The sequence below is a fragment of the Nyctereutes procyonoides genome, unplaced genomic scaffold, assembly GCF_905146905.1.
Source record: "Nyctereutes procyonoides isolate TBG_1078 unplaced genomic scaffold, NYPRO_anot_genome, whole genome shotgun sequence".
Lineage (NCBI taxonomy): Eukaryota > Metazoa > Chordata > Mammalia > Carnivora > Canidae > Nyctereutes > Nyctereutes procyonoides.
The window spans coordinates 55739999-55869968 of record NW_026575043.1 but is presented as its reverse complement, the minus strand read 5'-3'; the positions used below and the strand labels follow the sequence as shown (position 1 = coordinate 55869968).

Genomic DNA, 129970 nt, shown 5'->3' with positions numbered 1-129970 from the left:
ATCTCGAAATCATCAAGCTAAGTAAAACAAGCCAGTCACAAAAGAACAAATATTGTATGATTCCCCTCGTATGAAATACCTAGAATAAGCAAATCCAGAGACAGAAAGAAGATTAGAGTTTACCAGGGGTTACGAGGAAGGGGAATGGGGAGCTATTGTTTAATGGGTACAGTTTCTGTTTTAGGTGATGAGAAGGTTTTGGAAATAGCGGTGACAGTTGCACATTATTAGTGTAATTGATGCCACCAAATTACACACTTAAAATGGCTGAAATAGAAGATTTTTATGTTATATATAAAAATTAATGTGATATGCTAAAAACTATTGAATTGGATGCGTTAAGTGGGTGAGTTATATAAAATTTAAATTATATTTCAATAAAACTTTTTAATTTTATTTTTAAAAAGATTTTATTTATTTATTCATGAGAGACACACAGAGAGAGAGAGGCAGAGAGAAAAGCAGGCTCCATGCAGGGAGCCCAATGTGGGACTTGATCCTGGGCGTACGGGATCATGATCTGAGCCAAAGGCAGATGCTTGACCGCTGAGCCACTCCGGCATCCCACAATAAAACTTTTTTAAAAAGCACCTTAGGGGCATCTGGCTGGGGACGTCAATTAATTGTCTGGCTCTTGGTTTCCTCTCTGGTCGTGATTTTTGGGGCATAAGTCTAGCCCTGTGTCAGGCTCCAGGCTTGGGGCTCTCCACCGAGGGCCCAGTCAGCTTTGGACCCTCTTCCCCTCTCCCTTTGTTCCACCCCGCCCCCAACCTTGCTCACTCTCTCTCTCTCTCAAATCAATCAATCAATCAACCAATCAACTTTTTTTTTTTTTAACAAAGAACCTGAGAGGCTCTGAGAGTTGAAAAAAGTATCAACCTTCTCCCTGGGGGAAAAAAAAAGCACTTGAGAGCCAAGTGCAGAAACTGTGGAATGATTTGGAAAGAAAACAAGAGCAGGAGAAGTGATTGTTGCTCAGGCAAATGGTTCTCATTGTGGTAGATAAAAGCAAATGGTGTCCTGGTGTGGACAATCTATCCGGTTGTCTTGCTAATAGGATAAAGTTTAAAGGTATGAGCTTGACCCTGGCTCTCAAAAATGTGAGACATACATCCTGCTAAGACAGCTGCTTCTCCATATTCTTCTCCCTAAGGTTTCCTTCACGGCAGGCTTGGTCATGCTGTGTAGCTGGCTCAGTATACCCTTTTCTCATCAGGCCTGCCCAATGTAGCTCACTTGTTCTAAGGTCAGTGCAATACCATTTACATGAAATCTTCTCCAACTGACCTTAGCAGTAACAGCCTGTCCTTTCTCTGAGCTTCTATTGTGTTAGGCAGTCATGTCGATCTCTGCATTTCTTGGTTCTATCTTGTTATACACATTTCTCATCAGATGGCTAAGATCTAGGAGAGGAGAGTTCATATTTACATTTCTTGTACATACTTTCAGTAGCTGGCACAGCAGAACAAACAGAGGAACAGGGCAATCTCCTGATCTTGTTGCCTGAATGCATTACTAAAAGTTGCAGTGTAGCAAAGTAACCATCTTATAATGGCAAAGAGGGGCAGCCCTGGGTTCAAAAAGACTCAAGTTCGGGCAGCCCCAGTGGCGCAGCGGTTTAGCGCTGCCTGCAGCCCAGGGTGTGATCCTGGAGACCCGTCGGGCTCCCTGCATGGAGCCTGCTTCTCCCTCTGCCTGTGTCTCTTCCTCTCTCTGTGTGTCTCTCATGAATAAATAAATTAAAAATCTTAAAAAAAAAAAAAAGACTCAAGTTTAATTGCCATTTCTGTCAATTTCCAGGTGTGTGGGTTTGGTCAAGTTACTTAATTTCTGTACACTTCAGTTTCTTCATCTGGAACAGAGGATAGTACTTGTATCTGCTGCAGCATTTCTTGCAAGGGTTAAAAAGGATTTTAAAATGTAAGTGTTTAGTGCATTGTCAGATTACCTGTAAATTGGAGCTGCAGTGTAAAAGCAAAGAGGAAAATCATGACTAATGATTTATTTCAAAATCAACACAGAACAGATGTAACCCTAAAATTACACTCTCCTAATGGAATGCTCTTCCAATTTCCTATAAACAAAATGAAGGGAGAAACAAACCAAATGGCTTTTGGTATAATAGTATTACATCCCTTTCTAGACACAGCTCTGAACTCATTAAAGTCTTCAGTACTAATAATTTTGGAGAAAAGGAAAATGCGAAATAATTCTCATAAATCTTGTTCAAGTATTTCCATTTAATATTTCTACACATATGACAGTAATTAGTGGCATATTAAAACGATACATGTAAACAGGATGCTTAAGTAAAGACAAGGTTACTGTTGTCCTTAGCCTATTTTTGGCTAATGTTAACTAATGTTAGTTTTTTCTAATATTTGATTTTTTTAATCAATCTGTTTTTAAAAAGTAGTCCCTTCTCTGCCCCCCGTTATTTAGGTAACACATAATGTGGCTGATTTGTATGTATGTATGATGTGGAAGGGATAAGTCTTTGTAATTTTGCATCTGCCCAAGATAATCACTGTTAATGGTTTGGTTGTATGTACTCTCATAGTTTTTCCTGGAGTACGTACAATTAAATCAATAAGGATGGAATCACATTATAATACTGTCCCCCCCCTTTTTTTTTACTCAATGAAGTATACTAAGATATCTTCTTATGACAGGATAGATAGAATCCTATTTAAAGATTTTTTAAACTTTATTTTTAAAGATTTTATTTATTTATTTATTCATGAGAGAGAGAGAGAAAGAGAGAGACAGAGACAGAGACACAGGCAGAGGGAGAAGCAGGCTCCATGCAGGGAGCCCGACGTGGGACCTGATCCCGGGTCCCCAGGATCAGGCCCTGGGCTGAAGGCGGCGCTAAACCGCTAAGCCACCCGGGTGCCCTTAACTTTATTAACTTTTTAAAATTAACTTTAAAGAGATTTTATTTATTTATGAGAGAGAGAGAGAGAGCAAGAGCATGAGCAGGGGGACTGAGTAGCAGAGGAAGAGGGAAAGGCAGGCTCCAGCTGAGCAGGGAGCTGAAAGTGGGGTTCAATCCTAGGATCCTGGAACCATGACCTGAGTTGAAAACAGAGGCTTAACCAACTGAGCCACCCAGGTGCCCCCTTTATTATTTTTAATGGCTGCATATTTCATTTTATGGAGGTTTACCATAATTTATACAATTCTCTATTAAAAGATGACTCCAGGTGTGTGTGCCTGTGTGGTTCAGCATTCAACAATGCTTGGAGTTGAGTTGCTGGATCAAAAAGAAGGAAGATTTAAAACTCTGATACAATTTTAAAAGAAAAAGTTATAATTATCACAAAATTGCCTTCCCTAAAGAGTCATGCATACCTGGTAACAATCTTCTTTTAATGCTGGCATTACATTTTGATGAAAGCTGTATTTTAAAATACACTAGGCTATACTTCATGTGTAATTTGTTCTGGATTCGTTGTAGACTGTTCTCTTAGGTGCATTAAACAAACAAACAAACAAACAAAAAACAACACACAACCAACTCCTGCTATAAAATAACACCTATAGAAAGGTTTTAGAAGCCAGGTTTTAGCTCTTATTGTGTGTGATCCTCCTGCTGATAATGGGACAGGCATCACAGTGATATTGGTTGCTATCACAAAAGTTCCAAAATTTTAAGAACTGCAAAAAACAACACTCCCCATCTGTTATAAACAAACCATGATATGAATAATATTGATATGAATCACTGTGGCTTTCTTTCTTTTGTTCTGACATGTGTCTGAGTTTGTAATAGAAGTTCCAACCAAAATGCCCAGATTCTGACTTAGGTAACAATTTTAATTATTAAATAAAAACACAACCCAATAAAAACAGTCTTTTGGCTTTAAGACTGTGCTTTCATGTATTTATGGAATAGGTTTTTACATACTCATTCTCCTGGGTATGTGAAATTGGTACTTAGTCCATAACTCAGATCTTTAATGAACAAGATGGCTCAAGCACATTTAACTCATATATTATAATTATAGAATAACCCATAAAGCCAAAATGGAAATAGTTGACCCTTGAACAATGTGGCGGTTAGGGCATTGACCCCTCCCACCTAAGTTGGAAATCTGTGTGTAACTTGACTTCCAAGAAACTTAACTACCAATAGCCTACTGTTGACTGGAAGCCTTACCAATACCACAAATAGTCAAATAAGATGTATTTTGTCTATGTATTTTATACTATATATAGTATATTTATTATTATATTATTATAATTTATTAATAAATATATATTTATATATAGTATATATTTTAAAATATATATATAAAATATATGTATATATATTTTAAGATTTTATTTACTTATTCATGAGAGAGACAGAGAGATAGGCAGAGGGAGACGCAGGCTCACTGTGGGGAGCCTTATGCAGGACTCAATCCCAGGACCTCGGGACCATGACCCAAGCCAAAGGCAGAGACTCTCAACCACTAAGCCACCCAGGCATCCCTATACTATATTCTTATAATAAAGTAAGCTAGGGAAAATAAGATATTTTAAAGGAAAACTATAAAGAAAATAACATTTACAGTATTGTACTTGTAAAAATCTGCATATAAGTGGACCCAAGCAATTCAAACACATGTTTAGGGATCCCTGGGTGGCACAGTGGTTTGGCGCCTGCCTTTGGCCCAGGGCGTGATCCTGGAGACCCGGGATCAAATCCCACGTCGGGCTCCCGGTGCATGGAGCCTGCTTCTCCCTCTGCCTGTGTCTCTGCCTCTCTCTCTCTGTGTGTGACTATCATGAATAAATAAAAATTAAAAACAAAACAAACACATGTTTAAGGGCCAACTCTAGTCAATCAAGTAACACCAAGCTTCAATTTTAATAGTTTGAAAATTATTTCTGCTTCTATATAACCTTTCCTTTGTCTTCAGTATAGCATAACACAAATAATCAGGGTAGCAACATGCTCAGATAAAATTTTCCTTTTTTTATTTTATTTATTTATTTATGAGAGACACAGAAAGAGGTAGAGATATAGGCAGAGAGAGAGAAGCAGGCTCAGGAGCCTGATGCAGGACTCGATCCCAGGACCCCATCAATCATGACCTGAGCCAAAAGCAGATGCTCAACCACTGAGCCACCCAGGTGCCCCTAAAATTTTCCTCTTTCCAGACTCCCTTGTAACTAGATGCAAAGGAGACATAGTACAAGTCACTGGACAGAATTTCTGGGAAGGATATTTAAAGTGGCACTCAGCTAGTATGCCCTTTGGTCCTCATGCCCTCCCCACTTCTTCCTGCCAAGTCCAGGAAGGCATCTAGAGTGCAGAGGTGCATCTAGTTTCAGAGGCATCTAAAGATGCTCTACATGTGGCATGTTAAGAAGTATCGAGCAAGAAAATTGGAGGAGCCTGGGTCTCCAATGACATCTTTAAATGGTTGCCATTCAGGGACTACTTCCAGAAGCAAAAGAAAAACAAGACTCCCAAGGCACTGCAAATTGGGTTTTCTGTGCTTGTGACCAAATATAATCCCAATGGCGATAGAGAAACAACTGCCTCTTAAAAGACAAACACATATAGTTTGTTTTTGTTTTTTAATATTTCATTAATTTGAGAAATAGCATGAGCCAGGGGAGGAGTGGGGCAAAGGTGAGGTGGTGAAGCAGATTCCCTGACAAGCGGGGAACCTGACATGGGACTTCATCTCAGAATTCTGGGATCATGACCTGAGCTGAAGTCAGACGCTTAACTGAATGAGTCATGCAGGCACTCCCATATATAGGTTTGATAGATGGCAGTGCAGTAACTTTATGTCTAAATAACTCAAGGCACTTTCTAGATTATCTAACTTATAACCTTAAAACACCAGGAAATACATGGTCCTAAAAGTATTTGGAACAACTCACATAATAGATACTTTTGTCAGCCAAATAATGAAAACCTCTTAAATGTTAGAAACTAGCCAAATATAAAAGTGAATGTCACGTAAGGACAGACAATAGTCTAGAAAGAAATTCATACATTTTATGGTCAACTGATTTTTGTCAAGGGGGCTGAGAAAGGATAGTCTTTTCAACAAATGGTACTGCAAAAAATGGATTGCCATGTCCAAAAAAATAAAGCTGGACCTCGACCTCACTTCATATATAAAAGGTAACTCAAGGGATGCCTGGGTGGCTCAGTCGTTGAGTGCCTGCTTTTGGCCCAGGGTTGTGATTCTGGAGACCCAGGATCGAGTCCCACATTGGGCTCCCTTCATGGAGCCTGCTTCTCCCTCTGCCTGTGTCTCTGCCTTTCTCTGTGTCTTTCATGAATAAACAAATAAAATCTTTAAAAAAAATAAAAGGTAACTCAAAATGGATCAAAAACCTAAATGTAAGAGCTGAAAGTATAAAACACTTAGGAAATCAATACTTAGGTGTAAATCAATGCTTTGGATACACAATGGTTTTTTAGACATACACCAAAAGCACAAGTGACCAAAGGAAAAATAGACAAATGACCAAAATGAAAAACCTCTGTGCTGGGGCACCTGGGTGGCTCTGTCGGTTGCGTGTCTGCCTTTGGCTCAGGTCATGATCTCAGGGTCCTGGGATTGCGCCCTGCATCAGGCTTCCTGCTCAGTATGGCTTCCTGCTTCTCCCTTTCCCTCTCTTGCTGCCCCTCCCCTTGGCCTGTGCTCTCTTTCTCAAATAAGCAAGTAAAATCTTAAAAACAAACAACCCCCTCTCCCCACAAAAAACCCCTCTGTGCTTCAAAAGACATTAAGAAAGTAAAAACAAAAAACCCCTCCAGAAATGGGAGAAAATTTCTGCAAATCATCTATCTGATAAGGGTCTAGTATTCAGAATATATATAAAGAACTCCCAACAACTTGACAAAAAATAAATAATCCAAGTAAAGGATGGGCAAAGAATTTGAATAAACATTTCCCTGAAGAAGATATACAAATGGCCAACGAAAAGATGCTCAACATCATTAGTTATTAGGGAAGTGCAAATTGAAACATGAGATGCTACTTTGTGTCACCTGGATAGCTATAAGTAGCAACTGTTGGTGAGGACATGGAGAAATTAGAACCCTTATCACTTGGTGTTAGAAATGTAAAATGGTGCCGCTACTGTGGAAAAAGTTTGCCAGTTCTTCAGAAAGTTAAACACAGGGTTAATCATATGATTCAGCGATTCCACTGGTAGGTATATAACCAAGAGAAACGGAAATGTATGTCCACATTAAAATTTGTACAGGAATGTCCTTGGCAATATTGTTCATAACAGCCCAAAAGTGGAAACCACTCAGATGTCCTTAAACATCAGATGAATAAACAAAATGGGATACACACACACACACACACACACACACTGGATATACAATAGAATATTATACAGCCATAAAAAGGAATGAGGTGGGGGCAGCTCGGGTGGCTCAGGGGTTTAGCACCACCTTCAGCCCAGGGCCTGATTCTGAAGACCCAGGGTCGAGTTCCAGGGCAGCCTCCCTGCAGGGAGTGTGCCTCTCTCTCTCTCTCTGTGTCTCTCATTAATAAATAAATAAAATCTTAGGGATCCCTGGTGGCGCAGCGGTTTGGCGCCTGCCTTTGGCCCAGGGCGCGATCCTGGAGACCCGGGATCGAATCCCACATCGGGCTCCCGGTGCATGGAGCCTGCTTCTCCCTCTGCCTGTGTCTCTGCCTCTCTCTCTTTCTCTCTCTGTGACTATCATAAATAAATAAAAATAAAAAAAAAAACTTTAAAAAAATAAATAAAATCTAAAAAAAAAAAAGGAATGAGGTTGATATAGGCTAAAACATAGATGAAGACATTATGCTTAAAAGAAATCAGATATGAAAGGACAAATGTTTGATTCCACTTATATGAGGTGCTGTACAATAGGCAAATTCAGAGATTGAAAGTAGATTAGAGATTATCAGGAGCTGAGGGTTACAGTCACCAGTGGTTTAATGGTTAGTGTTTTTGTTTGGGGTACTGAGAAAGTTTTGGAAATGCATAGTGGTGATGGTTGCACAGCATTTTGAATGTAATTAATACCAGTGAACTACATACATACTTAAAAGTGGTTAAAATGGTGATGTTATGTGTGTTTTACCACAGTAACAGAAAAAGGAAAGGAACGGAGAACTATTAATGCAGTAACATGGATGAACCTTGAAAACATGATCCTCAGTGAAAGAAATCAAGACGCAAAAGGCCACATGTTGGGACGTCTGGGTGGCTCAGTGGTTGAGTGTCTGCCTTGGCCTCAGGGCGTGATCTCTGGTCCAGGGCGTGATCTGGTCCCACATTGGGCTCCTTGCATGGAGCCTGCTTCTCCCTCTGCCTGTATCTCTACCTCTCTCTTTCTGTGTCTGTCATGAATAAATAAAATCTTAAAAAACAAAAGTCATGTTTATATGATCCCATTATGTGAAATGTCCAGAATAGGTAAATCCATAGAGAGGCAGAGAGTAGATCAATGGTTGCTGGGGGCTGAGAGGGAAGGCGGGAGGGGGCAGGGCGGTGGCAAAGAGGAAAAAATGGGAGGAACTGCTATTGAATTGTACACTTTAGGGATGCCTGGGTGGCTCAGCGGTTGGGTGTCTGCCTTTGGCCCAGGGTGTGATCCTGGAATCCGGCATCAGGTCCTACATCGGGGTCCTTGCAGGGAGCCTGCTTCTCCCTCAGCCTGTGTCTGTGCCTCTCTTGTCTCTCATGAATAAATTAATTAAAAAAAATCTTAAAAAAAAAAAAGAATTGTACACTTTATTATTTACTTAAGTAGGCTCCACACCCAGCATGGAGTCCAATGTGGGGCTTGAACCCATAACCCTGAGATCAAAACCTGAATTGAGATCAAGAGTCAGGAATACTTAACCAACTGAGCCACCCAGATGACCCTGAAATGTACACTTTATTTTTTTAAAAGATTTTATTTATTTATTCATGAGAGAGAGAGAGAGAGAGAGAGAGAGAGAGAGAGAGAGGCAGAGAGACACAGGCAGAGGGATAAGCAGGCTTCATGCAGGGAGCCCGATGTGGGACTCAATCCTGGGACTTCAGGATCATGCCCTGGGCCGAAGGCAGGCGCTAAACCACTGAGCCACCCAGGGATTCCCTCAAAATATTTTTAAGTGAATGTCAAAAATAAGTAATAAGGTTTTTTGACATGGAATGTTAGAAGTTTCTTTATTATTACTTATTAAGCACCAGCTTAATACTGCAGAAAATTTCAAATCACCCTTCAACAACCCATTCTTCCTTCCCCCACCCAAATTCTTGATAAAGAGCTTTTCAAGTGAAGACACGGTCTCTTTTTTCTTCTGTATAAAACTTTATCAAATAAAGGCAAAGAACTGTGTACATCTTGCTGTAAAACGCTGCCCACGGCTGTGGAAAGTGTCTGCCCAGGCTCCTTTCACTGTCCAGGTCCTGAAAGACTCTTGTTCATGAACTGTCTCTTCACAAAGCAAGTCCACCACTAACAAGAGGGGATAAAACAGAATGAACAGTGGTGGTCAAGTCACAATGCAAGTTCAAGGTAAGGTCAGAATATGAATTTATATAATAACAAAATTAATCTTGGCCTGTCATCTGCCTTCTTGAAAACCCATGTAAAAAATGGTTTTCTGACTCACAAGTCAGTCAAAATTAAGATGACCAACCCCCCCAAAAAAAACAAAAAAAATGTGATACATTCAAGGTATCTCACACAAAAATCTGCCCTCTGGGTTTACAACAGTGCCCTGACATAAGAACATACAACCAAAATATTTACTATATGCAATTCATTATGCAGTATAACTCACTGAATCCCTACCATGTACGAGGCAAATACTCAAAGTTAAGCAACACTGCAATGCAGAAACTAAAAGTCTTCTTGCCATGGGAAACCTAAGTTTGTTTAACAGTAGCTACAGGACAAAAAGTTATTTATCAACTAAATAGGTAAAGAGGAGGATCTTACCTTGCTTGGCTTATCATTCTGAGGGTCAAAAACTTTCTCACAAAGTCTCAGTCCAGTCTCTTGTCTCAGCTGCTGTAAGTAGGCCCTCATCACCTCTAAAATAAGAAGCAGGCAGAACAATAAAAAAAGTCCTGAGAATGCCCCCCTAATGTGCTAGTCTGCACAATGAATTTGGCAATACGTTTCTACATATTCTTATTTTATTTATTTATTTTATTTTAAAGATTTTATTTATTTATTCATGAGAGACACAGATTGAAAGAGAGAGAGAGGCAGAGACACAGGCAGAGGGAGAAGCAGCCTCCATGCAGGGAGCCTGACATGGGACTCAATCCCGGGTCTCCAGGATCCCACCCCGGGGCTGAAGGCGGCGCTAAACCGCTGAGCCACCGGGGCTGCCCATATTCTTTTTTTTAAAGATTTTTATTTACTCATGAGAGTGAGAGAGAGAGAGGCGCAGAGACGCAGGCAAAGGGAGAAACAAACTCCTCGCAGGGAGCCCAACGTGGAACTCAATCCCAGGTCTCCAGGATCAGGCGCTGGGCTGAAGGCGGTGCTAAACCGCTGAGCCACCCAGGCTGCCCACATTTCTACATATTCAAACAAGATTAAGAAATAAAAATGGCGGGATCCCTGGGTGGCGCAGCGGTTTGGCACCTGCCTTTGGCCCAGGGCGCAATCCTGGAGACCCAGGATCGAATCCCACATCAGGCTCCCGGTGCATGGAGCCTGCTTCTCCCTCTGCCTATGTCTTTGCCTCTCTCTCTCTCTCTCTCTCTCTCTCTGTGACTATCATAAATAAATTTAAAAAAAAAAATTAAAAAAAAAAGAAATAAAAATGGCAGTCCAAATGGTTCTAGAACTATCTTGGTTCAAAAGATTCTCTGCATGTTATATTTGTTCCCAAGAATCTTCTGTGAGAGTGACTGGTAAGATAATATCCATGCTAATGGTTCCACTCTCCACCTGTATACCAACCAAGACAAGGAGAGGAGGGGATAAAAAGTCAAATGGAGGAAATCTTATGTCATAGAGAGGGAGGTAGAAACTGTTCTTACCATCTTCCTGTTTGTTTGCAGGTTTGGCATAAATTGCATTAAGTGGAAAACCAGGCTCTCCAGGAATGGGGAAATTAGTGATTCCCAGCGTATACATTTCTTTTTCACCTTGGCTTTTGGAATTACACTAAAAAAAAATTATACATACATATGTATTTTACAGCGAAAAGGATAATAACATCCAATCTATAATTTTTTTAGTCTAAGTAGATATGTCTGGGATTACTTATGTTTTTGGGTGCCCTTCTGCAATCCAGAGACGTTTGAGGACTTTTCTCAGAATGTTAAATGAATAAAATAAAGTACACAAAACTACAATAGAAATCAATTATAGTCAAACACAATAATTACAGTATTAAAAAGCCAAATTTATGACATTCATACATGTACTTCTTTATTAATGCACTAAATGACAAGATCCAGGCAATGGGCCCAATAACTAAAATTTGAAGTAGTACTGAGTGAAAATAAAATTTCAAGATATCTTCAACTCTAAATGTAACAAGAAAATGCTGTGACAATTACTGGAGAAAAAGTCACAGGTACAGCTAATACTATTGTGGGTTGTTGCCTACTTTAATAATTAAATGCTAAATCTCAGTCATAAATCAGTGAAAAGAAAGACATAATCTCTTTCCCACTCAAGTTCATGAACGCCTGAATTATATCCTTGGCTCAGAGATTCTTAATCTGAGGTTAAGAAAGATTTCTCTCTTGGGAAAATATATGGAAAGCCTTAAAACATCAGCCCTTTATCTTCTCATTCCTCAACTAAACTACAAGTTTAAAATTCACATTCAGATTTTCCTCTTAGGTCCATGCTCTAAGTGGGAGGAAGGCTCGTCTACTTGTCCTTAAAATCTCAATGAGTCCAGATAGTTAGGAGGGTGAATATGTATCAGTATTGTGTTTTTCTGATAGACAGTCATCCAAATTAAATTACCTTTTGGAGTTTCTTTAGACACTCAGAAATGTAGAGTGTTATATAAATCAAGGTTCTATCGGCTTCATTCTGCAGGGGTGGGGGGGTAGGGTGGGGAGAGGAAGGAGAAACAAAAGTTAAAAATAGTCCCCATCAAAACATAACTATCACATGCAATAAATGAATTCAAGCTTTGTATTTTGAGCATCAACTGAAAACCAGGCAAGTATAGTTCCTATAGTGTCAATAGTTCCCGTTTTCCAAACTCAGTCTTCCCAACCCACCTTTCTGTCTGCTCTGGGGCAGGGAATATCACCTCCTGCCATCCTGAGCTGTGGGACTGCTCCCATTCACCTTGGCTGCCCTGCCTTTGGGTCTAGGGAGCTGTGCCAGCAGCCCCTCCCTCCATGTAGGAAGGAGAGTTTAACAGAGCTGCCTGGAAAACCTGAGGTGCACCATATGGTTGGCTAACTTTTAAAACCCTTTCACTTCAGGATCTCTGCTGAGAACAAAAGCATCCCCCCTCTTTTTTTTAAGATTTTATTTATTTATTCATGAGACGCAGAGAGAGAGAGAGGCAGAGACATAGGCAGAAGGAGAAGCAGGCTCCATGCAGGGAGCCTGATGTAGGACTTGATCCTGGGTCTCCAGGATCATGCCCTGGGCTGAAGGCAGTGCTAAACTGCTGAGCCACTCTGGTTGCCCAACAAAAGCATTTCTGACTTGAAAGGAAGAAGCAGATATTTCACGGGTATCTTGTTCTTGAAGAGCTCCAAGAGCCCACCTCTTGATCTAATCAAAAGGAAAATGTGAAGATTGGATGTTAAGCAAAAGTGAGACTTTTGCTCAGGTGAAATTTTACACAGGTTTACAGTTAAAAAAAAAAAATCAACCTACACCTGTCCCTATTTAAAAATAGAGCATATGATACTCAGGAGAGAATGAAATGGGGCAGAATTACATTTATTTATGCCTCGACAAACATCATACTTAGACCATGCATCAAATACAGCAAACACTGTGAGTATTGTAGGATGTTTAGACTACAGTCTGTAGACCACGAGCCTGCAAACAAAGATTTCATATCCTGTTTGATTCCAAAAGGTCAAAGTCTGGCCAGGAAAGGAAATTCCATATTCTAGAATAGTATCAAGAAAAGTTGACATTCCTGTAACTTGCTCACATGAGGAACTCAATAAAGTTCTTTCCCTCCTCTCCTTTTTTGCCACCTTCCTTCTACCCTCCTTTTGACCTCATTCCTCACACGAACTAAGAGCAGAAAGGAAGAAAGGATAGTTGAGGAACGATCAGGATCATTGAAGTTTCTTTATTTCTTCATCTCATGGCCAGAACACAGAAGTATATATAGAAATAACATAGCATGTAGGGTTTTTTTGTTTTGAACTGGCACATGGTAGGTGCTTTATTAATGCTGAATAAAAATGTCTAGATCTTGGGTTGGCAAACTTCTTTTATAAGAGACCAAATATTAAATATTTTAGGTTTTGTGGGCCAGTCTTTGTCACAACTATTCAATCCAGCTGCTGTGGCATGAAAGCAGTCATAGACACTATGATAAAAAATGAATGTGGCTGTGTTCCAATAAAACTTTATTCATAAATGCTCTACATGCAGCTCCCCCTGATCATACTCTCTCAACAACAATAACAACAAAAAGAGGCAGTGGGCCAGATTTGACTCTCAGGCTGTAGTTTGTTGACCCATGGTATAGACTTTGGAGGAAAAACGAGAAACTAATACTGAGTCTAATATTAGGCACTATTCTGGTTTTAAATTTTTTTAAATTTTATTTATTTTTTATTTGAGAGAGAGAGAGCACAGAGTATAAGTAGGGAGTGGAGGGAAAGGGGCAGAACGAGAGGGAAAAACAGACTCTCTGCTCAGCCCAGAGCCAGATGTGGGACTTGATCCCAGGAACCCAGGATCATGACCTGAGTCGATGGCAGATACTTTACCAACTGAGCCACTCAGGTGCCCCACTATTCTCATTTTTTAAAGTCATACAATCTCATTCAATTTTATTTATTCTTCAGAACAACCCTACCAGGTAGCTTATTATCCACATCAGAAAACTAAATTAAATATTAAAAGCTCTGTACTTTACCTTAATCTCATAGTTTTTGAAGAAGACATTGGCCTTGAAGTAATAAATGGCTTCATCCACAATATCTGTATCTTTTGCTAAACAGGACCGAAGAGGGGGGTGGAGACAGAGAACATGAGCTAAAATATAACAATAACACTTAAAAAAGCTAGAGAGTAAACTTCCCAGCTCCATGGTCAAAGGAGTTGAGTTCCATAAAATGAGGCCACTGAAATATAATGTCTTTAGAAACAATATCTAGAAAAATAAGGATATAGTTTATTCTGATAGCTTTATTGTTTTTATAAAAAAATATTCTCATTAGGAACAAATTAACCAGTACCAAAAAAACATTTTATTGTCACTCTAAATCTCACTACCTAGAAATAACTACTATTATCATTTGGTGAACATCATTCCAGACATTGAGAGATGTCTCAATGTTCATTTATAAAAATGAACTTAGACATAGACTAAACCTTGATAAGATGCTGTTTAAATAAAAAGTATTCAATCTAATTCTATTTGAATTTATAGTCTATGGTTTCAGGCGGAAAAAAACCCTCAACTGTCATTTAGGAACACACTGGGCTTACACATGCATCTTTCTTTTTATGAAAACCGTGCTTAAAATATACTTGTACATGCTGTTCTAGGTGGCGAGAGACTGAGAAAAGCCAGAAATGCTGTTGTGACAAAGACAGATCTCATTATACAACTTCTTTGGCAGTTTTTTGTTTTCCTTTTCTTATTTTAAAAAGGTCAAAATCCCAGGGTCTTGATATCCAGCAGCCGGTTGCAGCAATGCAGAGAGAGTTTTTTGGTGGTCTTTTTTTTTTTTCCAGAGTTATTTATATTGTCCAATGACTGCTCTCCCTCTCACACAGAAGAAATGCAAAGTAATCCTGGAGGTTTAGTACTCTGTGATTCAGCTGTCTTTAACCCTACTCATTCCCCTGCTAAAGAACGCAACAGAATTCTAACTCTAGACTCCTGTTCTTGCAATTTTCTTATGTGCAAAAAGGAAACTTCCTCAAAAGATTCCGTATTGTTTATAAAACCAGCTAGTTCTTCTAAATGTAACAATGTGGGGGTGGGGGTGAGGAACGGGGCGGGGGTGGGCTATAAGATTCAGAACCTAGAAGGGTGTTTGGCACAGAAAGGTGCTCAAAAGCTGTCTGATGAATGTAAAGAAATGAATTTGATTAATGCTAACAGTTATTTTGCTCACAGCATAGGCCTGTACTCTTTCATAATTCCAGTTCAGTTCCAAACCTGTCCACTGGGGAAGAATAACAGGTCATTCTCTGTCTACAGAAACCATGTCCATCTGGTTTCTTGGGGTCCTGCTCTCCCTCAAGGGCCCACGAGTTGTTGCGAAGGTGGTAATTAGATACACTCCATCTCTAGTCAACTGCATCTTCTGATATGCTACATGGTATTTTGTAAAGATTTGAAGAGTTATTCTCAAGGAATCTGGGCCAACATTGATTTTTTATTCTTTCTTTGCACTGTAATTCTTTTACATTATTTTTCTTCTTTTAAACCTTTTCTTTTTTTCCATCTGTTCCTTTTTCTTCATCTCAGAATCAAGTAAAAACTGTGGTGACTCACCAAGTTTATTTAGTTTACTGAGCTTTCAACTGGTGTTGAAAATAAACTTAAGGAGAGGTCACGTCAAATAGTCTGGCAGAGGAATGAAGATGGGGTCAGTGCAAATTGCAATGAAAACCTTAAAAACCTTGAATGGAACTCAGTGCAGATGCTTTCTGGATGCAGGGAAGCCATGTCCGCTATAATATAAATTACACTGTTGGTAGAACATCTCAGAATGTATCCGAAGAGTCTAAAAAGAATGAGGCTTTCTGAACAGTAAGGAAATGTTTCAAAAAAAAGGGGAAGTACTAAAAAAAGAAAAGATATAAAATTCAGAAAAGCAAGAGAAACAATGTGTAATTTTACATAAGACACTTACAACTTAAGATCGAGGTACTGCTGAAAATGAAGATCCTGAAGAATGAATAAAGGAAGTAGATATAGACAGGGGAAAGAGTTAAAATGTTTTATTTGTTTTCCTCAGCCTTACAACAGAAAAAGGATGGGGACATGGTATCCTATAGAAGTAGTAGCGTTAGATCACTTTGTAAGTACTGACAGTGATGACAGAATAATGTCAAAAATAAGTAATATTTCCTCATCCCTCTCAACAAAATATTCAGAAGAACTCAGCAGCATTAATACACTTTCTTACTAGATGCAATGTATACTCCTGATCTTGAAAGGTCTAGAATGCAATATCCACCAAACAAATAGAAAATCCAAGAGCAGTCTGAGACAGAGGACTGAGCTAAGAATTTGCCTGATTTGTTAATGTCAGAGAGTTGCTAGATGTTTTCTACTAAAATCTGAGAACAATAGAAAGAAGTTTTGACTTACTCTCTCTAGGGGCAGGTCCTTTGAATTGACTTCTGATAGGCAACAATGCCATGTTTCCAATGAGTTTGGTGTCAGGGTCCATGAGAGAAGAGTGGTAAGCCTGTAGTGGCAAGCCAGGTAAGAATATGGAAGAAGAGAGCAAACATCAGCAGGGCACATAAGAAATATTTCTCTAAAGGGAAAAAGAAGAACCCACCCAAGACTAACCAGGGGAGGATGATCAAAGGTTGGTAGCAGCAATACGCTAGAGTTGGTTCTTACTGGCTTAAGAAAACTGAATGTTAAATTTTGAGCAATTATTTTTTAAATATTTTAATTATTTATTCATGAGAGACAGAGAGAGAAAGAGAGAGAGGCAGAGACACAGGCAGAGGGAGAAGCAGGCTCCATGCAGGGAGCCTGATGTGGGACTCGATCCTGGGACTCCAGGATCACGCCCTGGGCTGAAGGCAGGTGCTAAACCACTGGGCCACCCAGGGATCCCCAATTTTGAGCAATTAAAAAAATTATTTAAATAATCTGCACCCCACATGGGGCTCGAACTCACAACCCGGAGATCAAAAGTTGCATGCTCTTGGGATGCTTGGGTGGCTCAGAGGTTGGGCATCTGCCTTTGGCTTGGGTAGGGATCCTGGAGTTCCGGGATCAAGTCCTGCATCTGGCTCCCTGTGGGGAGCCTGCTTCTCCCTCTGCCTGGGTCTCTGCCTCTCTCTGTGTGTCTCTCATGAATAAATAAATAAATCTTTATTAAAAAAAAAAAAAAAGAGTTGCATGCTCTTCCCACTGAGCCAGCCAGAAGCATCTATGTTTTGAGGAATTTTGAAAAATATTGAGGCAAGCTGGTTATTAAGAACAGCCGTTAATGGGATGCCTGGATGGCTCAGCAGTTGAGTGTCTGCCTTCAGCTCAGAGTGGATCCCTGGTCCAGGGATTGAGTCCCACATCAGGCTCCCTGCATGGAGCCTGCTTCTCCCTCTGCCTGTGTCTCTGCCTCTCTCTCTCTCTCTGTGTCTTTCATGAATAAATAAATAAAATCTTTAAAAAAAAAAAGCCATCACTACCAAAAATTATGTAAATTTGCATTTAAGTGCATTATATTGAAAACAAAGGTGATAAATACTGAAAATTCATTATTTAGTATTTTTAAAAATTATTTTACTACTGTCTATGATCTTAAGGTTATATATAACTTTTGTATCTTTGTGGCAGAAATGCTATATAATGGTGTGCTACTGTGCATCTTCCAATCCATATTCGGTGACATCACATTGGTAACTGGTGCGAGTTATTTATGCTATGGAAATAGGCAGACACTATATAAATCAGGGGTACACCACCGCACCAGCTCTTGTTAAACCAGAACCCAAACACTGGCTTTTCAGTTCTGCCGCTTCCTGGCTATGTGTTTGACCAAGACATCACTTCTCTTCACCTGTTTCCAAATTCATAAAAAGAAGAGTTATCTACTGCCCTCAGTGAGTTAAAGGAGCAGGGAAAATCCCATTTTTTTTATTTTTTAAAGAGTTTATTTATTCATGAGAGAGAGAGAGAGAGAGAGAGAGAGAGAGAGGCAGAGACACAGGCAGAGGGAGAAGCAGGCTCCATGCAGGGAGCCCAGTGCAGGACTCGATCCCAGACTCCAGGATCACGTCCCAGGCAGAAGGCAGGTGCCAAACTGCTGAGCCACCCAGGGATCCCCGATGTCTGGCTTTTAGTAACAGAAAAGCCCCATTCATATATTCATTCCTTTACCAAACGATTATCAAGCACCTTCAATGTGCAAAGCATCATGAAAAAATGGTATGCAAGACCAGTATCTCTGCCCCTGAAGAACTTTCAGGCTAATGGAAGAGGCAGATATTAAATAAGTTATCGCAGGGAAGTCCAGGAATGAGCACAGGACTTTAAAGTCCTAGCCTTAAGGAGCACCTGGGTGGCTCAGTTGGTTAAGCATCTGCCTTCAGCTCAGATCACAATCTCAGGGTCCTGGGACCAAGGCCCATGTTGGGGTCTCTGCTTAGTTGGGAGCCTGCTTCTCTCTCTCCCTCTGCTCCTCACCCCTGCTCAGGGCTTACTCATCTCTCTCTTCTCAAATAAATAAAATAAATAACTATTAAATAAAATAAAATTAAAGTCATAGCTTAAAATATTGCAACCTTGGGTAAGTTATCATACTTCTCTGAGCCTCAATTTCCTCCTCTGCGATATGGGAACAATAAGCATGGACTTCACAGGGTTATTGTGAGGATAACATGGAGTAACTTACATGCAGTGTGTAGTTCAGGGCCAGTCTGGCACACATCAGGAATTGAATGGTACCAACAAGACTCATTAAGTATCTCTAACTATAGCTTGCTCCTCTTTGTCATCAGTATGCTTTACCTAAAGCAGCCTCCACCCTCTCCTTCACTAGCTGTCTTGTTTGTTACCCATCTATTTCCTTCATTGCATTTGTCACTACCTCAAACTATCTTAGGGACAGTCAAGTGGCTCAGTCGGCTAAGCGACAGGCTCAGGTCATGATCCTAAGTTGGTGGGATAGAGCTTCCAGCTCCACACTAAGTTGCAGACTACTAGTCCCTCTCCCTCTGCTGCCACTTAACCCCCTCTCCCTGCTGGCACTCTCTCAAAAAAAATCTGTAAAAGTATCTTTTTAAAATTTACATATGCACGTTTGTGCTGTCTCCCCATTAGAATGTACACTCTTTGAGCCTAGGGATTTGTTGGCTTTATTCACTGCTGTAACAGTGCTTGGCATGCAGCAGGTACTCAGTAATGTTTTTTGAGTGAGTTATCACGTTATTGAACCTCCTTTACCTCATCTGCAAAATGGAGACCATGATGGTGATGAATTCACTCCGCCAGACTGGCTGTCAGAAATGAAGGACAACCAGACACTACTATCAATTTTGCTCCTACTCTGATGCACACGAAAACAGAAGCATTTGGAAACCAGGAGCGGACCCTGCGTCTGCTCTGGCGGCCCTACACCCGGCAGCTAGGGGTGGCCGCCACTGCTGGGGAGACAGAGGAGGAGTCCGGGAAGTGGGGTATGGCAGTGACAAGCAGCGGGAGGAACCCGCCCCCTGGGGCCAAGGAGGAAGTGGGCCTGTGGGGGGAAGAAAAAGCAGCCGGATCCTAGACTTGAAAAATGCAAAATTAAAAGCACAGCCCTTGTCTTCTCGGCTCCAGTGAATCGCTGGGGATTCTGCTGGAGTCGGGGGATACAGAAAGAAGGAGAGAAGGGGCAGCACTGCAGCGAAGAGGGCGAGAGGGGCCGAGCCAGCCTCCTCTCCACGCTCAGGGTCTTTGGCCCCAGGTGCTCCGGCCCCGTCCCCCTCGCCGACACCCCCGGGCAGCCCCATCCTACAGCCACAGGCCCCTCTTCCTAGCTCTCCCCTTCTCAGGCCCCGCTTCTTCTCTGTCCTCCTCCGCCCACTTCTCTCAGCTCACGCATGATTTGTCGCTGCTCTCCCAGTTCTCACCATCTCCCACACTGCGAATTGGCCTCCTTACCGGCATCTTGGCGGCGACCGGGTTTCTAGCCACACAAGGCTAGGGTTAGAGCTCAGCGCTTCCTGTCCGGCGGCCCGGGCGGGGTAGGCGGAAGTGAGCCGGAAGGGGAGGGGGAGGGGAGGACGCGGCACTTCCGGTCTTGCGGTCCCGCCGGAGGCTGCTGCGGCTGCGCAGGAACCAAGGGGCGCCAGAGGGCGCCCGAGCACTGAGTACGGATTGTGAGTGCCGTGCATAGTAGTGTGCGCGAAATGGGGCTAGATCTTGGCTTTCAGAATCCTCGGCATCCACCACTTCCTTGATTTTTCCTCAAATTTCATCTTTCTAGGAAAGCATTCTCTGGATCACATTATTTTAAATTCAGTCCTACTCCACTCCTCTGCGTCATCCTGATTTCCTTATGATTTTTTTAAAAAGATTTTATTCATGAGAGGACAGAGAGGCAGAGACACAAGCAGAGGGAGAAACAGGCTCCATGCAGGGAGCCCGATGTGGGACTTGATCCTGGGACTCCAGGATCATGCCCTGAGCTGAAGGCAAGACACTAAACTGTTGAGCCACTGGGCTGCCCTGTTTTGTTTTTTTTTTCTTTTAACCTATTCTTAGAAAGCACTTCAAGTGTTAGTTTGCCTTTCCTTTCTTCTATGACAATAAAATTTCTAAAAATTATGCAGATCAGGGTGTTCTCACCCTTTCATACTTAGGGCCACAGACAGAGTCCTGACACAGGACAGCACATTCCCATGATGCCCATTCAAGTTCTCTCCTGCTGGCTGTACCTCTCCACCGTGACAATAGCTCACCTTGATGGACTAGGATGCAAATACTTGACTTTTGCCCCTGGCCTAACCTCGCAGACACAAGTTACCACTGATAGCTGTGGTTCTTCACATATGGGGCATCTTTCGTTAAAATGGATCAAACGTGACACTGCAGGTGTACTCCTGCTACCTAGCCCAAGAATGATGAAAAATTTAACCTGTTTTCAGTTTTCTGTAAGGGTTTAATTTGTATCAGCTGGAAGATCCAGGCCTAAAAAGCCAAGGAAGACTGGGCTGTAAGAGGATTAAATGAAAGAGATTATGTAAAATGTTTCTTAGCACAAGGTCTGGCAGAACTCAATAAATTAGATTCTGCTTTTCTTAACATGGCCTAGCCCATCATAGATGGACTAGCCACTCCCCATTGCTTTCATACCCAATGCTACTGAAAATAAACAATTCAATCAAGGTGCAATTCTTTAAGAAGAAAAAAATGTCTTTTGCCTTTTTTGTGCATCTATTATTCCAGGAAAGTATAAATTTTTAAATGCTCAGACACAATTGCATTTTTAAAGAAATCACTGGCTATATTTTGACAGTTGGGCAAATTTATTCATTCAAAAATTTGCCCTGGATGAGTATTTCAGATTCTGACTAAAAAACAGGAGCGTAATGAAAAGTTAGCACTAGTTTTCTATTTATTTTATTTATATACATATATGTTTTTTAAAAGTTTTCATTTAATTACACAAATGATACATTTTCAAATATAGGAAAATTCAGACATACAAATAAGCAATGGTCTTAACTATATCCTAGATTTTTTTCCTTTGGACACATATGTGTATATTGTTATAATAATTCCTGCCTCTCCAAAAAAACCCTCAAAAATAACAAAAATCAAACAGGAAAAATAAAGGTAGACTGAGTCCTAACTGTACCACAGATGCTCATTTATATTATATGCAAATCTATGTGCATTCATTTCAATTTCAACATTTAAAATCTAAATTGATGCTGTAAAAATACTACTAAAAGATTCCCCTTGAAACACCAGCCATTTCAGAATAACTACAACTTGATTTAGGCATGCTGCTGGTAAAGAGCCAAGTATTGCCTTTTTCATTAAATAAGTAGCTTTCTAGTATTGCATCTTGTGAAAAGAAGAATGTCTTGGTTCAACTGAAAGTGTTTCAGGTATACAGTTACTCTGAAAAATTCTTCATTCATTTTGGTGTCCTTGAAAATATTCATCAAACATAGAAGAAGATTCATCTTCATGTTCCTGACACAAAAGAAACACAAAGCAGAAAATATTCATTTCCTGTAAATCAGATCTAGTACGTGCTTACATATATTCCAAGTAATACTCTACCAGTAGATAATGCCCAGCTGCATTGTCGGTCTTTTACAGTGACAAAAGGCATGACTGATAGAACTTTTCTCAGCTACATGGTAAATGAAAAATACTTCTATCTCACTGGAAGCATTTTTACTTGAATTTACGCTTGCTGACTCTCAGCTAATTTGCTGAGGTAGTGGCCTACGACAACTACCATCAGGCTTCCCACTGACATATGTGAGGGCATCCTAATTTCAACTGGATTTCATCTCCGTTTTGCACATACCCTGAGGACAAAGAAGCTGGTTGATAGTGCCTCAATAAAGGGTAGAGTAAAACTGGTACTACTTGTTGAGCACAGATGTCAATTTCAGACCTCCTCTTGAAAAGCCCAGGTTTCTACTGCTGCTAAGATAAAATCTGAGGAGTTGCTGGGATTATGCAGGCCAGTAAGTGCTGGCAAACATTATTATCAAAAGTCAATAATCAAAAAATTTACCTTTGGTTCTTTGAATTCTAAGTCTTCTCCATACTGAATGGCAAAATCAATATGCTGTAACACAATATTCATGCTTTCTTCATCTGACTGATCGTAAGGCAAAAATCGAACCATGCTATAGTCATCAATCTACAAGTTGGGAATTTCATAAAGGGTCATTCAGAAGCTGTACAAAATACTTAATCTTCAACTTGTATTTTAGTCTACAACCATTTATACTTCTGATTAAAAACATGTGTGTGTGGGGGAGGGACAAATCATCATTGATTTGCCTGACCTCTGACCTCCCAGAACACTGATTAACTTATTACTTAACTAGACACTGTTTCATAGATACTTCTCTGAATTCAGCAACCGTCATAAATTTCAAAAGGGCACAGACAGTTCTGAACTCCGCAAATGGTACGGAACAATAGACATGTCAGTTAACTTATTACGGCTACCACTAATAACTACTTTTAAATTAAACTACTGACTGGCCTGCCCACAGCCTGCCCCCCACCCACCTCCCCTTTGTGAGGAAATAGGATAGGACTGTGCCTTCCATAACGGTGGCCACTCATTGGCTATGGTTAACAGCTGACCAGGTCATTTTAAAAAACTTCAAAAACTTACCAGTCCACATATAGCTTTAGTCAATTTTTTGAATTTTTTGCTTCTTAAGTCACTTGCAGAATCGTCTAATAAAGAATACATGTCTGGGTCTAAAAATCTTTGAAAACAAGAAAGACTAATGAATAAAATGAAGAATAAATAAAAAAAACTAGATTTGTAGACTAATAGAACCTCACGTCTCTGCAATTAAGATCTGATGATAATGGAAGAAGTGAACTCACTTTTCAATTTCCTTTTTAGCTTTCTTGCTAAGCAGATCCATTTTTGTCATGATGTTAACTTGTGGAATTTCTAGGGAGATCATAGCACTCAGGGCTGCCAAGATGCCAGAAATAAACTGAAGGAGGAACAGAAAAGGGAAGATGAGCTGTTGCCAACAAAATTTGCTGGTCTCCACATAAAAGAGAGATGTTTGCTCTTTGCTGAACAAAGTAAAAGAAATGCTCATCCTAAAGAAAAGACTAATCGGATGGTTGACACTTGGTTTCCAAAGGTGAGAATAAGGAGGGAAGAGGTAGATTCAATTTATAGTGATCATGGGGCACCAGCCTGGCTTGGTTGGAAGAACATGTGACTCTTCATCTCTGGGTTGTAAGTTCGAGCCCCATGTTGGGTGTAGAGATTACTTACAAATAAAATCCTTAAAAAGGTTGGGGGTGGGGCGGGGCGAGGGCACCTGGGTGGCTCAGTCGGTTAAGTGGCCAACTCTTGATTTCAGTTCAGGTCGTGATCTCAGGGTTTTGAGATGAAGCCCCACACGGGGCTCCATGCTGGGCATGAAGCCTGCTTAAGATTCTTTTTCTCCCTTTCCCCCTGCCCTTCCCCTCACTCAAAAAATTAGTGATCACAAACTCAGTTTAGATGGTATTTATTTTTTTTATTTATGATAGTCACACAGAGAGAGATGAGAGAGAGGCAGAGACACAGGCAGAGGGAGAAGCAGGCTCCATGCACCAGGAGCCCGACGTGGGACTCGATCCCGGGTCTCCAGGATCGCGCCCTGGGCCAAAGGCAGGCGCTAAACTGCTGTGCCACCCAGGGATCCCTAGATGGTATTTTTTTTTTTTTTAATATTTATTCATGAGAGACACAGATAGAGGCAGAGACATAGGCAGAGGAAGAAGTAAGCTTCCCTTTGAGGAGCCCAATGTGGGACTTGATCCCAGGAGCCCGAGATCACAACCTGAGCCGGAGGCAGATGCTCAACCACTGGGCCACCCAGGCACCCCAGATGGTATCTTAACCTCTTTTCTGATTGAATATTCTTAAGAGCAATTAATGGAAAATATAGTTCATAAATTAGACAAGAGGCTCTCGAAGAATTAAAAACAGACATGAGGGACACCTGGGTGGCTCAGCGGTTGAGCATCTGCCTTTGACCCAGAGCATGATCCTGGAGTCCCGGGATCGAGTCCCACATCGGTCTCCCTGCATGGAGTCTGCTTCTCTCTGTTCCTCTCTCTCGTGTCTCTCATGAATGAATAAAATCTTAAAAACAAAACAAAAACAAAAAAACAGACATGAAATGTGCATCTGCCTCATTTTTCTTTGTTAAGTAGCTCCCCCAAATCTATACGATATCATAACTTATCATTTTTGAGTTAAAAATTGGTCATTAAAATGACTGAATAACAAAGGATAATACTAAATTATACTGGAATGTAGTTTGTGAAATGTCCAGAGTATTGAAATCACAGAGTGCTTAAAGGAGACTGTCATCTGCTTGTACCCACAACTAAAAAATAGACAAGACGGATCTTCAAACCTTGAACGACTCCACCATGAACTGAGAATCAACAAGAAAAACTCCACAGACTCGGAACTCCCACTGTTCCAGCTGTTGGACCAGCTGTTTCATCACAGGCAGGTGCGTATACAACTCAATCTGACCTACAAAAGAACATGACAAGACTAATATAAACAGGAAATATATAGTCATCAAACTACACATAAAAAAATTTCCCACAAGATGGTTAAAAAAGGGGAGTCAAAATTGAGTGCTACAAAGATGTGTGTTTTTTTGGAATATTCATCAAGCTGTATGCTTAGGATGTATGTGCTTTTCTGTGGGTTCAATTAAAAGCAAGGGAAAATACTTTCTCTTTAAAAAAAAAAGTGGGGGTGGTGCCTGGGTGGCTCAGCCAGTTAAGCGTCCGACTCTTGATTTAGGTTAAGGTCATGATCTCAGGGTTGTAAAATTAAGCCCCATGTTGGGATCTACACTAGGAACGGAACCTGCTAACGATTCTCTCTCTTGTGTACGTGCATGTGCTCTCTCAAAACAAAAATATAAAAATAAAGAAAAATAAAAGCAAGGAAAATTAAGTGAGAACCACAAATGATCACAGATAGGTCAGACTCAAGTCTAAAACTCACAATTTGGCTTAAGGAGTTGTGTGTGATCTGTCCCCTATCAGCCTCACCTCATGAACTTCCCCTGGGTTTTCAGTACTTCGGCTACCCTGACTTCTTGGTGTCCGAAACCCACCTCATTCCTTCCTGCCTTGAGGCTTCTGGCATGTTGTGCCTCTGCCTGGACCATGGTATGGATTCTTTCACCTTCACCCCCCAGCCCAGCTTACAAACCTGGTCAGAAGCCTCCTAATCTTCTTGCTATGTGATGATGGTTGGTGCTACTCCTGTGGAGCACCTATCACAAATCAGTATTAATCAATCACCTAGGAGATTTTGTTTATTCTGTCTAGCACTCTCACTGTGCTGCCGACTCCATGAGACTATGAGCTCCATGAGGGCAAAGACCACAGCTGCTGGGGTCTCTATGGTATTCCCAGCACACAAACTAAGCACTCAGTAAACTCAAAGCCAATAGATAAGAGCTTTGGGCCTCACTGCAATCTAGTTAAGAGCTACAAGGCTCAATCCACTTTCTCTCACTGAGGACAGAACTAGTACAACTTCGAAGAAAATGTCATATTCAAATTACTGACTTACCTGGACAGTCAAAAAGGATGTAGTCGTCCTCTACATGGCCAAGACAGTTCTCTAGCCAGTCAAAATTATTGGCAAAGTACTCCATGCAAAATACCAATCCTCCATTGGGACCAAAGCGGAGAGAGTCATCCTCCATGACATCATCCACCTCAATCAGTTCCCGAATATCTGCAAAAGATGGGGCCCAGGATCTAAGAACAGCTATTCAAAAACTGTTGTCCTCATTAGTGATAGTTAACAATTTATTTTTTTAAGATTTTATTTATTAATTCATGAGAGACAGAGAGAGAGAGAGAGAGGCAGACATAGGCAGAGGGAGAAGCAGGCTCCATGCAGGGAGCACGACGTGGGACTCGATCCTGAGACCCCAGGATCACTCATTGGGCTGAAGGCAGGCGCCAAACTGCTGAGCCACCCAGGGATCCCCAATAGTTAACAATTATATAAAAACACACGTGTGGGATGCCTGGGTGGCTCAGCGGTTCAGTGTCTGCCTTTGGGTCAGGATATGATCCCAGTCCGGGGACTGAGTCCCATATCAGGCTCCCTGTGAGAAGCTTGCTTCTCTCTCTGCCTATGTCTCTGCCTTTCTCTCTCATGAATAAATAAAATAAATAAAATAAAAATAAAACACATGTGTGAAACTATTTCTGTACATGCCAAAGGCAGGTGCTGAACCGCTGAGCCACCCAGGGATCCCCAAGAAGCTCTTTAAATATGGGTGTGATATAATCTCTCAAGTATACTTTAATTCATTAATTTGAGAGAGGGTGGGTGTGCGTGCACATGAACAGGGGGGAGGGGCAGAGAGAGGCAGAGACTTTCAAGCAGACTCTGTGCTGAGTATGGAGCCCAACCCAGGGCTCAATCTCACAACCCTGAGATCATGACCTGAGCTGAAACCAAGAGTTGGACATTTAACTGACTGAACCACCCTGGCACCACATCCTAGGTATACTTTTAAATGGAAAATGCAAGGTGCAGAATTCTGTGTAAAAAATGCCATCATTTGTGTGAATAACAGCAACAATAAGACAAAGATTCACTACATATACACAATAATACATATATCTGATTTTATATCCATAAACTCTCTATGGAAAGACACCTTAGAAACTGGCAAAACTGGCTGTCTCCAGGGAGGGGAGCCAATTACCGGGACACAGACCTGAGAGGGAGATATTTTACTGTACGCTTTTCTGTACCTTTTGCATTTTAAACCATGTCAATATACACTATGTATTCCAAAATAATTAAAACCAAACCAAGAAAATCAATTGATGTTTCTTAGCATGGTGACCTCAGGGAAGCTATTTAACCTTTCCATACCTCATTTTCCTATTTGTAAAATGGGAGACAAATCATATATCCTGGGGTAGAAGGATAAAGGCTCTATGAGGTAATGTAGCTATATCACCTACAGCAGGGGCTTAAAAATTCTGGTATTTGCATAGTTTTCCTTTATTATTAATTTTGGAAATCTGTATTTATAACTTTCTACCATAGGCTTTTTACGTTTGTGCAGAAACCTACCATCTCTGTTCACAGAGCACTGCCTCATTCATAGCCACATTTATGTGGATATGTACTTCCTATGCACTTCTACTCCCTGAGTGAAAAACATCTGACTCAAGTTGGGACAACAAAACGGGGTCTTCTAAAAGGATAACTCAAGGACGTAAGTCAGTCATTAAGACACCTGGACCTGAAAGTGATATGAACCTGAAGTTGGTGGTACCTTACTGGGCTCCCAGAAGCTGAGAAAGCTGGTAAGAGAGAAAAAAGGCAGAGACCGAGAAAGCCACTTCAGTTTGTTAGTTTTTGTTCTGGGTTCTAGTCTCTCATAAAGCCTTGCTCTTGGGTTTTGTGAGAGATCCCAGATTCCTTCTTAAAAAAAAAAAAAAAAAAAAAATCCCCCCTTTACATAAGCTGGCTTGAGTGCTTTCTGTTGGGTGCAAATGATCCCAAAGAAATGCAGAGCCTTTTTTTTTTTTGAGGGGCAGAAGGAGACGGAGAATTTTAAGCAGGCTCTACACTCACTGCAGAGCCTAACACAGTGCTGGGTGGCACAACCCTGAGATCTTGGCCTGACTCAAAATCAAAAGTCAAGACGCTTAGCTGACTGAGCCACCCAGGAGCCCTAAATCCCTTTTCCTTATGAAGATAACTGTTTTGTACCTCACACCCACTTCTTGCCACTCTCCTGTCCTGATGACACACGTGTCATTAACAGAAATCAGAAGCCGACAATAAAGAATTTCCCATATTCCCACCACCAGTATTACATGGTGTCTTCCACTCTGCCTTCCTTTTGGTTACAACAGAAGGAGCATCCCACTCCTGGGGCACCTGGTGGCTCAGTCAGTGGAGTGTGCAACTCTTGATCTTGGGGTTGTGAGTTCAAGCCCCACGCTGGGTGTAGAGATTACTCAAAAATAAAATCTTTAAGAAAAAAAAAAAAAGCATCCCACTCCTAGTGAAGGCATAATCTTCCAGTTGTTTGGGATCCTCTTCCCCTTTCCCATTCTTGAAGTTATTCCCACTGGTTGGCATTTTCAGTTTCTGTTTCTACTGGATTGTTCTGTTCAGCAATCAAGTCTGTTCCAGTTAGCACCTCCAATGTTAAAACGCAACCTCCTGGGACGCCTGGGTGGTTCAGTGGTTGAGCATCTGCCTTCCACTCAGGTTGTGATCCTGGAGTCCTGGGATGGAGTCCTGTATCAGGTTCCTCATAGGGAGTCTGTTTCTCCCTCTGCCTATGTCTCTGCCTGTCTTTCTGGGTCTCTCATGAATAAATAAGATCTTTTTAAAAATTTTTATTTAAAAAAAAAAAAAAAAGCAACCTCCCTTGACCCTCCTATCCGCTCCAATTCTCACCCCTCTTCTCTGCTCCTTTCACAATGAAACTTCATCTCTTGCACCGACACTGCATCACCTTCAGGCCACTCTTCAAAACACTCCACCGAAACTGTGGGGCAAGTCATCTCCATCTCCATGTCTCCACACCTAATGGCCACTGCTCTATCCTCATCTTTCATAACTTCACAGCCATAGCTGAAATAACCAAGCACAAGTATTTTTCCTGAAACAGTCTCTCCTCCTGGCTTTCTCCCACCTTACTGACTCCACCTCCTACTCTAGACCTCTGAAGAGTAGACAACTTTGAAGCTGGCTTGGTCTTGGGTTCTTTTCTCTAACCATCCTTCCTTCTTCCCCAAAGGATCTCATCCAGTCCTGGAACTTTATGTTCTGTCTATATGTTTCTGACTTGAAAATTTATTTTTATTTTTTGACTTGAAAATTTATACCTTCAAACCAGACTTTATCCCTGAGTCTCTATTATATCCAATTGGTTCCTTGACATCACCTCTTAGATATCTATCAGATGTCTCAAGCTTACTAAGTGCAAAGAGAATTGCCCCAAACCTAAATAGACGACTTTTCTTCCTTTCCAATAGATGGTATCATATACTCTCTTCAGTAACTCAAGCAGTTCATGTCAGGTATCTAAGAGTCACCCTTGATGATTTCTCCCTTTCCTACGAAATGGTTCTGGTTCACTCTCCCAGAAAATGATAATTCTACTTGCAAAGTATATACTGAATCTGCTTCTTTACATCTCTACCATGACTACATTAGTCCAAGCCACTTAGACATCTGCAATAGCCATCCTGCTCGTCCCTGCTTCTACTCTTGACTCCCTAGAGTCCATTTTTCACCTGAGAGCCAGTTATCTTTAAAAATGTATATCAGATGTCAACCCTCTCCTCTGCTTTAAATCCTAATGACATTCCACTGTTGACAGATGCTACACGTTGAATACTGGTGTCCCCTTAAAATTCCTATGTTGAAAAGCTAATGCTCAAGGTGATAATATTAGGAGGTGGTGCCTTTGGGAGCCAATTAGGTCACGAGGGTGGTTCCTCATGAATGAGATTATTGCTCTAATAAGAGGCCCCAGGAGCACGTGGGTGGCTCAGTGGTTGAGCGTCTGCTTTTGGCTCAGGGCATGATCCCAAGGTCCTGGGATTGAATCCCGCATCGGACTCCCCTCTGGGAGCCTGCTTCTCCCTCTGGCCATGTCTCTGCCTCTCTCTGTTTCTCATGAGCAAATAAGTAAAATCCTAAAAGTAAAATAAAAAATAAATAATAAAATAAAATAATAAAATAATAAAATAAATAAAATAAAATAAATAAAATAAAATAAAATAAAATAAAATAGAGAGATCACTTGCTCCCTTCCATCATGTGACGACATAGTGGGGAGTTGGCAGTCTGCCACCAAAAGAGGACCTTCGCCAGACCTGACTATGCTGGCACCCTGATCTTGGGATTTCCAACCTCCAGAACCATGAAAAAATATATTTCTGTTGTTTATAAGTTGCCCTGTCTGTGGTATTTTGTTAAGGCAGCTCAAATGGACTAAGAAAACAGAATAGAACTCAAAACTTCTCATGTCCTTCTAGCACCTACCCACTACTTTCCTTCCCTCATTATGCTCTAGCTCATTGATATTTTTGCTTTTTCTGGAACATACCAAACCCCTTCCTATCTCTAGGCTATGTATTGACCTGATTTCCCTCATCTTGGAAGGCTACTCCCCAGCTTGGTAAGCCCATTACTATCTTCGGGTCTGGGCCCAAATCTTCCCTCCTGAGACTATCCTTTCTAAAGCAACCTCCAGGTTATTCATTCTCATTGACTACTTGGAGTCATTATCACAATCTTTAATGTTTTTCATTTTGCTTATCTCCCCACTAAAAGGTCCATGAATGAAAGGATAATGTCTGCCTTGTTCTCTGCTAGAACCTTGGCATCTGACATAAAGTAAGTGTTCAAAAGACATCTGAATGAATAAATTGAAAGAATTTTACTTTAGGGGCAGCTGTGTGGCTCAGTCAGTTAAGTCTCCAACTCTTGATTTTGGCTCAGGTTATGTATGACCTCACCATTCTGAGACCAAGCCCCATGTTGGGCTCCACACTGGGTATGGAGGGGCATGGAGCCTGCTTAAAATTCTTTCTCTCAGGCAGCCCTGGTGGCTCAGCGGTTTAGCGTCGCCTACAGCTCGGGGTGTGATCCTGGAGACCTGGGATCGAGTCCCGCATCAGGCTCCCTGCGTGGAGCCTGCTTCTCCCTCTGCCTGTGTCTCTGCCTCTCTCTCTCTCTCTCTCTCTCCTCTCTGTGTATTCTCATGAATAAATAAATAAAATCTTAAAAAAAAAAAAAAAGATTCTCTCTCTCTCTCTAAAGAAACATAAATTTTAAAAAATTCTTTTTTTTCCCCCGAGAGAGAGGGTAGGAGGCACCTCTAAAAGAATTAAAAAAACAAAACAAAACAGAAAAAACAGTTAAGCTGCTCGCTGATACTATGACCTGCAGTAAACCCGATTCACCACAGCAGGCTAAGCATGGAAGGAAAGAAGAGGGGATGCCTGGGTGGCTCAGTGGTTGAGCGTCTGCCTTAGGCTCAGGGGGTGATCCCAGGGTCCTGGGATGGAGGACCTTTCTCTCTGCCTCTCATGAATGAATAAATAAAGTCTTTTACAAAAGGGGGGAAAAAAGGACAGAAAAGAGGTATGGGGAAGAGTCTACTCAATTCTTAAACTAAGACGAAGAAAGGATAATGTCACACATCTCATCATGAAGCAGGGGAGCAGACTATAATAATAAAGTTTTCACCTTCTGTAACAAGCAGCCAGCACTCATGGCCTCTCCACCCCCTCATTTTTCCTGAAGGAGGGGGAAGGCTCTGTTCAGGACTCACCAGCCATCACCGAGTAGTTGAAGTGTTCTGCTGCAGGATCTAGGTTCACAACTTGGACAGACCGATTGAGGGCTTCACAGTGTTGGACCATAGTGGCACAGTAGGTGCTCTGTAATGTCACAAGGCATCACGGGGTCAAAGCAATAGGCAGTGTAGTGCTACCCCTGCACCCCCAAAATGGATACCCTATATCCCTTGGTCGGTGTCCACTGAGGCCAAAATTATGCCTTCATTGATCAAAAAGCCGACTGAAAACAGTTACTGGTTCAGTACTGCCAGGTACTAGGCTGGCAGTCAGGACATCTGGGCTGTAGATCCAGACCTGGCTGAGACTCAAGAGTAACTTTAGTGAAAGCGCGTCTCTACTTTTCTCTTCTTTTTTCTAGAGATTTTACTTTTAAGGAATCTCTGCACCCAACATGGGGCTCAAACATAAAAAAAGAAAGTATTAAAGATACACAGGTGTCAAACTGACAATTTCACTTCAATGCAAACTGAAAGAATTGAAAAGGGAGTAATTTTCTCAACATATGATCTCTAGAATTTACTGACCTCAATCAAGACTCACATATCCCACCAAATGAACCAGCCAGGAGCCTTACCCCTGGTTTTCTCTACACCCAACATGGGGCTCAATCAATATATGATCCAGTGTTCATTAATGTTAGGCCATGTACCTCCTAAAATCACCTCAAATACCAGAAGTCCATGTTTCAAGCTCTGAGAAACTGATTTAATGAGACCTCACTTGAACTTTCTATGAGCGAGACAGGAGCGGATTCTGGGATTACACACAACTGGATTCAAATTCCAGCCGTGTGATCTCGGGAAAAGAACCTAACCGTTCCGTGTCTCATTTCCTGTAAAATTCCCATCTGTGAAAATGAGAACAAGACCTATCCTACAACGTTGTTCTGGAAATAAGTTAGGAGTTTGTTTATTTATTTATTTATTTATTTATGATAGTCATACAGAGAGAGAGAGAGGCAGAGACACAGGCAGAGGGAGAAGCAGGCTCCATGCACCGGGAGCCCGATGTGGGATTCGATCCCCGGTCTCCAGGATCGCGCCCTGGGCCAAAGGCAGGCGCCAAACCGCTGCGCCACCCAGGGATCCCAAGTCAGGAGCTTAAACGCAGTATCTGGGGCCTAAGTACACTCTCAGCATTAGCAACCGCTGTTATTTCCCCCCCACTTTCAAAATCGCAACAAAGAGCAACGAAGCCCAGACTGCAGCAGCGCTCTGCCCAAGGGTCCCCGTGCACGCACCCGCCGGTCCCTCGGTCAGGACCACAGCCCCCCTGCCTCCCACGAGCTCCGACTTTTCTCGTGTCCTAACGCCAAAGCCTCACCTTCCCGCTTCCTGCCGGGCCCATGACCAGCTGCGCGTACCGAGGCATGCCGGCGCTCCCGGGGCCGGGCAAGGCCCGCCACGCCTCACGGAGCCCGACCGGCCCGCTCCCTTCAGCCCTCGCGCGGCGCTCACTGAGTTCCCGCAGCACCACGTGACAACCAATAGCAACCCAAAGTCCTTTTGCGCCCTGCGCTCGGTTACATCCCCGGCTACGGAGCGTCCCGCAGATCAAATCTCGTGTGAAACCCGTTCTCGGGAAACTTCGGCGTGGGCGGGGCGGACGGGGAAGCGGTTAGAGTGTGCGCAGAGGTAGTTGGCGGAAACCCGCGGTTGGGACGCTAGAGGAGCTTGGTTGCCTTGGTGATAACGGCTAACGGCCCTCTCCCCGCATCCGTGCGCCGCGGACTTCCGTCCTTGGTTCGCGTACTAATGTTTCACCGACCTGGCGACACTCGACATTTGCAAATCTGTCAGAGGGCCGGCAATCCTGAGGTGGAAGGCGCCTCCTGTTTTAGGGGGCGTGCCTGTTTCCCTCCCGTGGGAGAGGACTCATCCCTTCCACCTAACGTGCAAGCGCGCAATCCTCTAGAGGGTTCCTGCCCCTCCCCTCTCTAGTTCCAGCGTCTGGTCTCTGCCCTCCCCGCTCTCCCGAAGCCGTTCGGGCAGTGCCCGGAGCGCCTCGGCGGGGGCTAGAATACGGCGTCCGCCTGTGCGCCCCCAACACCGCCCGGCCTGACGCACGCGTGCTGACGGGGGAGGGGAGAGGGGCAGGCTGCTTCCGCGCACCGCTCGAGGTCCGGGCGCCGGGGCGGACATGCCCGGCCGGGGTCCGGTGTCCGACTGGGCGGGATGCAGCTCTTCCGCGGACCCAACCGCAGTGGCCGGGACCGAGGGTGGCGGCGGCGGGTGAGGCTGAGGGGCCCTGAGGGGTTAGGGAGGACGCCGACCGGCCCAGGTCGTGGTCCCCGGCGGAGGAGGGGGTGGGAGCCGGCTGCTCCCGCGGCCTGATCCCCCGGTGCACTGAACCGAGAGGAAGGGGGAAGCTCTGTTGTGGCCGGGGTGGCGGCACACAGGGAAGCCGCCTCGCTGTCTAAGGGAAGGGCCTGTGAGGTAAGGCTGAGTGTTGGTGCAATGACTAAACGCCGGGACTGCGACAGTTGCCTGCGTGCGTTTTTCTGCCCCGAGGGGGCGCTGCGAAACCTGCTGGAAAATGCCGTCTGGCCACAGGATCTCTACAGAAAGAGGGGGTTGGGGGGCACGGCAGAGACAGGTTCGAACGAGGCTTTCCAAGCCAATAAACCAGTTCTGTGTGTGTCACGTTAGCCACTTTTATGTCCGGGGGATTCATAATGCCGATGAGACAGGTAATTATGAATATTAGGGGTACGTTGATCTTGATGTTTTCTTCCCACTGAAGTTTTTCTTCATAAATCCATTTTATTTTGAGAAGGCTCTTTTAGTATAGTTCCTGGATGCTGAAGACAATTAGTCTTCAGTACCTTCTCATCCCTTCCGTCAGTTATTACCTAAAAGAGCCTCAGGGTGTACCTTTCCAAAAGCACACAGTCATGGCTCCTGCTGCACCCATGACCCTTTATGTATTTATATATATATATACACACACACTCATACATATGGAATGTGTATATACATAAATGTATACATATGTACATCATGTATATGAAATATATATAGGGAATGAAACATATGTATATAGTGAAGACTTCTTAAAAATGATTTATTTGTTTTAGAGAGAGTGGGTGCGTGCAGAGGGGAGGGGCAAAGGGAGAGGGAGAATCCTCAAGCAGACTCCCCAAGTCTGAGTGTGGAGCCCCAAGCAGGACCACCGAGATCAGGACCTGAGCCCAAATCAAGGATCACCCACTAATCAACTGAGCCACCCAGGCACCCATCAAAGACTTAAAAGACTCTTGTCTTTGCTGTTCATTACAGTGCTTGACAAAGTGCTGGATCCTAGTATCGATGGACACTTGGACATTGAATAAATTTAAGGAAGCAGGAAGCAAGGGTGTTTTGTCTTAATTTGAGAAAAGAAAAAAAAGAACTTGTCAAAAATGAAAACATTCCAGACCAATTTATCAGTTCCAGTACACCTTAGTTACATACAGTAAAGAACAAGATAGTCTTTTCCCTATCTAAGTTACTTTATTAAAAATAAAGTGAGCAAGAAAATACCACAGATAACACAGAAGCGCAAACTACTTTATTGAGCTCAATGTAGGAATTAGATTAAGAGGCTATAAAAGTAAAACCAAACCTGGCTTAAGGTAAATCCCTTCTCATATGGTAAAAACCTCAGATAACTCACTTTGAAAAAGCCTGGAGCCATTAGGCTATAACCAGGATTACAGGAGAAAATTTGCAAAATACTCCATCTGATGGAAACATGAAAAGTAAAAAGCATAGGCAATACTGTCTTTTTTCATTTAAAATACTCTCGTTAATTCTTATAATGCTGTCCATTATTGCATATTATTTAAGTCCTTTTTTTTTTTCTCAACAGATCACCTGGACAGTCTTATTATCACAATTCCAAAGGTATTGGTAAGTAGAGAATATAAAGCAGGTAACACCCACAAATAATATGGTTCGGAGATGCTAATTTTGCTGTAACTACAAACACAGTGGAGTTATAAAAACAGACTTTATTAGCATCCTGGTGAACTTAAGTCTTTAAGATTTTTTTTTTAAAGATTTGATTTATTCATTCAAGAGAGACACACACAGAGAGAGGCAGAGACAGAGGCAGAGAGAGAAGCAGGCTCCATGCAGGGAGCCCGATGTGGGACTCGATCCTGGGACTCCAGGATCATGCCCTGGGCCCAAGGCAGACGTCCAACCACTGAGCCACCCAGGTGTCCCAGTCTTTAAGATTTTTCAAAGAACGATTCAGCAGGTTCTTTTTCTCTTGTTGAGATATTTTACATCAAGCATTTTTATTTTATTTTTTTATTATTTATTTTAAAAAAAATTTTTTACATCAAGCATTTTTTAAAAAGTACTTCAAAATAGCAATGAATCTGAAAATAACTTTGTTTATAACTGATGTTTGAAAAGCAGAGTACGGCCTGGGGTTTATACACAAATTGAAGGGAAAGATTCTAACTTGCACAACTTCAAAGAGCATAAAATATTTCTCAGTGCTGCTCTTTTTCCTCTCATTTTAAATAAAGGATAAAGCTGCTGAAATTAAGTAAGGAAGACAAACCCCCAGAAACTTCTAAGTTTTTTGGGGGCAGGGAGCTATTTCAATTCAGTGATATATAAACTTGGATTCACTTAACTTTTCCTTGGAAAATTTGTAGTCCTTACAGTTACCTGAGAAAAACATACAGACACGTATCTATATGTATGTACATACATAAAAATGCATATATACATACAAATAAAGTGGTGGTTTTAAAATGGAATTGCTGGATCATATGGCAATTACTCTAATTTTTTGAAGAATAACCACACTGTTTCCATAGCAGCTCACCATTTTACATTCTCATCAGCAATGCACAAGATCCCAATTTCCCCATATGCTAGCTAAACACTTGTTTTCATTTTTTTAAATGATAGTTATCCTTAGAAGTATGAAATGGTACTTCATTGTTATTTTTATTTCCCTAATGAGTAGTGATAATGAGCATCTTTTCATATGCTTCTTGGAGATTTGTGTATCTTCCTTGGAGACATGCAAAGTCTATTCAAATCCTTTGCCCGTTTTTTAATTGAGTGTTTCTCTTTAATTAATATTTTCATTTTTAAAAAAGGTTTATTTGATGGGGGCGGGGGAGGAGCAGAGGAAGAAAGAATCTCAAGCTGACTCACCACTGAGTGTGGAGCCCAACACAAGGTCGTGGGATCCAGCTCATGACCCTAAGATCATGACCTGACCCAAAATCAAAAGCTGCTTAACTGACTAAGCCACCCAGGTGCCCCTAACTATTACTTTTAAATGTTATCATTTTCTGTAAAGAAATACTATCCAGCTTTTGAAAAGTTAAATTTTAGTCCAGGCAATATAGAATATGCGTCCCAGAAATATTGATTAGCAGGGATGCAAAATGTATATTTTTAGATAATTACCCCACATTTATGACTTGAAAAAGAATTTTAAAAATATATATACTTTTATTATAGATTCCAAATTATATTTCAAGGGTCATAATAACATAATTTCCAGATGATTTTCCATTTGTTGGCAAACTAGTTAGTCCTTCAGTAAGGCAAATATAACACTTATCTGCATCAATTCTCCAATTTGTCAAAATCTTTTTTTTTCAATTTGTCAAAATCTTGAAGAAATAAAGTTTAATATGTAAAATTGTGGCCTAGGGATCCCTGGGTGGCGCAGCGGTTTGGCGCCTGCCTTTGGCCCAGGGCGCGATCCTGGAGACCCGGGATCGAATCCCACGTCGGGCTCCCGGTGCATGGAGCCTGCTTCTCCCTCTGCCTGTGTCTCTGCCTCTCTCTCTCTCTCTCTCTCTCTGTGACTATCATAAATAAATGAAAATTTAAAAAAAAAATAAAATAAAATAAAATTGTGGCCTTTGTTGTCAGTACTGAAACAAAATTGTGCTTATTTAATTCGACTTACTAAATACAAACTTTTAACTTAAAAATCTGTATTGCCAGCTTTATTTGTACTAGCCTAAAACTGGAAACAACCCAGATGTGCATCAACAGGTGAATGGATGATCAAATTGTGCGTCCATGTACATATGTACATAGATATATACGCACTGGAATATAATCCAATAAAAAGGAATGAGTTATTGTTATATATCACACCTTGATGGATTTGAGTATAAATAGGTTGAGTGAAAGAAGCCAGATACACACAAAATATATACTGTATGTTTCCACTTATATTAAACTCCAGAAAATGCAAACTAATCTATAGTGATACTAACTGTGGTGATAGAAAGCACACTACTGGTTGGAGGGAGAGAGGGAGTGGGTAGGAAGAAGGTAAGTGTTATAAAGAATTATTTCCTGGTTAAATTTCGCCAGATACTGTTTTTCCCCAAACTGCTACTGAAGGTTATGCCTTAAATCAAGTTACTGGTCTCAATATGTCTGAAACTGAAAACTAGTTTCATTCTTCTAGATATGTCTCAACTTTTATTTAAAGACTATTCTTTTAATCTACCCACATCAGTATTAAAAACATTGAAATAACTGAAATTGTGTAAAAATAAGCTTTAGAATTCTGTAAAGCCCCTCCTTTTAACACTGCCTCATTAAAAGTATAAGATTTGTGTTATCCTATTATTCTGTCTTGAATTTAATACTATGCTAAAGTCAAATGAATGATAAAATATTGTCTTTACAGTGCAAGTTCTGCATGTATATTCTTGTTTAATATGGCTTGACCTACAGTAAGCAAACAAAAACAAGTTACTGTCAACAGTATGGATCTCAGCTGAGTTCAAAATAATGTAGTCTATATGTAATGATATATATATGGTAAATGTTTATAAATATTTAAGAGTTTTGTATGCTCTAAAACCAAATGGCATATCACACAGTGTCTTCAAATTTAATAGAATGACTCATACTACTGCTCCAGGATAATCACAGACATGTAAATAATATAGATATTAATAACTTGTTGAGCTGATGTTTGCTCATGAAATTCACATAATAATGTTCTTGCCTACAGATGGAATCAAAGATGAACACAAAGTGAACACACACATAGCCAGGCTGCAAGAATTGTGGAAAACTCCTCAAATTCAAGCAATTCACATCCCTAAATCCATGACAGATGCGTCCTTTCTAAAGGTATGCTAAATACCAATACTTTGAATACCAAAGTCTTTGTATTCTGAGCTGAACTTTTTATTGAAGATAAGCTACTTAGAGGGTAAGGCATTTCAGAAGACAAGGTACATTCAGCATATGGTCTAGGAGTCTATAAATATCTGCTGATTAAACTCATGAAATGAATACAAGGATTTTATCATTATATATTCCTTATCATAAGTTTTTTTAGGGCTTTATCATACTTGAGATCTAATGTACCTTTACTCGGGAAGCTATGGAAAGTCACATTCTAGAGATGGAAACCCAAGCTCATAGATTCCACTGAAAGACTGCACAATTAGAAGCAAGCAAAAAAAGAAAGTGGTAATTGGCATTTCACAACTCTTGAACCTCTATTACCCATTAAAGGTCCTAACTGCCAGAAGTATCCTTGTGAGAGCAGTGCAAATGAAGGTTACAAAAGATCTGTGCACATTGGTCAATTTTTCTGACCAACATTTTGAATTTTCTCTGAACTTATTACCTATTCAGTTCAGTAAATCCTATGTGTGTATACACACATTCATAGATAGTGGGTTTTGCATTTCAAATGATGTTACCTTCTAAAATTAGCAAGTGAAAATCTTAGTTAAAATTTTTACCAAAGACCAATAGACTATCCCTCAGTCTGTTCAACCAGACAGTTATTCTTCTGGTGCTAGAAAAGACTGTTTCTTTAGTTTAAGACTAAGTAAAGTATTGAATTGCTTTAGATACCACAAGATACCTCAAAAATTGTCTTTAGGAGGCAAGATGCCTACACTCCTTGAGAGGCACACGGGAACTCAGACTCACTGACAGAATAGCATATCCTTACTTTCCCTATTCTTCTAGGGCAGTGGTTCTCACACCTCACTGGGTATCTGAACCACTTGAATGGAAATGGCAGGCGGAGTTACTTGTGCTGGTTTTTTTTTTTTTTAATTTTATTTATTTATGATAGTCACACAGAGAGAGAGAGAGAGGCAGAGACATAGGCAGAGGGAGAAGCAGGCTCCATGCAGGGAGCCCGATGTGGGACTCGATCCTGGGACTCTAGAACCATGCCCTGGGCCAAAGGCAGGCGCTAAACCGCTGCGCCACCCAGGGATCCCACTTGTGCTGTTTAAATGGCCATTTCTTTCTCTTTTTGGTCAGATTAGCATAATTGAATTGAAATAAGCAAAATGTATAGATGTACAGTTTTCCTGAACATTCATCCTTTCAGATAAGGAATATTGCCAACTTCTTGTTCTCCAGTGCCTATAAGCCTTATTTGTCTTTTAGCATCCAGACCTCACAACAGGCCAGAAGCATTACCTGTGCAGCATTGCTAAGATCTACAATGCCAACTATCTGCGGATGTTAATGAAGAGGCAGTACATGTATGTGATCCAGCACAGCTCACAAAAGCCAGGCAGGTGCATCTTTGTAGTTCTCACTAGTTCTCACAAGAAACAAGAGGGTCTTCTAACAGAGGTTTTCTGTACGACAGGTATCCTCACTCATCACCGGAGCCGCCTCAGTTCTCGCTACTCACAGAAGCAGCATTACCCCTGTACCACATGGCGACACCAACTGGAGAGAGTGGACTCGGGGCCTTCTAACACTGCAGTGGCACGTGCACCTGAAATGATCCTACAGCATTCCCTTTGGCGACCAGTGAGAAACAGAGAAGGGTCTGTTTCTTATTGTTTAAAGGAGGAAAATAGACCCCAATTTTATTTGAAGGACAGCTAAGTGAGATTACAAGTCACTTCCTGATATGTTCATTTTGTTAAATTCAGAATGGACTAGACCAAAAGCCACCAAAGGATTGTATGGTGTCTTTACTGATCTGACTGGACTGGGTTATGCCACTCCTTTTAGGATGTATTTTGTAGAACTGTAAAAATTTCTTAATCAGCTAGTGATAGGCAAGACTGCCCTTTTCAGTAATTCCCACTTAAATTCAAAATAATACACTTCCAAAAGGAGCATATGGTTGCTTCTACACAGGGGAATACTATTAACAAAAAGGAATTAAGAAAAAAAGAAGCCTGATTATTCAACCTGCACTATAACACCTTTGTGTTTCAGGGTTAGGTTAGTAAGTCATGGGAGAGTGAAAGGGTCTTTTTGGTGATACTGAGCTTAATAAAAAGAATTTATATGGTCCTCCACATGCATTAGACAGCTGTTGATTTTGCTGGTTCCAATCAAGATGCTCCTCTTTCTTACAGTTTAAAAACTGGATATGTATCTAAAACAAGATGTAAATCACTGAAGATTTTTAGAAAACCAAGCAGACTGTTCATGCAATCAGGTAAATGTGGAATTTTTAAAGTATGCATTTTGAAAGATCTGCTTAAAAAAACCCAATATAGTTTCATTTCTATTACAGAAGACTTTAAAAAACTTAATGTGATTTGCTTTTAATTCTCCAAATAAAATGACTATGAAATATAGTTTCTGCTTTCACTTAAAAGAACATACTGCTCAGGGGAATAAGATTCAAGGCACTTGTAAAACAAAGGCATTTATAATATCAAAGTCAAAGACTTAACAGAGTGAATTTGTTAGAATCCAGAGCCACAAACATGACTTTTTCAAGCCATAGCACTTTCATGATAGTGCCTTTTTTGGATAGACAACATATTTTGTATGGTGGCATAGTTTATGAAGGTCTCTATCACCTGTATAATTTTAATATTCAACACACCAGTGGAGACAAGCCAACCAAGTGAGATTATCAAAATTTTGTGGAGCAACTCAAACAAATCCAGTTGGTAAGGATCAGCAAAAGGTTCCTACCACAAGTGCAGAATACCACATGAAAAAGGCAAAAGGGGGAGACAGAAAGCTCAGAAGTATTCCTCAGAATTGATAAAGTGGACAGGATTAAGTGGAAGTTAAACAATTACCTGGGAAAGTTGTTCCTACAGTAAGTAGGAAAGTAGGTAGGAAGTAAGGAATTTAGGCCTTCTGAACTCCTATCCCACTGCTGTGTGACAGTCCAAGAAATGAGAGAAATGGCAGGAGAAAAAGTAAGTCTGGGTCCAAAAATAATAGTTGGAGGAACCCCAGGTAGGGGGAAAGTCCCTGTGGTCCCTGAGAGGAGAAAGATGAGTAGGAACTTAATGCTCAGTGAGAGCATGCTGAAGCTGTAACTTTTCAGTAACCAAAAGATTTTGACAAGTGAAGACAAAATAGGACTTAGTAACAGAATTTGCTATACAATAACTTGGCTTGAATACAATACTTACTGGGTATCCTATTTTAAAAAAGAGATTTGGGGGAAGGTGGGGAAGCAGTTAAGTTTTGAAAATTGCAGGCCATTTGTTTTTGTGAAAGGCTTATTACTAAGGAAGGTCAATTTGTAGTTTGTTCTTATATACAAATCTCAATTTTCAGGACGAAATACAGCTTTATTTCCAAAACAGACATTATAAGCTCTTATTTTTCTTTCAGTTTCTACAAATGATTCTGAATCATACATGAATGAAGAAAAAAAGGAAGAAGATTTACTAAATAAATGTATGCAGTCGATGTCAATTGAAGAACAAGGAGAACATCTGATGTGAACCTGACAGTCTTGTGAATTGATGAGGTGCCAAAGGGGGGAAGGGGTTGTGAATTGTGTCCTCTCTTTTTAGGATAGTATTGTTATTCACCATGAAGTCATTAAGTAATTTTAGTTTGTTCAGAAACGTTTGCAACAGTGTAATTGGTTTGATGTAGTTCTATGTACTAACAATATTTGTGTAATAAAAGTTATGTGTAATATATGCTTGTATTTCTAGCTAGGCACAATTAAAAATTTTCTTGTCACTTAAAATGGAATTATTTTTCTTTAAATCTGTCAAATTGTGTAATTCTTTTTCTGCTTACAGTAAGTCCTAAAACAAAAACATGAGAATCCCCTGAAGTATTTTCTTTTTTTCTTTTTAAAGATTTTATTTGGGGATCCCTGGGTGGCGCAGCGGTTTGGCGCCTGCCTTTGGCCCAGGGCGCGATCCTGAAGACTCGGGATCGAATCCCACGTCGGGCTCCCGGTGCATGGAGCCTGCTTCTCCCTCTGCCTGTGTCTCTGCCTCTCTCTCTCTCTCTCTCTGTGTGTGACTATCATAAATAAATAAAAATTTAAAAAAAATTTAAAGATTTTATTTATTTATTCATGAGAGACACAGAGAGAGAGAGAAAGAGGCAGAGACAGGCAGAGGGAGAAGCAGGCTCCATGCAGGGAGCCCGATGCGGGACTCGATCCGGGGTCCCCAGGATCACACCCTGGGCTGAAGGCAGCGCTAACCCGCTGAGCCACCCAGGCGTCCCCCCACCTCAAGTATTTTCTTGATTGGGCTAAGGAAAGCTCTGAAATAGCCTGATACAGAATAACATTTGATAGAGACTTGCAAAAAAGGTGCTTAATATTTACTGCTTGAATACAACTTAAAAATGGAAATATCAGTTTGCCTTATTTTATGAAAATTGTCAAAACACTTGGATTCTCAAACTAGAATAAGTTGGGAGTAATTGTAGTGAGATTCTTTACATTATACATTCACTCCAGTGTGGGTCCTTTCTAAACGTTGGTTTAAGAAAAAAAAAAAAAAAAATATATATATATATATATATATATACACAAACACACACACACACACACACAGTTAAAACTTTAAATATAGGAATAGGACAATTTAAAGCAAAAGTTTGAGGAATTATTGCTAATATGTCAATGTATTAAATTCTTTAGAAAATCAAATGTTCTGAGCCCAACATTATGAGTCAGAACACTGTAAGAACTGAGAAAGCCCCAAAAGGTCATCCCATCTACCTCATCACTTTAATGCTTAGGTGCAGTTTCATATGGCTTCTCATTTTTATGATTTTTAAAAATTAAAACAGTTTATCAAAAAAGTATAAATGAAAGTTAACTGTTTATTACTGAAGAGAAAAATGTATACAAGTCTAAATTCTTTTTCCTCATGCACTACTTTCATAGTAAAGTTCCAAATACCAACTTTGAAGATATTTACAAGGATAAATTTTTCTGAACATTATGACCACTTACTGTGTGATGACATTTTTTCATAGAAATCATATATGGAAATGGAATATATTCTTATAGTTTACAAGAAGCTTAGAACATTGTATTAACAGAAGATGATATTTTACTGCAAAATATTATAAAAGTGATACAATTTTGTGGTACATAAATGTTTAATTACTTGATTTGAACATGGGAATGAAAAAAAAACAGCAAGACAGGCCAGGCTTTTAAGATTTTTTGTATTCAATTCGTTCTACTTTCACATCATCTCCAATTAGTTGATACACATAAGTGACAACTGTAGAAGCCTGGATGTCCATCAGCACAAATGAAGGAATAATGTTTCTGGAAGAGAATATAAATAATGTCAGTGTTTTGTACTAAAAAGCACCAGCACAAAAAATTTCAATTTACAACAATTTGGATTTGAAGAGAATTCTACTTGTTACATATTGAAAAGAGTAAACACCAAAAGAAGATTGCTCAAAAGGCTATAATTAATTGAAATAGTTGCACTTCTCCTTTATGAAATGTCACGCATGCAATTATTAGCTTTAATAAATCCCCAAATTACTACTCACGTTTCCAAGGCATTATATGCTCCAGTGGCAGAACCTGGGTTAATGTAGAATTTATTTTCATGCTCAAATGCTTCAAATTTGTGTGTGTGTCCCGAGATAAGAATGTCCACATCGAACTGCCTCTGCAACAGGGCTAAGCTGGCCATGTCTCCCCATGGAATAACTTGATGCCCATGGATCAAACCAATTTTGAACTGCCCAACAGTTACAACTTTCTGTTCTGGATAATTCAGATTCTAAAATAAGAAACAGATATTTAAAAAAAATTTTTTTTAGAGATACTGATGTTGAAAAACATTAATATTCAATCCCATATGAATATTTTGATATAGTGCTTCACAACCAACACATTTATTAAATACTTGATCTCTCCTCAATTTCTAAAGCTACAAATATGGTTAAAACAACTTACTTAAGGTAAACTGGAATTTATCATGTAATCCCTGCCTCGTGTTTGTTTCTTTTTTTTTTTTTTTTTCTCTTTTACGGAATATGGGTTCTCGGGGGCATGCTGTAGAAAATAATTCCCCAAAATTTGTGAGTTTCCTCTACCTAAGAATCCTAAGCATATGACCTATAAGGTGTGTTTAAATTATATCCCAGGCTTTAATCATTATGTGAATAGCTTCAAATAATAATGATAGTCAACATTTGTATGGTACTTAGTAGGAAGCAGGCACTCTTCTAAGGGCTTTATAAATATCAACCTATTTAAATATTTACAAACAATCCTAAGAGGTAGCTTCTATTATGACCACCATTTTATGGATGAGGAAACTGAAGCACAGAGAGGTTAAAATAACTTGCCCAAGGTCACACGTTAGTAAGTGGATGAGCCAAGACCCAAACCCTGGTAGTATGGCTGCCGGGTCTGTGAAGTTAGCAAATTATAAGCAAAAGCTTTAATTCTTGCTACTGAAATTGTCTTTAGCATAACACAAACAGAACCCCAAATATATTTTTAACAAAGCAAACCTATATTATAATTATTGACAAGAAGTCGGCCCCTTCCCTTCTCATCTCCTGTCTTTTGCCCCCAGGTGAAAGGTTATCTGAACTCTTTCTTAAAATCACTTAAAAAAAAAAAAAAGAGAGACATTATGTTCATTTGGGTTGGTATAAAGGAACCCCAGTAAAAGGCACCAATGAAGTTAAATGATTTATGGAAAAGCTTATATTCCCAAAAATATGAAGGAAATTTTGTAAGTACAAAATTTTTAAAATACAATGTTAGTATGAGTTGGGGTCTTAAAAATGATCTATTCCAATCATATTTATGTATGAGGAAACTGAGGCCAGAAAGAATATAATTTGCCTAAAATCTCGTTATTAACTAATGGGCAAAGCTGGAATCCCAGAACTTCTAACTTTTTTTCTTTAAAGTCAGGTTGAGTTATAATTCATATGCAGTAAAATTACTCTTTTTAGTGTACAATTTAAGGGGTTTTGACAAATGCATACAGTTATGTAAGCTCTGCCACAATCAAGACCCAGAACAGTTGGATCATATCCTCAAAAGTTCCTCATGCCCCTTTATAATTTAACCATGGAGTTAGGGAGCCACAGCAGGGTTTTCAGCATAGTGGTGATGTGATCTTCACCTAAAAAGGATCACACTGGTTGCTGCTTGGAGAACAAACTATGGAGGGAGGAAGGGTCGAATGAGGAAGCTGAGATACAGGAAAATGATATGGTAGCTTGGAACAGGGTAGTAGAGGTGGTGGTGAGAAGTTTTTAATAAAAATTTTATAAACTAAATAACAATACTACAAAAAATAGTGACAAAATCACTAAATATGTTTAATAATGTATTTAACATGTTTTCTGAGTACTGTAACACTGGTGCTTTTCAAAGAGTAAGGGACAATTATGTGTAGTAAATTTGTATTTGGGAAGTTAACAACAACATAAAGACCATGACAATTGAGAAACTCAGGTGTAAAGGATAAAGCTTCTATATGTAAGAACCAAGAAAAGAAAATATTTGCCAATGGAAAGAAAAATACATCACCTCATCGAAGTCTCCTCTCACAATATGAACATCACCGGCCAGAGTCTTGAGATAGTCATAACTCTCTTTGGTGCAAAGGTTTCCGGTACAGAGAATGTGCTGAATCTTTCCTGGCACCAGCAGTTTTTTGAATTTAGCCGGCAAACTGTTGCACCGGTGTGGGATGTGCAGATCTCCTAATACCAACACCAACTTTAAAGTGTCAAGGTGAGACAAGGTGTAATGTCAAACATGATGCCAAAACAAGATGTTTTCCTCTCTTAAATCCTCTTTTAAATTAAGCAAGGATTCCAGAACCCAAAAGAGCAGAAGTTATCCATACAGTTCTTATCATGACCATTTAAACAAAGACACATATGGTAACATACTCTTTTTCTAATACCTTATTTTAGTCATAAACAGTGTGCATACACAATACAGGTCATCATTCTATTTACCAAGAAAAAAATCGGGCTTTCTAAGCAATTCATTTAGAGACCTATAAATGATGCTGAATTTAAAAAATTGCAAAATGAAGAATATGGTGCTGGGTCTTATGGAATTTGGCATTTTTGAGTAATATGGTAATTCATTTTTCTGCAACCTAATGTAAAACATAATGCACTGATTCCAATGTTCCAAGGAACATTAATAAAGAGAACTGTTAAAAATGCAGTGATAAAGAAAAAAACTTAATTCTGTAATTTATGTTTACTAGACTGACAACTATTTTAAGGAAAAGTAGCCAAAATTTACAAAATTTGTTACTAAATACTATTAGCTATATAATATAAAGGTATAAAAAACAGCCTATGTCTCAAGGTGTTTTAATAGGACAACACGTGCTTTTGAATTATGATCTCTGTTCTCTCCTCCTTCCTTATTATAAATCCTGTCGTATTTTTATTGTGTAGATTAAATGGCCTGTGTACCCTCAGTTTGGTTTCCAAATAAGATAACATTTTTACAATCTTTCATGTGCATTAGCACAATTTAAAAAAAAAAGAGAGAGAGAGAGAGACATCAGCTAAATAAGTGATGAATTTAGCAGGAGGTGGTTTAGAGTTGCAATATAGTCTCAGATGACAAAAATTAATTTTGCACTTGAGTATAACAGAATAAAAAACCTCAATTCTGTAAAATTTTTAATTTTGCAATTTCAAGAACATATAAACATTACTCAATTCAATCTTTTTGTGGAATATTGTCAAAAGGTCATTTTAAATATGTGTCGTCCAAAGGACAATAATTAATTTCATGTTGATTCATATAAGCACCTTCATTCTGTAACAGGATGTTTTCCCACACAGACATCCCATTTATAAACATACATGCCCTTTAATTGCTTTTAAAGAAGGCATGGGGATGTCTGGGTGGCTCAGCAGTTGAGCGACTGCCCTTTGGCTCAGGGCGTAATCCAGGAGTCCTGGGTTGAGTCCCACAGGGGGCTCCCTGCGTTGAGCCTGCTTCTCCCCCTGCCTATGTCTCTGCCTCTCTCTCTGCGTCTCATGAATAAATAAATAAAATCTTTAAAAAACAAAACTTCTATTTAAAAAAAACAAAGAAGGCATGACTGTTCCTTAATATTATCCAAGAAAACATTAAATATCTAAAGTAGTATAAAAACAGAAAATAGTTTTGCCACCATAGACTTCATGTAAACTGAAATTAACCAAAACCAAAATATGTAAAACTAAAATTATTGCTAAAACAAACTTGATTCATCTTGCAACAAATATCAACATGATTACAAAGGAAAGGAACTGTTATCAGGACACAGAGTAACTGAAGTAACACAAGATTACAAAATTAGCACACTTTAAAGGAAATTGTTAAATAAGTTTCTTCTTTTTAAAGAGTAGTTTCAGCTGGTATTTGTTCAATGAACTGTTTCAATCCAGATCTTAGTGGATAAAACATCTTACTGTAAAACTAAAAGCCACTATGAAGTTTCCACCCTCATTGGTAATCAATGCAAAAGTACCTGGAGAGAGAACAATCTTCATCTTTAGAGGGGGATCCCTTCAGATATGGATTGAAGCACAGAGTTAATGTGGGAAGCTGGCATTTGAGAAAAAAGGTAAAAAATAAATTGCTATACTAAAAAAAAAACCAAAACCCTCAGGCTCATAGAGGGTATATGTCTATTGCAGGATAAAAATCTTTGGGACTGATAATGAATGAGCTGTTTGATCTCAATGTGCTAAAAAGAATATTAGTACAACAATGATACTTTATAATGATTGATGACCTAAATTCTATCATGTATTATGGATTATACCCAAGTATACCCAGAGTATTAGTAGTTTAAAAATATAACTATATGAATGACCAAACAAAAATTATTTCAAACTACTAAAGATTCTAAGACTCTTGTTTCATGTAGGTGACTAAGTTTGGGGAAATAGTGTCACATAACATATGTCATATTTTGAGGAATGTCCTTGCCCAAATTCCACACTTTTGACAATTCAGATTAGATAAAGTTTATAGTCTTTTGAGACAGCAAAAGATCCTGGAAATGGCAATCTTGTTAAATTCAAATAAAGAACCAACCCAATCAAAGCATAGGAATCTGGCTACTTCCTATTTGATTGACTGTAAAAGGGTGAAAATCCCAGTAATCAGCCAGCCACCCAACCACCGTTGTTAGTAGGAGCTAAGAGAAGAAACTTACTCTGTGCCCAGCCTTAGTGGAATGAAGAAGTTGATTGCAGACAGGTGAATGAAAAAAAAGGGTGAAACATGACCAATGTTACAAGAAAGCAATGAAAAGAAACAAACCAAAAACAGAGCAACAAAAAAACTCATACCAAATGAATATGCAAACAATTGTTAATGATTTCTGAGTGTTATGAAAGAAAATGTTAAAAACTGGCTTTGCTCAAAGCAATACCAAAAGAACCATTTGCTGTGTTTTTGAACATCTCTCTCTCTCTCTCTCTCACACACACACCCAGTAATAAAAAATTTGCCCTGTCAGTTTTTCTTCTAATCTTATTCTCTATATTAACTCCCATCTCTTTTAGTTTCCTGTTCTGTTAAGAATTTTATAAGACAATTTGGAAAATTCATCAGTAACAATGTAAACGAAAGCTAACATTTTGTGGATTCTTAAGGACTAATTATTCCTCAAGTACACTGATTTTAATTCTCTTATGCTCAAAATTCTACGAGCTGGAAAATTTATGCCGCAGCTAGACCATTATTTTGTATGGAAGGTCTAATACAGCACTCTGAATACATTATCAATTGATGAAGTCACCAACTAAAGATGATAAAAAAAAAAAACAAACACATTCCTCCAGCTGCAACTGGACCTTCTCCACACCTGAATTTGCTACCCGTAGACTCCGGATACTACTGAGTGTTGAACATTACCAGTCTAGTTTGCCAAATGAGAGGTTTTTAATCATAAAAGACTCAGCTAATGCTAAATTTTACCCAGTTCTATCTCAGGTGGCAATTATGTTCCAGTGTAACTACCCTAAAAAAGTGTTCATCTCTTACAAACTTTAGAAACATGAGTATGGAATCATATGTCATCTTCTCTCAGGAATAACTGTCTCAAAATTATTGTAAACCGGATCACATTCAACTGGAGTCCGTTGAGAAGCAAAAATAAAAAAACGAGATTAAAGTCTTTCCCATATACAAAGACACTAAAGAAGCATATACCATAAATCTTTGGCTGTCACATCTATAAGCCACTTCAAAGGCTACACTTGCCACAGAATCCTGATAATCTCAAAAATGTAACGGATGCCCATTATAGAAGTCCCTCATCAACATAAATAGCAAGACAATCAGAGCTCCTTTCGGACACGCTCTTAACTTTTTAGGAGGAGAAGGGCACCTTTGAAAATCTGATTACAGCTACAAGCCACCTCCAGTAGCAGCTCCTGAGTTTTTACACAGAACGGTCTTAGGGGCAGGAAAACCTACAGTAGGTCAAGTGGGTGGGGGGCTAGCCTTGAAGCTGGCTGGACAATCTGATGAACGACTGAGGTAAAACTCCCTAAAGTACTCCTTGGCGCCAAAACTGGCTCCTTACCTGGAAAAACGTACATATTCACAAAATTTTCCAATTTCAAAGAGCTCATAAACCGTTAAGGAAACAACAGTTCCAGCCATTCTAAGAGCCAAATCCAGTCCCCCGAGGACTCACTACCACATTTCAATGGCAGCTGCACTTTATCTCAGGGGCGAGGGGGGCAGTTTGTACCCCTTTTCTCCAGATGCAAACGAAAAAGGATAGGGGATTCTGCTCGTTACTTCCCGTTCTGCATCCAAGCAGCCCAGCTTTCAACACATGACGGTGGCAATCGGTACACCCCAACCAGCGGGAGGTGCCTTTTAAGGAAAAGGAGTAAGGAAACGTCTGGAAACCGAGGGGACCATGCCCCTTTCTCGCAGACGCCGGAGGCCCAGGCCCCAAGGTCCTTCCCGGCTCGGGCGTGCGGGTCTCGTGACAGGACGAGCCGCAGAGGGGGGCGGGCCCTTCCCCCCTCGGACGTCCCTTGGACCCTGGGCGGGGGTGCGAGGCCAGAGCCAGCCGCACCCAGAGGTAGCTGCTCGTATCCTCCCCTGCCCTCCCCCTGGGCCTTCTCCCCGCCACGGTCCCCGGGATGGCCCCCGCCGTCGCCCAGAGACTCCCAGCTGCTCCCAACGACGCAGCCCCGCGGCCGACAGCTAGGCCTCGGTCGCCGCATCTGCCATCCTCACCATCCTGTCACTGGGCTCCGCTCAGTCACCGCCACCGCCGCCACCGCCTTCTTCCTCGGGCTCCTGGGCGACCCGCCCACTTCGTTCTCAGCCAATGACAGGCGACGTCGGCAGGAGACGGCCTACGGGGGCCCGCAGAGGTCCTTCCCCGCCGTCACATATAGCCGCTCTGGGAAAGCGTGGAGTGAGGGCGGGAGGAGTTAGATCTCGAAAGTTCGAAAAGTGCGGGCGACATCCGGGCCCCTGGGGCTGTCGAGCTGAGGCGCGCCTTGGAGCCCTGCTTGTTAGGGCTTGCAGCCATGCTGAAGTGCGAGATGAGCGGCAGTCAGGTGAAAGGTGGAGCGACCTTTCTTGCCTTCCTATGTAGAAAAGGGAAGCAAAGAAGAAAGAAAAGAAAGAAAGCCTAAGATTTATGGAGGCCATTTCCCCTTTGCCCTTCATGCGCAAGTGCTGGCGACACCCACCCAAGCTCCTAGTAGCTTCTGAGGGAAGAGAGCCTGTCTGCTTTTATTTGTGCTTGGTATTTACTGTCTCCAGTGTCCGTGAAGTGAAATTGCACCATCAGAGCGGAGATTGGGAATGCGGGCCTCAAACTCTGAACGATTTAGGACTGCGTGAGGAGGAGTTGGGGGGGGGAGGGGATGATGCTTAGATAGTTGAAGTATTTAGGGCCAGGTTGATTTAATCAACCTGATTTTTATTCAAGATTCTTCCATTTTTCCACGTCTGACTTGGGACAAGCCACTGAATCGCTGCGGGGGCTCAGTTTCCTCATCTGAAAAAATGAGAATTAGTAACAGCATTTTTGTTGCAGGGCTTGTTGTAGGAACGAATCAGATGCGGAAAGAGCTCAATAGTAGATGGGAATGTATAAGTGGTACTCTATGTAAGTTACTCCAGAAAGTCTCTATTTAGGAAAACTGGTTTCCTGCAGATTGTAAGCTGATCCTAGAATGGCGTCTTGTGTGGTGGTTGCCTTGCCCCCCCTCCCCCACCCCGGGATGGGGCCATCCACAGAACGGTAGTGAGGAACAGGGAGGGGAAGCACGGGCTCCCGGCTGTTACAGGTTCTCCGAGTTCTAGAAGTTCTCTCACAGGGTGTAGTTCAGTTCTCAATAAGCAGTTATTTTTATGATTGTTTTTGCCTGCCCCCCTGGACTGTATGTAGTGCACTGTGAGGGCAGAAGCTGTTGCTCTTCAGTTCATTGCTCTACTCCCCTTGCATTGGGTTGTACTCGGAACATAGGCGGTGCTCAAAAACCATTCGCTGGGTGATTGAGAGGTCTGCCTGAGGCAGCTCCTGGAAGAAGTGCTGAATGAAAAAGTGTTGAATGTGAAGTGGAAAAAAAAAGAGGAGAAATGCCTCTTTTTTTTTTTTTTTCTCCCCATGATCATCCCGTCTCAGTTCCAGGCTGGCACCCCCAATTCGTACACCTCTGATCCTTAAGCATTGTAATCAGATTTTATGTCTGGAATATTTTCTCCTTTTTCTATTGTTCTGTGGATCGATATAGTCGGTCTTTCTTTTCTTTCTCTTTCCTTTTTCTCTCAGCACAAGTGGGGGAGGGAGAGAGAAAAAAGCAGAGTTAGTGCTGAGTGTGGACCCGACCACAGGGCTTGATCCCATGACCCTGAGATCATGACCTGAGTGGAAATCAAGAGTCAGATGTTTAACTGACTGAGCCACCCAGGCACCCTATGTGGCCATCCATTTTTATTGCAGCATAGTATCTTATATTTGTTTGCCACATTTTGTAGTTATTCGTAATTCCTGAGAATATTAACAGTGTCATACCAGTTTAGACAAATACATGACCCAGCCTAGCCTCTTTCTTATAGGAAATCTGAGTGTGTTTAGTGAGCAGATTGAGCGTCTTGGATGCTACCCTCAAATATCAGAGATGTATCTCGAATGCCTCTAACTTCTCTCTCATAACTTATTTTGACCTTGCCACCTATGAGGTTATTAAAGCCCTTCAGATGAACCTCTTCATGCTCTGTTTTCACACTTCTAGGGGAGGGGGGATGTCAGGTAATATATTTATTTTAACCAAGTCTGAAAATAAATTGGTATGGAAATTGGCTTGCCGCAGTAGCTCCATGCAAACCATCAGAAAGGAATAGTGTGTGTCTTATCATTTTGCAGTCTGTAAATTTATTGAGCTCTTAGTATGTGTCTATGTGTCTAGCATTTTGTCAGGAGTATTATTAACACAAGGTTGTTTTTTTTTTAATTTTTATTTATTTATGATAGTCACAGAGAGAGAGAGAGAGAGAGAGGCAGAGACACAGGCAGAGGGAGAAGCAGGCTCCATGCCCTGGGAGCCTGATGTGGGATTCCATCCCAGGTCTCCAGGATCGCGCCCTGGGCCAAAGGCAGGCGCCAAACTGCTGCGCCACCCAGGGATCCCTGTCAGGAGTATTATTATGTATTTATTTATTTAAAGATTTTTATTTATTCATGAGAGACACACACAGAGAGAGAGAGAGGCAGAGACACAGGCAGAGGGAGAAGCAGGCTCCATGCAGGGAGCCCAATGCTGGTCTAGATCCCAAAACTCCAGGATCACGCCCTGGGCCGAAGGCAGGCACTAAACCGCTGAGCCACCCAGGGGTCCCTTATTATGTATTTAAAGCAATTTTTAGCATTGGTCTATGAAACACTGTTCTTTATAAATTTAACATGAGTCCTCTGCTGAAGTAGCCTTATGATTTGTTTTTATTGTTTGAGGAAAGAATGTAAGCAGTGCCTTTCTTTTTCTCTGTAGTATTTGGGAAAGCAATCCAAGCTCTATCACGAATCAGTGACGAGCTGTGGCTAGATCCATCTGAAAAAGGTGTAAGTAAGAAAATTAACCAGTATACCATCTATTAAGGCAAAAGAGGATATTTAAAGATCCCAATCCAGATTGAATGTTAACTAGGAAACTCAGAAATTTTAATTATCCCTTTCACTGCTCATCTTTATATTACATGTCTGAATACATTGAGAGCATATTAAACTTAAAAATCAGGCAGAGAAACACGAGATTTAAACCAGAAATGGCAAACTGATGGTCAAGAAGCTAGATATGACTTGCCGAAGTGTTTTGTGGGACTATACTGTTTGTTATTTTTTTAAATGAAATAATTTTATAAACTTAAAGATTGGGGGAGTCCACATAAAGATCTGAGTTTTCTGCTTCTCTTAAAAACTTAGAAGATCTGACAGTTTGGGGCCAGCATTAGTATTCCTAATTGGAAGTAGTTGGCTGGCACTGACCAACGGTTTCTCCCTTTAGATGAGGCAAGAGATTGCCATTTTGCTGCCATCTTTCTACCTCTTTTAACATTATCTACCACTTTGTACATTAAAGCTAAAGGCATTTACAACTCTACAATTTCAACATGCAAGATTTTAGAGTTAATATCTACATGTATTCAATATAGATATGTATACTGTATATGTGCATGTAAATTCAATATACAATGTCTAATGTAACCCATTTAATATCTATAATAAATCATATGTATAATGTAGTCCATATAATGCAGTTACCATCTCATAACCTTATTTAAACACATTTAATTACAGTGTTAAACATAATAGAATTTTTGAATTAATCATTTAGTGAAAGTTGATTTTTTCCTTAACTTTTATTTTTCAGCTTGCTTTAAGATCTGTGAATTCTTGTCGGTCAGCATATGGATGTGTCCTCTTCTCTCCTGTGTTTTTTCAACATTATCAATGGTCAACCTCAGTGAAAGTAGATGATAATGATTCTACAATGTTGAATTTAAATTGCAAATTGGGAATGAAGGTAAGTATAAGTGGCCCTGGTTTTCTCTTGTAGAAATATTTGTTACAAAGGACCTGATATCTATTCTGCATTTAATACATGGTTTAATGGGTTACCTGGGTGGCTCAGCAGTTGAATGTCTGCCTTTGGCTCAGGGTGTGATCCTGGAGTCCTGGGATTGAGTCCCACATCAAGCTCCCTGCGTGGAGCCTGCTTTTCCCTCTGCCTGTGTCTGTGCCCCTCTCTCTCTCTCTCTCTCTCTCTCTCTCTCTCTCTCATGAATAAATAAATACAATCTTTAATAATAATAATAATAATAATACCTGGTTTAAAAGGCATTCAGGACATCCAAATGCTTATAGCAGCAATGTCCACAATAGCCAAACTATGGAAAGAGTCCAGATGTCCATTGACATATGAATGGGTAAAGAAGATGTGGTATGTGTGTGTGTATGTGTATAATATGTATATTTATATGTAGTGGAATACTACTTAGCCATCAAAAATGAAATCTTATCATTTGCAATGACGAGGTTGGAACTAGAAGATATGCTAAATGAAATAAGCCAGTCAGAGAAAGACAATGATATGGTTTCATATGTGGAATTTTTTAAAAAAAAAAAAAATTTACGAGAGACACACACACACAGAGAGAGAGAGAGGCAGAGACACAGGCAGAGGGAGAAACAGGCTCCATGCAGGAAACCCAGTGCGGAACTCGATCCAGGGACTCCAGGATCATGCCCTGGGCCGAAGGCAGGCGCCAAACCACTGAGCCACCCAGGGATCCCTCATATGTGGGATTTAAGAAACAAAACACAAGATCACAGAGGAAGGGATGGAAAAATAAAATAAGACAAAATCAGAGAGGGAGACAAACCATGAGACTCTTAACTATAGGAAACAAACTGACGGTTGCTGGAGAAGTGGGCAGAGGGACGGGGTAACTGGGTGATGGGCATTAAGGAGGGCACTTAATGTAATGAGCATTGGGTGTAATATGCAACTGATGAATCACTATGCCTCGGTAACTAATAATACACTGTATGTTAATTTAATTTTTAAAATGGGGGATCCCTGGGTGGCGCAGCGGTTTGGCGCCTGCCTTTGGCCCAGGGCGCGATCCTGGAGACCCGGGATCGAATCCCACGTCAGGCTCCAGGTGTATGGAGCCTGCTTCTCCCTCTGCCTGTGTCTCTGCCTCTCTCGCTCTCTCTGTATGACTATCGTAAATTAAAAAAAAAATTATAATTTTTAAAATGAATTGACTTGAATTTAAATTGAAAAAAGAGGGAAAAAGTGTTAAAAGAAGGGGAAAATACCTTCTTAATCCAGAAAAAAATATTGGTTATTTTATTTTTAAGGTTGAATTACACAGTCACATAGTTCAAAACTGGAATAAAAATTTAAAAATATATAAAAAGGTATGCAGGACAAATCTATTCACTTAGGAGCATACATTATCTTGTTAGTTCATTTAAACTCATCGAGCAACCATATTAAATGTGTGCTGTTCTATTATGTATTTGTGTTATAGTCAATTCTGCCCATCTTTAGATGTCCAAATTCTCTTGAAAGAACTGTAGAGAAGTGTAAAATATTCACCAGATCCGATGAGTGCAAAGTCGTCATTCAGTTCTTCTGCAGACATGGTAGGTGTAATTAAAACTAGTTTTATGTATTGTGTGTTTTTTATTAATAATTTTTATGTTTAGAATATTCAAATTGCATGTTAAGACTTCTCATTGCATTACTGCTTAGAATTTGTGTGGTTTTGTGGTAGGGACGTTGTAAGTACTTGAAAAGTATTCTCTTACTTATCTCTGTATAAGTATCATGAAATGATTGGTATTCATTTTTTTCCCAACTTGTCAGTTGGGAAAGCTTTGCCTACATACAAACCAATTTTTTTTTAAATGTCCAGTTGAATTCAAACAATAGGTGGTCTAAAATTAACTGGCTGCTTGATGATATTCTGTAAGAATGCCTTGGTAACAGTGTTCTTTGGTGAGAACAGAAAGGAATAATGCCAACCTGTATTGAAAGTCCTCTAGGAGGCAGATGGTATTGTGTCTGAGATTGAAAGAAGCATGATCACTGGCTCAAGGTCACAAAACTAGTAAGTTGCAGAGCCTGGCTTTGAGTTGAACCCCATAGTAGTAGGAGCCAAAACCTTTATACATTCTCTCTGTCACACCAAACTGTAAAACAGACAGTTTGCATGGTAGATATTTGAGTGTTGTATTCACAGGACATTTACATGCTGAAGTATGGATAGCACATTGTTTAAGAGCATGGACTTTGGAGGCCACAAGGTCTGGGGTGAAATCCTGCTCTGCCCTTTTCTTGCTGATACTTTGGGGAAATGATTTTACATCTGTGTGCCCCATTTTCCCCAAATATAACATGGAGGATCATGTTAGTCCCAGTGTTCTTGGGTTTTTGTGAAGATCCAGTGAGTTATAGGAAGTTACAGTTCTACATTACTTAAAAGAATGCCTCGCATATTGTCTAAGTGTTAGCTGTAGTTATAATTTTTATGATTGCTACTATTTTATTTGAAGTTAGCACGTAGAATTGAATGCTTTCAGAAAGCTCGTGCTTGTGATATTAGTCTAAATCTTTCTAGTGGAATGGTCTTCTGGAAGGTTGTCATAGTGTTACAATGATCTCATATCTCTTAGTTTGCCTGACATTTATCTTAATATTTTAAGTTCATATTCAAATTATATTCTTTAATTTTTTTCCCTGCAAAATATCAGTGATTTAAGGTGGTTTTCCCCCTTCTTTGAATTTTAGTTCACATAATAGCAGAATCACTTAAAGAGCATCGTTAAAAGCACAGCCTGCTTTGACATCACAGACTTGTGTGTGCATTCTTCTATACTTCTTATTAGCTTTGTGAAAGTACATAAGCTTTGTCAACACAAATTGAACAAACTTTTTAGAATCTCAGAAAGTAAGAAAGAGAATTTTATTCCAGCCCACGTTAGGACAGCTGCCCAGGAAAACACACTTTTCACAGGGAAGAAAGTGGCTCCAGAGAATGGACAGTTTTTATAGGGTTATATACATTTTTTACATCTTGTAAAAGCTAAAAGATTATAGATTAGCATGTAGGCGGGAAGCATGAGTTTCATCGTAAAGGAATTCAGGGAGCAGGAGCTTTGATTGATGCCTCAAGGACAAAATGGTTTTCCTTCAGGCTGCTCATTCACAAAGCAGATGTACAATGCATGCGTGGCAGGCCATAAATCAGGCTTTTGGTTTGAACAAAGTTTACCTATAGTTGTGCTAACTTAGAAATCTAAGGTGCCCCCCCCCCCCGTATATTAGGCTTTTACAGAGTTTTTCTGTCATCAGTTCTCTGAACTTCCTTTCTTTTTTTTTTTTTCTGTAAATGGGGATAATTTTACCTACCCTCATGTTCCCGGTTTTTTGTGAATGTGAAATGAGATCACAAGTGTGAAGCATAGAGCGTGGTATCTGACACAGAGGGAGTACTACATAGTCAATGATTGCTGTTATTACAATTTCCCTCATCCCTTATTTCCAGCTAGATTTTGAACAACCAACTTTTCAGTTTCTTAAGGCTCTCTCAAATGGTTTGATTTAGAGTAATGTCTATTATATATTTGTGATTGATTGATTTTTAATAGCTTTTGTAGGAAAGCTGTAGGAGTGAGGATGCTTTCAGTAGCAAGTAACAGAAAAAAAAAACACACATAGAAATCCCAACTCAAATTGACTTTAATAATAAGGAGGAATATTGGTTCATGTAAACAAAAAGATCAAAATTAGGCCACAGATGTGGTTCAGTCTAGGCTGCAGCAGCAACTTCTTCTTTTCCTTCTTCAAATTCATTCAGCTCTACTTCTCTCCATGTGGTTTATCCTAAGGCCAGCTTCTCTTTTAAACTTCCAATGATAAGGTGGCTTGTAGTAGCCAAGGGCTACATGTTTCCTCTTTCATGTCCATTTTAAAAAGAGCTCGACTTTGCTTCAACTGGACCAACCTAAATTAATCTTAGTGGCCAGGGCATTCGAGTCTCAAAGTGCCATATGTCATCCAAATTTAATTGCAGGGGGCATAAGATTACACCAATTGGTTTACACCAACGGGGGCCCATCAGTGATACTGGAAGTAGTCAGTCCCCATGTGAACCTTATGGCTGCAACGAAATGGGGAAGGGCCAGCTCAGGAAGGAAGGAGACTGTAGGACATGGATGCTGCTGTGTAATTGGGGTATAGTTTCCAAAACTGTATGCACACAGCAAATGATGCCTACGATTTTATATCTATCATCTGGTGGAGAAACATTGTTCAGGGATGCCTGGGTGGCTCAGCGGTTGAGCGTCTGCCTTTGGCTCAGGGTGTGATCCCGGTCCCAGGGTCGAGTCCCACATCGGGCTCCCTGTGAGGAGCCTACCTCTCCCTCTGTCTATGTCTCTGTGTCTCTCATGAATAAAAAAACAAAAACAAAAACAAACATTGTTCAAATTTAGTTGAGAAAAATCACCTGGGCAAGAGATAGCCCATAAGCTGTTAGAAATACATGTTTGGGGGATTCCTGGGTGGCTCAGTAGTTGAGCATCTGCCTTTGGCTCAGGGCGTGATCCCAGGATCCTGGGATCGAGTCCCACATGGGGCTCCTCTCACATGAACCTGCATCTCCCTCTGCATATGTCTCTGCCTCTCTTTCTGTGTCTCTCATGATTAAATAAACAAAACCTTTTTTTTAAAAAAAAGAAATACATGTTTGGGGTTTGGAAAGAAATTAAGGACAGTAATGTAAATTTGGCTCTCTTCACTGATAGAAAACAATAGAAAAAACATGAGCTACTAAAAAGACTAATTTCTCTAAATCTAACCATGAAAAGTTTCCAGAACAGTGATGTCTTGAATTACTTAGCATCTGCTAATAGAAAACAAGGATTTGTATCATCGAGAACCAAGATTTATCTGAAATATTTATCTTATTAATAATCCCACCAATTCTCCATACTTTTTTAGCACTGACCCTAGAGTTGCTAAAAATGAGTCTGTGAGATCCTGAAGAACACTCTCTGATATACACCACATGCTACTGTGTTCTGTCCTGGCTCAAACAGACCAGATTCCAGCAGAGAGGGGCTTCCATAAGAGGAGTGCACTGGGATACTGAGTGAAAATAAAACTTTTTTTAAATTTTTTAAAAGATTTTACTTATTTATTCATGACAGAGTGAGAGAAAGAGAGAGAGAGAGAGAGGCAGAGACAGGCAGAGGGAGAAGCAGGCTCCATGCAGGGAGCCCAACATGGGACTCCATCCTGGGTCTCCAGGATCAGGCCGTGGGCTGAAGGCGGCGCTAAACTGCTGAGCCACCTGGGCTGCCCTGAAAATAAAACTTTGATTCATATGCGTGTATTAATAAAGTGATGTTAAGAGGGCTGGGCTTCCACTTCAGGGTTTCATGTTTTTTTGTCAAAGGGCATTCTACAGATGTGCTAATGACTTTAAACTTGCTTGACAGTGAATTTATAGGGATTGGGGTACATTTGAATAACTTATAAGACTTTTGAAGTATCACTAGTTTCTGAAATTGTGAACTCTGCAAATGTAATATCTCCAAAATAATGGTTGTTCCTTAGCTGTACCCCTTCAGGTTTGAAAGAGTTCTCTGGACCCACTGAAGGAAGTTCCAAATTGAGCTTATGAAGTGGCAAGTAGAATTCTCTCCTAGTGTCAAGAATCCCATGGCCAGGAGCAGATGGTATGAGACACTACTACTCAGAATGATGCATGGACTGGCTCCTGGGCCGCAAACTATTGTTACCGGTCTGTGAGAAGTTAGGAGCTTATGCCAGTATTTAAGCCAAACATGTGACTAAGCATTTGCTTTAGTTCAGCTGTTGTTGTTTTTCTTTTTTCTTTTCTTTCTTTCTTTCTTTCTTTCTTTCTTTCTTTCTTTTTTTTTTTTTTAAAGAAGGCTCCACTCCCAGCCTGGAACCCAGTGTGGGGCTTGAACTCACAATCCTGAGATTAAGACCTGAGCTGAGATCAAGTCAGATGCTTAAGACTGAGCCATGCAAGCACCCCAGTTGTTGTTGTTTTTAATAGTAAGATTTTCTTAATGAAAGAAGTCCGTTATAAATCAAAACCCCTTATCTCAGTAGAGTCCAGTACTTTGTGTAACACAAAATAAAGTTAATAGATGAACCCAGGGAAAAAACAGGACTTCTAAATGTTGATCCCATTTGCAGCCTATCAAGGAAAATTGTTGTTAAATGAGAAGACTAGAAAAACCAGTGAAGAGGTACATCATGCCAAGTTGCTTAAAAAAGGGTAGAGTTGGGGCAGCCCCGGTGGCTCAGCGGTTTAGTGCTGCCTTCAGTCCAGGGCATGGTCCTGGAGACTGGGGATCGAGTCCCACGACGGGCTCCCTGCATGGAGCCTGCTTCTCCTTCTGCCTGTGTCTCTGCCTCTCTTTTTCGCTCTCTCTCTCTCTGTCTCGCATGAATAAATAAAATCTTTTTAAAAAAAAAGTAGAGTTGTGGGGCACCTGGGTTGCTCAGTTGGTTTAGTGTCTGATTCTTGATCTCAGCTCAGATCTTATTCTCAGTGTCGTGAGTTCAAGCCCAGTATAGAACCTACTTAAAAATAAAGTCGTACAGTGGATGTTGTTTGGGCCAGAAATTCAAAGGAGAGAAAGGTGAAGAGGAAAGGTTTTGTGGCTAGTGGCACCACATACTGGGTGAGTTTCCAGTAGATGGAAATGGGAAGGCATTCTATGGGAAGGAAGCCCTGTGATCAAGGGTTTGGATTAAAAGTGTTTAGCACTTGTCAGTTGTAAAGGGAAAAGGAGAAGGAAGCAAGTAGCAAGAAAAGGAGCCTCAGGAATTAAAAAGAAATTAGGTATTTCTCTGCTTAGACATCTTTGGCAATGCCAGCATTCACTTGAGTGAAATATTTAGATGTCTGTTCTAGAGGTATGATCCTTGCTAAGGCTGTTTCTGGTAACAGTAGTGCCCTCTTTGGAGGGTATGAGGGTGTGGGGTGACTTACTTTTTCACTGTCTATCCTTTGGTAGATCATAAGCATCTAATACCTGTTGCCCCCAAAGTAACTTGAAAATTGTTTTTAGAATAGGTAACTTATGCCAACTATTGAACTTTGTGTCTTGACAAAATAGAAATTACAGTAATCCCTTGCAATGCCATGCTCTTTGTAGTACATCTAAAATTTATGGATGAATGCAAAGATGAAATAGGTTGGATATGTCACTCTAGTGCTCAAATTCTCTCAACTCCACTCCCTGCCCTAAACCCTCTCAATTTACCTAGGCTTAAAGCCAGAGATCTTATAATGGCCAAAAAGGTCTTACATGGGTTGGAAGATCTCTGCCTAGCAAGCTTCTTTTCCAGATGGCATGTTGCTTGCTCTTTCACCTCTTTGAAGTCTTTACTCAGATAGCATTGTTTCCATGACATCTTCCTTGACCTCCCTATTTAAAACTACTGTCTACCATGACTGGCATTCCCTAGTGCCCTTTCTGCTTTGCTTTTTTCCTGTGGCTCTTATCACTATGTTTCCTAGCAATTATTTTACTTATTTATTTTCTTATTGTCTGTCTCCCCTCCCTAGAAGGTAAGCTCTGTGAGGATAGAAATTTTTGTTCAACTTGTGCTTTGCTAATCCCCATCTCCTAAAATGGTTCCTGTGTAGTAGACTCCAAAAAAAGTGTTCACAAATTATTTACTGCTTCCCACCCTTCAAAAGCTGAAATCTGTTTCCCCAACTGGAATCTTGGCTGGCCTTGGGCTTGCTTTATCAATTAAGTAGAAGTAATATTGTGTGAGTTCCAAGCCTAGGCCTTAAGAAACCTGGCAACCCTGGTAAGGCAGGAATCTTTCCTTCATCATGAGAACAAGTGCTGCACAGTCGACTTCTGCAAGATTAAGTCCATGTGGCGGGTGGCCTCAGCCATCCCAGCAGCGTCAGCCATGCCAGTTGTCCCACAGAGGCCCTACACATGGAAGTGTGGCCATCCAAGATGTCGGGCCACAGCTAAACCAGCTTAAAGTAGAACGACTCAGCTGAATTGTGAACAATAGCGAGTGTTTGTTATTTGGGGCCACTTAGTTTTGGAGTGGTTTCTTTTCCAGCAAAAGCTAACTAATGCAGCTTTGTGAGTAGTTGGTGATCAGTAAATCCTTATGAAATTAATAAATGTTGCTGTTATTTTGTATCAGAAAAATATCCAGGGGTACCTGGGTGACTCAGCTGGTTGGGCATCCAACTCTTGATTTTGGCTTAGGTCATGATTTTAGGGTCATGGAATTGAGTCCTGTGTCAGGCTCATTAAGCCTGCTTGGGATTCTCTCTCTCTCCCTCTGCCCCATCAAGTTAAAAAAAATCCAAGTTAGTTGAGAAATGTTTCTAGTGGTCCCTTTGATTCATACAACATTATTATGCTGTAGGAAGCTACAGCCCACTTGGATTTTAATATATGGGCTCTGTATTCAAACTTAGATTGAAATTCTACCTATACTTGTTCAAGTAGCATTGCTTTGAAAAGTCAGCCTCACCGAGCTGCAGTTTCCTCTCTTAAGTGCCTACCCCATAGGGATATAGTGAAGATCATAGGTAATGTATGTAAAATGCATACTACAGTTCGTGGCACATAGGGCTGTAGACATAATGACTACACAGTCTTCCTCTCTTCCTCCTCTCAGAGAAAAAGAATTTACAGACCAGATGTCCGTGTCTGACTTCCAAAAGTCTCTGCAATACAGAAATATGAGACCTGGATAAGGAGTACTAAAAGAGAATGATAGGTGTATGAACTATAGTGGGCAATCACTATTTTACACAGAATTTAAGAAGTCACCTGTATTTCAAAAGAACTTGGGAGCTCTACTGCCTGAGTGGTCCGAGGATATGGCGTGTTGTGTGCTGTCCACTAGAGAGCGATAAACACATTCTATAAAGAAGTAGTGCTTTAAGCTACATTCACCTGGCCAGATAGTGAATGTTCCTTTCATTTTATTATTTTAACTTGGCTGTGAAACTTAGACTTTTTAAATAGTTTATGTTGCACTTAAAATTATTAACAGATTGCTTTGTTCTTTTTAAGGTATTAGAAGAACTCACAATGTGTGTTTTCAGGAAAGTCAGCCCTTGCAAGTTATTTTTGAAAAGAATATGTGTTCTAATACACTAGTCATTCAGCCAAGGTAATGAGTTCTCTGGTATTTATTTTTCTTTTTCTGAATATAATATGGGCACAGAATAAAGAATTAATGCCTTTAATTAAACTTTGAAATCAGTTATATTTTTTTAAAAAGCGAACATTTGACTTGGAGAAATCCCCTCACAAAGTCAAGAGGAAACCGTAAGAAAGATAATAGTAGATAATATAATTGCTAAATGGGGACACCTGGGTGGCTCCGTGGTTGAGCGTCTGCCTTTGGCTCAGGGCGTGATCCTGGGGTCCTGGGATTGAGTCCCGGATTGAGTCCCACATCGGGCTTCCTCCTTTTCCCTCTGCTTGTGTCTCTGCCTCTCTCTCTGCCTCTCTCATGAATAAGTAAATAAAATCATATATATATATATATATATATATATATATATATATATATATATATATATATATAATTGCTTAATGGTAGCAGTAATAATTTAATGGCAAGAAAGTTCTAAAAATATCTCATTAGTGGCTTTTTACATCCAGAGGTACCAAGAGAAAAATATTTTAACTAATGATACTTTGCATTTATATATTGCCTTCTGTCTGAGTCATAAAACACACAACATGAGGAAACTTTAACATTTTTTATGTAAACCAACTTTATCCCAAGTTGGCATTTTTTCTTTAGAGGAGTTAGGCGCATTAGTCAGTGTAAGTGCACTCATTTTTTTAGTTAAGCTGTAGCATTAAACATTAATTACTTTGCGAACCAAAAAATATTTTATCCAATTTTTTTTTAATTACACAAGCAATACATGCCCCTTATAATACATCTCGAGTTTATAGAGGAGTACAAGCATAAAAAATGAAAGGACTTTCCCCTCTACCTGTCCCTTTTATCCCACTTGGCAGAGGTGACATCAATCAACAGTTTGGTGTATATTCTTGTAGATCACCTTCTCTGTATAGATAATATCTTTGTAACTCACCCTCTCCCTACAGCTATGGATATTCTTTTTTCTTTCTTCCTTCCTCCCCCTCTCAAATTTATATTACATACTAGACACATACTTATAATTTTTTTCAAAAAAATATCCTACTATTATTGTTTGGGAACTTGCTTTTTTAAGTTTCTGTGTCAGTTCACTTAAATCAATTTTATTGTTATTAATATTTGCATAGTTTTTCACTGTAATGACTGAACCATAATTTAGTTACTCATTATCCTAGTACTGAAAAAAGTAGGTTGTTTCCAGCTTTTTTGCCATCCAGAGAAAGTATATTGGTTGCCTATTTCTGTGGAACAAAACTTCCCCAAACTCAGAGCTTTCAGAAACCAGACATTTATTACTTCATAGTTTTAAGTGTGGCTTAGTTGGGTGCATCTGGCTCAAGGTGTCTCATGGAGTTAGAGTCAAGCTGGCAGCCAGGGCTGCAGTCTCATCTGAAGGCTGGGCCTGGGGGGATTCATTCCCAAGCTCACCGACATGGCTATGGGGTGACCTCAGAAGACGGCTTCTAAGCTCACTTGTCTGGTTGCTGGTAGGCCTCAGTTCCTCACCACACAGGCCTCTCTGTGGATAATATGATTGTCCTCACAACATGGCCACTGGTAATCAGAGAGAGAGATTACTACTGATTGAGGTTACTGATTGAGGTAACTGATGGAGAGAGAGAATTCACAAATGGAAGCCAAAGTCTTCTTGTAACCTAATCTCAGAACTGACATTTCATCACTTCTGCCATTTTGTTTGTTAGAAGTGATTCTGTAAATTAAGCCCATAGTCAGGGGCAGGGGATTATATGATGGCATGAATACCACGAAGTGGGGATCACTGGGGGCCATCTTATCTAGGCAGCTTAGCACAGAGTCCTAGAAATGAAAAAACTAGGCCAAAGGCTTACCAAGTTTTTTTTTTAATTTTTTTCTTTATTTATGATAGAGAGAGAGAGAGAGAGAGAGAGAGATAGAGGCAGAGAGAGAAGCAGGCTCCATGCACCGGGAGCCCGACGTGGGATTCGATCCCGGGTCTCCAGGATCGCGCCCTGGGCCAAAGGCAGGCGCCAAACCACTGCGCCACCCAGGGATCCCGGCTTACCAAGTTTTAGATCTGCAAACGTACTGATTACCAAATTGCTGTCTGAAACATTATGCCAATTTACATTCCCACCAGAAGTGTAGGGGAATCCTTTCAAGTAACAGATATGATCAATCTTTAAAATTTTGCCAACCTGATAGGTAGAAAATTGTATTATTAGATGTTCTTTTTTGTTGCATTGATTGCTTGGAAGTTTGAACATCTTTTCTTATATTTATTGGCAATTGTATCTTTCTTTTTGAATTGCACATTTATATTATCATTTTTTTGGGTGTCAGGTTATTTGATATCTTGTAAAACACTTCCCCCATAGCACCGTAAAAGTTCCTAGATGAATTTGGTAGGTGTTCCTCATATTTTGGCATCAAGAAACACTGCTAAGCTAATGTCTAGCATTGGTTTAACATCAACATTACATAAATTCTAAGAATCTCATTTTTATCTGACAACAACCTTAATTTCATAAGTAGCCCAGATTTTGTGGTGTAATAATAAAAAGTAACCTAATTAAAAATGGACAAAGGATTTGAATGGATATTTTGCCAAAGAAGATATATAAATGGTTGAAAAGCACATGAGAAGGTGCTCAATATCATTAATAGGGAAATACAAATTGAAAACCTTTTAATCTGTGAATTGTACAGTATGTGAATCCTGTAACAAAAAAGCTGTTTTTAAAAAGGGATCTCAGGATAAAGGGCATTTGGAATGTCAAGACAGCCTTGAAAGTAATAGGTAATAATCTAGGACACGTAACAAAGGGAAAGGGAATATAATAAGCAGCAGGCTGCTTGTAAACTTCTACCCCTCACCTGGATCTCCATCACAGTTCTACCCAGTTCTATCTGAACAGCTGTATTTTCTAGTACCTCCCTTAGGATTATGATTGCAGGACATTAAAAATATATGTTGGGTGTATAAAACCATAGAATTAAAGACATTTCTTCCAGTGTCTGGTTTATTCTGCAGGTTTCACATGTCTTACTAAGAATATATTTTACTATTCTCTTGGCCTTCAGATAAATTTTAAAATATACTAAAAATATCGTAGCTCATGTAGAAAAAAGAAGATAGGGTTTTTGGTTTTTTTTTTTTTGGAGGGGGGGGTAAGTTCAAAAATATCTAGGCTGACTAACCTGTTTATTTCCAGAGTAAAGATTGGAGTCCCACTTAATAAGATTCTTTCTTTTTTCTTGTTTTTCAAATAATGTAATGCTTTTCATTACATTTCGTAGAGTGCTTGCTGAGGCACTTGTTCTTTTTACATCAAGTCAAGAAGAAGTTACTCTTGCTGTTACTCCACTCAGTGTTTGCCTTAAGAGTTCCAGTGATGAACCAATGGGTAAGGACTCCATCTGTTGTGGCGCTTGTATGGAATGTCACTTCCTGGCTTTCTTGATTACTGGCCATACAGTAAACATTGGTGGCATAACATTTGTTCTTGTCTAAAAAGCAGTAAGTTGTAGAAAGATCATTAAAACTTTTTAAGAGATCTAGGAAATTGAACACAATCAATAATTAAAATATTTGGCTTTGAAATTCAGGTTGTTTTAAAATTAGAATGGTTACTGAGAAAAGTGTATTTTCAGTTAAGATTTTTAAGGACTGGTTTTCATCTTTTTAAAAAGTTTATTTAATTTTTAGTAATCTTTATATCAACATGGAGCTCGAACTCATGACCCCAGGATCAAGAGTTCCATGCTCTTCCAACTGAGCCAGCCACGCACCCCTGTTTTTCATCTTTTATCACCTTTTATGTTTAGCATAAAGAAAAATAAAGAGGTCAGCAATCCAATTGAGACTATCTTTAATCACATATGAAAAAGTAGCTTTGAATTAAAGCTATTATATTAATTTAATAGCTAATTTGAATTAGCTATTAAAGCTAAGATATTCCAGATGGCACATACATACAACAGAAAATGTAAATACTTCTTAAGTCAGCTCTTCCAAGACTTATCTAGAATGAATGGAGAGACTAAAGCATGATTAAATCAGGAGTTTTGATATCAAGAAAATTGACTAGGATCTTTTGGGCACAAGCTGAGACTCTTTCATCTTGCTTGGGTAAGTGTGTGTGTGTGTGTGTGTGTGTGTGTGTGTGTGTGTGTGTGTGTGACAGCAGTAAAGAAGAGGGTAGGGAACGATATTATTCTAAATTGAAAAACCAGCAGAAGTAGGGCTGAAATTGAATCAGATGACTTTCATGTTGTGCCATGTTCTTTTTCTTTCTTTTTTTTTTTTTCAAAAAAGATTTATTTATTTTGAAAGAGAGAGTGAATGGGGCAGGAGTGAAGGGCAGAGGGAAAGAGAGAATTTCACACAGACTCCCCAGTGAGGGAGAAGCCTAGTGCAGGGCTCATTGCCTGGACCCCGAGATCATGACCTGAGCTGAAATCAAGAGTCAGCAGCTCAACTCATTGAGCCATCCATCCAGGTGCCCCTCCACGTTCTTTTTCTAAATGGTTTCCATTTATGAATTCATGTGATCTTTGTAACAACTCTGTGATGTAGGTACTATTATTATGCACATTTTCTACATGAAGCACAGAGAAACTCAGTGACTTGCCTAGTATCACACAGTAAGTATGGATTATCTGAACATAGGCTCCAAGGCACAGGCTCATTAGCACTGTGCTATTATTACTTCTTTCTAGTCTTATGTAGCATTGTTTTTGATAATTTAGAAGTTCATGATCCGGAAAATATATGCTTGGCTAGTGAAAGGGTCTGTTTTATATTTCATAATGTAATCTCTGAATAAAGATGGCCATTTAGCAACCAGGAGACACTGTCCCTTGTGAGGAGCTTTCTAATGAGTAGTTATAGTTATGGGTGACTGGGGACCCAGTTGTTTATTTTTGAACTTACTCTATGCTAGTACACTGGAAGTGACAGCCTTCTTGTTTGATAGGAATATGTTTTTAGGATAATATTTGGTCCTGTTAAAATATGTATGCTAATTATTTTTTGTTCTTAAACTTACATTAATTTGTGTTCATTGAAGAAAATAAAAAACACAAAATAAGCACTAATAAAAAAAAAAGTCATCTGACATCCCGCTATCCAGAGATAAGCACTTTTAATAGTTTGGACATCTTCTATACTTCAGATCTAATATCAGAAGATTGGTTGAGTAAAGGTAATGAAATACTATGAAGTTACTAAAAGTAATCCAATTTAAAAATGGGCAGATTGGGACACATGGGTGGCTCAGTCATTTAAGCATCTGACTCTTGATTTCAGCTCAGGTTGTGATCTCAGGGTTGTGGGTTCAAGCCCGTATCGGGCCCTGTACCCAGTGTGGAGTCTGCTTGAGATTCTCTCTCCCTCTGTTCCTGCCTCCTGCTCTCTTTCTCTCTCTCAAATTTTTTTTTAAAGGGGCAGAGCACCTGAATACTTTTTTTCCCCAAAGAGTACATACAGATGGCCACAGACAGATGAAAAGATGTTCAACAGCACTCATCATCAGGGAAATGCAAATCAAAACCACAATGAGGATGTAAGGGGGATGTGGCTGAGACATCTGTCACTCCATTGATCGCCAGGATTGATTCAGCTGATCTGGCTGCTAGGCAGATGTCCCCTTCCTTCCTCACGGCTCCATGTGTGTCCGTCCTGAAACTGCAAGCTCAGAGGCCTTCTTGGTAAAGGAGGACCATTCTTTGGTCAAGAGTATACAAATAGCTATGCTCCTCTGCTAGAGCCTTCAAACAAGCTCTCAAAGTCCATTTCCAGAACATAGGGCAGTCAAGCTTTCAAGACTCCAGACACACCCAAATGAGGTACTGCATGTGGTAATCTGCCTTTCTTTTCTGTTATTTTTTTTTTTTAGATTTTATTTATTTATTCATGAGAGACACACAGAAAGAGAGAGGCAGAGACATAGACAGAGAGAGAAGCAGGCTCCTCACAGGGAGCCTGACACGGGGCTCAATCCCTGGACTGGGATCATGCCCTGAGCTAAAGGCAGATGCTCAGCCGCAGAGCCACCCAGGTATCCCTCTTTTCTTTTCTTTCTTTATTTTTTAAAAAAGATTTATTTATTTATGATAGACAGAGAGAGAGAGAGAGAGAGAGAGAGTCAGAGACACAGGCAAAGGGAGAGGGAGAAGCAGGCCCGATGCAGGACTCGATCCCAGGACTCCAGGATCACGCTCTGGGTCAAAGGCAGGCCGCGAACCACTGAGCCACCCAGGGATCCCCTCCCTCTTTTCTTTTAAAGAAAAAAAAAAAACAAAACAATGAGATATCTATCATCTTATACCTTTCAGAATGGCTAGAATAAAAAATGCAAGAAATTCAAGTATTGGTGAGGATGTGGAGAAAAAGGAACACTTGTGCACTGGTTTTGGGAATATAAATTGGTGCAGCCACTGTATAAAGCAATATAGAGGCTTCTCAAAAAATTCAAAATAGAAATACCATATGAAAAAAAAAAGAAATATCAGATGATCCAATAATTCTACTACTGGGTATTTACACAGAGAAAATGAAAATACTGATTTGAAAAATATATGCACCTCTGTATTCACTGTAGTATTATTTACCATAGCCAGATATGGAAGCAACCCAAATTCATTATAGACAAATAGATAAAGAAGATGTGGTGTATACATAATGCAATATTAGTCATAAAAAAGAATGAAATCTTGCCATTTGCAACAACATAGATGGACCTAAAAGATATAATGCTAGGCCCCTGGGTGCCATTGTTTGTTAAATGTCTGATTTTGGCTCAGGTCATGATCCTAGGGTCCTGGGATTGAGCCTCACATCAGGTTCCCTGCTCAGTGGGGAGTCTGCTTCTCCCCCTGCTCCTTCCCCTGTTTGTGCTCTGTCTCAAATAAGTAAAATCTTTTAAAAAACAGATGTAATGCTAAATGCAGTAAGTCCATCAGAGAAAGACAGATACCATATGATTTCACTCATATGTGGAATTTAAGAAACAAAACAAATGAACAAAGAATAAGATACAAACCAAAAACCATTCTCTTAAATACAGAAAACAGGGCAGCCTGGGGGGCTCAGTGGTTTAGCGCCGCCTTCAGTCCAGGGCGTGATCCTGGAGACCCAAGATCCAGTTCTGCGTCGGGCTCCCTGCATAGAGCCTGCTTCTCCCTTTGCCTGTGTCTCTGCCACTCTCTCTGTGTGTGTCTCTCATGAATAAGTAAATAAAACCTTAAAAAAAGATACAGAGAATAGACTAGTGGTTGCAGAGGAGGGATGGGTGAAATAGATAAAGGGGATTAAGAGTAATTTATCTTGATGAATACTGAGGAAAGTATAGAATTGTTGAATTTTTATATTGTAATCCAAATTAATATAACACTGTATGTTAACTACACTTCAATTAGAAAAAAAAAGAAAACAAGGAGAAGGAAGAAAAGGTACTTGTGTGTCTGTGTGTGTGTGTATTTCTGAGCATGTATATCAAAGATTTTTGTAGTGAAAAACTCAAAATTATTCTCTTTTATATTTCTGCGGGTTGATGGGATTCAGCTAGATAGTTTGTACTTGGGATCTCATGCAATTGCAGTTAGATAGTGGCTGAGTCTAGAATCATCTGAATCCATCTAAGATGGCACACTGACATGGCTGGTAATTAGTGCTGGGAGCACAGCTGGGCTGTTAACCAGAGTGACTGCACACATATGGCCTCGCCATTAATTTGGACTTCATAGAGCATGAACTTGACCAAGTTGGCCAACTTGGCTGTTGTGGCCAACTTCCCAAGAATGAGTGTTGTAGGATAGAGGAAGTGGATGGAAGATAGAGGAAGTGGAAGTTGCCAGTCTCTTAAGTCCTGGGCTCAGAAACCAGCATGAGGGCAGTTCATCTATAGCATCATATACTATTGGTCTCAGCAGCAGGGAGCCAACTACCCAAATTCAAGGGAAGGGGACGTAGACACAGACCCCATCTCTCAGTGAAGGAGTGTCAAAGGATTTGTGGCTATTTTTAACCTACCATTTAGTTATGTTTTCATACTAAAATTTAATAAGTACCTCTGGGACTAATTCTATTCTTTATTTTCTTGTAATATTGAACAGATTTGACCAATTCTGTGTACAGTGAAATGTTTGTTGGTCCTGATGAATTTGACTTCTTTCAAATTGGAGTTGATACTGAAATAACATTTTGTTTCAAAGAATTAAAGGTAAACAAAAATTTGTGTCAAAATTTCACTCGTAGTTTTTTAAATAAAGATTTCAACTATTTTTCTTCTTCTTCTTCCCCCCCCCACCACCCCCAGGGAATGCTGATATTTTCAGAAGCTACACATGCTCCTATAGCCATTCATTTTGATTTTCCTGGGAAGTAAGTCCTTGGGAACTTTCTGAGCTTCTTCCTTTCTGCCTGCCTGCCCGCCTTCCTTCCTTCCTTTCTTTTGTTATATATCAATAATAGAATCCTTTGGATCACTTTGAAATTTACACCTCAAGAATTCCTTAACTTTACTGGCAACACTTAGCAAACTAAAAGTTTGAGGATGCTTTTTTTAGTTGATAATTGAGAAAGATATATTTTGCAGAGTGAATACATTTATAAATTTGACATGGTGCTGAATTGCCTAATTAGAAAATTATACATGGCTTAAGCAAATCTAATTTCTATGAAACTATGATATTTCATATAGTATTCCAGATCTAAGCTTTCAGAGATTGGGTTAGGTTAGATGGACTTTTTGAAATGGGATCTGATGATGTCTAAGCACCATTTCAGCTCTTAGGACTATGTTAATTTGTGAAAAGATGAACAGGAGTTCTTTTACTGTTTCCTTTTACTTTTGAAGTAAGTGTTGTTTTCTAATTTTCCTAATGTCCATCAAAAAAACATGTATGATGCTTGCTCTGACTTTGCCTTTTTTAGACCCATGTCTTTAAGTATTGAGGATATGTTATTGGAAGCTAACTTTATCTTGGCTACATTAGCTGATGAGCCAAGTAGAGCATCTTCTCCGCAATCATTGTGTCTTTCACAAAACCAAAAAAGGTAAGGCCAATATTTTAACGTCTGTATTGGTTAGGAAAAAGCCATTGCAATTTTATTCTGAAATAATTCATTGGCATTCATGTAGGAAATGATAGAGGAATAAAACATTAGAAGATCAGAAATATTGCCTAAATCAGGAAGAGCTTACAGGGGGACCAACTTAGCATGGAAATATCACCAATCATGCACTAGCCATTTGCTTTTTCTCTTCTGCTCAGAATTTGACAGGACTGTCTGGTTAATCTTCGTTACTACCCAAACCTCATTTCAGTTTTGGCAGTCGTTTTTTAGGAGGGATATAGTGTTAAGGTTCACGGTTAAGTTTCTGTTTACTGCCTGGAACTCTCTTTCTCAGACATGGGGACAACCTTTGTTTTTCTTTCTTTCTTTTTTTTCTTTTGTCTCAATAACTGTTTTTTGGGGAGGGGGTGCAGAGTGCTTCACTATAAAAGTGACTTTAAGGGTACTATGGGAAATTTGGAAAATACAGAAAAGTACAAAGAAGTACAAATTGCACCACCTGGAGATACCCACTGTTAACATTTGACTTGCTGTTTTTTTCTTTCAGACTTTTTTTTTTTTTTTGCATAAGGTGTTTTAAAATAAGATCAGGCTCTTATAGGATATATACTTTTCTGTCCTCTTTTTCCTCACAAAATGTATTGTGAATATGTTCCAGTATCACTGATTATGACTTGAAAACATGATTTTTAATGACTGTATAGAATTTTATCATACAGATGTATAGTAATTTGACTTTTTTTTAAAATGATTTTTTTAATGTTTTTTTTTAATCTTTAATTATTCTTCTTTTTTTTTGTTGTTGTTTATTTATGATAGTCACAGAGAGAGAGAGAGTGAGAGAGAGAGGCAGAGACAGAAGCAGGCTCCATGCACTGGGAGCCTGACGTGGGATTCGATCCCGGGTCTCCAGGATCGCGCCCTGGGCCAAAGGCAGGCGCTAAACCGCTGCGCCACCAGGGATCCCTTGACTTTTTTTTTCTAACTTGGGCCCTGTTACTATATCACAAGTTTGTCTCATGCACACTGGGTTGCTTTACTGAAGAATTTGAATCTGTAGAGAGAATTTCCAAATAATCACATATGTAAACGTTAGCTTTTTTAAAAAAATTTTTATTTAAAGTCTAGTTAGTTAACATACAAATGTGATATTGGTTTCAGGAGTAGAACTCAGTGATTCATCACTTGAATACAATACCCAGTGCTCATCACAGCAGGTGCCCTTCTTTTTTTTTTTTTTTTTTTTAAGAATTTTATAAGAGAATTTATTGGTATGCCATTGAATGTAATAATTTTTATATTAAACTTCAACTGCATGTTTTAGTTGAGTGTTACCAAGATAAGCAAACCTCCCTGAATTAGGTGATGGGCAAAAAAATATGGTGCCAAATACTGCCTGAAACTATTTCTCGATGTTAATAGTACTAGTGAACAAAGTGTTTAAAATTCCCAAGATTTCACACTCAACATTGAAGGTTCACTTGTACTGTGGACAACATATATCCCAGCCAAACCCCAGGGACTCAGGATGACTTCTTGAATGGAGTACTGAACGCTTAGCCTTTACATTTATTATATATGAAACAAAAGGTCATAGTCCTTGTTTAGGGAAGACTTGTAACACCAATTCATACAAATCAGTGTTTCTCAAAGTGGGGATGGAACGGCAGCTCTCCCCTTCTCATCACCCCAGGAATCATTTGTCAAGTCTGGATATACCTGGTAGGAATAGGTCTATGTTACTGGCATCAGAGGAGTACAGGCCATTATGCACAGGACAGCCTTTCACAACAGAATTATCTAGTCCAAAATTTCAATAGTGCTGACATAAAAAACTGATAGAAACGTAAGCTCGTTTGTATCTAGATAGTTCATTTTAAATACAATCCTAATTCTTCTGCCAAAGTATATACAGTCTATCAAAATAGTGTGGTCATCAATTTGATACTTAAAACCAATCTTTTAAGTCACTAGAACAAAACTCAACAATTAAATGTTATCAGTTCACTTCTTTTATTATCAATCCATATACAATTACTTGTCTTCTGGTTTGTTGAAGCAATAGGTCAGACAACATTTGCCACAATAATGTCTGTCGAAGTGGCTAGCCATAAAAACTCCAGCACCGCATTCATCTGAAGGGCACTCTCGACGAAGGCGACTGATTTTGCCATTCTCGTCCACCTTGTAGTATTTCAGGACGGCCAGCTTAACCTTCTTTCTCTTATGCTTATTCTTCTTGGGAGTGGTGTAAGACTTCTTCTTCCTTTTCTTAGCACCACCACGAAGTCTCAACACAAGATGAAGAGTGGACTCCTTTTGAATGTTGTAGTCAGACAAAGTACGGCCATCCTCCAGTTGCTTGCCAGCAAATATCAGTCTCTGCTGATCAGGAGGGATTCCTTCCTTATCCTGAATCTTGGCCTTTACATTTTCTATCGTATCCGAGGGCTCAACCTCGAGAGTGATGGTCTTCCCCGTAAGGGTCTTCACGAAAATCTGCATCTTGGCGGCGGTTCCACCGCAGATGGCCGATCGGAAAGGAGCAGGTGCCCTTCTTAATGCCCATAACCCACCTAGCCCATCCCCCACCCTCTTCCCTCCAGTTTGTTCTCTATTGTTAAAAGTCGCTTATGGTTTCTCTCTCTCTCTCTCTCTCTCTTCTCTCTTTCTCTCTCTTTTTCTCTCTTCCCCATATGTTCATCTGTTTTGTTTCTTAAATTCCACATTTGGGTGAGATCATATGGTATTTGTCTTTCTTTGACTTCATTTAATATACTCTAGCTCCATCCACATTGTTGCAAATGGCAAGATTCCATTCTTTTTGGTGAATGAGTAATATTCCATCGTATATATGTACACCACATCTTCTTTATCCATTCATCCGTTGATGTACATCTGGGCTCTTTTCATAGTTTGGCTATTTTTGATAATGCTGCTATAAACATTGTACCCCTTCAAATCTGTATTTTTTATCCTTGGCTAAATACCCAGTAGGGCAATTGCTGGATCATAAGGTAGTTCTATTTTTAACTTTCTGAGGCAAAATTTAACCTTCAACAATCAGTTTTATGTTGTTTCAATATATTCCCTAAGTTAGTGTTATAATTGTCGCCTCCTATTTCTTTATTAGTTATATAAAAATATACATTTCCAGACAAACAATTCCTTCATTTAATCCCTTAATCCCTCAGGTCAGATCTGATGCACTCAACACACAACAATTCAAAGGCTGGTAAAAATGTAACCAGCAAGGCCCCAGGATGTATTTTGAGAAAAGCAGCACCCAAAAGGCTTTATCCAAGTGAGACTCTCACAAACATCTCTGCATTGGAAAACTGTGGCAGCCCTACGATGAAAAGAGCGAATGGAGACATTAGTGAAGTGCCAGAAAGCAGTGTCAGTGACACTGACAGGTGCCAGGGTCTCCGTATCTGCAGAAGGTAAAGGGAAAACGTTGAGATGCGACCATGTCTGTCAAGAATCCTCATTATCTGTGTCGCTTTGCAGTCTCCCTGCCCAATCCCACCCCAGTGTCCTGAAAATAGTTTCCTTACTTTTTGACAGGGGAGGAGTGAAACTGGTCTGAGTTGGAACAAAGACTGTTTATAGACTGTCAGTGCAAAAGAGTTTAAATTGCTTATTGAGTAACAAAGTGTATTCAAGTAGAGATTGGGTCACTTGTATTAAATAATAAATTGATTGCTTCCAGGATACCTATCTTTGAATACAAATAGTATGTATGCAAAATCATACAATTAACGTTCTAAGATGAGCGTCCTTCTCATTTTATTTTTCAAATTGGGTTGGGAAATCCTTTACTCGTTGGGAAATAGAAATTTCATCCCAACAAACATCACACATTATTTCATGGTGGAGCCCCAGTTAATAACCTATTGTATTACCAACACTTTACTAACTGGATGATAAGCTTTACAGAATACTATTGTATTAAACCTTATGCTATCTATTGAACTGAAGATAAATATGATTTATTAGAAACTGAAGTATCTTGGGATCCCTGGGTGGCGCAGCGGTTTAGTGCTTGCCTTTGGCCCAGGGCGCGATCCTAGAGACCCGGGATCAAATCCCACGTCGGGCTCCCAGTGCATGGAGCCTGCTTCTCCCTCTGCCTGTGTCTCTGCCTCTCTCTCTCACTGTGTGCCTATCATAAATAAATAAAAAATTAAAAAAAAAGAAACTGAAGTATCTTGAATAATAAGTCCCAGTTTAACATGTTTACAATAATGTTTTTTATTTAAGTTTGCTTTACTGTTGCTATTATTATTGGTTTGGAAATACGATGTTTCTTAGAAATTTGAAGGGAGAAATAGCATTTCTAAAAGTCACTATCTTATGCTGTATAAAAGACTTTTAGGGCAGTAAAATTGGGTAGTAGATTCCACTCATTATCCAGTTTGATGCTGTGTTTATTGAATACCTGTTATATACCTAGCAGTTATAGCAGTGGTCTCCTGTGTATTACTAGTGTGGCCATAATGTGAAAACTGAAATTTGTCTCTTCATTATACAGAAGCATTTTCTCCTCCTGTTTTTTTTTTTGGTCACAGATATTGTGCTTACTTATTCACGGGTAACAACACAAAAACATTTTCTGGCCACTTCACGTTGCTGAAATTCACTAAAATGGCTCATTTCCTCACTAGGGAAAGTGACATTTATAGATGACTGTAAACTCCATAAGCAACATTACAGGACTCTTCTTCACATTTCCCATAGCCATAAGTGACATACTTAAATTTTAAAAAGAAAGTTCTATTTTTTTAAAGACAGTTCTATTTTAAAAGGGTATTATTTGCCTTAATGTGGCAAACTCCTGCAAAACTGAAAATACAATATAGTTCAGTTATTTATTTATTTTATTTTGAATTTTGAAAGATCTCTTGGTTGTTTTTTTTTTTTTTAAGATTTTATTTATTTATTCGTGAGAGACACAGAGGGAGGCAGAGACATAGGCAGAGGGAGAAGCAGGCTTCCCGCATGGAGCCTGATGGGGGACTCGATAATCAGACCCAGGATCACGCCCTGAACCAAAGGCTCAACCGCTGAGCCACCCAGGCGTCCCTGGTTAAGTTATTTAGACTTGTCATCTTCCACTCAAACTGTTGTGAGCCTTCCCATTGGGCCTCCATGCTTCTGTTCCCTTCCACTCTGGTTCTCCTCCAGTGAACTAGAAGATTTTGTCCAAACTTTACATTTACAATGAAGCACAGGGGTTTAGAACACTGGCTCAAGATTTAGAGTTCCTAGGTTCACATCCCTGCTTGCCCCTTATTAATTGTGTGATTTAGACAAGTTACTCCTCTTTGCCTTGGTTTTATTATCAGTAAAATGAGATAATAATAGGACTGCCCATTAAATAGAACTGTGGAAGTTAATTGAACTACTATATGGAGCTGGCACATGGTTAGTGCTCACTGAATGTTAGTTTATTGTTGTGCATCACTCTCCTGCCTTTGAAATGCTTGGATCCTTCCCCTTGTCCCATAGGATTACAACTAAACTCATTTTCTGCTTTCTTCATGATTAAATTTCAGCTCTGCAATTTTAGTAAGAATACAACAGAACAATGCTGTGTTCTTCTCATACATCTTATCTGGAAGCACATAATGGAGATTTGTCTCCTTCTTGGTGATCCTAATTTTTATCATATAGTTAAGGTGTTATCTGCCAGGTTTCTCCATAGTAAAGTTACTGTTTTCTGTTAGTAATTGAAAGTGGCTTCCTAGGAGACCCTTTGAAACTATGTAAATATCCTGTTTCTCATCATACTTTTTTGCCTACTAATTTTAGCATCTATTGATGCTTTTTTTGTCTAAAAAAGTTATTAAAGTGATGCTTGGCAAATGGCAATTTTTCTATTATCAGATGAAACCCCACTTTAATAACTTTTCTTCTCCCCATTTGATAGTTATGTCACAAAATACTCTTGGATATTAATTTTATTTGGGGGGGTTATAATCTATTACTATTATTTATGCTGGGAGCCTCTGTCTCTCTGACATGTCTTCAGCGTTTTTTGAGCACTTCCTTACTTTTTGAAAACTTAAAGTGTTCTAGGCTTAACTTGTATTTCCCAACTCTAACCCAAATAGAATCAGCCATTCTCCCAAGAGTCCTGGTTCCTTTGATTAGTGATGGCAAACAGAAACAATTTCTGGGTGGTAGGTGTGCTCTTTTCTACTGGGATTTCCTTGCTTCTAGGCCCTCTTAGCAGACAAATCTAAGAAACATATGTTATTTATTGACACATACACACATATTGATCAATTTTTATATCTATTTGTATACATACATACATGCATATGTACATTTAAACCCATGAATTCATACTGATACCTCCAGTTCCGGTCCAACACCATAGGGTTCATACTGGCCTCCCTCATTTCTTTATTTTTAAAAAATTATTTAAAAAAAGATTTTATTTATTTATTTGAGCGAGAGAAAGAGAGAACCTGAGCAGGCAGGAGGAGCAGAGGGAGAGGGAGAAGCAGGCTTGCCACTGAGCAGGGAGCCTGATGATGACATGGTGCTCAATCCCAGGACCCCCGGGATCATGACCTGAGCTGAAGGCAGATGCTTAACCAACAGAGCCACCCAGGCACCCCTCCCCTGTTTCTTCCTTCCTAACTTCCTTCCTTCCTTCCTTCCTTCCTTCCTTCCTTCCTTCCTTCCTTCCTTCCTTCCTTCCTTTCTTTCTTCATTCATTCATGAGAGACACACACACACACACACACACACACAGAGGCAGAGACACAGGCAGAGGGAGAAGCAGGCTCCATGCAGGGAGCCTGACGTAGGACTCGATCCTGGGTCTCCACGATCAGGCCCTGGGCCAAAGGTGGCACCAAACCGCTGAGCCACCCAGGCTGCCCCCCTCCCCTGTTTCTTTATGACTTCTTTGTCTGACAGTGAGAAACTGGGCTGTTATTCCCCACAACATGTTTACTTATTATTCAATCCAGGAACACACAGTTTCAGAATTGTTAATCCATACCCCTGGAAAAAATGAATCTGATAACAGAGGTACAACATTTGTGAATATTATTTTGTCTTTAGCTATTAAGTATATATTCAAAACACTGTTTTTCAGGGCACCTAGGTCTTGCTGTGGGTTAAGCGTCTGACTCAGTTTGGGCTCAGGTCTCATGGTTGGGAGATGGAGCCCTACGTCGGGCTCTATGCTTGGCACAGAGTCTGAGATTCTCCATCCCTCTGTCCCTCTTGCTTGTGCTCTCTCTCTGAACTACATAAATAAATCTTTTTTTAAAATACTGTTTTTCAAAGTTACTTAAGTTAGTTTTCTTCCCTCACTCATAATTCAGTATGGTTATATTAATCACCTTTAATGCAGGTAGCTGTGTGTGTTTGTCTTCCATTTTGGTTCTCCCCAGATCCTTGTTGATTTTGGTCTTTGAGCTCTGACCTAGTTGCAGGCTAGAGTCAGAACTATACAAAGAGTGTATGCAGAGCAGTGGCACTCCCTCGCATCTTTGTACCTTTTGTAGAGACTAAATCTCACTAGTTTTTAACTATTATTTGTATTTCTATTTGCTCAAGTGAGCAGATACATGTATATTTTATTTCTTCTTCTTTCTTATTCTAGAAATGCTGTTTTCCACTTTGCTTTTTGCACCTAGCTGTATGTACTAAAAATCACTCCATGTCACTTTATTTCCCCCCCAACAACTACATGTGTGATGTACTGTAGTTAATTCAACCATTCTCTTATATGTGGGCATTTAGATCCCCCCCCCGCCTTATATTTTGCAATTACAAAGTTGCAATGAATAGCCTTCTTTCTATACATGTAAAAGTTTTCACCTTGTCTTATGTGTATCTACAAGGCAAATTTCTAGATGTGTGTTGCTGGTTTAAAAGTGCATGTGTAGTTTTGTTAGGGGCTGCCAGAGTTTTCTCCGGAAAGGTTGTACCAGTTTGCATTCCCTCCTGCAGTTGAGGAGAGGGCCTGTTTTTTCCAGCCTGGCAAACAGCATGTGTGTCATACTGCTAGTTGAGAAATAGTATCTCTGTATAGTTCTTTTTTTTTTTTAATCTCTGTATAGTTTTAATTTGCATATCTCTAATCGTGAGGTTGAACATATTTTCACGTGTTTAAAAACTTTTATAATTTTGGGGCACTTGGGTGGCTAAGTTGGTTGGGCATCTGACTCTTGGTTACAGCTCAGGTTCTGATCTCATGACTCATGGGACTGAGCCCCACATTGGGCTCCACACTCATTGGGAGTCTACTTGGATATTCTCTCCCTCTACCCCTTCCCCCTCTCAAGCACTTTCTCTGTCTCTGTCTCTTTCAAATAAATAAATAAATCTTTAAAGACTTTTATAATTTTTGTGAATTTATTATCTCTTATTTTTCTATTTTTTTTGTCCTTCAATTTTTTAAAAAAAGATTTTATTTATTCATGAGTGACACAGAGAGAGACAGGCAGAGACATAGGCAGAGGGAGAAGCAGGTTCCATGCAGGGAGCCCAATGTGGGACTTAATTCTGGGACTCCGAGATCATGCCCTGAGCCAAAGGCAGATGCTCAACCACTGAGCCACCCAGGTGTCCTTGTCCTTCAGTTTTTAAAAGTTCTTTTTTTTTTAAAGATTTATTTATTTATTCATTTATGATAGACATAGAGAGAGAGAGAGAGGCAGAGACACAGGAGGAGGGAGAAGCAGGCTCCATGCCGGGAGCTTGACACGGGACTCGATCCCGGGACTCCAGGATCATGCCCTGGGACAAAGGCAGGCGCCAAACCGCTGAGCCACCCAGAGATCCCTAAAAGTTCTTTATATGTAAGGATATTAGCTATCTATTTATCTGTGATACATGGTGCAAATATTTTCTATCAGTTGTCAAATTTAAAAATTTTTTATCATGCAAACATTTTCCATATTATCAAATTTATCTACCTTTTATAAAAATTGTCATTGGATTTTGAGTCATTAATTAGAAAGCCTTGCCCTATGTGGAGGTTATTTTTTAAAATTATTTTTTAAAAATATTTTATTTATTTATTCATGAGAGACAGAGAGAGAGAGAGGCAGAGACACAGGCAGAGGGAGAAGCAGGCTCCATGCAGGGAGCCCAATGTGGGACTTGATCCTGGGACTCCAGGGTCAGGCCCTGGGCCAAAGGCAGGCGCTAAACCACTGAGCCACCCAGGGATCCCCTCTATGTGGAGGTTAAGAGAAACTCATTTATGTTTCCTTCTAGAACTTGAATGGTTTCATGTCTTTTTGTTTTTAAAGTGAGTGTGCATGAGGTAGAGTGAGTGAGTGAGGTGAGTGGGGCTGGGAGGAGGGGCAGAGGGAGGAGAGAGAGAGAATCCCAAGTAGGTTCCACACCCACCCAGCATAGAGCCCAATGCAGGGTTCTGTCTCACAACCCTGAGTTCATGACCTGAGAAAATCAAGATTTGGACGCTTAACCGACAGAGCCACCCAGGAGCCTGATTTCATCTTTTCAGATTTATATCCTGAACCATTTGGAATTCCTTGTGTGTGGTGTGATGTAGGAGACCAATTTTGTCTTTTGCAAAATGGCTACCTAGCCATCCCAGAACCACTTCTTATAAGGTCTACCTTTGCCCTAGTAATTTGAGGTGCTCCCTTTTGTCATATACTACATTTATGTATGTTTTGGGGTCTATTTCTAGACTTCCTATTCTATTCTGCTGATCTGTTCATGTGTCAGAACCAAATTTTTAATTTTAGAGGGTTCAGAGTATGTCTGAATGTTCAGTAGTTGGTATCCCTTTGTAGATTTTGTCAGTTTTTCCTGGCTACTCCTGAATGTTGAACTTTAATATCAACTTACATACATATATTACATGATATCAACTTACACCATAAAAGTGAGTGAAATCATATGGTATATGTCTTTCTCTGACTTACTTTGCTAAGCATTTTACTCTCTAGATCTATCCATGTTGTTGAGAATGGCAAGATTTCATTCATTGTTATGGCTGATAATGGTCCATTGTATATACATACATCATCTTTATCCATTCATCAATCTATGAATTTGGGCTGCTTGGGCTGCTTCCTTATCTTAGCTATTGTAAATAATGCTGCTATAGACATAGAGGTGCATGTATCCCTTTGAATTAGTGCTCTTGTATTCTTTGGGTAAGTACCCAGCAGTGCTATTGCTGGATCATAAGGGAGTTCTATTTTAACTTTTTGAGGACCCTCCATACTGTCTTCCACAGTGGCTGCACCAGTTTGCATTCCCACCAACAGTGCACAAGGATTCCTTTTTCTTCACTTCCTTAACAACACCTGTTGTTTCTTGTGTTGTTGATTTTAGTCATTCTGATAGGTGTGAGGTGATATTGTGGTTTTGATTTGCATTTCCCTGATGATAAGTGATGAAGAGCATCTTCATGAGTCTATTGGCCATCTGTAAGTCTTGGAGAAATGTTATATCTAATGTCCATTTTTTAAAAAATATTTTATTTGAGAGAGAACGCATGTGTGAGAGTGTGCAAGGGAGAGGAGCAGAGGGAGAGGAACAAGCAGACTCTGTGCTGAGCTTGGAGCCCAAAGCAGGGCTCAGTCTCATGACCCTGAGATCATGACTGAGCTACCCAGGTGCCCCTTTTGTCCATTTTTAAATTGGATTGGTTTTTTTGGGGTGTTGGGTTTTATAAGTTCTTTATGTATTTTGGATACTAACCCTTTACTGACTATGTCATTTGCAAATCTCTTCCCTCATTCCATAGGTTGCCTTTCAGTTTGTTGATTGTTTCCTTTGCTGTGCAGCAGCTTTTTATTTTGATGTAGTTTCAATTGTTTTATTTTTGCTTTTGTTTCCCTTATCTCAGGAGACATATCTAGAAAGAAGTTGCTACAGCCAGTGTCAAAGAAGTTACTGCCTGTGTTTTTTCTAGGATTTTTATGGTTTCAGGTCTCACATTTAGATGTTTAATCAATTTTGAATCTATTTTTGTGTATGGTGCAAAAAGTGGTACCATTTCATTCTTTTCCATGTTGTTGTCCAGTTTTCCCAACTCCATTTGCTGAAGAGATATTCTTTTTTCCATTGGGTATTCTTTAGGTGCTTTGTTAAAGATTATTTGACCATATAATTTTGGGCTTATTTCTGGATTTTCTATTCTGTTCCATTGATCTTTGTGTCTATTTTTGTGCCAGTACCATACTGTTTTGATTACTACAGCTTTGTAATATAACTTGAAGTCTGGAATTGTGATACTTCCAGCCTTTTCTTTTTTTTCTTTTCCTTCTTTCTTTTTTTTTTTTTTTCCAGCCTTTGCTTTTCTTTTGCAAGATTGCTTTGGCTATTCTGGGTCTTTTGTAGTTCCATACAAATTTTAGGATTGTTTGTTGTTCTGTAAAAATGCTGTTGGTATTTTGATAGGGATTGCATTAAATGAATAGATTGCTTTGAGCAGTAAAGACATTTTAACAATATTTGTTCTTTCCTTCCATGAGCATGGAATGTCTTTCCATTTTTTTGTGTGTCATTTTCAATTTCTTTCATCATTTTTTTATAGTTTTCAGAGAACAGGTCTTTTACCTCTTTGGTTAGGTTTATTCCTAGATATCTTACTATTTTGGGTACACTGTATAGAATTGAATTTTTTATTGGTAATGGATTGGTTATGGGGATTAAGGGAAAAGGAGGTTCCAGAAAGACTTAGGTTTGGAGAAACAGGTTCACCTCTCACTAAGATCACAAAGTCAGTTTTGGATATGTTAAGTTATAGAAATCAAGTAGGTAGTAGGATATCTGAAGTTCAAATTCTGTGAGACTCCCTGGCATATATAGGTGATAATTTCAGCCAAGGGTGTGACTGAAATCTCCTAGGGAGAGGGTACAGAGGAGAGGACTGCCATCATAGAAAGCAGTGGTTCTTATACCTGGGGCAGTTATGCTCCCCGGGGGATAATGAGCAACATCTGGGGATTTTTTGGATGTTACAGTTTGGGGTGTGTGTGTGTGCTACTGATGTCTAGTGGATAGAGGCCAGGGATGCTGCTCGACATTCTCTGCTGCACAGCACAGCCCCCACAACAAAACATCATCAGACCCAAAATGTCAGTAGTGGGGAGATTGAGAAAGCCTAATTTGAAGGATGGGTAGGAGAGAGCCAGCCAGCTGAAAAGTCTAAAAGCAACCAGGAGAGTGTGGCATGAAAAAGGTACTAGAAGAAAGCGTCAGAGTATCAAGTGGGATGAAGACCAAAAATGGTCATTGGCTTAAGGATATAGTGATTTTTGGTGACCATAAGAGTCTGTGGGGGTGGGGTGGGGGTGGTCAGCAGCTTTTTCAGATAGGACTGAGGAATAGAAAAATGAGAAAATGGAGACAGTGAATGTAGACAGCTTGACAGCAGAGGTAAGGGAGTAGTTGGGTGGGGGGCAGGATAAGGCTATTTTGTATTTTAAAGATGAGACACATTTGATTAAAGTATTGATATTCGTATTCAACAGAGGAGTGGCATGGGAGGGCCTGGGAGGCAGTGACAAGGAGGGAAGGATTGGCTATAGCTGGGAGTGGTAGCTTCAGCTACAGCAGGAGGGAAAGGGGAAAAGATGGATTAGTCAAGTAGGATTTCCACACACAGTCTCTGGTCTCTTTGTCTCTTGCTGCCTTGGTGTGAGTTTTAATGGCTCCAGCAGAGGAGTCAGAAGATCACTGATTCCAAACTGTGCCTTTTAGTCAGGGAAGGGTTTCATTATAGGATATGCTGTGCCAGTCATGAAGGTTCTGGGTGTTCCATGAACCATCTCACCATCAAAGTTAGGGAGACCACATGGGCCAAGTTTCTGAAAAGGGGCTGCTACCTGGAGCATCTAATGAGCACTAACTTTCGCTCAAATAAACAGTGGAGTTACTTTTTTTTCCCTCCAATTTTCTTGCATGTTCTTTGGAGCAGTTTCTTCTGACCAGCGAGAACACTTCAACCACCCTTTTGACAGTCTGGCAACAGCAAGTGACAATGAAGAAGAAGACATGAATAATAGCAGTTCTTCCACATTCTAACACTTAATGATGGCTGAATTGGCCCCCAGCCCATTTGCAGGCTCACTTGCACCTCAAACACATTTTCACATTTAGTCCATAAAGATACTGTCTTGGACTTCCTTGATATGGAGCATGGGCTTCTGCTTTGCTAAACATCATTTTGTGTTAACAGCCATATCTAGAAATAGCTGCTTGTTAAGTGTACATATTTGCTTTGAATTCAGTATGCTACTTGGAGGCAGAAGTGTTCTGTGCAGGGAAAAAGCTTATTAGAATTCTTCAATGCACATTCTCACTAGAGCTTTTTAGCATTTTCTTTGCCAGTTTTATAAAGGTATTTAGATTTTTTTCAGCAGCCATTTGGAGTGCATCAGTATGGCCTGTAGTTCTGTGACCAATAGGTAGCTTTTGTATTTCGTTACAAACATCGGGTTTTGGTGCTTTCAGACATAGTGAAAAGCTATGCAGTCTTTTCCCATGTAATGCCGTAACTTCTTGTCCATTGTTTTTTAGAATTTAAGATTTTTTTTAAAGAATGTTTTTTTTAAAGATTTTTAATTTATTTATGACAGAGAGAGAGGCAGAGACACAGGCAGAGGGAGAAGCAGGCTCCATGCAGGGAGCCTGACATGGGACTTGATCCCAGGTCTCCAGGATCAGGCCCTGGGCTGAAGGCGGCACTAAACCGCTGAGCCACCCCGGCTGCCCTATTTTGTTAAGATTTTAAGTAAAATAATCCCTGGAAAAAAAAAAGGTCAAGAATAAAAATATGTAGCTATCCCCCTCTTTTTGGAGTCTTTTTATATATTGTAAAATTTTATTTTCTAGCCTTAAATGGTTCTAATTTTCATATGTGATTCTTATATTTCACAGTGTGATGCAGAAAATAATTTAATGGAATTGATGCCAAAAAATTATTTCTGAATTATCTGACATAGAGCAGCAACCTCCACTTTTGAGAGCCTAGGTTTGGAGTAAAATGAGACAGATGATGAATGTTTCTGTTCTTTGCCCCTTTAAGAATTAGCTTCTTGGGGATCCCTGGGTGGCTCAGATTTAGCGCCTGCCTTCAGCCCAGGGCGAGATCCTGGAGTCGCATGATTGAGTCCCACATCAGGCTCCCTGTGTGGAGCCTGCTTCTCCCTCTGCCTGTGTCTCTGCCTCTCTCTCTGTGTCTCTCATGAATAAAAAATAAAATATTAAAAAAAAAATTAGCTTCTTACCTGAACAGATTAAAGAATCTGGCACAAACCATTGTTACATAATATGATGCATGCCTCTCCCTCCCCCAAACCTGTTTATAGTCAGTTATAACCTGACAAACTCCTGACTTCTGTAACATCTTTCTATGAAGTTTATGTGAAACCAACAAGGAAAATGTTAACTGGCAAGCAGTTGTACTTTACATTTTGTGAGGAATTCATACACAGAGGTGGCTGAGTGAATTAGTAAACTTCAGAACTGTGAACAGAGTTCTAACTAAAATCAGAATGAATTTGGCTCTTGTAGCTTAGTACTGAGTCAGAGCTACCCACAATAACCTAATAAAAACTCAAGTTTGTCTCAAAATGTTCCTCAATGAATGAAAATGGGCTTTCACTGAGCTTTTTGTGGAAATTGGCAATGCCCACATAATTTCAAGTCCTTCCATACTGTAGGCTAAAGATTTACATATCTTATGCTTACACTGATGATTAACACTGAATTTCACGTATTCCTGAAAACGCAGATGACGACAAGGAGAGCATGTATACCCGGGTAACTACAGGTCTCCTTGCAGAGGATGAAGTTTCTGGTTCTCACTGAAAAGGGCAGAGGGGTGTATGGAGGTTGTGAAGGCATCATCATCAGTAATTGCCTGGATGCAACATCAGTCTGGAAAAGATAGTTACAGTATTAAATGGCATAGAATTTGGGTTTTAGAATTTACATACAGATTGTTAAGTTTAAATGACATCAGTTTTTTTGTGGCTTCATTCCTTACCATTTGAAAGATGCAAAATCCGTATCAATTGGGAAAACGTCTGTATTTTATATTCAATAATCAGTCCATTTTGATGGAATTTTGGGGGCAACTAAACTGATGTAGTAAACCAGCTGGTGAAAAAGAGCTAAGGGGGATAAACTAATAAGACAGAAAATGATAGCTACGAAGTAAGGAGTCCCTGTTAGAATGACTAAGAGGCTTGGAAATGAAGACGTGACAGAGACCCAACAGAATGTCTAGGGCTGGTGTCTTAGTTACGGTTCAAATTAAGAGGAGTTACACAGATTAGTATAAATACTATATTTATTAAATATCTTTACAGTTTATTTAAATGTATTTACAGAACTATTCCTGCATAAGTTATATTTCAGACATCCAATTCAGGTCATTGCCTCTTGGGTAAGACAAATAATGATAGTCTCAACAGAAAAAAGCAGCTCATTAGTATACACAAATTCAAATTTGCTTCAGTATTTAGCCATCTTTGCCACAAACTACCTGCTAACTTAAAATTTTGACATGGACACTGTTGATTTTTAGTTGAGAAGTTCAATTTTGCAAAGAATATTTTTAAACAAATAGAATCCAAATGCTTTCTGCTTCATATTTTCAATTTTATAAGCAGATTTATATATATGTATACATATAAATTAAATTAACATTTATATATTGAGAAATGTGATTTTTTTCCAGGGAAATTGGATGCTGTAGCTTCTACCAAAGAGCGCTGGTATAAGGTGACAAGGAACCATGAACTTATTCGAAAGTACAAACATTTACAGTTCTAGCCAATCTTGTTTACAATCTCCAAAATGCTGAAAACTGACTCAGTGAATTCCCACAATTCCTGCCTTGTTACTTGATGTGGTAGGTTGGTGGTACTGAAGGCTACTGTTCTAGCCAGAACAAATGCAGCTGATAGGAGAGGAGACACACTCTCCCATCATGCAAAGCTTGAAATGTAGTTTCTACTCTAGACACAGCCCCCCCCCCCCAGACATGCATACCTGGAATGGATTCTTTTGTGATTTAGTACCTATCAACCATGTCAAGCCAGTACAGTAATTCAGGACAAATAACTGGTTTCCCCCACCCCCATTTCTTCTTTCAGTTTTTTTAAGAGCCTATAGACTCTACTGTATTATCCATTCAGTAAATTTTTTGTGCGCAGGCAGCTTAAATTCACAGGAAGAAATAAGGTTCTGATATGTTTAGAGTGCACATTTTAAAACAGAATAAAATAAAAATTTCAAGCATGTGATAAAAATATTGATTTTTATAATACAGTATTGCTTTATAAATATAGATGGAAAAGCTATAAACTTTTACTGGTCTTTGGTGCATCCAGAGAGGGATAAATAATTTGCCATTTGTAAGTTAGAAATCCAAATTCTCTTTTGTTATAAAAGTCCAGTACATGAGGCAAATGTGTATGCATTTTATACTGCTTGATTTAAAATACAATTAACACACATTAAGTTCAGAATCAGACCCACCAAGTGGTATATCTCAGTCACACCCCACAGAGACTTGGATTCTGTGACCTGGAATATTCCAGTATGGGTCCAGCAGAGCCTCTGACTTCTGGGAGTGGAAGGAGAGTTACTTGTAAGCAGCACTCCAACTGATCATCACCCCTCCCACCCCCAACCCACCCCGGTGGTCATAAAATTAAGTGCATAACATACAAAGGACAGGGCAAAAAGAAAATAGAGAAAGTATTTTGTGTCACTAATCTATGGGCCAGGTCCAAAGTCAGTTCCATTGTGAAACTCAGTTCTTGTCCCACTGTTTCCAATATCACTGACACAAACACATTGTTGATTTCTAATGGTCATTTCTCAAAAAAGCCAAAAAAACAAATAACTGAATTGATTAAATGAGTTGTGTAAAAGACCACCAATCTAGCGTTATAAAGACTGTTTGATGGGTTAATAAGAGCAGAAAAAAGCCAGTGACTTGACCAGCATTGCTCTTATAAGGAATTAAATGTAAGCATTGGAAAATTAATGCAAAATAGATCCAGATCATAAGGCGACATACCTCTGACCAGATAGATATAATTAAAAACCCAAACAAAAGAACTGAAATTGCCAGCCCAAATATAAATGTATTCCTTTCAACAAAACCCTTCTGGATGCAACTTTCTTTACTTTTTAAATACACAGAGACTGCAACAGTTTGTGCAAAATAAATACCCCGCCACTTGCCACTCACGCTTCCATGTTTTATCATAGCACGATGGGTACTCATTATTTAAATGGAGTCTCCCTCCACCCATCCCTCCCCTCCCTGTCTGCTATTTTCTCTACCAAAGAATTCTGTTTTGTCAAGTTAGGGTAGTTAAGGCATTCTGACATGTAATTAAAGGTGATTCAAAATAGATATCTAACATTATGCCAATTTAGGAATAGTAGATAAATTACTGAACAGCTTACAAATGAATAACTCATTCTTATTATAAATGAAATGCCTGTTACAAGCATGATGCATTGAAATATAGTAATGACATGTACATGGTACATGTTAAACAATTTTAAATAAAACAAAAGCTTGACAGTTACTCAAATATACAGTACAAGTTCACAAAACAAAATCTTTTAAAACAAGTTGAGGTAACCTCAAACATAAGTTTTAATGCAATAAACCAGGGAATAAGTATCTCCTTGAGAGAAAGACACTTTCTGTATTCTCCTCCAGTAGATCCTCATCAGGTTTAATTGCATTCTCATCTATACACCAATGTTACCTGACTTATATATAAAACATGGCTTTAATTTAAGGATTTCTAAGTATATATTTTTTCTACCACCAAGTTAATGAAGGAAAAAAAAACTGACCCCAAAATATATATCTTTACAGCAGTCGACTTGTACACAAACCTTAAAAATAAGTTTGAGCTTGCAGATAAAGGGAGAACTGAATGCGGGGTAGTTTTATAAGGAAACTATACACTGCAAGATGGCTATTTGGAAACTGTAAACATTAAGCTTGATTCAGAAACCCCTAAATTTCTGTGTAGGGCAATGCAATTGTCAGATCATCCCTAGGAGTTTTCTTCGTGAACTCTTGTGCCGTTGCCACTGCCCACGGTGCTCTTTCCATACGGACTCCCTGAATTTGGTGCATGCTCTACGGATAGCAAGGCTAGTAATGAAAAGTCTGAGAGTGAGACTAGCAGTAGCAGGACCATCAAAACCCAACAAAATTCAGTTACAGCTGTCTATTCTCTATTAGGCCTGTAGGGAGAGGGCTCCTGCACAGGGTTATTGTATCAGACAGCTGGGGGGAATTTCAGCCATAAGATTACATTTCTTGGCTTTGAGGAGTTTTATGATCTTAATATTTCCACTGAAAAAATTTGGCAGGGAGTCTCCCCAGCCCCTCCAGCAGATCAGGCCATCAGCCTGTGATTTGGACTAATCAATAAACTGCCAAAACTTTCCTCATCAGGAGCACAATTAGGCATATTTTAAAAACCAAAAACCATTTGCATCAACAAAATTAAACTGAATTTTTCTTCTGATTTGTAACAAAAAAGCTCCTAGGATGAAGATTTCATAATCCAGAGCAAGGTTTTAGAGCAGAATTATAAGCCCCTGAAAAATAGGAGTTTATAATGAAAACATAAAGCCACACCCAATCATCATAACAAAGACTGTATGTATAGTACACGTTTAACATTTCTTTTGATGATAATGTAAATGTATGTTTCTAGTAGATGTACCATAACATACAATTTGTGTTAGACTTTTAAAATTCCTTTTACGCATTGTAATTTTGAATTCACTTTACCAACATCACTCATTTTCAATACTTAAACCATTTCTGAAACATAATAGCCATGTTGGTGTTGAAAACCTCCATCCCATCATGAAAAAGGATGGTAAGAAGTGAAGGTCGATCTTCAAATCTTGCTTCTCTTCAAAATGGCTGGCAGATATGAGCTAGTGAATGACAGTAGTGGTTCTCCACGAAGATCTCAACCATGTCTCAAAAAGACAAGCAAAGGCTTTACATCACTGGCCATTGAGATCAGTGGCAAAGAAACATGGTCCTGCCAGCAGGATCAGCACACATGGCAGGGGAGAATTTGGGAAGATGAAAGGAAGGCCAGAGCTGACACTAAGGCAAGTCAGTCTGTATACTCAGCCACTATTGAAAGAAGGACAGTGATGTCATCTGGCTTTCCACCTAAAATGAAAATGAAAATGACAATGTCTTCGTACATCTTAAAAGGAAAGGTCAATTAAAGTGTAAGCCTAAAAAAGTACTAAGAGAACAAATGCTTGCGATTCAGAGAGGTTTGGTTTGATCTCTAGTAGAAAAAACATATTTGATAAAGTGAAATAGTTTAAAAAAATTACATGTAACTTAATTATATGAAGTCTAAAAAAATCTTCACTGCTTCTTTACAACAGGCGCTCCATTAAAATGGCCACCATATCCTCTGTTTATAGCAATCACAGTAGAGACAAAATCTGGTTAAGATAAATTCTGCCTGACGAGAAAGTTACATGCTTCTACTGACAATCCTAATTTGGACAAACATATCTAATGTTTTGAAACTAGGAATAGTCTTGTATTCTAATCTGCCAAACAGCTATGGCATGTGCTTTTTTCTATTTTAGTACTTCCTAGAGGGCTAAGAAATGCTTTACATGTCATAATATTGTATCAGCAAGAAACTGACCAACTCCATGAGTTCTGATATGATAGCACCAACATGTCATCCCAGCTCTAAGACTGAGCTACTGGCCTGCTCCCAAAGTTACGTATCATTCAGTAGAGAGGAGGACTTAGGCAAGGACAGTTTAACATTGCTTCCCTCTTCAAAATCTGCTGTGGTAATTTGGCAGGCAAATATTGTCAACGAGTCCCACAAAGCCAGAAGAAGGGAGAAGTGAAATGTCAGACCCGTGAAGGGCAGAATGTTAAACTGTTAGGAATGTCCAGGGCCTCTAGGCGGACTTGGAGGCCTTCTGGGCTCAGGTCCAGGCAGTGCAGTGGTGGCAATAAAGGGCTTCAGGGTCCACCTGCCTCTACAGCCAATGAAGTTCAGTTCTAGAGGGCATCCTCTGTGGGGAAGACATGGTGACATGCACTTGCTCTAATCCTCCAGTGTTAGGGCCTGCTGACCTTGCTCAAAGCTATGGGTTCACAGCTGGAACAGGACACGTCACCGTCTCACCCCAGTATGCTAGTTTACTGCACCACAGAGCCCAGAATGCTCCCATCCTACTATGTCCCCAGTTAGTCCCTATGACCTTCCTAAGGAATGCTTACCTCTCACATTCAATCCGTTGTCACATGCAAATTGTGCAAAAGGTGACATATAATTTGGGTCATAGGCCAGCTCATGGGCTTGCTCAGCAATGCTTCTTGCCGTCTGTTGTATACTTTCATAATTGGAATTCTAAGATGAAAGGATGAAGGAGTTATTTTTACCAAAATGCCTCATATGATTTCTGCGTGTAAGTATACTTCTTGCAGATATCACTTTTTGAGACAGTAACATTTATCTAACCACAATTTCCACCATTTAAGTTATATTATAGTTAGAGAAGACATTACAACATTACATATTCAGTAAAATGAACAAGACCACAAGTGAGTGCTGCCTGCACAAGATGTCAATCGGATGTCACCCATTGCTAGGATGGCCTTGGGTCCTAAAGTCTGGATTTTTATTTTTGCTTTTTTCCCCACTTGGAATTCTTAAGGTATTCTTGCTAAAATTGGATGGGACTGAAAAGGTGGATTTTGATAGCACTTTAGGGATGACCTCAAAAGTTTCCTTGTTTAGGAATGCAACCCTGGCCAAGCATAATTTGCTCTTTGAGTAAGAGCTGCCAGTTGTCCTACTGAAAATACCTTTAGAATTTTATATCATGATGAAAGATTCTTGTTTAGCTGTGTAATCTTGAGTCATACCCTTATGCTTGCTGCTTCAACTTTCTCATCTGTAAAATGGGGATGGGAAACAAGGTCCATTTTAGCTCTAACATTCTAAGATTTGGGATAGTTTCAGTATAAATAATAAAAGGCCCCTGCTTCAATGTCACCTCCTCAAAAAGTCTTCCCTGCCCAATTTCTAAAATAGCAGCCCTCTTTATTCTCTGTTCCATTACCCTGCTTTATTTTTCTTATTTACTACCAACATTCACCATATATTTCTTTCTCTGTATTTTCTGTCTCCCTCCCCTAGAAATATAAGCTCCATATGGGGAGGGAATGTGATACTTCTACTTACCACCCCATCACCACACAGAGCACAGTATCAGCACCATGTAAGCACCTGACCTTTTACTGCATTCCGCAGATGAGGTACGACTCTGAGGATTTCGTATGCAGTCTTAATTAACCCTCAGCACAACCCTATAAAGTGGACCTGTGGTAACCCCCATTTTAAAGGTGAGGAAAACACTGCTTAACAACTTTAAAAACTTAAAGTCACACTGCTTAGTGGTAAGAACATAGGAAAACACTAATTTCCCCTAGAGTTTGTACTCTTACAAAGCCAGGAAAATATGGAAAAACTGGTTTTCACTTCCTTCCACTCTCTGTATGGGCCAAGTCTGAACTGTTTCATCACTGGTGACAGTTCAGATCATATCAAGGCCTCTAGCTGCCTGCTGCCCTTGGCTGGCTCTGGTATGGCGATTTCCTGTCTTTCCCAACCTCAACACCTGCTGGGTTTGTTAAAAGAATGAGAGGAGAAAAAGACAATCAGGAGCCAATACCACTAAAAATACAAGAAATTGGGCAGCCCCGATGGCGCAGCGGTTTAGTGCCGCCTGCAGCCCAGGGCATGATCCTGGAGACCCCAGATCAAGTCCCACATCAGGCTCTCTGCATGGAGCCTGCTTCTCCCTTTGCCTGTGTCTCTGCCTCTCTCTCTCTCTCTGTGTCTCTCTCATGAATAAATAAATTAAATCTTAAAAAAAAATACAAGAAATTTCTCATCTGGGCTTTCCTACCTTTACCACTTCACTATAGGTATGGAGGAGAAATCTCTTTTTCCCTCAAGTTCTCCAATTGTGAATATTTCCATTTACAATTGCTTGAATGACCAGAACCGTTATTTTCCTAAATTCTCAAAACAGTCTTTTCCAAAACTACAAAAAGAGATAATACAATTAAAACAATAAAACCTAGCTGCCCAGAGAGGGCCACTGTTTCCATGAACCAACCTTTGAGTTAATTACCTTTAATTTTTTTAGCTCCTGGAGAATCATATAATCAGGCATGTTGTCAAAAAGTCCATCTGTTGCTGTCAGGATAATGTCTCCTAACTGGACATCAAAAGATGTGCTATCAGCAGCATCTGGGCTGTGACAAGGACAGGATAGGGGCAAAGTTACGAGAGGCCTTCAGAGATAAGGTTCAAAGTTTTCAACAGGCACTAGGTTACAATGTAATGAGGCTTTAAAAAAAAAGCAATTTATAATAACAGAATCAATAATAAAAACTAGTCATTTTGAAATTCCTAACCTTGAAAAAATTGAAGAATCTGATATAAATATTTCAAAAGCTTAACTAAAACTACTAAGTAAAACTGAGTTTGATGATTAGTCACATATGGCTTAAAAGAAGGAAGGGTTCTTTTCTAACATGCCTCTAAAGTCCTAGTAGAAATGAGTCTTTATTTCCTAATTCTTTACAGCCAAATTCCATCCTCTCTTACTCATTTTCTACTCATCAGTTTCCCTTCAGGCTTGACTCTGGCTCTCAGGAGGCTGCAGCATAGTGGAACAATAGAGCACTCTGGAAAAGAGCCTGCAAATACAGATACTGTAAGAATTCACATGAAATACCTACACTGTATTTCTTACTATATACTAGTAATTACTAGTATTATCACAAGTGTATTATTACTAGTGTGGACTAGTAAGGCAGAATAAGGACTGGTCTCTCAGGGCTTAAAGAATGCTCACCACACATAAGTATTTAATTATTAGTATGCGTGGCACATAGTAGATCTTGAAGAAATATCTAATAAAGGAAGAAAACAAAGTAAATAACCCTCCAAATTGTGTGGGAGGGGAACCTCCTTAATATATTGTTAATGAAGAAAGGAACAGTGTGTGTGTGTGTGTGTGTGCGTGCGTGCGTGTGTCAGGGGAAGATCCATAGATACAGATGCTTCTATATGCAGAGAATAAATCTGGAATGATGCAAGAAATAGATTGGCTGTCTCTGAGAGAAACTGTGTTGCTGGGGATGAGATAGGAGGTAGGTTTTTCACTACATCTTTTTGTGTAAAACTTTAAAAAAGATAGATGGGAGATTTTTTTTCTCTAACACCTGATGAAAGCAGATACCAGAACTGGGGGGTAGGGAAGGGACACCAGGTGGGGAGAAGAGAAAAGATTGTATATTCAAAGAGTTAATGGCCCTCTCAAAAGCTGGTTCTCAGCCATTTCCAAAGGCTAGCTTCACTGAATCCAAGCCTCCAAGGTGAGGGAAAGATGAAATATCTAAGTCTGCCTCAACCTATAATTAGGCAACAAGTGCAAAGAAAAAATTTACACACTGACCCAGAAAGGAGGAGCCAGAACCAAAGTACCCTAAACTTGACAGGAAGACCTCAAAACTTATGTAACTGACATGTTATAAAATATGTGAAGAGAAAACGTAAAAACAGACAACCCACCAATGCCTACAAGACATCTACACAAAGTACACAGAAAATTTTTGGTTCACCCTCTCTTGACTGAGGAAAGAAGTAGCGTTTAAAAGTTCTGTGATGGGCTTTGGCAAGGAACTTTCACTCACACATTTCTACCACAACCACTTTGTAAACACAGTTACTAAAAGAAAACCTGTAAATTAAGGTTAAAATTATATTTTCTAGATAAGAGGAACTAGGTAAAATAGGATGTAAATGCTATCTTGCAGCAGAGGAAAAAGACTGTAAAGCTGATGGAAACCAGGTCGATTTCTTCTGTGGAATAAAGAAAAACAATACAAGATACTTCCCAGTTGCTCAGACTTTGGAAACAAATCAGATTCTAGCAGTTTAGATTAATGACCAGGTTGGCAGCGAAGTTCTATTTTATGCTGAGGTTTTTCTTCCCTAGGAGTGTCCTCTGCTATCCCGCCTGCCGAGGCTCACTACCATTGGACAGTCTGTCCTCTTCTCCCAACACTCCCACCCATGAGCTTGGTGTTCCGCCAGCTGCAGTTTTGCCCATTTTGATTGAACATACTGTGCCGCTGGAAACTTTTGACTGCACTGAAACACGAGCTGAAGTCACATGCTTACAAGCTGTCTGTGGGTTCCAGGGAAGCAACCTCCACCTCACTGGCAGGCCAGGCAGAGTACTGCCCTAATCAGATGGTCCCAAAGATAGTGTGTGAGATATGGCAGGGCAGCTCTAGCACTCAGAAGCCAAACAACAAGAATCAAATAAGGGAAAATTAAAACACTGCTCTCTGTAACTGTTAACTGAACCTGATATCCACCAAGCCCTTGGGGTTTTGCTTTCTCCTCATTCCAATATGGCTAATATGAATATATATTACAGCCAACTGAAGAAGGGCCTATAGTGAAATATTCCTCCAGTTACGGTAACCTACCCTAACCTGACATAAAAAAAAAATGCTTCCTTCTCTCTAAGAGTCAGCAATTGTCTTTCTATTTCTTTCTTTTTAAAGATTTTATTTATTTATTCATGAGGGATACAGAGAAAGGCAGAGACATAGGCAGAGGGAGAAGCAGGCTCCGTGCTGGGACCCTGATGCGGGACTTGATCTGGGGACTCTGGGATCATGATCTGAGCCAAAGGCAGATGCTCAACCACTAGTCCCTCTACTTGATAGTTATTAAGCCAGATCTTGAGTGCAAACTAAGATAAAATGGCAGTTCCACTGCCGTTTTTAAATTTGGAATAAGTATTATATAATTAGGTATTCAGGATTGTCCATCAAAAGTCTATCGTTGGGCACCTGGGTGGCTCAGTGGTTGAGCCTCTGCCTTTGGCTCAGGGTGTGATCCCAGGATCTGGGATCAAGCCCCATACTGGGCTCCTTGCATGGAGCCTGCTTCTCCCTCTGCCTAGGTCTCTATATCTCTCTCTTTCTGTGTCTCTCATAAATAAATAAATAAATAAATAAATAAATAAATAAATAAATAAATAAACAAACAAATAAATAAATAAATAAACAAATAAATAAATAAATAAAATCTTAAAAAAAAAGATTAGGTAGAGACAGTAGGCACTTGCAAGACTACTTCTATTTTTACACAAGGTTCATTACCCATTTAGCAACATTTATGAATCACGGCAAGGTTTGTGCCAGGTCCTATAAAGTTGTTAAAGGCAGAGGAATAGGAGACTGTCTTAGCTTTACTCTGTACTCTCATCTTAGAAAAGATAAACTGTAAAAGTTGATTCAAAAGAGTAGTTATTGTCTTGAAAATGTCTTGACAATTTAAAAGTTCTATGTGATGCATATAATAGGAGGCCCTGAGATTCAGGAAGTTATTCTGATAAATAAAGCAGATGTCTATTTGAACTCTTCCCTAACAACATATGCAAAATATCGTACAGGCAATGGCATGCATGGACAATGACTCATTTCTCCAGCACAATTTAACAAATATAACCATATGTTGGTTTTGGTACGAAAAACTGATATTCTGTAAGCTTGAAGAGATTTTCAGTCTTGTCAAATTATTGGGTGTTTATGTGAATTCAACTTGGCTGCAGTAGCCAGCAAAATATCTTTCAAACTAAAAGGTCCTTTTGGTGAGAGTATTCTCGTTGTGCCTTCTTATCTCACATGACAAAAATGCCCATCTCCACTGTAGTTAAGAGGGATGGGAGGAGAATGCAGGTGAGCCATGCCCTGCTCACCCTTAATGGCCAACAGGGGAGATTACCTGTCACTCAGGACGACTCCTTCGGCTTCAGGTGGTGCAATTGAGAGCTGGAATGGAGTGTTGAAGTAATGCTGCTGTTCATCTGATCGGTGCACAACTTCACCACCCCTGACAACCAGAAAGCCTGAATCACCCAGGTTTGCTGTGTGTAAGCGGTGGCTAGTTCTGTCCAGCACCACGATGCAGGCAGTACTGCTACCTAGAAACAAAAATGATCTCCATTTATTTTCTCTTCCTAGGCTATCTTTGCATCCACATTTTGATTCCATCATCTCAAAAAGCAACATGCGACATTGGAACCTTCTTTGCCTGTCTTAGTCATGCTCCTATCTCCAACAAATAGTAATAGTAACCTGATCAGGGTCAACATGATGGGGTAAGAAAAAGGGATTTATTTATATTATATATAGTATGCAAGCCTCTGAAGTCTGAATTCTTCCATTTGGAAACAGAAAACAAATAAAAATGGCTGGTATTTAATCATACTATTTCATTTCAATAGTTCTATAATCTATGCCAAATGCTCAAAAGCATGTTGTGGAGATATTAAGTTTTAATACTTAAATGCCAGAATAAGAATGTTATGTTTTCCTGACATTTCTCATTAGTCACTGGCAGGAAGGCTTCTCTGCAAAATTCACTAAAATTTAAGACAGGGATATAACTACAATTTTTAACCAAATTTCCATCTGTTGAGGTCATGAAGAAACTTCACTGGAGACTCACTATGAAGTGACAAGACCAATTTTCCCAAGTAGCCTATGGAATCATCCTGTTCACTTTATAGAAACTACTCATGTTCAGAGGGAGAGACCACATTCTAAGCAGAAAGCAAAAAGCTTCTTGTGTACCTTTGTAGCCCACAGCTCACATGACCTTCCCAAGACTGAAAAGCTGATGTACAACTAGTAAGACTGCTTTCAAGTACTAAAATTTAAACTTACACCTACAGAAAAAATGGCAAAGTAGAAAAATAAACAGTTCACCAAGAAGTAAATGTAAATGGTAAGTATATGAAAAAAATCATCATCATACTAGTAGCCATTTTGCCTGTTAGTTTAACAAAAGCCAAAAAAGGGTACTGCATGGTGTTGGCAAGAGTCCAGGGAACATGCTCTTATTCCATGATGGCAAGAGAATAAAACTACACAGCCTTCTAAAGGGCAGCATAACTTTGAAAAAAGTGCATATCCTCTGATTTAGCAATTCCTAAGAAACAACTAGAGATGTAAACAAAATTAGTACAAAAACACTGTTTAAGATCAAGAAGAACTGAAAACAACCTCAACATCTAAAATTAAGGGACTGGTTAAATAAATTATAGTACATCCATGCAATAGAAGGTTATACGCTATCATATAATACTTGGGAGTATAGACTTGAGTCAGCCTGCCTGCATCTGAATGCTGGCTCTGTTAACTTACTGGCTGTGTGACCTGGGGCAAATTACTTAACCTCTTTGCACCTGTTTCCTCATTTACAAAATAGGGAGAATGTAAAACTAGCTCTTAGTGTTGTCAGGATAAAATTAGTTAAATCATATTAAACACTTGCAACACATAATAAGTGTTAGCTATTTGGTAGCCACTAAAATTGTTAGAGAAATATACTTGAAAATGGAAGATAAGTGAAACAAGTAGACTTCAAGATAGTATTAAAGTTTTCTTAAATAAAAAGTATTATCAACTTAAATTGTACATCAAAAAAAGTAAAATTTAATGTAATTAAAAAAATAAATAAACCAACAGTAGGCAAAAGCTAAATCGTTAAGATGACTGTTAAAAGCAAAACAAAAGAAACAGGCTGTGGAACCAGCTGTGTTAAATCCCAGGGCTCCATCGTTTTCTAGCTGTGTGACGGTGGGCAAGTCACTTACTCTTTCTAGGGCTCAGTTTCTTTCCAACAAAATAGGAAATAAAAGCAAAAGAACCTACCTCACGGGGCCTGCTGTAAGCACACAGTTTCACAATTCCTATTACCATTATTATTATTATTATTTAAGATTTTATTGATTCATTCATGAGAGACACACAGAGAGAGGCAGAGACATAGGCAGAGGGAGAAGCAGGCTCTCTGCGGGAAACCTGATATGGGACTCGATCCTAGCACCCCGGGATCACATCCTGAGCCAAACACAGATGCTCAACTGCTAAGTCACCCAGGAGTCCCCCATTACCATTATTCTATGCACAAACATACATGAAAGAAAAATCAGGGAGCATAATCACTAAAATATTAATAGTTGTCTTAATAGAATTATGGAAAATTTGTTATTAATTTTCCTTGATGAAAATGTATAAAATAAAAAAACACTTAAATTTAAGCATTTATCTCATCACAACATTCAGAAATTCCATTTTCTTGTTATCTAACCTGATAGCCTAATGCTAAGCTATCTAGTTTTACCCATCAAACATCAGAGAAAAACACAGTACTGTAACTAACTAGTGCCAGATAACCTGCTGCATAGCTTATGTTAGAGGTAAGATCACCAATTACCCTTCCTTCCTAACTCAATGCACAAAAACTCTAATCATTTTTCATTAATAGAATCACCACACAAAAGATCTTCTAAAGCTGATGGGATTAATCTGAGGAAGAAAAATGACAGATGAGTAGCAGAGCCCTGAAAATCCTGGGGCAGGAAGGACTCGTGTTGACTCATTATTACTCACTGACATACTCAGGCTATCATTTTGCTACCCTGGTGGCTGTCACCGTCACCCACTGAGTTAGAGTCAAAACGGTCCTCGTGAATGACACAGCTTTAATATGCAAAGCGGCACCAATGAAGGCAAGTTCAGCCTTACAGAATCATGTAGGCTTGGAGTGTATACTCCTCCTCTGCCTCTTCAAATAATTGCAGTGTGCACATGGCTAAGGCCCTGAGAGCCTAATACTGGGAGAAGAATTCATTATTCTTATGTACTTAGAGAGGAACAAGCAGGAAAAGAAGAAAAGAAGTGTTGAGAACTACAGTGTCAGATGTTCAGACCATTGACCAATACAGAAAGGAACCCAAAATGAAAATATTTTTATCACTGGGCTCTAATTTTGTAAACTGTGAAACCTTTTGTGCAGCAGAGAAAGAAGGAACCTTATTAGGATTGACTCCTCAATTCTTTTTTTTTTTTTAATTTTTATTTATTTATGATAGTCACAGAGAGAGAGAGAGAGAGAGAGAGAGGCAGAGACACAGGCAGAGGGAGAAGCAGGCTCCATGCACCGGGAGCCCAACGTGGGATTCGATCCCGGGTCTCCAGGATTGCGCCCTGGGCCAAAGGCAGGCGCCAAACCGCTGCGCCACCCAGGGATCCCTGACCCCTCAATTCTTTTTTTTTTTTTAATTTTTATTTATTTATGATAGTCACACACACAGAGAGAGAGAGAGGCAGAGACACAGGCAGAGGGAGAAGCAGGCTCCATGCACCGGGAGCCTGACGTGGGATTCGATCCCGGGTCTCCAGGATCGCGCCCTGGGCCAAAGGCAGGCGCTAAACCGCTGCGCCACCCAGGGATCCCCCTGACCCCTCAATTCTTAAGATATGTTGGCTCCATAAAATTTAACTCCATTTAAGGGTTTCTGATGTCAATCCAGATCTAAAAGCAGCAAGAGATTCTCAAGAAATATGTGGTTGACCTTTATATTGGAATTGTGTTATAGGCTTTTCAGCAATTGCAGATTAAAAAAAAGATGACTTAATCTTGTAAAGTTATCATTTGCAATTATATCTGAGGTTCAATAAGGCTGTCTTTGCCAAAAAATGCTTTAGTTACAAACAGCTTAGAGGTGTGTGTGTTAGGTGAGAGAAGTGTATATATGTCAAACATAGTAATGAAGGATTATTTCAACATGTCTTTTAGGAGAAAAAAAATGATTATAATATTCAGCATAAGAAAACTTCTAGTAAGTCCTTAAATTTAAGATTTCCAGACTACATGAGTGTAGACAGGAAAGGAAGGAGGGATAAGGAAGAAACACAGCAAAAAAGGAAGCTTTCAAAGTGCAAAATTAGGACAGGTGTTTTCCAACTGCTTTTTCAGTAAATGGATAAGGGGGTTGTCAGCAGAGAACTCATGGGAACATGTGAGAGCTGGGACCCAGAATCTGTGTCTATAGGCTCTTTGTTAGATGTAAGACTATTAGATAGTATTCTACAATACTATCCTCTTTCCCTCAACATGTTTCTGAATATTGCCTGAAGCTTTGAGTTGTTCCTTTTCATAAAAAAAAGATCCCTCCATTTAACAAATGAAGCAAGGGGGTCAAAGGTTAAGTAGTTTGCCCAAAGTCATATTGCAAGTAGACAGAGGTGCTAAAAATAGAATCTAGGATGTTTCACTGTGCCAGGCAAGCTCCAGATTGCATGTCCAAAATAGCGGATTAAGACAAAGCGGTATACTGAAACCTCAAGACAAGGTTTCCCTTCAGTTAGAAGGAAAACAAAGCTGATTAGTCACAGCACAGAGACAGAAGATGGCAGTGTGATAGAAAGAACCCCTTCTTGTAAAAGATTTAAATCGAAGGCAAAATTTTACAACAAGGGGATACCATTAACACTGAACAGAGGTTGATTTTCCATGTGGATGGTGACAGGGAGTGAGGCTACTTCTAGTAAGATGCTGGCAATAAGCAGAAACTTAATAACACCCTTCTGAGAGCCTGCTCAGAAGGCTGGGTAAGTTGTTGGGTTAAGTTCCCAGGAAACCATTTAACAAACAAACGTGGAAGCCTAGCCAAAGATGCTCCATTAGCATACCAGATAAACACACACTGGGTATTTGGAAGTTTTCCAATACAAGATTAACGGGGATCTATTTTGTGCCATGCTATTTCATAGACTTATCAGCTACCTGCTAGCAGTCTGGGGTGCCATCTGCAACTTGAACTCTCCAACTTAATTTTACATACCAGATACCATTCTCTTTCTTCCTCCCTGGGAGAGAACCACTATCCTGAATTATACAACCACTTACTTTTCTTTCTTCTTTTATCATATTTTGGAATCCCTGAACAATATGGTTTTACTTTTTTATGTTTCTGAATTTGAAATATGGAGTCTGTTAGGTGGTATTCTGCAATGTTCTATTTTCTCTCAATAACATGTTCCTGAGCATTGCATGCAGCTTTAAGTCTTTCCCTTTCAAAATGTGTTTTTCTACAATAAATGGACTTTTTAGGTTGTTCCCAGTTTTCTGCTGTTATAAGCAATATTACTATGAACATAGTTGTACCTATCTTAATACACAGATATGCAAGTTTCTCTAGTCTAAAGGTATAAACCTAGAAGTGGAACTGCTAGGGCATACTATCTATTTACACTTAACTTTATTCTGTAATTCCAAATTGGCTATACCTATTTACATTTCCTCAAAGCAGTAGTATGTATTCTGGTATGCTCACAGCTTCTCTATCAAACTCTGTTTAATAAAGAGCTTCAGGAAAAAAGCTGGGCAGCTAAGTGATTTTTTTCATTTTGTTGTTAACCATCTCTTGAGCTTCTTTACAAAGGAAAACACATAGTATATCTACTTACCAAGCAAAGGTACTTTATTTTGCAGCAACTCACAGTAGCTTGTAGTAAGGATTCCAATGGGATTACTCGGGACGAACCGTCCTTCTTTTACTAACCGTTCACACGTCCTCATTAAAGTCCCTGAGAACTGAGACGGATCAACTCCATAGTCTCTCCATCCTCCTACACCATCTGCAACTCCTAAAAACAAAACAAAACAAAATTACATTAAAGGGATGCTCTTGCTGACTTCCCAGGAATTCTTATCTCTGTCTTAACAGTTAATTTTCCTACTATGCTAGTACCTAAATTTACCCTGAAATTCAGAATGAGAAGTGCCCAAATTTAATGTATTATACACACTAATACTCTTAATCCTTATTTTCTACTTAGAATTTGATCTTTCATATGTTGATGAATAAATATGTGAGCTACCACAGGGTGACATTGCCTACTAGCCAAGAGTTCAATTTCAGCAAGATTATCATCTTTGTATAGAAATATTATTTATTGGGACACCTGGGGGGCTCCGTGGTTGAGCATCTGCCTTCGGCTCAAGGTGCGATCCCAGAATCCTGGGATTGAGTCCTACATTGGGCTGCCTGCATGGAGCCTCCTTCTCCCTCTGCCGGTATCTCTGCCCCTCTCTCTGTGTCTCTCATGAATAATAAATAAAATATTTAAAAAATATTTACTTATTAATCTTTGTTCAATTTTATAAGAATGTAAACTGATTTTTTTTTTTTAAACTGATACTAAATACAGCTAGCCAGAGCTGGCAATCATTTAGAATATCCAACACAGCAAACTTTAATTTCAAATTTTGGTCAGTAACTGTGAATAAAGAAAAAAATTAAAAACATACCCCATCCTCTTTACTCCTCTTTCAGAGGCAATCTCTATCCTTTCTGAACAGGCTTGCACTAAACACAACAGCCACTACCAAACAGGACTACTGAGCTTTTGAAATGGTGCTGATCCAACTTAAGAAGTCCTCAAAAGTATAAAATATATACTGGATTTTGAAAACTTAGTAAAAAATATTTTGGATATAACGTACTAAAGGTTAAAATTAATTTCACCTGTTTCTATTTTTAACTAATGCAAATACTAGGAAATTTAAAATGACATGTGTAGTTCACATTGTATTTCTATTGGATAGCAATGGTAAAGAGATTTTTACAGGACCGTAGAGCTGTTGATGAGTTCAGAGTCTCCACAAGACTCCTTTACCAAGAGGAAACTAGTGTTCAAGAAAGTAAGATATCAAAAGTCAATATCATACTATCTCCTATTCAACCCCTTGCAAAACACTAAGCTAGTTGCTCAACATTAAAATCAATTTCTGTTTACTAAATTCAAACAAACTGAGGGAACTAAGAGATCAGATATATACATTATTAAGGATTTAAATGTCTATATATGAACCTTTCTGGAAGGACCTATAAGAAGTATCGATAGTAGTTTTGGAAATAAGAGACTGAAAGTGATCAGTGAACTAATGGGGAGATTTTAACTTTTTACCTCATACTGTTCTACATTGTTTGACATCTAATTTTATAATGATCATGTACTGATTTTATAATAAAAATTAAAATATTGGATGCCTGGGTGGCTCAATGGTTGAGCACCTGCCTTTGGCTCAGGATGTGATCCCAGAGTCCCGGGATGGAGTTCCACATCAGGCTTCCTGCATGGAGCCTGCTTCTCCCTCTGCTTATGTCTCTGCCTTTTTCTCTTTGTGTCTCTCATGAATAAATAAATAAAAGCTTAAAAAAATAAAAACATTAATTAGGAATTTTATAATTTTTAAGGCTTGCTGAACATTAAACATCCACCCCACATCATATGCAACCTTTCATACACATTTTAAAGAACCTATTTGGTACAAAAGTAGGAGAGTGCCTATATAATGCATCCCTGAAAAAAAAAACTGACCTAACATGAAATGAACACATGATATTCAGTGTTTTCTGGTAGAAATGGAATATATCCTGAAAAACATGAAAGGAAACATAATTGGAAGAGAGTATAAAAAGGTGATAGACAACATTATTATTGGGGCAGCAACCCCCCCCTATTTTTTGTGACCAACCAGTAAGCAAAATTTCACTATGGGGCAATTCCAAATAAGTTGATTAAAAGATAATGATGTCCAGGGGCACCTGGGTGGTGCAGTCAGGTAAGCACCCTACTCTTGGTTTCAGATTGTGATCTCAGGGTCACAAGATTGAGGCCTGAGTGGGGCTCTGCACTCAGTGAGGAGTCTGCTTAAGACGTTTTTTCTCTCTCCCTCTCCACCAACCACCCCCCACCCAGTCCCCTGTGCACACTTGCACTCTTGGTCTCTCTAAAATAAGTAAATCTTAAAAAAAAAAAAATCTGATGTCTGGGATTTCAAAATAATAGAGGGGAGGAGTGATGGGAGGAATGGATGAAACAAGATTGGCATGAATGGATAACTGAAGTGGAATAAGAAGTACTTTCATCTCTCTACTTTGATACATATTTGAAATTTTCCATTATACAAAGTTTAACTAGAACTAATGATAAGAAAGAAAAAAGATTCTTCTGCTGGCTACATGGAGAGCAAGAGCAGAAAACAAGGATGAGTCAGGAGTCTATCTTAGTAGCTTGGTCATGAAATGGTGGCAGTGTAGTCAGAATATGAGATCCAGTGAAAGAGAAGGATTTACTGGTGTACTGGATGGAGGTGTGGCAGTGGTGGGGAGAGAGAAGTATCAAGGATGACTGAAGTCTACCCTACCAGGAAGAAATATTACTTTTTTTTTTTTTGTTTTTCAAGCAGTTTTGAGGATATCTGGAAATTTTTTTTTTTTTTTTTTTGAGAGCAAGCAAGCGAGCATAAATGGGGAGGAGGATCAGAGTGAGAAGCAGATTCCCCACTGAGCAGGAGCCTGATTCAGGGCTTAATCCCAGGACACCAAGATCACTGACCCAAGCCACAAGGCAAACGCCCAACTGACTGAGCCATCCAGGCACCCCAAATCTGGAAATTTTTTTTTATTACTTTTTTGTTGTTAAAGATTTTATTTATTTATTCATGAGACGGGGGAAGGGGCAGGCAGAGACACAAGCAGAGGGAGAAGCAAGCTCCATGCAGGGAGTCCGCTGTGGGACTCGATCCCGGGACTCCAGGATCATGTCCTGGGTCGAAGTCAGGCACTAAAACCACTGAGGCACACAGGGATCCCCCAAATCTGGAAATTCTTAAGAGAATTTAAGATAGTTTAATAGACGCTTCTTTTGAGAAATATTATGGATAAAATTTCACCATTATTTTATTTATTTTATTTTTTAAAGATTTAATTTTTAAGTAATCTCTATACCCAACATGGGGCTGGAACTCACAACCAAGAGCTGCATGCTCCACCAAATAAGCCAGCTAGGCACCCCTCACTATTATTTTAAATGCAACAATTTGTGTTAAAATACAGAATGCAATTATAATCCTTGCAATTCCATCTGATGAATCATTCATTCTTTTCAAATGACTGCCTGCCTGAGGAAAGAATTTCTCTTTAACCAGTCTCTAATCTAAGAGCCACAATTTATTTTAAATACAAAGTGGTTTCATCTACAAATGCCCTTTACAAGAAAACCATTAAAATCTGAGATAATGTTGAGAGTTGATCCTGGCACTCACTAAATAATCTGTCAGCAGGTTATAGAGTCTGACCTGACACAGCCCTTCAACATTAATCAGATTTCTCCCAGAATAGAGTGTAACCTTTCAAGCACCTGTTTGCTTTTCTATGGGAAAAAGATACCCGGCAAAGCTCCGCTGGCGAAATCTTTTAAGGGGAAAAATGAGATCCAAAAAGCATATGAACTGTTTAATAAAGCTGTGGGAAAAAGGCCTTAGTATACATAAATAATTTACTTACAAAGAACAAATTATATAATAGGAAGAGTCCTATTTGGGATTAGAATTAGGCTAAAACCAGAATAACCTACCACAGGTACATTTGAAACCTAGTCTAATTCATATTAGGCAGTTATTTCTACAAGGAAATGAGTATTTCCTCTCATGCACAAGCAAAAGCTTCTATCCATAAAGGGAGAACACCTTTTAAACCGTGGAATTAATTTAGAAATAGAGAAATTTCATTCAGAATATATTTCAAAGGTAAAGAAAACAACTGTTAAAGGAGAGACTGCTTAAGATACCAAAGATATGAAACAGTGCAGAATATGAATATCCCTAAGAGCAAATGGAGGCCACATTAAATACTAGGAATAGAGAACTGAGGGAGACACATCCTGCCTGTGAGAAGCTCACCTTCTCTAGTGGGCAGTGACTACTCACACAGGAACTAGACAAACAGCTCCCATAAATGCTGCTATAGGGGGTAAAGAACAAATGGTTAATGCTATACGGGGCACTGTGGGAATGGAGCAAGCCTTTGTTTAGGAAATAGCATACAGATTAGGCCCTGGAAGGTAAGTCAGATTTCCACAGGCAAGGGAGAGGAGTAACAGGAAAAGAATGGCGGGCAATTAGGTGTGGCTGGGGTTTGGGTAAGTGCTGAGAAGTTGAAAAATGCAGGACAGATGCTGAAGTTGTGGAGGGCCAAAAACTGTGATCCAGGAACTTAATTTTTTAAAAAAGATTTATTTATTTAAGAGAAAGAGAGAGCACAAGCGGGGCGGGGTGGGGGAGGGGAGGGGCCAAGGAAGAGGGAGAGGGAGAGAGAAATCCTCAAGCCGACTCCCTGCTGAGCATGTGAGCCTGACTGTGGGGCTCAATCCCAGGACTGAGATCATGATAGAGCCGAAATCAGTAGTTGAGTGAGTGCTTAACCAGCTGAGCCACCCAGTCACCCCTATGATCCAAGAATTTTAAACTTATTTTTTTTGAAGATTTTATTTATTTATTCATGAGAGACAGAGAGAGAGAGACAGAGGCAGAGACACAGGTGGAGGGAGAAACAGGCTCCATGCAGGGAGCCCAATGTGGGACTTGAGCCTGGGACTCCAGGATCATGCCCTGGGCCAAAGGCATGCGCCAAACTGCTGAGCCACCCAGGCGTCCCGAATTTTAAACTTTATGCTACAGACTTGTGCTTTCTGATATGGAAGCCAATAGACAGATGTGCCTATTGAGTTAGAAATGTGGCTAGTATGGACTGAGATGTGCTGTTAAATGTAAAACACACTGGATTCCAAAATGTAGTACGAAAAAAATTGTAAAATATTTTAGTGATAGGTTTATGCTGACTAGATTGAAATATCATAGATATAGTGGGTTAAATATATATATTAATTAAAATTAACTGCATCTGTTTCATTTTACTCTCTTAAATATAGCTACTAGAAAATTTAAATTACACATGTAGTTTACAGTATATTTCTATTGGACACTCCTGCTATAGACAATAAAAAGTCATCAAGGTTTCTGGGTAGAAGTGATATAATCCAATCTATCTCTTAAATATTAAAAAAAATTTTTTTTAAAGATTTTAGAGGAAAAAAGAGACAGCAACAGCGCACGTGCACATGGGGGAAGGGGCAGAGGGAGAGAATCCCTAAGCAGACTCCCTATACAGAGGAGCCCCACACAGGCCACAACCCAGGAGATCGTGACCTCAGCAGACACCAAGAGTTGGACACTCAACCGACAGCCACCCAGGTGGCCCTCTAACCTGTATTTTAGAAAAATAATCCTGATAGCAGTGGAGAGAATGGGTTGGGAAGAGTTTGGAGGTCAAGCATCAGCTGAGAGATTTTTAGGTTAGAGGTAGCAAGAAAAATAGAATAATCACTAGAGGGCAGCCCAGGTGGCTCAGTGGTTTAGCACCGCCTTCAACCCAGAGTATGATCCTGGAGACCCGGGATCAAGTCCCACATTAGGCTCCCTGCATGGAGCCTGCTTCTCCTCTCTGTCTCTGCCTCTCTCTCTCTGATGAATAAATAAATAAAATCTTAAAAAAAAAAAAGAATAATCACTGGAAATACAAAGGAATGAATACAGAAAGATACCTGGACTTGATATCAATATATTTTATATCAATAGGTTTCTGGATTTCAGGAATGAGTATTGATTAGATGATTCCCCAGTTGGGAAAGGGGTGGAAATGCCTTTGGAAAATACTGAATTCTGTCTTGGGTATGCAGTTTTAGGCATCAGAAGGACTTTTTTGTGGAAATGTTCTGTATGAAGTCAGGAACTCTAAGTCTGCAACTAGGAAGGCAATCAGAGCAAGATATCTGACAAAGGTCGGGAACTGACACTATTAGGGGTGGGTGACAGGCTTAGGGAGCATAGTTATAAATTCAAGAAGTTGGGATCTTAGGAATGAAAATTCCTAGCCAAATAGCTCATTTGTCAATTGCATCTTACCCCAGGCATCAAATTACAATCACAAATATGATAATTGATTGAGTTTAAGGAAGTATCCAGTTTGGCACAATGATATAATTTTTTTAGAGGCGAAAAGAGGTGAGGCTGCAAAGATAGGCTGAGTTAATAACTGGGAGGGCATTGAATGCCAAGAGAGAGTTTACACTGAATATAGAAGCTATTTCCTTTAATTCACTGTAATCATCTTATGTCTCCATTAATAACATTCTGTCAGCATACGTCTAGCTTACGTGTTTCCTTTGACCCAAAAATCCAATTAAAATCATTATTAGATTAAGATAATGGTTACATATCTGAAATAGTCAAGCCAAAGGCTGACAGGAGACTATAGAGTACAGATAATTCCGTTAGGTGTATTATTTGCATAAAAATGTCAATTTTATGAGGTGGGAGATAACCAGAAAATATACATGATAATTACAATTTTTCACATAATATTTTGGTTACATTTCTCGTAGACTATTTTTCTAAAGTGAAGAGTTAAGAGAAAAGGAGAAAGGATAATTCTGGTTTCCCATCATTTAAGTGTATCCTTTTATAAAAAAAAAATTCTAAAAGTAACAGCCAATTTTCATTTTTCTAATTAACACACTTTTGTCTTTGCCTTAGTTATAATCATCTAAAAACAAAATTTTGCTGCACTTTAAAAATCATTTAGCTTTTTATTAAACTCAGAATTTTATTTACTAGCTTTGTTCTATGCCAAAAGATGAAGGAAAAAAGGTTTGGTGAGTTGAAATTGCGGAAGCTTAAAAATCCCATTTTTCCAATTACTTATTATCACCTAACTGTGTAGCTGCAAAAGGCTCACCCTGAAAGACTAAGCCAACATTAGCCTGTGTCTCTCTAGCATTGTCCTCCATCATTAGCCATGAGCATCATTACCATTCTTACCTTCTACATTATCTTCAGACTGACATACAATTAGTTAAAAAGCAAACATTTTCCAGAAGAAAGTGATACCTAGAGAATAAATTAAGTTTCAATTTTAATATATGTATCAGTAAAAAAAATTGACAATTTTATTTTATCCAAAACTAGATTCTGGCAGAATTGTGAATACTAAATAGTATCCAAAGGTAATAGCTTTATTGCTTGCATCTTTGATGATCTCAAGGCACTTTAGATTGAGCCTCACACTCTAATGAAGCAAGACAGTTCTATTGTTTTTCCATCAATGAAACATCTATCTACTAGGATGGGTACTTGATAGTGAATTGAAATTCCAGAAGAGAAACTGAGTAAGAATATGGCTGGATCACAAGAGCTGAAAAAGGGAGGGATAAAGATACCTGGTTTTAAACTTTCTGCAGCAAGTATTCATCTAAGTAAGGCACTGGCTAGGTGGTATTTACTGCAGTGCTACAGCGAGCTTCTTTTTAGATGAAAAGGTTCTTCTTCAAATACTATAGTGTTCTCAGAGCCAACCTTATTTGTCTAGAGTCATCACAACATGAAGCTCTATAACTAAAGAAAAATGAGATCAGAGTATAAACTCAATTTCTATCAAATAGAACAGATCATATTTGTATCAACATTGCTAAAGCCTCAACTATTTGGGCATTAAGAACACTCCCTTGTGATTCAGGACTGTGAAATGTTGTATCTGCAAATAATTATCCCAATGGGAACAAAAAGCAGGATTACTGGAGAAAAAATTCAAAAGTTGAGTTATTCAGAAAAGTACAATTTGCTTTGACTAACGGTCCTTTCAGTTCTCTACAGGTGAAATTATATAGATTATGATGTTTCTCTTGCTTTAACAAGCAAGTGAGGGACACCTGGGTGGCTCAGTGGTTGAGTGTCTGCCTTTGGCTCAGTGTGTGATCACGGAGCGGGATGGAATTCTGGGATGGCATTCCACATTGGGCTCCCAGCAGGGAGCCTGCTTATCCCTCTGCCTGTGTCTCTGCCTCTGTGTGTGTGTGTGTCTCAAGAATAAATAAATAAAATCTTAAAAAAAAAAAGCAAGTGATATATTCCCTTTGCAAAGTTTCCCCAAAGCAACCATTCTGCATTAATCACAATGAAACCTGCTTCTTGTGATTCTGCAGAGATCGAGTCTATGTCAAGAACTCAGGATCTCTAAGCAGAACAGCTAACTCAAAAGCTGAGGCAATGAAACTCAAAGAGTGGAAAGGAAGAAAGGTTCAATCCCATAATAAAATGTGTGAAAGTGGAACCTATAAACAAAACTCAAATTCTGCTAAATGGAACTGTCTGAAGCAGTTAACAAAACTCAAATAAGGATTCCAAAGGAATAAATGGTCCATTTTATGTTACACAATTTCAAACAAAATAGCTATTCCTTTCTAGTTTAGTAAACAATTACTTCATAATTAAATTAAAATGTAGACACATACATACACTCATACCTACTGTCCAGAATACTTCATTATCTAGAGACAGTAACTTCCAGACTATTGTGTGCAGTTGCTTTGCCTTAAAAAAAGCAGTGAAAAATGCTGGAAAGAGGATAAGGAAATGACAGTGTGAATGCAAAGAAACTCAAAGTCACACTTTCTTTTTTTGTAAAAGATTTATTTTATTTTAGAGAGAGAGAGTGAATGAGAGAGAGCAAACAGGAGGCGGTGGGGAGGGAAAGGAATCCCAGGCAGACTCAATTTCACAACCCGGAGATCATGACCTGAGCCAAAACCAAGAATGAGACACTTAACCAAATGAGCTGCCCAGGTGCCCCCAAAGCCAACCTTTTTATTTTTATTTTTTTTAATTTTTATTTATTTATGATAGTCACAGAGAGAGAGAGAGAGAGAGAGGCAGAGACATAAGCAGGCTCCATGCACCGGGAGCCTGACGTGGGATTCGATCCCGGGTCTCCAGGACCGCGCCCTGGGCCAAAGGCAGGCGCTAAACTGCTGCGCCACCCAGGGATCCCCCAAGCCAACCTTTTTAAAATAAAAACGTTCTTCCTCTAACTTTAGTTCTGTTTAAATACCAAACACTTAAATTGGAACATCTGGCTCAATGTGGCCTGGAGACCTTGATAGACTTGGGTAGGAATCATACCTTCTCACCACATAAACTGAAGAGTTGAAGGTGAAGTCATAGAAAAAGTCACTTCACTCCTTTCTGAGCTGCAACAGTATCTTCCTCAAATGCTTAAAAGCTGTTAGCAATGCTTTCTGAACAGAAGGAAACAACAGGTAAATCATGGGCTTACACTTATTGTGAATTATGGACATTATGGACAAGTCCTTGGTGTGTTATAGAATTAAGTGCTTCTATTAAAGCCGGGGCTCCTGCTAGTTTCTAGATATTAGAAAATGTTATAGAACACCTAATAATTTAACATTTAAGTAAGACAATAACAGCAATTAAAGTCTAGCTATCTGATGTGTACCTACTTATACTGGCCCTTTAGGCTAAGGGAGAATTTTTCCTTCTGTTTATAAGATTAGATCTAGAATTCCGGTCTTGAAAGTTAACCTAATATTTATGACAATTAAGCTATATATCCTTGACCTAACCCCAAAGAGGGTACTATTTACTCCCCTGCTTTTCTCATCCCTCTATAAAAATAAAAGCTGGCCTTCACTAAAATACCACCCTCTGGGAGAGGTTAAGAGTCAAATGTACCCCTGGCACGGACACTCTTTTTTTAAAAAACGAGAACACAATTTCTTGAATAAGCCTGCCAAGAGGAGAACTGTCCTTTATTTTCTAAATACTAATTATTTTTTTTCCCTACATGCTGCTAATTTAATTAATGATTACTGAGTAGTAGGACCAGGTTTTTTCTTCTTTTTATTTTCCACATTTCCCATTTTTCAATAATGAGTATGTATGTTACCTTTATGGAAGGGATTATAAAAACTAAATAAATCCAGTTAGGATTTATTTACACTTACATTCAATATGAAAGTTATTCAACACAGTTTATTGAACCTTTTCTATATGCATGACACTGTAGTGAAAAACAGCTAAAGGGATTTACATATAATAGAAGTTCCTGCTCCTGGAGCTTAAAATCAAGCAGTAATAACGGTGGTAGGCGAAAGAGGTTTGGAGAGGTTTACGATAAATGGCTCTAAATATGCATCAATAAAAACTACAGTAAGAAGATCATCTTCTTATATCTAGCTAAAGGAATCAGGAAAAGTATTCATGGAGAAAAGTACCTGATATGAGCCTTAAGGATGAAAACATGAGTAACGAGAGAGAAGGCTGAGGATAGAGGCAATTTGGGCAGTTTCTTAAGATTCTGACTAATATGGATATAGTACAGTAATAAAAGGTGAGGTTACAGCTCTAAGAGCAGAGAAATCTGATCTCCAGGTAAATGCCTAATACATTCCTGCCAGGAACCTCCAACCAGCAATCAGTCCAAATGATGTACTGCAGGAGTTCAGGCATAAAGGAGTTCCCCAGAAGGAAAGGGCTGGCCCTGAAGCCACTCAAGTCCCTATGGCCCACTGAACTAGTTCAACTGAGGCCTTTATTTGGTTTAATGAAGGGGCTTTGCTCAACTATTAGCCTAGGAATAGCTAAGTCAAAGTACTACTCAGATTCAGCAAATTTAGATCACGTCAATAAAACCAAGTTTTAAATGGTCATTTGACTTGAAAAGCAGTGTATATATACACTAAGCAAGGGCTTTGGAGTCAGATGTGGATTCAAACTGCAGCTCCAGGGACGCCTGGGTGGCTCAGCAGTTGAGCGTCTGCCTTTGGCTCAGGGCAGGACACCAATCCCCGGATCGAGTCCCACATTAGACTCCCTGCAAGGAGCCTGCTTCTCCCTCCATGTCTCTGCCTCTCTCTTTGTGTCTCTCATGAATAAATAAATAAAACAAAAACCAAACAAACAAACTGCAGCTCCTGGACTAGAATGAAGTGCACCAAGAGTGTCCCTAGGTAGCTAGCTCTCTGAGCTTTAGTTATCTTCCCCTGTAAAAGGGTATAGTAATGGATATCACAGGGCTGATGTGAGGAACAGGGATACTGTGTTAGAGTGCCTGCCCCATGCTCAGCAACCAGCCCACATGCAGTAAGAGTTATGTTTTTCTTTAAGAAAGACTAAATAAGGGCAGCCCAGGTGGCTCAGCAGTTTAGAGCCTCCATCAGCCCAGGGCCTGATCCTGGAGACCCGGGATCGAGTCCCACATCGGGCTCCCTGCATGGAGCCTGCTTCTCTCTCTGCCTGTGTCTCTACCTCTCTCTCTCTCTCTCTCTCTGTGTCTCTCATGAATAAATAAATAAAATCTTTAAAAAGACTAAATAACAGCATATAAAACAGTATAGTCTGTAGCAATCAGAAAAAAACGATCTTTGATCAGTGTTTGTAGTTTACAAACACTATTCTGTGGTCACAACCAAAAGACAATTCTCACTCACAGATAATATGTAAAAGATGAGTGGTCCATTCAGCTCTTCCCATCACACATCCACCACCATTCAACATCTCATTAAACATTTAACAGTAACTAAGGGACAAACTTATGTCTCTAAAAAACACACAAGGAAAAATAGATCGACCTGCACTTTGAAGAAATCAGTTTTCTTTTTCCAGAAGTGACTCTGAAGTAACCTTATTTAACAAGTGTCCCTTAAGTGCCTGCTACCTATGTGCCAGGGTTCAGACTTAGATATTCCTTATTTTAAATGGAGAATCCTATAGCAACTAGTGTTAAATAAATTGGCCTAAACCATTTCCTTAGATGTCTACAATAATTATAGCACCTCTATCACAACTTTCCTGTCTCCTTTCTCCTTCTCTATAATGTGACTCCCCTTCAGGGCTGAGTCTCTTTCACATTGCCAACCAAGTATCTTTTTCATCTCTGGGCTGACCTAGTACCTGGCACAAAAGTTCTCAATTCTTGCCACCCACAGAGATTACCCAAGCCCCTCCTCCTGAGTCAGTATGTCCAAGGTGGGCCCCGGCCTCCCAGCAAAGTACGGAACACCAAACTGCACAGGTGAGTCTAATGAGAATCACTGCTGAGCACTCAGAATTCAGTAAAGGCCAGAAGGACTTCAGCATTCCATGAGTTAGATGATTCTGCCTCTGAAATGCCTCTCCCACCAAGCAATCTCCTGTTTCCCCATTCCCAAATTGATCCTTCTCTTGCATATTCTAACCTGATTAATGGCCCCAGCCCACCCACACTTGTAGGCTAGAAACTTAAGGAAGTTTCCTGATGCAAAACCTCAAAATCAACTTCATCTTTTCTCTTTCACCCTCTTCGTCCAAATATCACTAAGTCCTATTGATTCTAGGTCTGCAATGTTTCTGAAGCCCAACTACTTAGTTTAAGCCTTTTCTAGCTCAGACTCTTTCAATAGCTTTCTATCTGGTCTTTTGCTTCCTGTTCTCCCATTACGTTCTCTGTATCATTTTCTTTTTTCTTTCTCTTTTGCTTTTATAAGATTGCTATATCCATGTTACTCTTTAATCAAATACCTTCCATGTATTATTTACACTGTTTTTACTTGTATATGTAAAAATATTCTCTGGAAGGATACACCAGAAACTGATACTATGGGTTTCTTTCTAGGAGAGGAACTTTGCAGCTAGAAGACAAGAGAGAGAATTTTCACTCTGTACCCTTTTATATTTAGAATACCTTCTGAATTCTGTACCATTTGAATGTGGTGTTTCTTCAAAAACCACCAAACCAAAAGCAAAACAAAAGCAAAAACATCTATAGCTTCCTAAAAACAAAAAACCCCAAAATGAAACCCAGTTATTTAACATGGCAATTGTGACCTTTTGGTCCTCAACCTATTTTCTAACAATTCTCAACTGCCCTCTCGAACCCATTCAGCCAGCCCAAACTACTCTCTAGCCAAAGAGCCGTAGTTTGGAGAATCTGTGTCTGCTGATCCCTCAATCTAGAGAGCTTTACCATTCTTTTCACCTTTCTCAATTACTGAAAAACCCATCTATTGAGGTCTATCTCCATGCTTCCATAATACCTAATGTGTGTGTATTCCTTATAGTGTTCCTGTGGCCTTCCCTGCCAGACTTCAGGACTTTAGTCTGTTTTGTTCTTGGTCTTCTCCACAGCACCTGTTAGGGACTTAGAGGAAACAACCAGTAAACAATGAATTCAGTTGATTGTATTGAAAAGTTAGAATACCAACACTCTCTGGTGTACGAATTTTCACCTGAGAACTCCAAAAGGAGAATGAACCCAGTATTTCACCTTAGAGTTACAGAAGGTGGTGTGCCCCGGGTTGGAGCTAGCTACAAGACGCTCCTCTCACAGACCGTTGTAAGAAAGTCTGATGGAAAGAACCCTGAAAAGGAGTCAGGGGATGACACCACTCCCAATTTTCTTTGCCACTACCTGGTTGTAGGACACTGGCCAAATCACTTCTCTAAGCTTTAGTTTTCTCATCTGTGAAAAAAGGGGCAGGAGGACAAATTCTCTCAAGAGTTCCTTTTTCTAAGATCCAAGATTCTGGGATTCTGTGTCATACTGCAAGAAAAGGGAATCTGTTTTAGAAACTATAAAATAAAGGTTACCATACAACTATGCCTTACTTCTGACACACAACAATACATTTATTCCAGATACTAATTTTGAAGCAAAGGCTCCATTTCAGCCTTCTTAAATTTCCCTTTCTCCTTATTACACCATCAAAGTTTTCAGAGGCGTTTCAATAATGATTCAGAGAGTAAAAATACTGCCCCAGGTCCTTTTACTTTAGTTCTAACCACCTAAAATGTTAGAGAATGTTTCTTCTTTAAGCCTAACTAACCAAAGTCTAATTAACTAATAAACCTAACTAACAAAAAGTTCAGCCAGCCATTTTTCAATCTGAAATTCTGATAAAAGAATAAAAGATGGCTATGGATTAGTATTAACTCACTTCACTGAATTCAAATAATCTGTAAATAGATTAATACGTATACATAGAATGTATTCACAAAACAATAACTTTGTTATGCAAAGACCATTGTTCAGTGAATTTAGTGTATACATGAACAAGAAAAGCAACTGTAAGATCAAAGCTGCTGCTCAAGAACCAAGAGAAGTGAATTTTTAAATACAATGTATGCATCCTTGTTTAGACTTCATTTCATAGAAACACTGAAGACCAAATTATCAATTAGTGGTCAATTTAGAGGCCATGAACAGTTTTCTAGCTCTTACGCAAATAGCTCACATCTATTTTCTTACCCAAAACTGCTATTCAAACATTGATGTGAAAAGAGAAGCACTTTTTGTTTGCCTCATTCAGCACAGCTAATCTTTTTCATTTACATTAAATGACAGCATAGACTAATTCTGGTAAGTCAAAAAATTTCCCGATGATAACATCCTTGAAAGATCAAAATGTATAGTCATAGCAGCACACATACACACAAAGAAATTCTCTTTCTTTTCAAAATAGTCTGTTAATGAGTAGAAGAAAAATCGGTACAAAAATGTGTTGGAATTGGCCTGAGTCAAAATAATACTGGGTCTTTCAACAGAAAGCACTCTTTGTAGTAAGTCACTTTTGTAGTCTCTGGCAAAGTTTTTGCAGTCATTTTGTAGTCCGTGGGATTCATACCAACAATTCAATCAATTCTAGAACTATTCACCAAACGTATTCACCACAAAAACAACTATTTAAGAACCTAGTAAATTTATAAATTGTTAAATGTGTCAGACTCAAGATCAACAATAAGCTTTTGATGAGAGTAAGTTCATTACAATTGGACACGTATAAATTAGCATACCTTTCTAGAGGGACCTATGCTAATATTCATATCAGAGACCTTGCAAATGTTTATAGCCTTTGACTCAAGAACTCGTCAAGGAATTTATTCCAATGAAATATTCAGAATGCAGAGATATTCATTCACTTTAATGTTACTCAAAACAGAAAACTAGAAATTGGGGTGCCTGGCTCAGTCCATAAAGCTTGTGATTCTTGATCTTGGGGGTTGTGAGTTCGAGTCCCACATTGGGTGTAGATATTACTTAAATAAAAGAAAACTGGAAATAATCAAAGAACTAAAAATAGAGGATTGGTTATTATACAAATTATGGGCTATACATGCAGAAAAATAGGATGCAGTTATGCTCAATTTACATTACATAAAAATAACATTACAGAGCAGAATATACATGTTAACACAATTTAATAGTACGTATACATACAATTGTATATACACAAAAGCTGGCGGAAACCACACTGACTATAGCTCAGTTATGAGTTACAGGGGTTTTATACCGTGCTTTTATGAACATGTGTTACTTTTATAAGCCCAAAACAAAAACATTTACTTAAAAGCATTAGACACAGAAGAAGTAACTTAGGTACAAATCCCAGCTATGATACTAGCTGTATTGACCTTATTGATGAGTCAACTTTACAGGTAAGGAAACAGATGCAAATTAAGTGGAGATAAAAGCAGCTATTCATAGTTAAAAGATTAAATAATGTAAAACACAAAAAACACTGTAAAATTTAAAGCACTATACATAAAGCACTGATAAGATGAATCATATTTTGTGTCAAAATATTGAATAAATGCTTAGGAAAAACAGAGTGAAGTACTTTTTACTCTTTAAGGAAAAGCTCTGTATCCCACCTCTCAATCCACCCAAAGTCCTATTTGGGACCATATTCAAAAGAACTGAGCATCTTTTCTTCTTCAGAAATTTAAATTAAATTGAAAGAGTTGTGCCACCTGCCAAATCAATTTTAAATGATTAAGTATGTATTATCAGCCTATAGCCCTCTACAGTGAGTCAGCTTTTGCAAAAAGTCTTGATTTATGATGCAATTCTGTAAATTGTGTGCATCGTTTAATAGTAGGAAAATGATCTTTGCTTTCAAGAAGATAGAAAACTACTTTACTTTTAAAATATTTGATAACTCCTAAACAAGATAGATCACTAAATTTTATTACTAATGACAAAAAATAGGATCCAGGGCATCACTTCTTAAGATGAGACCAAAAGCTAACACTATTTTTGAAAGGCAAACTCACAAGGCACACTGTTTTCAACTAACTAGAACTTCTCATTTGAAAAGCCAAACTTCTTTAGAAAGAAAATACTGTTAATTTTCTAAAGCATTTTCCTGAAAATTCTGAACCTAAAGTCCCAGGTAAGTCCTCTCTAAAAGGCATGGGGACCTACATAAAATGCATCTGACATTTAGCTTGAACCTGACATAAGCTTTTACTCAAAGGACACCGTTGTTAAGTCAAATACTGTAGCTTGAGTATAGTGCTTCTTGAGTCACACATGAGTACAAACTCCATTTGGATACTGTTGCAACTATTCAAGTCATGTATTGTCCAGTTTCATAAAGCAGTGCTAAAGTTCAGGGAACAGCTTCCTTTGATCCAGCGCTTTCTGCCCCCCAAAAAACCCCACCATAACCAGCTAACATATGCATTTTACCTTCTGCTACAATTTAAAACTTTTTTTTAATTTAAGACTTTTTAACAAAAATATATTTTCTAAAAAGTATAAACAGTAATTCAAAATTCAATTACTTGTTCTATAAAAAAGATTCATCCCAAATCCTTTAAAAAGATGAACACAGGGCAGCCCAGATGGCTCAGTGGTTTGGTGCCGCCTTCAGCCCAGGGTGTGATCCTGGAGACCCGGAATCGAGTCCCATGTCGGGCTCCCTGCCTGGAGCCTGCTTCTCCCTCGGCCTGTGTCTCTGCCTCTCTCTCTCTCTCTGTTTCTCTCATGAATAAATAAATAAAATCTTAAAAAAAAAAAAAAGATGAACACATTGAGAAAGGCTGAAAGTTAGGAAAATTGAAAACTAAGCTTGAGAATCTCTATATTAAAGACTGAACAAAGGAAAGTAGTTTTGACAATATAACAAATGAGGAAATAACTAAAAATAATGTGCCTTATAAGAGCCTTATAAAAAGTACAATATATCTTTATAGCAAAATGAGAAAAATATCAGAGAGCAAGAATTTAAAAAACAAACAGCAAAATTCTTCTATCCTTCAACCTTGTAATCTTACTACACAATGACGGAACACCCAGGAAAGTCAGACAGCAACTAGTCAAATCTGTGGTTTTTTTTTCTTTTTGGTCAATGGCTTCTTAAGCCCTTCTAAGAGTCCTAGAAAGCTCTTTTACTAAACCCACAACTCTCCATTTCCTTAATATTCCACAATTTTCTCTTGAAAGCACATAGACTATGCAAACAGGCATATTTAAAGTATTTATTAATCTTAGAACTTACATTTGATTGGTGCCTTTTAAAAAATATTTTCCCTTGGATAAAATAATTATATTACAAGTATATAAAAAATAATTATATAAACAACGATTATATTCCTCAAAAAGTTATAGTTACAATAAGCCCCAACAGTTCCATTTCTAGGTATATACCCAAGGGAATGAAAAATATATGCTCACACAAAAGCCTGTACCTGAATGTGTCACAGCAGGATTATTTACAACAGCTAAAAAGTGGAAACAACCCAATGTCCATTAACAGATGAATGGATAAACAAAATATGGTATATCCATACAATGGAATATTATTCAGCCATAAAAAGGAACACTAATACTTCAAACTATAATGTGGTTGGATCTTGAAACTATACTAAATGAAAAAAGGCAGAAAGACCACATTTTGTATGATTACATTTATATGAAATGTCCAGAAGAGGCAAATCCATAGTCAGCCTACACTTTCTGTTGCCAGGTGTTGAGGGAGGGGAGATTGAGGAATGACTGCTAAAGCATAGAGGGGTTTCTTTTGTGGTGATGAATATGCTCTGGAACTACTCAGTGATGGTAGTTGCACAACCCTGTGAATGTAGTAAATGCTACCAAATTTTTTTTTACTTCAAAAAGGAAATGTTATGGCAGATGAATTCTATTATCTCAGTTTTTAAAAATTCAATCAGGGTCATGTCTGCTGTAAAGAGATAGATCAGGCTAAAATTTCAGAAAATTATGACTATATAATAATGAGACTAGTTTCCTGACATGGTTTAAAATCTAGCTGAGGGAGCTCCAAAAATGTCTTCTTCGAAGGCTTAAATTAGCACACATGTACTCTCTTTCAAGGTTACTACTTTGTTACTAAAAGGATAACTTGCTTTCAGATACTGAGGTCCTATCAAATATATTAAAATTATCATGACTTGGAAAACATAAAATTCTACCTAATCTATTCACTTCCTAAATAAACTTTTGATCCTTACATTGCTCATGTAATCCTTATACCTCAAGATAACTACTTTTTTTTTTAAGATTTTATTTATTTATTCATGAGAGACCCAGAGACAGAGGCAGAGACAGAGGCAGAGGGAGAAGCAGGCTCCATGCAGGGAGCCCGACGTGGGACTCGATCCGGAGTCTCCAGGATCACACCCTGGGCGGAAGGTGGCGCTAAACTGCTGAGCCACCCAGGCGTCCCAAGACTACTTTTAAGATTGGCATTACTCACAAAAATACTTCAAAAATCCTAGCCACAATCAATATCATATTCAAAGACTAGAATATGAAATTGTTTTCACTTCTCTTTAAGGTTTCAAGTTAAATCAAGCTTCAATAAACATCCTGCAGTTATAAGAATTACTTTACAACTCTACTCAGAGGTCAAATTTTACATGGCATAGACCATGCTGTTATTTTTTAAAGAAGTGGTTTCAGTAAACTGTGGTTTAGTATGCAGGAGTTTTTGTTGCGTGTTAATTATGAGTCATAGTGTGAATATAGACGTTGTAAATACAAATACACACACCCTTAAGCGGGAAAAGCATTAGAAGAACAAACAGTACCTGAAGAGACTGGTTTTGATTTCACCTTTTTTTTTTTTTAATTTATTTATGACAGTCACACAGAGAGAGAGAGAGGCAGAGACATAGGCAGAGGGAGAAGCAGGCTCCATGCACCGGGAGCCCGACATGGGATTCAATCCCGGGTCTCCAGGATCGCGCCCCGGGCCAAAGGCAGGCGCCAAACCGCTGCGCCACCCAGGGATCCCGAATTCACCTATCTTATCGACAACTTAACTAGTGATACAAAGGAAAGTGGACTGTAATGGGCAGTCTTGGTGCTAGTCCTAGTTCTGCCATTAACTAGTGGAATAACATTAGCAAAATCATTTGACCCTCTGTAGGCCTCCATTTTTTCATTGGACTCCAAGGTTTCTAATTTTTGATTCTATTGTTAAGCAGCTTAGGGCAGTGGGAGGCCTAGTAATTACACTGGGCAGCTCTCATATTTTTGTGTACTTAGGCATCTATGCCATATAGAGTAATGAGAGAACTCAGGATTAAGCACAATGAAGAAAAAAGAAAAGTGCACACAGTTCATAGTTCCTGCTGGTATTGGTTTACTCCTGTTGGACCTAATAAAGAGAAATGACCTTTGCCAATTTTCCAGGGGATAGGATTGGTTCCTATGTCTCACCACACCCACCATAGTTGGTTTTTCCTAAAAGAAATCCAGTGGGGACTCTACAAAAATGTTGTAAAGCACCAAGTACTTTTAGTCACTGTATACTACTAAAACAGATGAATTCTAAATTAAAGAAATAAAACAGCTTTTCTAATACAAAAAGAAACAGCTTTTATTCCAGTCAAGGAGTTGCAGATGAGCACAGTGAGTTGCACATATATATAGCAACAAACAGTGTTAACCCAAAGAAAATGAATTAACCTGTAGTACTAGAAGGTTCAAAGCTCTGAGGTCCAACATATTATTCAACATAGTCTTTTAATGCTTTTCAGTTTACAACTCCAACTTCCAGAGAAAATACATTATTAAAGACTTGCTGAGATGCCTCACCTCCTTCATGGCAAGAAATAATCAGACCTACTTGTGATGAGACAGTATCAATAAAATACAAGTCACCATCACACAAACTGGCTTGTGGAAGCCAAAGATCAAATGAGGCCTACTCAGAAGCAGTTGCAGGTGGCACCCCAAGATGGCTTTCTGGAAGAGCTCCTCCAAAACAGGACAGTCCTAGAGAACCTCTCTCTCCTGATTTGTATACCAAACACACTCATACACTCATTCTCTCTTTCTCTCAAAATGGTTCTTTGTCAAGGCCAAAGACCATCCCTAGGTCACATAAGCAATGCCTGCCTGGTTATGCCTGGCAGCATTCCTTTTGGAGGGGTTACAGAGCTGCAGTTCCTGATCTAGTCCCTGTGGATGGACCTCTAAGTGGTACACAGATGTGGGGTCAGTGAAGTCCCTGAATGCCTACGCAAAATTTCTGTCTCTATGCACATTTTTCTGGAAAGAGAGCCCTTGGGCAGTCAAAAATCCTCAGAGGCCATGAACCAAGAAAAGTTAAGAACCACTGGTTTAGCACCAAATATAAAACAGGAGAAATATACTGAAGGTACCCATGTGAATAAGAAAGGAGGTAATGCCTGTTATTTCAGGTGGAAAAAAAAGAAAAAAAAGGATATGGTTGTTTCAAAACTTATGATCATTTAATGATCATAAGTCCCTAAGGGTCTGGTAGTCCACTCCCTTCATCCTCTAGCCTAGTTGAGGAAAAAGAGCTGAGAGGCTTTTGCCCAACACCACATACCACAGAGCCAGGCTGTAAAGCTGAGGGTCAAATTTGGCAGGGTTACTGCCAATATGGTACATTTATACTTTTTTCAAAAAGGGTTTGACCGGGGATCCCTGGGTGGCGCAGCGGTTTGGCGCCTGCCTTTGGCCCAGGGCGCAATCCTGGAGACCCGGGATCGAATCCCACGTCGGGCTCCCGATGCATGGAGCCTGCTTCTCCCTCTGCCTGTGTCTCTGCCTCTCTGTCTCTGTGACTATCATAAATTAAAATAAAAATTAAAAAAAAAAAGGGTTTGACCAAAATTCCCCATGTCCTTATAAATACCCCACTTCACTAAAAGGTAGCCTTCAAATATTTTAAAATTAAGGGGGCATGTGGGTGGCTCAGTCAGTTAAGCATCAGTTTTCAGCTGAGGTCATGATACCATGGTCCTGGGATGGAATCCCACATCCCCATATCGGGCTCCCTGCTTGGTGGGGAGCCTGCTTCTACCTCTGCCTGCTGCTCCCTCTGCTTGTCTGCTCTTTTTTGCTCTGTCAAATAAATAAAGGCTTAAAAAAACACTTTTTAAAAAAGATTTTATTTATTCATGAGAGAACCATAGAGAGAGGCAGAGACATAGACAGAGGGAGAAGCAGGCTCCTTGCAGGGAGCCCGATGTGGGACTCGATCCTGGGACCAGGGATCACGCCCTGAGCCAAAGGCAGACGCTCAACCACTGAGCCACCCAGGCGTCCCTTAAAACTTTTTAAAAAATTAAGCTTAAGCATAGAGATTTGACTCATTAAAATGTCCCCAAATCACCAATCAAACTGCAACTCTTTCACAAAAGCCAGCACACAGATTTATAAGGGTGAATGTTAGTGGTTCATTATCACCTATCCTGTTGTACTGACTGCAATCTGAAAAAGCAGCACAGGTCAGAAGCTCATTAAACGAAGCTTCTAAATGTAATGGAAAAAGACAGCTACTGACAGCCCTTTAAAAAAGATACTGAGTCAGGGTCAAGCTGACTTCAAAATGGATTTGTATGATTTCTATCTACAAGCTCCTTCACCTAAGGAATCCTCCCCCACCCTCTTAGAGTTAACATCAAGAGTCTTGCCTAGAAGCTAAATGATTTTTCAACACAGGTAATGGGGTCATTCGTAAATTAAACCGAGAACAACCTTTCCAGTACCATGTTCACAAACACTACAATGTAGTAGAAACAAAGATAATAGGCAGTTATTCTGAGATCAAATTAAAAAATAATGATTGTCATAAAAAGTTACAGGACCATTTGTTCCAATGCCAAACTGTGCCTCAGCCCATGAAATTTAAAGTAATCAAAAACGCAACCTTAACTGAGAACCGAAACCAAAGTGACATTTGAACCCAAGTTCAATGACAGCATGTCCTTCAATTTCAAAGAAAGTGCTTTACTCATTAAAGAAGATTTAATGACATATGATTCTATAGCATACACATTGTCTCCAAAGAGGTACATTATGATAAACTTTCTGATTGCTTGTGAATTATATTTAGCCCTTTTTATAAGCTCTTAACGCTAGTCTCCCAGCCTCAAAGGTGTAACAGGAATAGGCAGGCCTTTGGAAGCACCTGTAGCCTGAAAACGCTTTCGCCAATCCTCAAGGCTTTCTTGGCTGCAATTTGAAGAAGGTTCGACCATTCTATTTTGGGTCAAGGAGACTCCCTTCCACCCCAAGTGACCTCAAGTGGGCAAGAGCAGTTTGGGAAACTACACTGCGAGTGTTTTTTTTCACCAGGCCAGCGCCACCGCCTGCGAGACTCCGAAAAGGATGGAGACCCGGGCACCATCGAGGCGGCAAAAGAATGCGGCTGGGCTGTCTGGGGCTCTCGACAGTCAGTCCGCTCTGGATCCTGCAGCCTGTGGCCAGGCTGTGGCGTCAGGAGCACGCGAAGAGTCAGAGATCTCCGGGGCACGCTGAGGGAGGAGGCGGGGAGGGAACAGGAGCGAGGTTAGGAGTCTGCAGGTGTCTCCGGGGGAAGGGACGAGGTCGTCGGGACTGGCACTGCCAAGTGACTAACATGCGGTTTTGGACTCGGACAAACTGGTCACATTGTCAGGCTGTGTGACCTTGAGCACAGAGCTCGACCGCTCTGCAGCTCAATTTCCTCATCTCTAAAATGGGGGTTGTTCCAAAGGAAAACGCACCTTGGAACGCTTGGCACGGCGCCTGGCACATAGTAAGCGCTCCCTCCCTACAGCTACTACTGGCTCTCGGGCTCCTCTCACCGCCCGGAGGAACAGGGGAAGAACTCGTGAAGCCCCGAGCAGGGGAGTCTCCAGGAGGCGGATCCGGGGCTGGGGCGGGGGGCCCCGGGCCGGGGACTCACCGAGCACGTCTGCCGAGCGGTGCCGGGCCACGAAGCACGCGTCGTCCCCGTAGCACGCGCCCTTCTTGAGAAGGCCCTTACGGAAGTCTTTACCGAAGCCGCAGCCGGCCGTCACCAGCCCGTAGTCACCGCCGCCGCCACCACCGGCCCTGGGGTCGGTCTGCGAGAGGCCGCCGAGCACGGCGCGGGCCACCAGCCGCCCGTACGAGAGGACCGAGAACATCGCCGCCGCCGCCCCCCCGAGGAGGCGGGGGGCCCGGGGAGCAGGAGGACGCGGAGGCCCGGAGCCGGCTCTCTCCTCAGCCGCAGCAGCGCCGCTGCCGGGGCGCTCCTCAGGGCGGCGCACAGTCGCCGCCGCCGCCCCTGCCCGACGCGCGGGGCCTCGCACACGCTCCGCCGCGCGCACCGGAGCCAGAGCGAGGTCAGAGCCTGCGGCTCCTCCGCCTAAGCCCAACTGGGATCCCGGCTGCAGCTACCGCTGCCGCCGCCATCTTCCGCTCCACTAGCGTGTTCCGGGCCGCGCCGGTAGCACCGCCCCCTCCACGGCCCCGCCCACGGCCCCGCCCACGCGCGTTCCAAGCCACGCCCCCTCGGGCTCGGTGCCTTTTGCAGTCTCCGAGGCTGAGCTTGCGCAGAGGGTGTGGGCGCAATGTCTTCTGGGAGTTGTAGTCGCTGTTTACTTCACTGCCTAGCATCCAAGACCTAGGAGGATTCACCCAGACGCGGGACCTAAAATTAAATTATTGTGAATTACAGGTGGGCTGTTTGAAAGTTTCCTTCCTGTTTTAACCACATATTCTAAAGGCTATTGTTTTAAATAACGCCACCGTCCCTTCAAAGGAAAACCCAAAAGAAACCAGGGTCAAGTCATGTAGTATTACTCTGTAGTACATATATTAAGAAACTCAAGTACACATCTCTAGTGACATCTCCAGAATTTATATATTGGAGGGGTTTAGAGGCGGATATCTGGAAAGAAGAGCCGTCTTGTATATTATTTAGGAAGGTTCAAGGAAATATTACTCTCCATTTTAGACTGGGGGTGACCGGGTGACCAGGGGGATAGTGATAGAGATACAGAAATGGCCACTATAGATATGCCATATAGAAAGAAGTGTTTCAGCTTTGCAAATGGTTCTGCCAGTTTGGGAATAAAAAATTCCAGACCCCAAATTTCTTTGCCCCAAATCTTGATTTTTGGGGGGTCCACCTGTCTATGCCAGTCTTCTGACCTCTGGCTTGGATGCCCAGATAGGTTATGCAGTGCCAAGACTTGCAGAGATGAGGACCCTTCCTCTCTCCTTCCATAGCTGTCACCTCTTCGCTTCAGAAGGACAGCTCCTGGCAAGAAAAGTAGTTCTGGGATCCCTGGGTGGCACAGCGGTTTGGCGCCTGCCTTTGGCCCAGGGCATGATCCTGGAAGCCCCGGGATCGAATCCCACGTAGGGGATGGCTGCTTCTCCCTCTACCTCTCTCTGTGTGTGACTATCGTAGATTAAAAAAAAAAAATTTAAAAAAGGAAGAAAAGCAGTTCCCTTACTTTTTTTGTTAAGCTCTCAGTCCATCCCACAAAGACATCCACAGTAGCCTTCTCCAGATCTTTATTATTATTATTAACTCACTTTCTCTGAAATTAATTACTTTCTCTCCTAATTAATTTTTTCTCCTAAATAATTTAATGGGGAGTTTGTAGTCTAATGGAAAGATTAGTTCACCAAATACGTGTAATATGTTTGTATGCATGTATGAATGTACAGATTACATACCATACCTGGTGGGGCTATACATGTTCTAGCTACTGTGTATCTCTCCATCCCATTTGGTGCCATGTCCCCTTCAGTAACAGGGCTCTAGACATGCTCAC

The 129970-nt window shown here is 39.7% G+C and overlaps 7 protein-coding genes across 7 annotated transcripts; 2 read left to right on the top strand and 5 right to left on the bottom strand.

Moving 5' to 3' along the window:
- Positions 1-9145: 9145 nt before the first annotated feature.
- On the bottom strand, positions 9146-20076 carry ARPC3 (actin related protein 2/3 complex subunit 3). Its single transcript, XM_055323015.1, has 7 exons — positions 19977-20076; positions 16461-16560; positions 14046-14122; positions 11942-12010; positions 10999-11125; positions 9941-10035; positions 9146-9454 (listed from the first exon to the last, which is right to left on the bottom strand). The coding sequence occupies exons 1-7, from the start codon at positions 19980-19982 to the stop codon at positions 9392-9394; spliced, it is 537 nt and encodes a 178-aa protein (XP_055178990.1). The 5' UTR covers positions 19983-20076; the 3' UTR covers positions 9146-9391.
- A 1338-nt stretch (positions 20077-21414) lies between these two features.
- On the bottom strand, positions 21415-33439 carry GPN3 (GPN-loop GTPase 3). The gene is made up of 8 exons (XM_055323013.1): positions 33261-33439; positions 31910-32018; positions 26143-26310; positions 24956-25080; positions 23412-23527; positions 23191-23287; positions 22576-22704; positions 21415-22019 (listed from the first exon to the last, which is right to left on the bottom strand). The coding sequence occupies exons 1-8, from the start codon at positions 33306-33308 to the stop codon at positions 21957-21959; spliced, it is 855 nt and encodes a 284-aa protein (XP_055178988.1). The 5' UTR covers positions 33309-33439; the 3' UTR covers positions 21415-21956.
- A 375-nt stretch (positions 33440-33814) lies between these two features.
- On the top strand, positions 33815-43124 carry FAM216A (family with sequence similarity 216 member A). The gene is made up of 7 exons (XM_055321854.1): positions 33815-34168; positions 35787-35827; positions 38937-39058; positions 40346-40475; positions 40554-40737; positions 41281-41363; positions 42509-43124. The coding sequence occupies exons 1-7, from the start codon at positions 34077-34079 to the stop codon at positions 42619-42621; spliced, it is 765 nt and encodes a 254-aa protein (XP_055177829.1). The 5' UTR covers positions 33815-34076; the 3' UTR covers positions 42622-43124.
- An 831-nt stretch (positions 43125-43955) lies between these two features.
- VPS29 (VPS29 retromer complex component) lies at positions 43956-51476 on the bottom strand. Its single transcript, XM_055322874.1, has 4 exons — positions 51384-51476; positions 46680-46871; positions 44669-44904; positions 43956-44432 (listed from the first exon to the last, which is right to left on the bottom strand). The coding sequence occupies exons 1-4, from the start codon at positions 51384-51386 to the stop codon at positions 44315-44317; spliced, it is 549 nt and encodes a 182-aa protein (XP_055178849.1). The 5' UTR covers positions 51387-51476; the 3' UTR covers positions 43956-44314.
- Positions 51477-51618: 142 nt separating this feature from the next.
- On the top strand, positions 51619-87352 carry RAD9B (RAD9 checkpoint clamp component B). Its single transcript, XM_055322872.1, has 12 exons — positions 51619-51719; positions 54152-54222; positions 55031-55183; positions 56700-56814; positions 64279-64378; positions 67667-67773; positions 72485-72591; positions 72688-72752; positions 73305-73427; positions 76643-76878; positions 86341-86472; positions 87348-87352. The coding sequence occupies exons 1-12, from the start codon at positions 51683-51685 to the stop codon at positions 87350-87352; spliced, it is 1251 nt and encodes a 416-aa protein (XP_055178847.1). The 5' UTR covers positions 51619-51682.
- On the bottom strand, positions 75438-75991 carry LOC129508005 (ubiquitin-40S ribosomal protein S27a). Its single transcript, XM_055322875.1, has one exon. It carries the CDS (start codon positions 75951-75953, stop codon positions 75483-75485), a length of 471 nt encoding a protein of 156 aa, XP_055178850.1. The 5' UTR covers positions 75954-75991; the 3' UTR covers positions 75438-75482.
- Positions 87353-88746: 1394 nt separating the features above from the next.
- On the bottom strand, positions 88747-128637 carry PPTC7 (protein phosphatase targeting COQ7). Its single transcript, XM_055322846.1, has 6 exons — positions 128107-128637; positions 104887-105066; positions 99350-99548; positions 95670-95793; positions 93748-93877; positions 88747-92655 (listed from the first exon to the last, which is right to left on the bottom strand). Exons 1-6 carry the CDS (start codon positions 128327-128329, stop codon positions 92597-92599), a joined length of 915 nt encoding a protein of 304 aa, XP_055178821.1. The 5' UTR covers positions 128330-128637; the 3' UTR covers positions 88747-92596.
- Between the last annotated feature and the right edge of the window lie 1333 nt (positions 128638-129970).

Excerpts from the sequence above, each read along its gene's own strand:
- ARPC3 (XM_055323015.1), bottom strand. Across the intron at positions 12,011-14,045 it reads TCAAAAACTATGAGATTAAG|AATGAAGCCGATAGAACCTT; the intron begins GTAAAGTACAGA and ends CCACCCCTGCAG. Across the intron at positions 11,126-11,941 it reads GTCTAAAGAAACTCCAAAAG|TGTAATTCCAAAAGCCAAGG; the intron begins GTAATTTAATTT and ends ATTTTTTTTTAG.
- GPN3 (XM_055323013.1), bottom strand. The coding sequence starts at position 33,308 with ATGCCTCGGTACGCGCAGCTGGTCATGGGCCCGGCAGGAAGCGGGAAG. Across the intron at positions 25,081-26,142 it reads CATCCTTTTTGACTGTCCAG|GTCAGATTGAGTTGTATACG; the intron begins GTAAGTCAGTAA and ends GTTCTTTTGTAG. Across the intron at positions 22,020-22,575 it reads TAGAATTCAAAGAACCAAAG|GAACATGAAGATGAATCTTC; the intron begins GTAAATTTTTTG and ends CTTTTGTGTCAG.
- FAM216A (XM_055321854.1), top strand. The coding sequence starts at position 34,077 with ATGCCCGGCCGGGGTCCGGTGTCCGACTGGGCGGGATGCAGCTCTTCC. Across the intron at positions 40,476-40,553 it reads GCACAGCTCACAAAAGCCAG|GTATCCTCACTCATCACCGG; the intron begins GCAGGTGCATCT and ends TCTGTACGACAG. Across the intron at positions 41,364-42,508 it reads CAGACTGTTCATGCAATCAG|TTTCTACAAATGATTCTGAA; the intron begins GTAAATGTGGAA and ends TTTTTCTTTCAG.
- VPS29 (XM_055322874.1), bottom strand. Across the intron at positions 44,905-46,679 it reads TGAGAGGAGACTTCGATGAG|AATCTGAATTATCCAGAACA; the intron begins GTGATGTATTTT and ends TTCTTATTTTAG. Across the intron at positions 44,433-44,668 it reads GCATATAATGCCTTGGAAAC|AAACATTATTCCTTCATTTG; the intron begins GTGAGTAGTAAT and ends ATTCTCTTCCAG.
- RAD9B (XM_055322872.1), top strand. The coding sequence starts at position 51,683 with ATGCTGAAGTGCGAGATGAGCGGCAGTCAGGTGAAAG. Across the intron at positions 54,223-55,030 it reads TAGATCCATCTGAAAAAGGT|CTTGCTTTAAGATCTGTGAA; the intron begins GTAAGTAAGAAA and ends TTTATTTTTCAG. Across the intron at positions 56,815-64,278 it reads TCAGTTCTTCTGCAGACATG|GTATTAGAAGAACTCACAAT; the intron begins GTAGGTGTAATT and ends GTTCTTTTTAAG.
- LOC129508005 (XM_055322875.1), bottom strand. The coding sequence starts at position 75,953 with ATGCAGATTTTCGTGAAGACCCTTACGGGGAAGACCATCACTCTCGAG.
- PPTC7 (XM_055322846.1), bottom strand. The coding sequence starts at position 128,329 with ATGTTCTCGGTCCTCTCGTACGGGCGGCTGGTGGCCCGCGCCGTGCTC. Across the intron at positions 105,067-128,106 it reads CCGCTCGGCAGACGTGCTCG|GAGTTGCAGATGGTGTAGGA; the intron begins GTGAGTCCCCGG and ends TTTTGTTTTTAG. Across the intron at positions 95,794-99,349 it reads GGAGTCGTCCTGAGTGACAG|CCCAGATGCTGCTGATAGCA; the intron begins GTAATCTCCCCT and ends TCCTTGTCACAG.